The following is a 144,179-nucleotide window of genomic DNA, read 5'->3' as shown; positions in this document are numbered from 1 at the left end:
GAGGAGGAATGGAGAGATGTGTTCTCTATGGTGGGGCCATAGAAAAGAAAACACAACTGACATTGACGGTTGCTGTGGGTTTTTCAGGCTCTTTGGCCATGTTCTGAAGGTTGTTCTTCCTGACGTTTCGCCAGTCTCTGTGGCCGGCATCTTAAGAGGACTGGAGTAGGAACTCTGTCTGTGCTAGGTTGCTGTTTGTTGGATAGTTGAGTATTTCTAGCTGTGGGAACAGCTTTTGTCCTTTTCAGGAGATATCAGTGTGATCAGTGTGTTTTTGTTGTGATAAGGGGGGAGAGATTATCTGTCACTGTGATTGATGGATGTCATTAGCTGGTCTTTTTTGTGCAATGATCCCTGGTCCTTGTGGCTGGGTAGAGTTCGTTGACCTTTTGCAGGCTGTATTTTTCAGTATTGGAAGCCAGGCCTTGTTTAGTTTTAGGCCTTCTTTTTTGTTGAAGTTCTGTTGATGTTTATGGATTTCAGTGGCTTCCCTGTGCAGTCTAACATGATGATTGCTGGTGTTGTCCAGTACGTCAGTATTTTGAAATAGAATTTCATGTCCAGCTTGTTTTGGGGCATGTTCAGCTACTGCTGATTTTTCCGGTTGTTTTAGTCTGCAGTGTCTCTCATGTTCTTTGATTCTGGTGTGAATGCTGCGTTTTGTGGTTCCAATATATACCTGTCCACAACTGCAAGGTATCTGGTATACTCCTGCAGTGGTGAGGGGGTCTGTTTTGTCCTTTGCTGACATTCCTAGAATCAAAAGAGAAAAGCAACCTCATCTTGGGCTAGCACTGGTAAAGTTCTTGCTAGCACTGGGCTTTTGTTAGCCCTGGAAGAGAGAACACAGAAGGCCCCAGGTTCAATTTATAGCATCTCCATTTTGAAGGAAGAGGAAATGGGTATTAGGGGAGATCATAAAATGCTGCAGATCCTCAAATGGAGACAGTGCTGGGCTAGAGGGGCAGAGAGCCTGGCCTCATGGCAATATAGGCAAGTATCGCCTTCAATATTTGCACCAGCTGCAGAAACTGCCCCACAGATCTGATGATATGTGTAGTGTTCATGGGTACCTGCCTGATCAACATGACGCAGTGAGATCTCCATGAGAAACACTTCCACTCTTAAAGCTTTGTGTGCATGATAAAACACAATCCGTTTTATCTAGCTGAGTTAAAGAATTTATTTCCAAGACGAGTGGTCCCTCAAGTGGTGAAATGGGTGTAATCGTCAAAACACATTAAAAAGAGAAGCATGTGAAAAGCATCAAGGCTGCAACTGGGATTTAACAATGCTCCTCTTTTTAATGGGCCACGGATTCTCACAGGTCAAATTCTGGAGTCCTACATAACAGAGAGGATCATATTACTAGGGAGCTGATGTTGTAAATGCAGGCAAGACTCCTTGCTTTGAAGACATCTTTTGGCTCTGAAACCTATAGTCCTAGCCATTCTGTATCACTCAGCATTTGCTACCAAAGATGGAAGAAAACCAGTTCCATTAAGTCCTACACCTGACCCAATGGTAGAACCCATATTGTGCAGAGCTTGGAAAAGTTGCCTTTTGGTACTACAATTCCCAGGATCCCCTAATCTACATTTGACTGTTGGCTTATCTGATGAGAGATGAAGCTCAATAACATCTAAAGGGCCACAGGTTCTCACCCCTATTCTGATATAATTTCATCATCTTGGCAAAGTTGACTTTTTTGGACTTCAAGACCTAGAATACCATAGTGAGAATGGCCACTCTCCCATGACAATGAACTACACTGGCTGAGGATGACAAGCGATGGGGCCAACAACATTTGGTAGCTTCCACATGTGCCTTCCAATCAATATAAAAATGGAAAGATTCCTTGTCTTGTTGTTGTTTAGTTGTTAAGTTGTGTCTGACTCTTCGTGACCCCATTGACCAGAGCACGCCAGGCCCTCCTGTATTCCACGGCCTCCCGGAGTTGGGTCAAATTCATTCTGGTAGCTTCGGTGACCCTGTCCAACCATCTCCTTCTCTGTCGTCCCCTTCTCCTCTTGCCGTCACACTTTCCCAACATCAGGGTCTTTTCCAGGGAGTCTTCTCTTCTCATGAGATGGCCAAAGTATTAGAGCCTCAGCTTCAGGATCTGTCCTTCCTTGTCTTACATCGGTTAAATAAATTTATTATTTTTAAAAAATAGTTTACTGGGTGCTAAAATCAAGATCTAAGCATACTGCAAAAATGGCTTTATAATGGCCTTCCCAGCAGTAACAGTGGAGTACATTTACACTTAACCTACTGTTCACATCTGTCCACTAACTAAGGGGGTGGGTGGCTGCCAAATTTCCAAATAATGTTATGTTTTACCCAGCAAGGTCCTGCGAACTCCATATTATAAAAGAGCGACGTTTGAGTCCTTATAATCCCAGACAAGTTACAAGACAATTGCAATGTCCACTAAATAAACACTCCTAATAGATGAAGTCGAAAACTGTTCCCTGCACTCCACAGCTCCCCTATCAAAACTCCAGTCCCATCTTTCCTCCCTTATCTGATTCTCCTCCATATTCAGTAACCTCTTCTTAACATCTGTCAATTTGCAGCTAAATCTGAGTACCTACCCTAACCCAAATAGTAAAATAACCCTAACATGATCTAAGTAATTTGTATAGTTCTGCTGGCACTGAGGTCATGGAATTTGATGGGCGGGGTTGTAAGCTTCATGTTGTGTTAAATCAAGATCTCTCTATACAATCAGCTGCACATAGATGGCTGTGAAATGGAACATGTTATTACTTCAGTGTGTAAAAAGAGCTTTGGGATGCATTAGGTAGGATAACAATTTTATAAGGGATATGAAGTCCCATGCTTCAAGATGAAAGTCAAGCGCTAATGGCTAGGGTCAAGAATAAACGTTCCCCTTGGGCATGTTAGTACTTAATTGTCCATTACAGCAGTTTTTACACCTTCCTTCAAAAGTACTGTATCCCTCTCCCAAGTTTCTATTAAAGAAAATAACCAACAGCAGACTGTTGACAGTCTGTTTCTCTGACAGCCATGAGGCCATCTCATTTGGAAGGAAGGGTTTTTTTACATTTTGCCTGACTTCAGCCTTTATGATTTCCTGAACTGGTAGACGGTTGGAGTCAATGGCTCTTGGGCTCTACAGTTTGATGACTCTATGGCTAGAATCCTACCAGTGTTTCATGTAAGGATTGCAGAATTTGCCATGGCTAATTGTGGCTAATTGGCAAGGTGCAAGGATGTATCTCAGTTTTGCAATTGAACACGTGATGAGGCATGCAAATAAAATGACACCTTATGATCAGTTAGCCACAATTGCCCATGCCATTTATGCAGACCTTCCATATATAGCAATAAGAACTGCTGGATAGCTCAATGGTTTAGGTATCTGGCTGCGGAACCAGTGACTGAGCTGTTCCCCTTTTTTGAATTTGTGGGGACAAGGGCTGAACTTGATGATCCAGTTTTGTAATTTGATGATGATGATGATCATGATGATGAAGAAGACAAAGAAGAAGATGAAGATGATGAAGATGATGATGATGATGGTGGTGGTGGTGGTGATGGTGATGGTGATGGTGATGATGATGATTCTGACCTCTGTTTCTAGGACATTTTGATTCCCTTCCCATCTCTATCTGAGATCTACTACCTCAGCTGTCCATTTGTGAATAAGTACAGTCATGCCAAAGTTAACCAAAGTTAATCTAGTCCACCTTTCTGTTCGTACAGAGGCTAACGAGGTGCTGGTGGGAAACCCTACAGGAGACCTTACCTTCCATGAAATTATGTAATTCCCCCTTTTAAAACCATATAAATGGGTAGCAGTCACTGATTGCCTACATGCTGAAATCACTTTGATTCACACCACTACAGTCTGAAATAATAATGCATCCAATTGATATGGCTGGGAAGAAGTCACAGTTGAGTGGAAACACCTGCACCTTGCATTCAGGAAGTCTCAAGTTTGAATAAGAACATAAATGCAGAAGAAGCAACATCAGCTCAGAGTTCAGCCAGTGCCTGGAGGAGAACTAGCTGAATGTTGGATTGGAGCATCAATAGACAATTTGAACTACAGAAGAACAGAAAAACATCTTAAGTGGGACTCTTCATTTTCAAGATCTACATGCAGATTGGTGCTCTTAACCTATTCTTATTTCTACAAGACCACACCCTCTTCTTTTTGGTCCTTTTTCTTTAAATGGAGAGGCAGACTTGCAGACACAGAACCCAGCTTAGGGGACATCAATAATCATTTAGAAATCTTTCTTCCCACAGCATCCTAAATGAATTTTCTGAGTTAATAGACAGCAATGTTTCCCTTTTCCCAGTAGTGATTATTCCTCTACAATAGCAACAAGCACAGTACTCGGCTACCACACTCTGCCAATACAAATACCAAAGAATCTTCACCCAGAGTCCCTTCACCATTGCTGATTGTCACAGTTGAGAGACTGAATGGCAGGCAGAACTGTGTAGGGCCTGGCTGGGTCCCTTTAGCCACTGACCCAAACAACATGACAAGCAAGGGGTGTGTGAGAGCGCTTTTGTCTGTGGAGCAAGAGGAACTGAATACCACACTTCTCCCTCTGTATGGAGAAAGACAAAATGACTATGATGCCGTGGGAAAGCAGAGATTTCCAGATGAGACCAAATCTCCCAGGTTCAGTGTCATGCCGTTTGCACATGGCTTGCACATGGCTGGTTGTGAGTTTTCCTCAATCTGCCTTGCTATGAGAATGATATGAAACAACAGAAAAGGCAACAGAAAAGTACAATACATAAAGCAATGCAAGGAATGAATATTCCTGTCAAAATGAATCTAAAATGATTTTAAACAACATTAAGGAGCAATCTTGGAAAGTAACTGGAAGACAGTAGGCGTTATATCGATAAAGCAAGTAATGCTGACTAAATAACTCAGTGAGTTCTGTATCTGGCTGGAGAGCCAGAGGCTGGGAGTTCAATTCCCCCACTGTGACTCCAGGGAGAACAGCCAGCCTGTGTAGCCTGGGGCAAGCTACACAGCCTCAGGATGCGACCTGAAGAAGGGAGTACACTTCTGAGTACTTTCTACCTAGAAAAACCTAAAAAGAGTTGCCCTAAGTCAGATCTGACTTGACGGCACAACATTATGTAAGTAGTTAAAAGTAAGTAGTAAGTAAGTAAAGTAAGTAAGAAATTAACTCTTGAGTGTTCACTGGAAGGACAGATCCTGAAGCTAAGGCTCCAATCCTTTGGCCATCTCATGAGAAGATAAGACTCCCTGGAAAAGACCCTGATGTTAGGAAAGTGTGAAGGCAAAAGGAGAAGGGGGCGACAGAGGACGAGAGGGTTGGACAGTGTTACCGAAGCAACCAACATGAATTTGACCCAACTGTGGGAGGCAGTGGAAGCCAGGAGGGCTTGGTATGCTCTGGGCCATGGGATCACGAAGAGTCAGACACGACTAAATGACTAAACAACAAGAGATGGGCACGAAGCTCAAAAGATACCAGGAAATTCATGAAAAATCACTCTGCTAACAGTAAGGCCATAACAAGCAACAAAGCAAAAGCCAGCAATTTCACAACTTAAATAAATGAGTTTCTGAATATTTATTTTGTATTCTTTTAAAAATATATATTTTAAAAAATATTTTCAATATGTATCATTTAAATGTTTAACGTTCTGTTTGTGACTCCATTTTTACAATCACACATAGAACCCCCTTGCAAGCATTATTTTACTGAGTTTCTCAATATTTTTTTCTGTATTCTATTCTGTATGTTTGAAAAAATATTTGCAATACGTTTAATTCTTTTTGGAAAAAATATTCTGTTTATGTTTCCAGTTTTAACAATAGACATAGAATTCTCCTTGCAAGCATGATTTTAATAGTTCTGTTTGGCCAAAAAAGAGACAAAATGATAGAAAGTAAGCTAAGAGTCAGCCAATTGCTTCCTGATTTACAAGGTCAAAAGCTCAGACTGCCTCAGATGTGGAGATGGTTTCCCCTTTGAAACTTATGTGAAAAGATCATTGAGTCTCAGAAATTCTGGGAGAATGTTTACTGAAGATGCATGGCAAAATAGCGCCTTTCCTGGAGGACTGTTGCATCATTACTTTCTTTAAAGCAAGGCTGTTTTTTATTTTATTCTTTAAAGAAAAACTGTCTTTTCAGTTTGTTCCTGTGCCCCTTCTCTCTAAATATCTCTCTCCCTCCTTCCTACAAACGTATTCAGTGTTTCATTTTGCAAAGTTCCTGCTGGCTACCCTGTACTGTATACAGTGGTGCCTTGTATAACGAGTGCACCATTGAACGATGAATCCGCATTGCGATGCGGATTTCCCCATTGCTAATGCGAGGGCACGCTCGCATTATGATGGGGGAACAGCTGTTCTGTGGCTCCAAAATGGCCGCCGGAACACAAAAAATGGGTGCCGGTACACCCAAGATGGCCGCCGGAACAAAAAATGGGTGCCGGTACACCCAAGATGGCCACTGGAACAAAAAAATGGCCACTGGTACACCCAAGATGGCCGCCAGAACACAAAAAATGGGCACCGGTACACCCAAAATGGCCACCGGGACGCTCAAAATGGCCGCCGGTACACCCAAGATGGCCACAGGAACAAGGAAAAACATCGGAGAACGGTGAGTTTTGGGCCCATTTGGAACGCATTAAACTTTGTTTAATGTGTTCCAATTGGGGTTTTTGATCCGTTTTCCGATGTTTTCCCATAGCGAAGGTTAATCCGGAACAGATTAACCTCGCTATGTGGGGCACCACTGTATATTCAGTCTTATAACAAGGTAGCTGTTTTTTCCCTTCTGAAAGGTCTTTTCTGAGAATCAGCCTTTCAGCCCCTGTAGCCTGGGCCAACCCTTTCCAAATTAATTATTTCAAAATTTTGAAAAAAGTGAGTGGGCCAACCATTTCCTTTCAAGATAAGCAAGATTGATCTTTTCAATGTATGCAATCTGTTTTAAACTGGGGCATTTAGGCATTGCCTGTTTCTCAAAGGGGGGAACAGTTTTACTTTTTTAAAAACTCTTTCTTTTGCCCAAACGTCTTCAAATTTATCATGGAGCAAAAGTAGACTGTGACACATGTGCCAACCTTGGTACTCATCCAGTTTCAATGTTACATTTTTTTTTTTTTGTTTGGGATACCATCCTTTTTGGAATTGCCTTGTAGAATATTGGTTTGCTTTGCCAGCACAAGATCATTGCTATATTCTTGTGCAGAAATATTGAACACCATCCAATCTTTTTTTTTAATGAGGCCCCCGCAGTAACAGAAGGTGGCAGAGAGAATTGCTGTAAGCCTGAAAGGAATGATATGTCTGCTTCTCCCCGTCAGCCTCTCTCGTCTGGTCAGCATTAAGTCTTGAGAAAGAAGGTAAATCCTGGCAGGTTTTGACTTACAGGCACTGCCATGATTAAGAGTGACAGCTTTGTCAAAATGTCAGTCTGGATATAGTGACTTTTGAGATGTGGATTCCACCCTACAAGTCAGAAACTGACAGCACGGCAACTGCTTTCTCATCACTAAAAAGTTCCACACCATGCATTTCTAGAAACACTACCCATTGCTTTTCTTGCCATTTCCTGCTTGCCAATACACATAAGGAAACAAATTGTGAAAAGTTTGAAGAAGACTGTCTTTCTTTTTGCTTTGGCTGGGGCGGGGGGGGGGACAAAAGAGTGACTTACTTGGGGGGGCAAGATTCCAGACTTCTTTCTAAGTGGGTATGCGCTGCAACTTAGAAAAGTTACTTTTTAAAAAACGACACCTCCCAGAATCCCCAGCCAATGTAGTCCCTGCATGGGAACTTTGAGAGCTGTAGTACGTAAAATTGAAGTCATAAAGTTCTGTGCCAGACAGGTGGAAATTAGCAATAGTGTCCTCACACGCTTTTAATAATTTCTCTGAGATTAAGTGGATGGTTACCATTCATTGCTGTTGGAAGAGCATAGCCTGGAATTTACAAGCAACACCACTTCCTGTAATTAGTTATTGTTTTGAAGACAGATGGTGTAATAAACTTAAATTGTATAAGTAACATAAAGAATAGGAACTACTTGTTGCTGTTGTTTAGTCGTTAAGTCATGTCCGACTCCTCATGGCCCCATGGACCAGAGCATGCCAGGCCCTCCTGTCTTCCACTGCCTCCCAGAGTTGGGTCAAAGTCATGTTGGTAGCTTTGATGACACTGTCCAACCATCTCATCCTCTGTTGTCCCCTTTTCCTCTTGCCTCCACACTTTCCCAACATCAGAGTCTTTTCAAGGGAGTCTTCTCTTCTCATGAGATGGCCAAAGTATTGGAGCCTCAGCTTCAGGATCTGTCCTTCCAGTGAGCACTCAGGGTTGATTTCCTTCAGAATTGATAGGTTTGTTCTCCTTGCAGTCCAGGGGATTCTCAAGAGTCTCCTCCAGCACCACAATTCAAAAGCATCAATTCTTTGGTGGTCAGCCTTCTTTATGGTCCAGCTCTCACTTCCATACATCACTACTGGAAAAACCATAGATTGAACTATGCGGGTCTTTGTCGGCAAGGTGATGTCTCTGCTTCTTAGATGCTGTCTAGGTTTGTCATCACTCTCCTCACAAGAAGCAGGCATCTTTTAATTTTGTGACTGCTGTCACCATCTGCAGTGATCATGGAGCCCAAGAAGGTAAACTCTGTCACTGCCTCCATATCTTCCTCTTCTGTTTGCCAGGAGGTGATGGGACCAATGGCCATGATCTTAGTTTTTCTGATGTTGAGCTTCAGACTATTTTTTTGTGCTCTCTTTCACCCTCATTATGAGGTTCTTTAATTTCACCTCGCTTTCTGCCTTCAGAGTGGTATCATCTGCATATCGGAGGTTGTTGACATTTCTTTCGGCAATCTTAATTACGGCTTGGGATTCATCCAGTCCAGCCTTTCGCATGATGTATTCTGCATAGACGTTAAATAAGCAGGGAGACAATATGCAGGCTTGTCGTACTCCTTTCCCAATTTTGAACCAATCAGTTGTTCCATATCCAGTTCTAACTGTTGCTTCCTGTCCCACATATAGGTTTCTCAGGAGATAGATAAGGTGGTCAGGCACTCCCATTTCTTTAAGCACTTGCCATAGTTTGCTGTGGTCCACGCAGTCAAAGGCTTTTGCATAGTCAATGAAGCAGAAGTAGATATTTTTCCGGAACTCTCTGGCTGTCTCCATAATCCAACTATGTTAGCAATTTGATCTAGAATTCCTTTGCCTCTTCAAAATCCAGCTTGTACTTCTGGGAATTCTTGGTCCACATACTGCTGAAGCTTGCCTTGCAGGATTTCGAGCATAACCTTGCTAGCATGTGAAATGAGTGCAATTGTACAGTAGTTGGAGCATTCTTTGGCACAGCTCTTCTTTGGGATTGGGATGTAGACCGATCTTTTCCAATCCTCTGGCCACTGTTGAGTTTTCCAAACTTGCTGGCATATTGAGTGTAGCACCTTAACACCATCATCTTTCAAGATTTTAAATAGTTCCACTGGAGTGCCATCACTGGCCTTGTTTTTAGCCATGATCTCTAAGGCCCACTTGTCTTCATTCTCCAGGATGTCTGGCTCAAGGTCAACAACCTCACTATCTGGGTTGTCCGGGACATCCAGATCTTTCTGGTATAATTCCTCTGTGTATTCTTGCCAGCTCTTCTTGATGTCTTCTGCTTCTGTGAGGTTCCTACCATTTTTGTCCTTTATCATATCCATCTTTGCACAAAATGTTCCTCTAATATCTCCAATTTTCCTGAACAGATCCCTGGTTTTTCCCTTTCTATTCTTTTCCTCTATTTCTTTGCACTGTCAATTTAAGAAGGCCTTCTTGCCTCTCCTTGCTATTCTTTGGAATTCTGCATTCAGTTTTCTGTAACTTTCCCTATCTCCCCTGCATTTTGTTTCCCTTCTCCTCTCTGCTATTTCTAAGGCCTCGTTGGACAGCCACTTTGCTTTCTTGCATTTCCTTTTCTTTGGGATGGTTTTTGTTGCTGCCTCCTGTACAATGTTACGAGCCTCCATCCATAGTTCTTCAGGTACTCTGTCCACCAAATTGAGTTCGTTAAATCTGTTCTTCATTTCCACTGTGTATTCATAATGGATTTGGTTTAGATTATACCTGACTTTCCCAGTGGTTTTTCCTAGTTTCTTCAGTTTAAGCTTGAGTTTTGCTATAAGAAGCTGATGATCAGAACCACAATCAGCCCCAGGCCTTGTTTTTGCTGACTGTATAGAGCTTCTCCATCTTTGTGTTCACTACCATTCACAAAAAGCAAGCACAGGTGAATCCCAGGACCTGCCTCCTTATTTCAAGTGGTCAATCAACCACTTCCCTCTCAAACACAAAGCATTTGACAGGGCTATTTTTCAACAAGTTCTCTAGGTATCAAAATGCTTAGAAGAAATGGTTGTGAGCACCTCTTTTCATCCATCATTATATGTATTTTGCCTCTTACTTCTACGCATTTCCCCTCTGAATATAATGAAATTGACCACTTCTTAAGCCCTGGGAAACTTTCAGTCTATCTTTTGGCTTAATCATGCAGTAAGGATTTCCTGTGAATGATCCTGAAACCTACCATTTTCCATCCATGGAAATCTTTTATTTTCTACCCTTTTTAAAATGCTCTTAAACATTAAGCTCAAACATCCAGGCTTTCAAACAAGAAAGTCTGCTGCCATGGATATGTATTCATCCAAATATTTCTCTTCACTTAAGGGTCACTTGTGCTTCAAAAGATGGAGTGCTTTCTTTCTTGTACACAGCTCATCACCTTGGTTACCTGCCATCCAACATTAGTCACTTGGTGTCTTTGGCTCCCAGCAAGGGTAGGTAATTATGTCAGCAGAGTACAGCAAGCTGGTTAGATGAACTTCTGGCTATCCATTAGAAGTAATTATTCAAAATTATCATGGTACAGTAGAAGGGAAAGCTTGCATTTTTCATCCAAAATAAAACCTAGAGTTCTGTACAGATGTCACAAAAGGGTGACTACTGGATCTTTTGTATCTCAAGAAGAACAATATTTAAACAGCAAAGGGCTTCACAAGACACATCAATAGATGTAAAAGAAATATACTTTATTACCTATTGGTTACAATTCTAAATAAAGGGTTTTCATGCATTCAACACATTCACACCACATACGTACTTACCCAAGAGAAAAGAATTTTTTATCCGCATTGTCCAAGTTCCAAAGAAAGTAGTTAGTTCCAAAATCCTTTAGGTCCCAGCAGACAAATTATAGTTGCCTGGACCCTCCTTTTATATTCCTTTTAGGCAGTTTTTAGGCAGGGCATGTGTGATAGACATTTCTTTGTCTCAGTTTGCTTGCTGGGCATGCTTGGTAGAGATTTCTTTAGATATATGGTCCTTATCACTTATTGTGAAGTATGTAATGTTTAGTATGTCTTCCATCACTTAGTGGACAGGTGTGGAATCTGCTTTGCTCAGGAGGATCCTCATACCAGGGTGTTCTTAATCCCCTTGAATCTACTCCCAGCAGCAAATGTTTTTTGTCAACTTAGTTCAAAACATTCACAGTTCAAAAGTTGAATCTCTCACAATGAGGGTTTCTAGCTAGAAATACAAAGTCCCATAGTTCCTCTGGTTCTGTTGGTCTCCATCTTTGTGTCCTATCTCTCTCTCTCTCTCTCTCTCTCTCTCTCTCTCTCTCTCTCTCTCTCTCTCTCTCTCTCTCTCTCTCTCTCTCTCTCTCTCTCTCTGGTTCTTCACCTGATCCAGGCCAAACATGCACACATCTGACACAGAAGGTGCTGGAAATGGCTTCTAACTGGGCACGTTTGCTGGAGGTCAACATGGAGTAACCTTCACAAGCCAGCCAACCACCACAGAAGAAAAGAAGAAGAAGAAAACCTATTTCCTTGAAGAAGGGAAAAGCGATTGGAGTAGAAGCAACCAATGGAAAACAATCTACATGTGATCCCTCAACAGAAAAAAAGCAGCAGGAACCATGATAACTCAATCCTGCCTGTCTGTCTATTGCACTCCGCTGATTGCTTTACATACAACTTTGCTGAAATCCAAGAGGAAGGTGATACCTTTAGCAAACCCCTAAAAACTAAAACAAATTGCAAGCTTCCATGGGTAAAATCCCACTTCCTCAGGCTGGGCACCATTCCTTCATGGATAGTGCAGAAAAGTCCATGCTGAATCTGCTCATATGAGGTGAGTTCAGACTTAGGTTGCTTGAAATCACACCTCCCAACTGACTTTACAACCTATGTCTGATCTCACCTCATGCAAGCAGACTTAGCATAGACATCTGTCATGAATTTCTGGGGACTCTGACCCACAATTTTCCTGCACTGTCTCGGGGTGACACCCAGCGTGAGGAAGTGGGATTTTACCCATGAAAGCTTGCCATTTGTGTGATTTTTTAAAAAAAATTAGTTCAATAAAGGTATCACCTTACTCTTCCATTTGTGCAATTCTGAATCACAGTCTTCTCCTAATTTTTTTTCTGAACATTGCTGAAGTTAATCTAACAGAAACAACATTTCTACCACTCAAGGTGTTCATCTCTTTGTTCTCTGCCACTCATGTTCCAGGTTCTCCACAGGTCCCTGCTACTCTCTACTTTGGGTAACAACAGTCTTCTCTGTAACAAGCTTTCTCTGTCTGAGTACTGGCCGATGGAATCTCAATGTGGCCTTTGATTTCCTCATTTGCATTCTTTTGCTATTAAGTGAGTTAAAGGATTCCCTCCCCCGCCGGACCTTCTTTAATAATGTATTGCAAAAGGAGTGCTCGAAAGCATATTGTTTCACATCCTGCTTTCTACCAGCAGTGTGGTGCTGAAGGTGTGACCTCAGAAAGGCACTTTCCTTTGAGAGAGAAGACAGTCAGTTTAAAGGTGTCTTTCTCGTAATCTGTTCAGGAAAGGATTCTAGGGGTACAGAAGCAGGTATGTGGGAAAGGGCTATTGGTCACGTAAAGATCATTCTGCTTCTCATTCCTAAACAGTTTTTTTCCTGAAAGACAAAATGCCCCAGAGCGGTCCTTAGCAAGAGGTGTGGTCATGGAGGCAAAAATATGGCTGGGATGTCAACAAGTTCCTGCTGAAAACGTTTCATATTGATGTGTGGAAAGGAAAGAATGTCTTTAAAAGCCGCAACAAGCTGTGTATCCGAATACAAATAGATCAATAGTTTAGGTACCTGGATGTTGAGCAAAAGTTTGAAGTTCAATTCCCCATTGTGCCTCCTTGACAGAGGATGGACTCAATAACCCATACGATCCATTCTAGGTTTGTGGTTATTATATTATATTATATTATATTATATTATATTATATTATATTATATTATATTATATTATATTATATTATATTATATTAAAGATAAAGGTAAAGGTTCCCCTTGACATTTAGTCCAGTCGTGTCTGACTCTAGGGGGTGGTGCTCATCCCCGTCTCCGAGCCGTAGAGCCAGCGTTTGTCCAAAGACTGTTTCCATGGTCATGTGGCCAGCATGACTAGACACGGAACGCCATTTACCTTCCCACTGAGGTGGCACCTATTTATCTACTTGCCTTTTTACATGCTTTCGAACTGCTAGGTTGGCAAGAGTTGGGACAAGCGACAGGAGCTCACTCCGTTGCATGGATTCGATCTTATGACTGCTGGTCTTCTGACCTTGCTGCAGAGAGGCTTCTGCGGTTTAAGCCACAGTGCCGCCACATCCCCATATTATATTATATTATATTACATTACAAGAACTGCTTGCTCCAACTTCCAGCTGACCTGTGGTATCATCTTGGCATCCAAAGAAACATATCTTCATCCACGAAAACTGAGATTCTTTCAATGAATTCAATTTGGTTTATATTCAAAGTGATTCTGGACCTTTTCTTTTTAAGGTGTGTTGACAATTTACGAAGGATTCAGCAGAGACCTGAGAGGATGGTAGAGGGTTTAGAGGAAAGGCTGAAAAAAAAATCAGTTATGTTTAGTGAACGCAAATCAGATTAAGAGCAAATCTGTTTATCCTTTTCAAATATTGTCTCAGGTGTCAGAAATAACAGGGTTATAGGAGGAGATGATGCTTCCCCCAGTCTAGTAAGAATAGGATGAGAATCAGCATTTTTATTCTATAGGTAATGAGCAAGTTCATGTGTATAATGATGAATGAAAATTACTAAGGAAATTATGGCAGAGTTTGGGAAAGGTTACTTTTTAGGCCAGGCCTTCCAGACTCTCAAGGCCAATGCTAGCAACGGTCTTGAGGTTCAGGTAAAAAGAAAAAAGAAAAAGCAGCATTTCTAATTTCTGCATTCGGGGGATCTCTCCTGGAAGGTTTTTAAGACAAGTTTATCCAGGCATCTGTCCAGACAAGAAACACAGTCCTTTGAAACTATGGTTAGCCCACTGATGCTTTGAGAGAGTTGGTGGACATGCAATGTAGGAAATAATAATACCAACTTGGAGGTCACTGGTTTGAATTCCCAGATGTTCTTGAACCAAAACTCCCAGAAGCCTTCATGACTAGTTGTGTTGGGCAGGATTTCTGGGAGTTGTAGTCCAAGAACATCTGAGGACCAACAGTAGGGAACCACTGGCTTAGATAATGGTTGTAAGTTGGGAACAAGGAATGGTAATTGTTAAATAGTGGGGTTCGACGCCAAATAAGAGCCGCGACACAGTAGTAATTCAACTCGATTTACTGAAGACCAGGAAAACACACACACACACACACCTCATTTGGAGGTTTCCAACCCTCCCTACTCTATTGGCTAATTGCCCAGCGTCTATATTAATTGGGGGAGGGAAAGTTAGCCTCTACAACCGCTGTCCTAAGGCTCCTACTAAAACCTAGAAAGGACCGCGGTGGAGTTGGTCTCTATACATAACAGTAATACTCCAGGATGACACACTGGATGACGTTATGAGAGCAGGGGGTTATACCTTCACCCCTGCCCCTCTTCAGATATCACCTGGTTCACACATCCAACATCTATTTCACCTTCTTGGTACTTCTCTCTGCATGAACACCCATGCAGGTATAAAGTCACTGATACGAGAGTCCATTGTTGGAAGATCGTTCTTTTAGTCGTTTAGTCATTTCCGACTCTTCGTGACCCCATGGACCAGAGCACACCAGGCCCTCCTATCTTCCACTGCCTCCCGGAGTTGGGTCAAATTGTTGGAAGATAGATCCTTCTAATTTTGTTCCAGAGACGTGATTCAGTCAGGCCTTCAGAATGGAGAAATTCGGCTTACAAATGAAGAGTTTGCTTTCCACTGGATGACCAATCGCTAAACAAGGTCAGCTAATTTGCAAACTGTGGGAGGCAGAAAAGGCCCCTCCCATGAGCATCAGATGTTTTTTAACACATAAGGAATTTCGTCTTCTAATTATGGATTATCTATAATGTGCATAGTTGTCAAGGCAGCAGCATTTCAGTCCCAGAGATTTCAGGGTCCAAACTTGAGACGAGGGGTGGACTCTTAAGATGTCACAGAGTCAGGGCAAGCATGGAACTGCTCCAGTTGGTAGAAAGTGGCACGAGGGAAATCTGAGTAAATGGGTCCAAAATTCATGTAAACCCTGGTTAAGAATGCAACATGATAATCCAGAGAGAGGGATTAAAACATGATTTGTTGGTGACCAGCAGACAGGTGGGGAAACGAACCTGAAACCTGTAGTGAGTTGCTATTTTTCCCATTATAATTCACAACTCATCTCACAGATGAATCCATTTTCCCCTCCTCTTCTTGCCCTCAGGTTTGTCTGGAGACTCAGAGAACCACAGCAATCCCCTGATATTTCACCTGAGGCCTTGAGAACTGACAAACTTAGTAAAGTACAGTTTGGTTTTCAGGTAGTTTGGCTTTCATCTTAAAACTCAGACCAGTTCATAAAAATGCAGTGCAAGCTTCTGGCCCTGAAACCCATAGGCAGAAATGGGGACTTGTGAGTCGTGACTCACTGTCAAGTCTGACTCAAGTCACCACAGCAACTCAAATCGTACTCAACTCGAAGCAGACTTTGACTCGACATGCAGCTCAGAACCATTTTCCTGAGTTGTTTTTCAAGGGATGGGCTGACCTGCCGCCACCGCCATCCTGAGAGGCAGCAGGCCTGGGTTCCCTTCCAGGAGCCAGTTGATGCCACTGGCCCACACATGTGCCACCCAGCTGATAGGCGGGTGCATCCGCAGAGGATGGCTTAGGGAAAGGAAGTTGGCCCACTGTCTCTGAGTTTGCACCAGTCTCAGCTGAGTGGCACATGCGCAGTCCGAATCCCGAGTCCCAAGCCTCGGGGGCAGGGCAAAAGGGCTCAAGAATTTGACTCAAGGCTTGTTCAGTGGGACTCAAGCGAAGATTTTCACTCAGACTTTTTTAGATCAGTCTGTCAGGCCAATGAAAAGAGCCTCACGTATACCATCTCAGTGTGCTGTGTCTCAGCCACCAAGGTCCAACGGGCATGTAATCGGCCCTCTTCTGCAGCAGCTGAAATTTTTGACCAGCCTTTAGAAGCAGCCCCATAAAGAATACGCTGGAAGTCTAGTCGTCACTTATAACTGAAACCCTTTGCCTTGAGCAGCTTTGGAGGACAATCACTGAGAGGGGAGGGGCGATCGTAAAAAGAGGTCCCATATGCCTTATCACATTGAAGGATTGAGTTTTGACTATATTTCCAGGTAGAATTTCTTGCGATTCAGGCTTTCAAGGGAACTGACATTGATGTGCCTGGCCTTATCGTTAACAGTAACATCAGACAAAATAATGCCTCAGCATGTTCAAAAGCAACTATTTTGCTCCCCTGAAACATTAGAGATAAAAACCCATTAAGGGTGAACTCGTAATAAAAAAAAAAAAACCTTTATCCCGTGCCTAAGCAACTGCAAACACAATGTTTACCTTTAAGGGGACAGCAATAGTAACCTAAATATTTTTTTGCTTCTTTCAGGTTTAATGCCATCTCAAGACAGCATTAAATTTTGCAACATGTGGTGATGTTTTTCATTGCTACTTGTTTGTGTAGTCCACTCCTGCCAGTTTTTTAATCTTTTATTATTGTGCTGCTAAAAGAACCAGGAAGCCTAATAAGGAGATGGACAGAAAGGGGATTTCCAGGGGTCCAGATCCACTTTTTGAAAAGCAGAACATCTCGCCTGTTTCCCCAAATTGGACGTAGCCAAGGTCTGTACAAGAAAAATGTAGAGATCTATACATCGAAAAGGATTCAGAAGGAGCAGAGTGCATTTCGACTGGCGCTGAACTTTGTCAGGCGTTATCGATTTGATGCTAGTTTTAAATTTCAAGTACTCACACCTAGGGCTGCAGGCTTGGTGTTATTTCCAGTTTGTGATTCAGCCACATGAATATTTAAAAGTTCCTTCTCTTCACAGATCCAGAGGGATCTAGCAGTGGGAAGCTGGAGAGGAATGATTTTGGAAAGGGTGGCGGCCTGAATTCAAATATCTCTAGTGCACAGCTTAGAAAAGTTACTTTTTTAAGACTACGTTGCCCAGATTTCCTTAGCCACAATAGCCAGGAATCCCATTTTTCATGGCTCTAGTGACCTGATTCTGACAGCCCAGGAAAAGGCCAAGTGCAAGAGAGGGGTAACTTCCCAGGAAGAAAAATTAACATGGAACTGTTGTATCCTGTTGCCCTTATACACATCTGTGGAGAGCCCGCTTAGAAAACATGGCATATGCCTGCATGGAAGACAATGCACATTTTTTGGTTATGCAGCTTGGAATTACTGAATTTTTCCGTGTATAAAAAGCCCCCATGTATAAGACACACACACACCCCACTTTTGTAACCCAACATTTCTTTCTTCGTAAGAAAGTGGAGAGGGAAGGCAGGGATCAAAGCGCTTTGATCCCTCCCCTCCTCACTTCCGTGTATAAGACAACACTCCATTTTTAATCTAAAAATTTTAGACAAAAGTATCATCTTATACACAGAAAAATATGGTATATTGAAAAGCCAAAGAAGCGCCCCAAAAGGACAAAAGGGATTTGAGTTATTCTTATGAGAAAAGGTTACAACATTTGAAGTGGGAACCAAGCAAGAACAGACATGCTAAGCATTGCAGGGCTTGGTTTCAGTGAACTAAAGTGGACAGGAAATGAACATTTTTAGTCAGACAACTACAAAGTATTCTACTCTGGAAATGACAAACTCAGAAGAAATGGAGTGGCTCTAATAATGGGGCAAGATGTAGCATAGGCAGTTAGGGGCTATAATTTAAGTTCTGGCCAAATAATATCAGATTCCATGGAAAATCTGTCAGCATAACCATCATTCATGCCTATTCTCCAAAGAAGTAGCCTAAGCTACCTGAAATCCCTCCCCAAATTCCCAGTAAATTTGACAATGATTGATGAATGATGATGAAAAAGAAAAATATAAGTCTTTGTTTTGCTGCCCCAAAAGCGAAACTGGAAGAGCACTAGCAAGCCAGCGAGCAGCAACTGTTCTCACTCCGGAGAGCATGAAGAGAAGTGGGGAACAGCCAGATGGGAAAAGCTCATATGAAGCATCTGTAAAAGTAGATAGACCTTTCAGCAGCGCTATTGGCTCCGGACATGCCAATCCAGGATCTCTGTCCTGATTGGCCAGAGCTTCGAATTGGTACCATGAAGCTCAGAGAGACCCCAAAAGGAGTAATGAATGTAGACGAATATGAACAGATCGATGAATAAAACCGAGGAAATATTCATCAAGCCATACTCGTCCTGATGTAAAATTTTACAAATACAGATTGACGAATATGTGACAAATCGGCTATATTCGTCAGAAAAACTGATCCGTTTTTATATTCGTCCCCATCTCTGGTCTGAACCCATTAGTTGCTTTTTATGCTCTTAGTTGAGGAAGGCCTTTTCTCTTCCTAAGCCAAAGGCTGTGTTGCCTCTTCTCCATCCACATGTTCGAGTTCCACTTTAATTGGGGGATATACTTGGGAATACATCACACCACACTCGCATGTATGCCTGGACATTCCTTCTGGAAGTGAAAAAAGGGAGGTTGGCTCTACTTCTGATGTTCCTTTTGGTGGATGTGAACCCAGCTACTCTCCATCCTGAGTGAAAATACACACACACACACCCAAAAATGTTGCCATTACTGGTCTCTATCAAAATATATATCTGTCTGTTATAAATCACCTCCTGCCTGGCTGTGGTTGTTTGAACCTATTGACTTTCCGAATCTATGACCTTCTCGTTGGCATTTTTAAGTAGCCCTGTTGCTTCCTTGCCTCCTCGCCCCCCTCCCGGCACCCACTACAAAGCTTTCTTCCCTGACTCCCAAAGGGGAGGGAAATATCATGTTTCATGTTTGCTGCACATGATTTATGTATGCAAATAGCAATGCACCTCCACTTACTGCTAATGATGTGCCTTCTTCCTCTAATACCCTTCCCCTCTGAAACAGTGTTATGTGATCAGCCAGCTTAATAACCCTCTCTCCTACTGTCAGACCTGATAAAACCGTAGCTGTTTTTTCCTATTAGCAAATTCAGTGAACTAATACCTTTACATTCTGAAGGGTGGCTTCCACTTTGGAGTGTGTCACATCTCCTAAGTATCTTAAAGTAATGCTTGATGATATTTCCCCAACCAATAAACAGACTGATTATATTACAAATGAGATTACCTTCCAACAGAGCCCTTTTAAAAGAGGGTATGACAAGCCAAAGAAGTGTGTGTGTGTGTGTTAGTGTGCATGGCTTCTGATCTGTTCCTTTTTTCTTCAAGAAGAAAAGAAGATGCTTCAAACTCTCTACCAATCTAGTTCTAAATTTATTTATTTATTTAACAAGATTTTTTTAGCCGCGACATTAACAATGGTCTCTGAGCAGCATACAACAATATAAAAACCTTAGAAAAACATTAAAACCATTTAAAAAATCCCAATATTATAATAATACCCTATATTGAAACAGTTAATTTATCATTAATAAATCCTGCTGCTCATACACCCAGCTATTTAATTAAAATGCTGGTGAAACAGAAAGGTCTTTGCCTGGCGCCGAAAAGCCAAAAGTGTCGGAGCCAGGCAGATCTCTATAGGGAGGGCGTTCCAAAGTTGGGGGTAACAGCCAAGAAGGGCCTGTTTAGTATGCCATCCCCTTCACGTCTCATAGATGGCACCTTCAGAAAGGCCTCCTGGCCTGATCTTAGAAGACGGGCAGGCTCATATGGAAGAAGTCCTTTTAGGTAACCAGGTCCTAAGCCATTTAGGTAACCAGGTCCTATGACATTTATATGTCAAATTAAGCACTTTGAATTGAGCCCAAGCAGCAACCGGCAGCCAGTGTAAATTTTTCAGAACTGGTGTGATATGAGTCTGCATGGTGGCACCATTTGAAAGCTGTGCAGCCCAGTTCTATGCCAGTTGCAGTCTCTGAACCGTCTTCAAAGGCTGCCCCACATATAGCACATTGCAGTAGTCCAGTCTGGTTGTTACCAATGCATGTATGACTGTTGGCAGGCTCCGCTCATCCAGCTAAGGGCGAAGTTGATATATTCTCCGCAGCTGTAAGAAGGCACCCCTGGACACCGAGTCCACCTGGGCTTCCAAGGGCAGACCGGGGTCAAGAAGCACCCCCAAGCTGCGGACCCTGTCCTTTAGGGGGAGTGTAATCCCATCTAAGGCAGGGAAATGGCCCTTTAACCTATCTGGTGGGGCACCTACCAGCAGCACTTCAGACTTGTCTGGATTGAGCCTCAGTTTATTGACTGAGTCCATTATCGAGTCCAGGCATGAGTTCAGAACGGTAACTGCCACAACTGGATTGGTAGAGAATGAAAAGTAGAGCTGGGTGTCGTCAGCATATTGCTGACTCCTCAGTCCAAAGCTCCTAACAAGCTCCCCCAGCACTTTCATGTAGATATTGAATAGCATGGAGGACAGTATAGAACCCTGAGGAACCCCATGACGCAACCACCATGAATCAGAGCTACTGTCCCCCAGCACCACCTTCTGGACCCGATCAGCCAGGTAGGAGCAGAACCACTATAAAACAGAGCCTCCCATTCTCACCCCATCTGTCCAGAAGGACCCCATGGTCGATGGTGTCAAAAGCCACTGAGAGGTCCAGAAGACTCAACAGGGACACATTCCCCCTGTCTCTCTCCTGGCAAAGGTCATCAAACAGGGTGACCAAGGCAGTCTCCATCCCATAACCAAGCCTGAAACCCAAGGGAAATGGATCTAGATAATTCATTTAATCCAGGAGAGCCTGGAACTGCTCAGCCACCACACGTTCCAACACCTTGCCAAGAAAAGGGAAGTTCACTACTGGTTGATAGTTGATCACTAGACCTGGGTCCAGATTATGCTTTTTTAGGAGTGGGTGAATCACTGCTTCCTTTAATGGCGCGGGTACCACTCCCTCTCTTGACAAGGAGTTGATGAACTCCAGGATCCATATACGACACCACCACCCCCCCCCAGCAGATTCTTTTATTAGCCATGATCAGCAAGGGTTGAGTTGCGTAGTGCTGGTACGAACTGATCCAAGCACCCTGTCCATATCCTCGGGTTGTAACAACTGAAACTCATCCAATAAATTATGACACAACCATATGCACTGGACACAACCATAGGCTCTGCATCAACAGTTGAGTCCAACTCTTTGCGAATCTGAGCAATTTTTCCCTCAAAGCGTGTAACAAATTCATTACAGTGAGCCACTAAGCAGTCCGGTACTTCCACCAAACCATTAGGCTGAAGAAGGTCCCAGACCACTCAAAATAGCTCTGCTGGATGACACTCCAAGGAAGCAATATGACTGGAGAAATGCTGACATTATACTTAAAAACATAACTGGCAATATTCCCACCTTGCACTGGTGATTTTCATTTAATTCATTTTAAATGTCCTTAACCTGTTCTTAAACCTCAAACTTGTCATGGTCTTTCAAAATAATGACATGATTTTACCCTTTCCTGCCATCCCCTCTCCTTCCCCTTCTACCTGGTGCCCCTATTCCTACCATAACCCCTACCCCTATGAAAATTAATTATAAAAAACCTTTAAAAAGAATAATGACATGATCATGTGTGATGTGTTTGTGCACTGAATAAATTTAGATAGATAGATAGATAGATAGATAGATAGATAGATAGATAGATAGATAGATAGATAGATAGATAGATAGATAGATAGATAGATAGATAGATAGATAGATAGATAGATAGATAGAGGGTTTATCTTATCTCAGCCATCTCTCTTCTCAATCTCATTTTGCTGCTATTCTTCTGTACCACAGTCACTTATAGGTCATTTATATAGTGCCCTGGGAGACTGAAATATCCTGAAACAGCAGCTTTGGTAACTGGGGCAGGACAGAACGAACAGCAGGGCAGTAATACACACAATATGCATGGATGAGCTATTTAATATAAACCAATGAGATAAGAAGCCACTGTCTTTATTTAATCCAAGACAGCTGAATTTCTGTCCTGGGACACTGAAGTCTTCTCCTACTGGTTTCTAAGTGCTGCTGTTTCTAATGTCAGCTTTGTGTCCCTTTAGTCTAAGGACCGGCCCAATTGTCCTGCAGGGCACTGCCGGCAAAAGGTGGCGTATGCAAGTATCAATCTCCAACCGACCAAGGCAGAGGAAGTGCCACTGTCCAGGAGAATGGGCTGCAGATTGCTGGTGATGTGCTCAAGTCTTTTTAAGCTGGGAACAATAGGTATCAACCACTGGCGTTCTGCTATTACCTCTTCTGGTTTTGTTCTGAAGACACTGGGGCAGTAGTCTTTTGTGATATGTAGGCTGAAAAGGATTCCCCATGTGGCAGAGTGGACAGAATAATGGACTAGCACTCTGGAGAACAGGGTTCAAATCCCCACTCAACCATGGAAATCCACGAGGGGTGTGGAACTGGTAAAACCATTCCTTAAATATCTCACTTACCTTGAAAACCCTATTAGGGTCCTTATGCGTATAAGTCAGTTCTGACTTGATGGCACAAAACACACCAAGATAACTTTTCCCAGCTCTGGGGTGAGAAAGAGTGGACATTACTATGCCTTAGGTAAAGCTAAAGGTCCCCCAGACAATTTGTCCAGTTGTGTCCGACTCTAGGGGGCGGTGCTCATCTCCGTTTCCAACCCATAGAGCTAGCGTTTGTCTGAAGACAATCTTCTGTGGTCATGTGGCCAGCGCGACTAGACACGGAATGGCGTTACCTTCCCACCGTGGTGGTAGCTATTTATCTATCTGCATTTTGCATGCTTTCAAACCACTAGGTTACTTTCGAACTGCAAGGTACCATTCCTTACATGGACCTTACATGGAAGTTAAAAAACATACCTACTTGATTAATACTCTTTACTATTCATTTAAACACCCAGTGATTTACATTACGGAGTGTCTTGGTATGAAAGAAGCTAACCTCTATCTTCTTTGATTTTCAAACAGCTTTAAACCTTATGCAACAACACGACAGAACTGGCTATTACATTCCTTTCCCTTATTTCCTCCCCCCCCCCCAGTTTCTTTCATTCCCCCTCCCTCTGTTTGACACCAGATTCTATATGTTTTATTCACTGCCTTTGCTTCCATCAAAAGTGTAACCTCATTATTTTCTTTAAAGTCTCCCAGTGCTTTTGCAAGTCACTTGAACTTGCTAAACCATCATTTACCAGATTTTTCTTTGCAAGTTTCTCTGTTTTATTTTGGATGCTATAACATTATCATATTACTGTGATAATTAGATTGCAATTCCTTTTATTGCTGTTTAATTTGCTTGCGTTCATGTCCTGCTCAGGTTTTTAAACATGTTACTTTGTCTGATTTTTTAAAAATAAAGTTAAGAATAAAATGCTTGTTGTGGGGGGGGTGTTTGGCTCTTTTCCCGTGTTCTGAGGGTTGTTCTTCCTAATGTTTTGCCAGTCTGTTCTCTGTGTTTTGACTCCTGTCCTCTGAAGATGTGAAACGTTAGGAAGAACAACCTTCAGAACATGGCAAAAGAGCCTGAAAAACCCACAACAGCCATCAGAACCTGGCCATGAAAGCCTTTGAAAAAACATTAAGAATAAAGGTTTGCCAAGATGATAATACAACTTTGTTCCAATCCGGTAACCTGGTTGTTTTTCCAGATTATAGCTTCCCATAACCGGCATGGTTTGTTGGCTGAGGAATTATGGGAGATGTAGTTTTAAAATATACTATGTTTCTCATCTCTGGTTCCAGTTTCAAGGCATAACCTTTGTGGGGCAGGGCAAGGAACAGGACCATCCCTGTCATTAGATAGAGTCACACTGGAAATTGGCATAGAGAGCCCCCCACTGAGCCATCCCTTGTGAGCAACCTGGACATTCTCTCCTCTATTGACAGACAGAGCTGGGGTGCCACATACTGTTTCCTATGTACCATAAATCAGCTTGAACTCTGAAGGCGCCATGGGTGGCTCATGGACCACGATGGAGACTGCCTCATCTCAAAACATTGGGAGCCATCACTATGGACAGACACTGTCCCGTCATCGGTAATTCATAGAATCATAGAAAAGTGAAGTTGGAAGGAGCCTACAAGGCCATCAAGTTAAATCCCCTGCTCAATGTAGGAATACAATCAAAGCAGATCTGCCAGGTGATTATCTACATTTTTCTTGAATGCCTTCAGTGTTGGAGCACTCACCAGCTCCCAAGGTAAATGGTTCCATTGTCGTACCGCTCTAACCGTTAGGATGATTTTCCTGATATTCAACAGAAAACTGGCTTCCTTTCGTTTGAGTCCATTGTTGCATGACCTGCAGTCTAGAACGATGGAGAACAGATCCTGCCCCTCCTCTGTATGGCAGCCTTTCAAGTACAGTATTTGAAAAGTGCTATTCAATTGACAGATCAGTTCTTTTTAACCTTGTTCATTACCTGGCACTGAGAGAAGATCAGGGCGTTGTTTGTTTCTATTGTTGTTGTTGTTTTAAGAAACTAATATGTGGTGAACGAGGAAAGAATTGGTACATGACAAAGGGTTAAACCGTGTTTCTCTTCCAACGACCCTCCCCACGAGTTTATCCGAAGGACAACAAAGAACTTTTTATTTCCTTTGTAACTTCTACTTCCTCACAGCAGCACCATCATAAGTGAATGCCATCAAATCAATTCTAACTTATGGCAGCCCTTTTCAGAGTTTTCTAGAGAGAGAAGACTAAGGTTGGCCATTCTCTTCTTCTGGGGGAGCCCTGGGACTGTGCAGCTTGCCCAAGGTCACCCAGGCTAGCTCTACACGCTGGAGGCATAGTAGAGAATTGAATTCTCAACCTCTGATTCTGCAGCCAGATACCTAACTCGCTGAGCTATCCATCCAGGTCCATATTTCTGTTCTTCTTCATCATCATTATTTATTTATTCTTATGAATATTGGAGGTTTATCCCATTTTTCTTCCAAGATGGTACTCAAGATAGCTTACAATTAAATAGAACAAACAGAATTAAAATATAAAAGGAATAGAAGTGTACAACATTTAAAACAGGATGTCTAGTATCCTATTTGGAGCATTAGGACAACCTCCTAAGTGTTTCCCACACACATGCACCGACTGGCCCCCTGTTGTGTGACTGATCATGCAACTAGTTGCACACTCAGTGTTGCGAGCAGTGCAAGACTTGGCATGCAAACGGGAGCCTGCTGGAGTCAGGGATGATGCTTACATGACTGCCCTTCCATGGCCCAAAAATGGAGAGGGTACTAACCTGTAACCTTGGTTCTTCGAGTGGTCTTCGGTGAATCCATTGCCATCGCTCTAGCGGCGTGTGTCTTTAACACCTCTGGCAGAGTCTTGCCTGCCAAGTCATAGGCCAACATAATGGCTGAGACAGTCCACCTTGAGAGTGTCTGTGAGGAGGCAGGAGAACCCTTTCGTGGGACATGGAAACAGACAAAAAGTCTGGGAGAAATACGGAAGTCCTTGGTTCTGGAAACGTAAAATGCCAGGGCATGATGAACATCAAGGGAGTGGAGCATGCACTCAACATCAGAAGATGGATTAGGAAATAACGTCGAGAGGATTAGAGGTTGATTAACATGGAAATCATGGAGATCACTTTGGGAAAGAAAGACACATCTGGATATAATACAATCTTGTCTGGAAAAAAAATGAATATAAGAGGCATCAGCTTGAAGAGCAGCCAGTTCACTTGCTGGACGTGCAGAGGTTATCATCACAAAGAACAAAGTCTTAATAGAGAGATGTTTGGGGTGCACAGAAGCCATGGGCTCAAATGGAGGACTAGTCAGTGCATGGAGAACGACCCGAACAGACCACTGAGGGAGTGGAGGTTGAGTAGGTGGACACATGTTTTGTAATCCTCTCAAAAATCTCTTTAACATAGGATGAGAAAACAACCAAGAAGCTTAAGACCCTTCAGGTTGGTATGAAACTATCGCAGAAATATAAGCCTTTAACGCTGAATGTGCCAAACATTGGTCAAACAGATAACGAAGGTACTTAAGGGTGTCCAGGGAAACTGAGACCGGCATAGACAATTTCTGCGATACAGCAAATTCGAGGAAAGAGTTCCATTTATATGAGTACAGTAATTGGGTAGAGCGCTTCCTTGCTCTATTCAGGACTTCAGCCACGTTGGGAGAATTCTCCACGCAGTGAGGTGTAGAGAGCTGAGATCCGGATGGCAAATCCGACCCTCGTCCTGAGTGAGGAGGGAAGGTTGAAGGGGTAATCTGAGAAAGTCCGAAGCCATGGCTTTGAGAGTGGTGAACCATGGTTGACGAGGCCACCCCGGTGCTATCAAAATGGCATCTCGATCCAGGTGGCGGATCTTGATTGTTGTCCTCTGGATGAGTGGAATGGGTGGGAAAAGATAAAATAGGCTGCCATCTCCATCTACCATGAATGCACCTCCTAGAAAGTTCTCTCCTCTCCCTGCCCACGAGCAGCATCTGCTGGACTTTGGCGTTGGTTTGAGTGGCAAAGACGTCGAGACCTGGCATCCCCCACTGACTGCAGAGAAGGGAGAAGATGGTGTTGTTGAGAGCCCACTCATGATCCGACTCAGGCAGTCGGCAACTTTGTTGTCGTTGTGGAGAGATATGTATTTATCAATTTATCAGTTATTTTCTCTTTGCCATAACTGACAAACCAGGCTGTGTGACAAAAGTAAATCATCTAAACCAGTGGTCTCAAACATGCAGCCTGGGGGCCATTTGCTGCCCGCTGTACAATAGTTTGTGGCCCCCGCCTTGCCTGCCCCCCTGAAGCGCCCACGCATCCTCTGCTGTCAAGAGTCAAAAAAAAAGCCTCGCCTCGCTCGCCGGTTCTCTCCCAAGACAGCGCCTCTTGCACCCTCCATCCGGAACTGCAGCCTGCCAGCCAGCCCGCCTGTCTGCCAGCTGGCAGGCTGCATTTCCAGATTGAAGGTGCAAGAGGCGCTGTCTTGGGTGAGAGCCAGCGAGCGAGGCATGCTGCCGGCCCTTTTCCCCAAGTACCCGAGCCGCCACTGAGCAATGCCTGAGAGTGGAGCTCGCTCCCGACCTGGCCTCAAAGAGCGCCTCCAAAAGTGCCGCCAACAGCATCTGCCGCCGCCGCCTCTTCCAGGGAAGCAGCTCTCTGGCTGTCTTCCTTTCTCGGCACCCCCAGCACCAGCCCGGCCAGCAGCCGCCTCAGCGCTCGACGGTGCTTCCTCCTATTCCTCCTGTTTCAGCCGCCTCGGATCTGGAGGCTGCCTGGGCTCGCCTTGGAAAGTTTGCTCCTCTGTTGTGGTGGGGGTAGCTGCTGCTGCTGAGTGTGCCTTTTTTTGAGGGGGGCCTTCAGAGAAAGGTTGCCAGACCTCCGTGTATGTGTGCGTGTTTCTGTGCATGCGTGCACGCACCTGTGGGGGTGCCCGCCCCATTCTGTTTAATTTCGTGGGTACCTGTGGGGGCTTTTCTACTTTGGAAAGGCAAATTCTGTGAGGTTTTTATTTTATTTTATTTTATGTCATGCTCTCCCCCCCATCTAGGTGGTCACCAGCGCTCCCTCCGTCCTCCACTTCTTCATCCTGCTGCTGGTGGTGGTGGTGGTAGTGAAGAAGGAGTCGGAGGGAGTCGTGGCCGGCGATGAGTGCTTGCGCGTCCCTCCTCCTCGGAGCCCCAGCTGGGCTAAGGAAACTCCTGAGCAGCTTCCGTGGGCTCTTGCTCCATTTGGTGGAAAATCTGATGTGGCCCAGCCTCACCAAGACTCTGCCTCCAGCGGCCCCCAGGTAAATTGAGTTTGAGACCCCTGATCTAAACAATGTCCCATTCATGCTTCCTTCTTTCTTTTAAAAGATTTTTTTGGCAAGAAAAGAAAAGAAAAGAAAGCACACACGAAAGCTCCTGGAGTATCTCAGAGTAAAAAAAAAAAATCAATCTTTGCCTTGAGGTACTCATTCTTTAGCAGACATTCATTCAGTAATTAACTGGAAACTCACAGCTCCGGGAGGCAGTAGTGGAGTGCTCTGGTCCATGAGGTCACGAAGAGTCGGACACGACTGAACGACTAAACTATGACAACGATGGGAAAGAAGAAGGGCCCAAGGAAGCTGATCTTTACACAAAGCTGATAGCATATCTGGTGCCCCCATGCTTCAGCTTTATGAAACATACCTATGACTGGTTGGCCATCTTTAATAAAAATCTAATTTTAAAAAAACATACACAGGTCTTCCTGGGTTTCTTAAGTGGCATCCTAGCTGAAGTCTTTTCTATATAATAACATTTTTTAAAATCTCATGATCAATTAGTGCAGAGATATCAGCCATTATATATCTTATTAAACATGTTTTCCTTTCCTTTTCAACAATCTGTTTTTTACTCAATACGGAGCCCGAAAAAGTATGACTTCTATCAAGAAAATTCTTTACCCTGATTTCTGGAGAGGCTTGGTTTCTCATGAATGGGCCAGCACCACCACCTGCTGACAAAAGAGAGAAATGCCACAAGAGAATTGAAGCCGGTCTCTCCTTTAGGCAGGCAAGAACGGTTGTTAACAATCTTTCTAAACTTTATTTTTGTAAAGTTGCAGAAATACAAGCTGCTTTAATAAAACTTGGAAAGAGATTCCAGTTTGAGTGCTGCTAGATAAACAGACTGGAAAAGACCCTGATGTTGGGAAAGAGTGACGGCAAGAGGAGAAGGGGACGACAGAGGATGAGATGGTTGGACAGGGTCATTGAAGCTACCATCATGAATTTGACCCAACTCCGGGAGGCTGTGGAAGACAGGAGGGCCGGGCGTGCTCTGGTCCATGGGGTCAGGAAGAGTCGGACATGATGAAATAACTAAACAACAACAAAAGATAAACAGAGGTTTTCTAAAAGGGGTTTGTTCGTTCACTTACTTTTCTGTTCTTTTTTCATCAGAAGAAGAAGAAGAAGAAGAAGAAGAAGAAGAAGAAGAAGAAGAAGAAGAAGAACAACAACAACAACAACAACAACAACAACAACAGCAACAGCAACAACAGCAACAACAACATGATGAAGAACAAGATCTTGAAGCTGGCAATACATTTATTAGACCACTCAGAAAATCAAATAAATTTCGAGCTTTTGATGGTAACATGTAACATCTTCCTCGGGCAGTTTCAAAAGTTTCTTGGCATGGTTGTCGTAGTACATGCCAGATAAACATTCCTGAGCAGCATGCAAACAGCTTGTGGGGTGAGTGGGTGGAAATTCCCCAGGTTGCATCAAATCCATTTTATATTTTGCATCCCATCTCTTCAAAGTGTCACAGGGCCCTGATTCTTTTTTCTTTTCCTTTTCCATTTTTCTTTTTCTTTATAAATGTGGGATATTTGCTTCTGTACTCATGATTCAGAAGGCCAGGAAATGGCCCAATATCGCTACACAATATCGTGCCTCCATTGCCAGAAGGAAAAAGGATGCCAAGATTTACATAGCAAAAGAAAGCCTGAATGTTGACAACACCAGTGGCAGTAGTCGAGATGGTCTACAGGATCCCCTCTTGTGCTCACTACCATTCACACTTTGAAAAACAGCCCTGACAATTGCTTTGTGTTTGGGTGAGAAGTGGGGAACTGATGAAAAAAAGGACTTAGCTTCTGTGATTTTTCCTTGTGTGGTGTCACTTTGTGAATGGTAGTGGTGCTGGGGGGACTCCTGTTCAGCACCTCGACCATTAGCCTTTGAAGTGTCTCAGGGTTCCATGATTCCCTATACTATTTCACATATACATGAAAAACCTGAAAGAACCTGTCCAGAATGTTGTGGTCTGGTACCACCAGTGTGCTGATGATGCCCAACTCCATCTGCTTTTTAAGATCTTCCAAGAGGCCCTTCTCTGTCTCTCAAGCACCAGTCACACAGCCCCCCAACGCCCCCTGCCAAGTTCACCCCAGAATCCAGCTCTCTTAGACCACTGTAAAAAGAACCTTTCAGTCATTAAGTTCATCAGTTTAAAAATTCAGTGTGAAAAACAACAGTACAGTATTCTTGCATGAAGATCAACAACCAAAACTTACTCCTTTTTTCATCAGTCAGCAACTTCTCACCCCAAAACAATTGTCAGGGCTGTTTTTCAACAAATGTAAATGGCAGAATAAGGTATCCTGTAAACCATCTTGACTGCTACCATTGGTGTTGTCAACATTCAGGCTGACCTTCACTATGTAAAGTTTGACATCTTTTTTCCAGCTGGCAATTCGGGCACCATATTGTTCAGCAATATTGGGCCACTTCCTAGTTTTTTGAGTAATGGGTACCGAAGCACAATATACCATATTCATAGACCAGAGGGTGTTTTTTTTAAAAAAATAATTGAATTTCTTGGCTTTTTAAAATGGGAGTTGAAATATAGGTAAGTTACAAACAAATTCAATCAGAAATTTACCTCATATAGAATTGCCCTGTGATAGACGATTCCAGAACATGAGCTTATGATCTGTACAGTGGTTACTGGGAGACGACAGAAGCAAGAACTGCTTCGATATGACTCTAGCCCCTCAGTGCCAAAATATTTTGAAGGGCAGTTCTGGACTTCCTGAAAGGCTGAAGTAAACGTGCGAGTAGGTACAACACATACAATGGAGGAACATACACACTCTAACCTCTTGGTTAAACTAATGTTGACATGCTCACTCTGCCAAATTCAGACTGCAAAGCTATGTTCCACTTTCCAGTTTCAGTTAGGCAAGCTGAAGAAGAAAATCTATATTGGACCAAACCCTCTATGGACATGTTGTGTGCATATTTTCCAAAAGATGGCACTTTGCTTTTTGAAATTTCATAAAAGAGGTTGGAATGAGCAAAGAAGGTCAGTGTAAACCAAGACCAAAATCTTGCATATTATGTGAAAGGAAGATAGTGAAGAAAGACAGGGACAAAAATCAAGTCATTTGGAATGTAGTGTTGGTTAGTGTAGGTAGAGATACTAAGGTCAGCCAGAAAAGCAGAAAAAGTGTGTGCTCAATCAAGTCAAGCCTGAACTTTCACTTCAGGAAAAATGAGTAGCCTCGGTCTATCCTACCATGCACATATAATGTAAATACAGAAGTGACCAGAATAGACTATATTGCTGGGAAAATGAGGAAGACCAGTAGACAAAGAAGATCTAACGTGAGATGGATTGACTCAATAAAGGAGACCACAGGTGTTAAGTTTGCAAGATCTGAGCAGAACTTAATGGAAAAGACAACATTGCTAGGAAGAGGGAGAGCAGCAAGAAGAGTGGGCAGCATATAAGGTACATAGATAGATAGATAGATAGATAGATAGATAGATAGATAGATAGATAGATAGATAGATAGATAGATAGATAGACAGACAGACAGACAGACAGACAGACAGACAGACAGACAGACAGACAGACAGACAGACAGACAGACAGACAGATAGATAGATAAGAGATGTTGGTTTCGAAGATCTGAGCAGAGCTCTTAATGATAGGACATTTTGCAAGTCAGTAACTCATATAGAGCGAGAAAGGTGCAGGGAGAGATTTATCTGCCTTCATTCCATGTTCTCCCCTCATGCTGTCCTTGGCTGTTGTTACCGCTATCTCCTTACTCATGAGTAAAGCAGGTAAACTTACTTGTGAGAAAACGAGGTACAGATATACACAAGTAAATTGGGTAAAACTTGCTTTGACATCATCCCCAGTAACAAAGTAAATATAGTATTTTCTCATCTTAAATTAGTGAGCTTCTGAATATTATTGTTTCAGAATTACTTTTTAAATAGTTGCAAGTAAACCAGGTAAACCTACTCCCCGGGAAACTTTCCTGTGTGTAAACGTACTTGTGAGTAAACTAGGGAAACATACTCATGAGTAAGCTGGGTAAAACTTGCTTTGTGATCATCCTCAGCCACAAAGGGGAAAAAAGTAATTTCAGAGCTTAAATGAGTGAACTGCTGAATATTATCTGTTTTTAAAAATATCTCTTTAAATCTCTTTTCACAGTCAGGAGCTAAAAATGTGTGGCCAGGAAGTAGTTAAATCCTTTCTTTGACATTGAACCCCATGGCAGGGTTAAAAGTGACAGATTTCTGACACCTGCCCTATATAGGTGCCTGGCTGACTCAGGACACATTTTGATTGGTCAGAATGGTATGCTGTACAAATAGTTCAGTCTTTTAGAATATTTGCAAGTTATTTTAAAAATTCTGTGATTTCAGAGCTTTTCAGGCTTTAAAAGTACTAATTACAAATTATCAGAGCCATGAATTACTCAATATCCTGTGAACAAAAAAAGCTGCTAAAATGATATGTGTTTTTTACAGTATGCAACTTTCGTCTTATCAGTGTATTTCACCTGTTTTCAATCATCTAGAGTTCCAGGTCACTTGCTTCTGCACATTGGTAAAAGCAGTACTTTTTTGTTACATTTAAACAAAATCTTAACTTGAAAACCCTTTGCCCAAATGTCTCCAATTTTGGCATATTTGGTTGTTGTTATTGTTGTTATTATTAATTTGCCCCTTTTGGGGTTTTGTAATTGATTTTTCAAAAGTATATGGGTTTGGGTATGGAAAAAGGACAAGATAAAGGCGAAGAGGAAAGGGTGGTAAAAGGATAAAATTCCAGAGGGGGGAAAAGTATTCTTACATGCGCTTATACACTTATATTGCAATTATATTGGTTTTGACGACGTATTAGTACAATGGATATAAACCAGACAGAATATTAAATTTAAAAAAAGAAGTTAAGCTTAAAGATAAGAAGAAAAAGAAAGAGATGGTCCAAGGGAATGGAAGACTAGTTACTACAATTCTCTTAAGTATGATTTCACTTTTTAATATAATTTGGTGCCGATCTGAAGTGGTCTGCCAGTTAGGTTGAATTCCTAGAATTGAGAATTATGGTATTTGCAGTTCAGAAGATCAAAACTCCCATCTCTAGAAAGAACTTCTCCATCACAACAGCTTCACTGGCTAATGATCTAGTTCAGTGGCACTTCAAAGCCATAAAGTGCTTTATGTTATGATATATAAAGCCCTTTGCGGCTATGGCTAGGTTGTCTGAGGGATCATGTCTCCCTGTATGAGCCTGCCCAAGTATTTAGGTACTCAGGAGAGGCCTTTCTCTCTTGCCCATCACCCCCAGTGGCACATTGGTTAGAGCCTTCTTGATGACTGATCCCAGACTCTGGAATTCTCTTTTTAAGAAGCTAGACTAATTGGAGTTGTAGTCTAGTAATATCAATACGGCTATACTTTGGCCACCCTTGACTCTAATGACTATGTGACACTGGCTGAATCTTAGGAGTAAAATTAATTAGGCAAAGCACATTTCTAGGTTTACATAACTGGCATAATTTATTCCAAGTGCAGAAGCTAAGTTTTTCTTGATGCACAATTCGCATTTCCATTTCATTTTCGGCATAGAGTACCCTGGCGAAATGTAGTTTCTTAACACTACTTAAACATTAGAAGAGGTTTTCCCAGACGTTGGCTTTGGTCGCAGTGCAAGAGGGAGGAGAGGATTAAATAAATCCAGAGATGTAAATATTTTTATAGAGCAAAAATACATACACAGATACAGATAAATTTGTTTTTAATAAAGGAGTTAATTTTCTTTCAATCCTATATAAAACAATAGCAATTAAAAACTTCATTTCTGAAAGTAAAATATTTACATATGAACAAGGAACTGTGCAAAATTTACATGAAAAAAATGGAAAGACAGGATTTATTTTCTCCCTAAAAGACAAAATAAAAAGGTGTAACAGTTTGTTGGGTGTTGATAAAAATACTGATCAGCATTCAGTTTACACACAAAAAGAGTTAAGGTGCAAATCCACCGGAAACGCTTCGTGCACAAGGCTTCCTTGAAATCAATGCCAGTTCAAGCACCCTCCCTTCATTTCAATAGGATTCGCACAGGAAACGTTGTCGATGGTTCATGCCCTTAAAATCTAACATGAGAATTCACACAAAGAAGCCGACGTATTTACAGTCATAAAAGTACTATCAATAGACAATTTAATACAATAACCTCTGAAAATATAAAGAACCAATTAGTATATTTGTAATAAAAAAATAGGTACAAAGAGGGGAATTTTGCTCTGGACGTCTTTAAAGTAAAGCCCATAGCTTGCATACAGTCTTTTAGCAAAATAATTATAGTTTACATAGCCATTTTTTAATGTTATGTGCCAAAAAATTATGTACAATTACTGACAAAATACACCAACCATTTTTCAACACTTGATTTCACACTGAGAAACTGTCTTTTTGATGATTCCTCTTAACTTTGATTTTTATTTAATCTAAGCTTTCACTTTTGCTAAAAAACACAGTGCAAGTAAAATATATTTATGCTGAAAAGATCTTTTTTTCCTTTTTTTCCTTTTTTGTTTTAAACTTTACAGCTTTACAAACTATAGCAAATAAAATGCATTTCTTTTTTTTCTTTTTAATTTTTTTTTACAGATGCTGATAAAACATTCAGAAGTAACCCTCCTTTGTGGGCCTTCAGGGTGGGTGGGGTGTCTCTAATAAGCGATAATAACAAGATTAAAAGAATTGAGGTTACTCTTAAAATTAAGTGTAATCTACAATTTGAACAATTTTGGGCAGGAAAAGATAAATATTTATTAAAATCAGTTTGCTTTGCTCACTGACTTTTTTTTAAAAGCTAAAATAAAATGAGGTCATCTGCTGTAGACATATACCTATATTGATTTAGTTAAGTAAAACTGAACTAAAATGTACAATTAAATGTTGAAATTGCTACAGGATCTGACACAGAGTAGCTGGTTATTTGCTAAATGGTTCCATCAGTCTCTATAATATGGCTTGTTTGGCAAGAAGGCCACTCAATCAAAGAGATGAGTTAAACTTTAAATTGTCCTCTTATCGTCTCCTCAGGCCTTTGCAAGTCTCTTTACTGTCAAGAAATGGATTTCTCTTTCACCAAAGAGTTTGTAATAAATGAGAATAGAAAATGCTTCCTTGGAAAGAGGTGGTTGTCTCAGCGTGGTGATGGTGGTGGCGGTGGTCACTGCTGATGGGGTGTGGGTTTTTCTTAAACAATATCCCATATGCTCGTTACAAAAGGCGTAATCTGCAAATATATATTAAAAAAAGTGTCCCCAGGTTTCTTCTTCTGCCAAAAAATACCTTGATCTTCTCCACATTTACTTAAGGAATGCTTTGTATAGCAACAGTGAATGGCTTGTCTCTCGCTCATTTTCTAAACAAAATATGAGGTCCCTGAGGTTCACCCGCGTTATCCTTTGCCGTGTAAACTGCCTGGTCGTTCCAACTCCAGAGCTGCCTGGGACTGCAACGCTCGTACTGGATCCCTACAAACAGAAAAAGAAAGGTTTAATTTGAAAGGCAGAGAGAGATTCCCTTGCAGTGACCACTGAACTACAATACTGAGTACTGGAGTCACAAAACTCTAAATTTCTTCAAAGCAACAATACAATTAAACAAGAACAAGAACAAGAACAAGAACAAGAACAACAACAAGAACAAGAACAACAACAACAACAACAACAACAACAACAACAACAACACTACCCAAAGGTCTCTGGGCGGCTTACAACAATTAAAATACAGTAAAAAAGATAAAACAATTAAAATACAATTAAAATATATATTCTAAAAATTGCCATAAGGACCCACAGTTGATATTATTTCAATTAAAAGCCTTCTGGAACAGGAAGGTTTTGACCTGGAGCCGAAATGTCATCAGCGTCGGTGCTAGACGAATCTCAGTCGGGAGGGCATTCCATAGTCTGGGGGCAGCTGCTGAGAAGGCCCTTTGTCTACAAGCCCTCCCTCTGACCTCCTTAAGGGACGGCTCTTTCAAAAGGGCCCCCTGGCTAGATCTTAACTGCCGGGTAGGTTCATATGGAAGGAGGCAGTTCTTCAAGTATCCAGAGCCCAAGCCGTTTAGGGCTTCATATGTCAAAACAAACACTTTGAATTTGGACCAGGCAGCAACTGGTAGCCAATGTAATTTAAACAGAATCGGGCTTCCAGAGTTAGACTGAGGTCCAGGAGCACCCCCAGGCTGTAGACTCTGTGCCTTAGGGGGAGTGTAACCCCATTCAGGGCAGGGAAATGGCCCTCCAGCCTGTTCAGCGAAGCACCCACTAACAGCACTTCCGTCTTGTCTGGACTGAGTTTCAGTTTATTAACCCTCATCCAGTCCATTATCATGTCCAGAGACAAGTTCAGCATAGAAACCGCCTCACCTGGATTGGTGGAAAACGAGAGGTAGAGCTGAGTGTCATCAGCATATTGCTGATTCCTCAGCCCAAACCTCCTGATGACCTCTCCCAGCGGTTCCATGTAGATGTTAAACAGCATGGGGGACAGTATCGAGCCCTAAGGAACTCCATGACATAAACGCCATGGGGCAGAGCAACTATCCCCCAGCACCACCCTCTGGACAAGGTCAGCCAGGAAGGAGCAGAACCACTGTAAAGCGGTGCCCCCAACTCCCAACCCAGCCAGCCTATCCAGAAGGACACCATGGTTGATGGTGTTGAAAGCCGCTGTGAGGTCCAGGAGTATCAACAGGGTCACACTCCCCCTGTCTCTCTCCCGGCAAAGGTCATCGTACAGGGCGACCAAGGCAGTCTCCATACCAAAAACCGGCCTGAAACCCGATTGAAATGGATCCAGAAAATCTGTTTCATCCAGCAGCGCCTGGAGTTGCCCAGCCACAACCCACTCCAACACTTTGCCCAAATAAGGGAGGTTCGACACTGATCAGTAGTTAACCATCAGCCTTGGGTCCAGGTTAGGCTTTTTTAGGAGTGGCTGAATTACCGCCTCTTTCAAGGTGGTAGGGACCACTCCCTCTCTCAAAGAGGCATTCACAGCCTCCTGGACCCAGGTGCAAACCCCCCTGGCAGATCTGCCAATGGGCAAAGGTCGAGCGGAGTGGTGGTAGAATGGACAGATCCAAGCACCCTGTCCACATCCTCAGGTCTCAACAATTGAAACTCATCCATTAATACTTGACCTAAGTATGACACACTGGACACATCCTCTGATTCTGCAGTAACAGTGGAGTCCAACCCACTGCGAATCTGAGCGATATTTTCCTCAAAATGAATGGCAAACTCATCACAGCAAGCTGATGAGCAGTCCAGGACCTCCACCAGATATCCTGGTTGAAGATGATCCTGGACCACCTGAAACAGCTCTGCTGAACGACATTCTGAGGAAGCAATACGGTTGGAGAAATATTGGCATTTCGCCAGCCATATTGCCATGAAATAGGCCCGATAATGGGCTCCAAGTCGTGTTCGATTGGACTCCCAGTAGGATTTTCTCCACCTGCACTCCAGCTGTCTCCCCTCTCGCTTCATCGCCCGCAGTTCAGAAGTATACCAAGAAGCTGTCTGGGCGCTGTGTGCAGGGAGAGGGCGCTTAGGCCCACTGATACAGCAGATTCAAGTTTTAACTCTAATGATGTTATTTCTAAAATCTGCAACTCTTACAATGCTGTGTAAAATTTCTTGATATTGTTTGCAAAGCCCTGATAACAACTGGGATCACTGAGGTATGTTTCATCCACAAATGAAATACAGTAGTATCTCGGTTTATGAACGCCTCGGTTAACGTAATTTTTGTTTTACGAATGGAAATCCATTGAAAATAATGCTTTCGTTTATGTTTTTTACAGGGTGGTTAGGTTTACAAAGAAAGTTTCCCCAGGATGCACTGTGCTTGGAGGTTTATAGCACCACCCCCATTCCTATGGCAATCCGCGTTTTGGTTCATGAATTTTTCGCTTTATGTAATGTCCCGTATAACACATTAATTTCAGAAACCAAAGTACTACTGTACACAATTGCCAGGTCTCTGTATTTTGTTAGTTTTTCCAATTCTTTATCTTCAACTCTGGCATCTCATCATCATCATCATCATCATCATCATCATCATCATCATCATCATCATCCCCCTTTACTACAGGGTCAAACTGAACCAACTGGGCAATAAGAGATGGAGCAGCAATGGTCACCCTCAGATCAGCTAAGCTGCTGGTGGAGTCAAGGTCGGTACGAATGGTCTTGGTTTTTCTTTAAAAAGCTGTAAATTGATCACTGGTGAGCTCAAAACAAGGCCTTGAACAGCCAGAACTGGTAAGGTCGAGGACCACCCAGAACAATTGCACTTGTTGGTTCACAGCCTCACCAATCCTCTGGATGTTAAAGGTCTTTCTTGCTCCAATATGGCTTCACCTGTACAAAACTCTAGACTACAGGAACATAATACCTTCCTTCACGAATGCATAGGCTTCTCTCTGTTAAGTTCACAGTGAGGCAAAAAACTCACAAGCCTACTGGATTCCTCATCTTAAAACCTTATTTCAAGCAAGGGGTACATACCCCACTACTAATTCCCAGGCTTGATGTCTTCTAAAATGGGCAGCTCATGTCCTCCCCAGTCATTGTTGCATGCATCTTTGTTTCCCAGCAGAACTGGGCTCACAGTCAGTTGCCAGATTTGATGGTGGTGGTGATGGGAAGGTGTAGAGGGGCCCTATTTCCAGAAATCTGCTCACTCCCCTTTAGCATCATAGTCTGTCCCCTTACTTTACTATTTGATATGGAAGCATATCATAGATTAAAATAGCACATTGTGATGACTAGTATTAGCATCAGCACTACAAACCAGTCTCTGTTACTCTTGGGTTTGACTATACAGGAAGGGAAGTGTGAATTCACTTGTTGTGAAGTCCCACTGGGGAATTCAAGTCTGTTCAATTTAAGTGGCCACAGTTAAACTGTTAATGCAGGTAGCTTGTTAGCTTGTTAAAAAATCTGTTGCTGTTGAGAGCTTTTCTCTCTATTCTTAAGCTGTTTTTTTAAAAAACAAAACAGGAGTTGCACACAGAAGGAAAGGGTTTTTTTAGGAAGTCTTGGGAGAGAGGCTTTGCTGAAGAGGATATGTGCTGACACTGCCATGTGTCTGCATGTGTCCATCCTCCCTTATGTGTTAAGAGGCAAGAAGCAAGGGGGAAGGTGCTTTGGCAAATCACTGCTTTGTGTGTGTTTCCTGCAGCTGATTCTCCCTTTCCGCATCGGTTCAAGTGACTATCTACCTGAACCAATTCAAAAGGATCTATATTTTTAAAAGAAAAAACCTCTCTGGTGGAGAGGGAAAATTACAAATGGGGGGGAGGCTCTCAGCTGATTTGCATTTGATCATGTGTCATGTGATCAATGAAAGAAAAATGTGAACCAGCCTACCCCAAATCCATAGTTATTTCCCACATTTTTTGCTAATGTGGTCAGCCCCTTAGCCCAGCTACTTTTAACATGGCAGAAAATTCGAATGCTACATCTTGTGGAAGTAGACTTTTGGGGCTATGTAGCAGAACAGTCTTGTAACTGCTCATCCTGGCTGCAGTTTGTCTGAGTGGCCAGGTGAGCAGGGAGGCAGGGCTGCAGCAGCCAGACTACAGCCGCAATTGGGATGCAGGAGACGACACTAGCCACGTGCACTGCGTGGTTAGTCTGGCGGGTTCTGGGGGTGGGTGGTAATTGGGCCGGCCATCTGTGCTGGCAGGCTTCATATCTGTATTCAAAGAAAGAAAGAAGAGCAGTTCCACTCCCCCAATTGAATTTCCATGGTTGAGCAGGGAATCAAACCCTAGTCTCCAGGGCCACACTTTGTCACTCTATCCACTACAACCATACTGGGTATCCACTTCAAGAGTGAGTTATGGGAAGACCACTTCATTCAGGGAATCTTGTTACACTATTTTAAAGTGATCTCTCCAGAAATGGTCATGTAATCAAATCTGCATGAATAGAATAATAAATTGATTCCCCAAGATTAAAAATTGAGTGTTTGGTATACCCTCTGACATTTAAAACCATGCAGTGGCATAGAAGGGATTATATTTGCCTTGCTTTGGGGAGACAAGAGCCAGCGTTCATCTAGCAGCTGAATAGATACAGAGCTACTTCACTTAGAGATGAATTTATATGTGATTACGACTTATCATTCTTGGACATCAGCATGCCACTCTTGAATTAGTATGCTTTAACTGCAAAACCAAAACATGCATGCACTCACAGATAGACAGGGAAAGCTCAGTTTTAAAATGTCAACAGCAGGCACACAGCTGTGAGCAAATTAGATCCAAAGCAGCTGGTTCTTAATTAAGCAAACAAAAGCTTTGATTCAGGAAATCCACAGTTCGTTTGACTATCCAATAACTGATTAATCTAAGATAACTAAATTAATCAGAGTTTGGGGAAATGCAAACGGGATTTTCTACTAAACATATTGTTAATCTAAAATGTGTATATGGGAGTGTATGCACACTGAAAGTGGACCACTTTAAATCAGATTTGTTAAAAAGAGAAGTGCTTTTTAAGCATTCCAGAAAGGACAAGAGCAAGGCAGACCCACTTAACGGCCAGTGAACCAGCGCTGGACAGCAGCACTGAAGACATGGTTTTGTGGTAAGAGATACCAGTAAGCAGGGTGGAGATTTAGCCTCAAGTAGAATTATAAAACGGAGGCAGGTTATTTCATGGATCTATAAAGGCTGTATCAGATTTATAAAGTATTTACTAGGGACAGCCTTAACGCAACTAGTGCACTTTCATCAAACCTATGTTATACAAACCTGCATTTGCTAAGGCATTTTGTCAATTGATTTGCCAAATGTCATTCCTGCTGGAGGTTTTAGCCTTCCAAAGGCAAGCGCTCAATAGCTGGGTCAAACTGCCAGAGACTCCACAGCAAGAAAATTAACACTTGGAATTCCTGCTGCTGTTGAAACAGGCATGGTCCAGAGCCCCTAAAATTTGACATTCAATTAATTTTTCTTTACTGCTCTTTATAATGTTGTGGAATTTGTAAACTGCCCAGAGTGGCCTTGGTAGCCAGGGGGGCAGTATAAAAATCAAATCCAATCAATAAATAAAATAATGCACCTGCCCAGGCAAATCTCACCCACCACCGATTCCAAAGAAACATGTGTTTCCTATACAAATTGCAATGTCAACCCTCCCCCCCCCCAAATATAAATTGTTTTGGGGATGAAATTGGTCATTCTGGGCAACGTTGTTCGAGTCCACCACAACTCCAACAAACAAATAAACCCAGAAGTCAACTTTGGTTTTAGGCACAGGGAACCCTTCCCCCACCCCCAAAACCAGGAATCCACTCTGGTTGGAGGGGGGGGAGGTGTCCCTGGGTCTAAACCACAACCAGGAAGAAGGGACCCAAAATTGGACCAGAGTGGCTAGTATAAAGGAGACCAAGAAAGGGAAGAGTGTCCTGAAAATAGCTGGAGTAGGTACAGCCCCATCATGAGGTCTCTGGAGGACTGGGGTGCTCCTCAACCTTAGAAGTTGCCCAACCTCTACTAAAGCTTCCTGGGGGTAGATAGTTACTCTATTTTAGAGTGTGACTCAACTATTATTCTCAAGGTGGCCTACGACATGCCAACCAGATGTACTAAGGGAACTACAGCTGTTTGTTATCAAGTATTACAGAGGCTACATCCCTCATATTTGCACATAAAATGTCAGCTTCATTTCCTGCTGAACTCAAAAAGAAAAAAAGCTTGTGCTATTAAGGAAACACAGATGAAGGAATTATCTCCATTCAAGTGCATCTTCAAGTTATCTACATTGCTTTAAAGCAGGCTTGTCCAACCTGCGGCCCGTGGGCCGCATGAGGCCCAGGTCAGCTCGTAATGCGGCCCAGTGCAATTTTTTATTTTTAAAGAAATTCCAAAGTTTCAAGTTACACTGCCGATGCTTGCAGCCGGAATGTGGCCGGGGCATGTCACAACAGTAGAGGGGGAGAGAGGGAGGGAAGGAAGGAGTGGGAGGGGAGGGGACAGGGGGCTGCATGACTGCATTGTGCCATCCCCGTCAATAGGTGGACCCCTCCCGGCCCCATAAAGCCACCGGAGCCAAAGCTGGCAGCCTCTGCTGTCTGAGATCGCAGCTACCAGTAAGTGCGCTTGGAGCGGGGCTGTTGAGGACAGCTAGGGCTGCCCCCCACATGCGGCCCAAACCAAATGTATGTGTGGCTCAAACCAAATTTTCATCTTCTAATGTGGCCCAGGGAAGTTGAAAGGTTGGACACCCCTGCTTTAAAGGAAACATATCCTAAAATATTATGTCTGTCAAAGCTTAGACACCTTGTTACAGGAAAGGAAATGGAAGATATCATGGACTACCTTTCAAGTTATACAATGATGTTCACAAAGTGTAATTAAAAGAAGAGGAACAGCAACTTAGGGGAAATCTGAAATGTATCCCTACTGGATGAGTTCCCCAAACAAGGACATAAGATAATTCTCAGTAAGTGAAATCTGTTTGTGGCAAGTGTGAAATGGGCTTCCAGTTTTAATTTAGTGGGCTGGTGAGGAAACATTACTTTTGGGAGCATGGAGAGCTGTTAGAAGGCTGGAATTAGTGTGGTGCCTCCTAGGCATACAAACAAAGGTAATGCAGGTACGTACCTCTGTCCCTGATCCAGCACCTGGAGACTCCACTTTCCTCTTCTTTCTAGGCCCTATTGCAGCCAGTGCAGTCAAGTTGGCATCCCTCTGTCTCATTTGTGCTAATTCTTGTTGCTGCATCTGCATTTGGAAAAACAGAACGTCACCATTCCCTTTAGGTTTCCATTTTCTGTCTAGGATTTCTAGACTGCACTCCTGGTAATGTAGCAGAATACATGCATTTTAAATAAATGGTACATATGCTTTAAAGCATGTACTTTTATAAAGAAAAAAACCATACCTCCTTGGCTTTTTGTTTCAACCTAAGTTGCTCTGGATCTTCTTGTCTAGATCGAGACTGCATTGGTGGAAAGTTTGCAAAGAAGGATGGGAAAGGGAGGAAAAAGAACAGAGGAGAAAGCAATGAGAACATGAAACAGACCCCTTTTTTAACATTTGTGTCTAGTAATTTTGCATTCTAAATGTATTCAACACACAAACACATGCCACACATGATCATGTCATTATTCTGAAAGACAAGCTTGCGGTTTAGGAACAGGTCAAGCACTTTTAAAGTGATGGTTGTTGTGGGTTTTTCGAGCTGTTTGGCCAAGTTCTGAAGGTTGTTCTTCCTAACGTTTCACCAGTCTCTGTGGCCGGCATCTTCAGAGGACAGCACTCTGTGCTCTGGTGTAGTTGGGGCTTCTCTGTGGCAGCTCCCAGGTTATGGAATGCTCTCGCTCAGGAAATCAGGCTCCCCCTTTCCTTTTATCCTTCTGCCAAAAGCTGCAGACCCACCTTTTCAGGCAGGCTTTTAATAATTGAGTCAAGGATGCTGGTTTTCAGTTATGTACATTTGTTTTTAAAGTTTTAAATGTTTTTAAATCACTTAAATGCATTTATTATTACTTTTATTTTTACTTTCACTTGTAACTGTGAGCTGCCTTGACCCTTTTCATTGGGAAAAAGGTGGCCTAAATATATCCATCCATCCATCCATCCATCCATCCATCCATCCATCCATCCATCCATCCATCCATCCATCCATCCATCCATCCATCCATCCATCCATCCATCCATCCATCCATCCATCCATCCATCCATCCATCCATCCATCCATCCATCCATCCATCCATCCATCCATCCATCCATCCATCCATCCATCCATCCATCCATCCATCCATCCATCCATCCATCCATCCATCCATCCATCCATCCATCCATCCATCCATCCATCCATCCATCCATCCATCCATCCATCCATCCATCCATCCATCCATCCATCCATCCATCCATCCATCCATCCATCCATCCATCCATCCATCCATCCATCCATCCATCCATCCATCCATCCATCCATCCATCCATCCATCCATCCATCCATCCATCCATCCATCCATCCATCCATCCATCCATCCATCCATCCATCCATCCATCCATCCATCCATCCATCCATCCATCCATCCATCCATCCATCCATCCATCCATCCATCCATCCATCCATCCATCCATCCATCCATCCATCCATCCATCCATCCATCCATCCATCCATCCATCCATCCATCCATCCATCCATCCATCCATCCATCCATCCATCCATCCATCCATCCATCCATCCATCCATCCATCCATCCATCCATCCATCCATCCATCCATCCATCCATCCATCCATCCATCCATCCATCCATCCATCCATCCATCCATCCATCCATCCATCCATCCATCCATCCATCCATCCATCCATCCATCCATCCATCCATCCATCCATCCATCCATCCATCCATCCATCCATCCATCCATCCATCCATCCATCCATCCATCCATCCATCCATCCATCCATCCATCCATCCATCCATCCATCCATCCATCCATCCATCCATCCATCCATCCATCCATCCATCCATCCATCCATCCATCCATCCATCCATCCATCCATCCATCCATCCATCCATCCATCCATCCATCCATCCATCCATCCATCCATCCATCCATCCATCCATCCATCCATCCATCCATCCATCCATCCATCCATCCATCCATCCATCCATCCATCCATCCATCCATCCATCCATCCATCCATCCATCCATCCATCCATCCATCCATCCATCCATCCATCCATCCATCCATCCATCCATCCATCCATCCATCCATCCATCCATCTTTTGAAAAGTATCTCCATATGATATGATGTCTCAAAAATATCAGCCCCAGATTTGTGCAACGTAAAGGGACAGAAAACTGAAATAATCAGGGACAATGATCCCAAAGACACTTGGAGAAGTGTTTGTGGATGGATTTATGAGCCCAAAATATATCAAAACCAAATGTCTAATCCTCTCTCACATAGACAGATGAATACTACAAAAATAAGTCAATATAAGGATATTAAATAAAGGACATTAAGAGAAGGTAACACATCAGTTACCCCTTCACGGATTGCTGCCTTGTTGTGGCGAAGGGGCTTGAGTAATTCAGAGAAGCTATGGGCTATGCCGTGCAGGGATACCCAAGATGGACAGGTCATAGTGGAGAGTTCTGACTAAACACGATCCACCTGGAACAGGAACTGGCAAGCTACTCCAGTATCTTTTCCAAGAACATTCCATGGACAGAAACAAAAGGCTAAAAGATATGATGCTGGAAGATGAGCCCCTCAGCTTGGAAGGCATCCAACATGATCTGAGGAAGAGCAGAGGACAAGCACAACTAGCTCCAGAGCTAATGAAGTGGTTGGGCCAAAGCTGGAAGGATGCTCAGCTGCTGACAAGCCTGGAAGTGAAAGGAAAGTCTGATGCTGCAAAGAAAAATACTGCATAGGAACCTGGAATGTAAGACCTATGAACCTTGGTAAGCTGGATGTGGCCAAACATGAGATGGCAAGAATAAACATTGACATCCTGGGCATCAGTGAACTAAAATAGACAGGAATGGGCGAATTCAATTCAGATGATTATCATATCTACTACTGTGGGCAAGAATCCCGTAGAAGAAATGGAGTAGCCATGATAGTCAACAAAAGAGTGGGAAAAGCTGTACTGGGATACAATCTCAAAAATGATAGAATGATTTCAATACGAATCCAAGTCAGACCTTTCAGCATCACAGTAATCCAAGTTTATGCACCAACCACTGATGCTGAAGAGGCTGAAATTGACCAATTCTATGAAGATTTACAACACCTTCTAGAACTGATACCAAAGAAAGGTGTTATTCTCATTACTGGGGAATGTAGGGAGCAAAGAGATTAAAGGAACAACAGGTAGGTTTGGGCTTGGAGTTCAAAACGAAGCAGGGCAAAGGCTAATAGAGTTTTATCAAGAGAACAAGCTGGTTATCACAAACACTTTTCCAACAACACAAGAGGCGACTCTACACATGGACATCACCAGGTGGGCAATACCGAAATCAGATTGATTATATTCTCTGCAGCCAAAGATGGAGAAGCTCTATACAGTCAGCAAAAACAGGACCTGGAGCTGATTGTGGTTCTCTGATCATCATCCTCTTACAGCAAAATTCAAGCTTAAACTCAAGAGCGTAGGAAAAGCCACTGAGCTAGTCAGGTATAATCTAAACCAAATCCCTTATGAATACACAGTGGAAGTGAAGAACAGATTTAACAAACTCGATTTGGTGGACAGAGTGCCTGAACAACTATGGGTGGAGGCTTGTAACATTGTACAGGAGGTAGCAAAAAAGAAATCCCAAAGAAAAGGAAATGCAAGAAAGCAAAGTGGCTGTCCAACGAGGCCTTATGAATAGCAGAGAACAGAAGGGAAACCAAATGCAAGGGAGATAGGGAAAGTTGCAAAAAATTGAATCCAGACTTCCAAAGATTAGCAAGGAAAGACAAGAGGGCCTTTTTAAATGAACACTGCAAAAATATAGATGAAAAGAATAGAAAGGGAAGAACCAGAGATCTGTTCAAGAACACTGGAGATATTAAAAGAACCTTTTGTCCAAAGATGGACATGATAAAGGACAAAAATGGGAGGGACCTAACAGAAGTAGAAGACATCAAGAACAGGGAGTGCCTGACCACCTTATCTATCTCCTGAGAAATCTATATGTGGGACAGGAAGCAACAGTCAGAACTGGATATGGAACAATTTGTTGGTTCAAAATTGGGAAAGGAGTCCGACAAGGTTGTATATTGTCTCCCTGCTTATTTAACTTATATGCAGAATACATCATCTGAAAGGCTGGACTGGATGAATGCCATGCCGGAATTAAAATTGCCGGAAAAAATATCAACAACCTCAGATATGCACATGATGCCACTCTGACGGCAGAAAGTGAGGAGGACTCAAAGAACTTCATTATGGGGGTGAAAGAGGAGAGTGCAAAAATGGTCTGAAGCTCAACATCAAAAAAGCTAAGATCATGGCCTCTGCCCTCATCACTGCCTGGCAAATAGAAGGGGAAGATATGGAGGCAGTGACAGATTTTACTTTCTTGGGCTCTATGATCACTGCAGATGGTGACAGCAGCCACAAAATTAAAAGACACCTGCTTCTTGGGAGGAAAGTGATGACAAACCTAGACAGCATCTTAAAAAGCAGAGACATCACCTTGCCAACAAAGGTCTGCATAGTCAACGCTATGGTTTTTCCAATAGTGATGTATGGAAGTGAGAGCTGGACCATAAATAAGGCTGACTGGAAAAGAATTGATGCTTTGGAATTGTGGTGCTGGACTGCAAGGAAAACAAACCTATCCATTTTGAAGGAAATCAACCCGGGGTGCTCACTGGAAGGACAGATCCTGAAGCTGAGGCTCCAATACTTTGGCCATCTCATGAGAAGAGAAGACTCTCTGGAAAAGACCCTGATGTTGAGAAAGTGTGAAGGCAAGAGGAGAAGAGAACGACAGAGGATGAGATGACTGGACAGTATCATCGAAGCTACCAACATGAATTTGACCCAAGTCCGGGAGGCAATGGAAGACAGGAGGGCCTGGTATGCTGTGGTCCGTGCGTCACGAAGAGTCGGACATGACTTAATGACTAAACAACAACAACACATCGGTAAATCTATGTTTATATAACTTGATTTCATCCTGGGTGTTATATTAAACAAAGTTTAAGTAACAGAAAACTCACTGTGTGGACCATGGTATAATTTCAGAAGCAGACAGCGTTATTTCAGAATTGCAACATAAACTTTTCTTTCAATGAATCGTGAGGTCATTGAGTGTACAGGTGGAGCAAGGCTGTGCTGCAAGTTTGTATTGAGTCCCCAAGATCAAGTTTGCCCCTTGCTTTCAAGATGCTTTGTCATTCCCTCTCCTCTTAGGACAGGAGCAAAGCTTCACTGACAATCAAAAACCAAGAGAGAATGAAACGCTATATATTTCCGTATCTCTCTTAATCTGATTACCAACAACTTGGACTTAAATTTCACTCTGCCAGAGGGAGAATTCAGGGAACACAACAGAATACTGATATACAGAGTTATGAAACTGGAAGTCGTGCATGCATGTACTCTGAATTTTCCCAGCCCAACTCTACATGCCATTCCCAAGTCTTTGGGGTGGCCCTTTGGATCATACAGGCAGGATGCTATCCCACAACAGGAAGAGGGGATGCCTAAGCCCTGTTCGTATAGAACTCCTCCTGCAACACTTTAATAGCGCTGAATGGTGGTCAGCATCCAAAAGCGCCACATCATACTGTGTTGGCTGTCTAAAGGTTAGGGACAGAGCCTCTGGCCTCATTCCATGGGCTGCAGAATTTTTTTTAAAAAACCCACTCCTCTGGTCCTTCAACGTCAAGTGTGACACTTTTGTCTACAAATGGCAAAACCTCAAAGTACTTGCCTTTGCTGCACGCATTAAAATTTCCCTTTCTTGTTCATCTTTCCGCTGTTTTTCTATTTGATCAAGCTGTTCAAAGAACTTGAGCTGTGCCCGAACATCGCTTACTTGCTCGTATCTTTCATCGTCCTGAAAAACGGGATAAATACTTTCCATTAGAAATGTAGGTGGAGGGAAATCACAAAGCCAACTCATTTACACCATACAAAAGAGAAGTGATACATGCACAAAATGTTCATTTAGTCATCTTCAAACAACATTAATCTTGAAGTTTATATGACTGGCTTAACATTTTTAAATTCCATATTTAATTCCACAATTTCACCACAGTATAATATTTAAAAAAAATTTTTTTTTCATCTTTTCATTAGAAGCATAGGTGCATAAGACTGTATCAGGTCAACTGAAGTTATTATTTTCCATTTTACCCAAACACGGTAAACTAGAATTTGCTCTCAAACCTGCATCAAACTATACTCCAATTAAGTCTCTCTAAAGTTTAGAGGGAGAGGGAAATTCACACTATAATCATCTACTGTGTTTTTTTAAAAAAATCTGTACATTTTCTTAATACTCTGAATAGATATTTGATTTATTACTGTATCTGCTAAGAGGTGGTTTTCTTCCAAAGGATAAGAAAATGTCACAAACAGGCCACACAGAAACCCTGCTAAACTAATCCTGTTAGCTACCTACAGTTACTGAAAGTACAATTGCAAACAATATTTTTCTGCTGCCAATTTTAACTTGCTAAAGTCTCTTCTTTCGGTTTGTAGAGCGTTTGCTATCACAACAACTGCACATCAAAACCACATATACATCTCTCTGACCTGGATACCTTTATTCATTAGCACAAGTTAACACGCTGAGAAGACAAGTGGTAAAAACCGTTAAATCGTGGGATGAGCAAAACATTTATTGAACCTTTCCTAAAACTGTATTAATAGTAATAATCGCATTGTGTCAAGTCAATTCTGACTTATGGCAGCCCTTTCTAGAGTGTAGAGTACTCAGAAGGGACTTACCGTTCTTTTCTTCTGGAGGCACTCTGATTGCGTCATTTGACAAGATCCAACTGGTTGGCTCCTCTTGTACAAGGCACTGTGAGGGACCAAACCTCTGACCCCTACACTCAGCAGACTGCTCCAACAGTCTGGGCTATCCAGCCAGCATTATGAACACCCTCACAATGGAGAAGACAATTACCTTGTAAGAAATATTCTTTTGCTGGGCAGTCTCTGACACCTTCTCGACCAGGTTTTGTAACCTTTGTTGTGTTGCGTGCGATACATAGCTAACTACATCAGGATGGATTTCCGTTATTCCATGCTTTTTACCTACGTTTCCAAGAAGAAAACAAAACAAAGGCATTTCTTAACAAGCACAAGGAGTTATTGCTAATTTAGAGGCAGGTTAACACAAGCCATTTGAGTGACTTATTTTTCAGCTTGCAAGTTGGAACTGACAGTATTCAGTACAGTTGGAACCCTGTTGAAAGGATGGTGTTTAAAGTGATTTCTGGCCCATAACGTTCCAATTCACACATGAATACTACCCACTGAAGCTGCTGTCATCAAACTGACACACAAGCACAACCAGCCACTGGATGTGTGTTACCAAATACGGGCCCTATACATTGCTTTGAAAAAAGATTCACCCAGGTACAAGTGCTGCTCTGCAAGGTCCAGTGGAGGCTCATGTACTCTAGATTTTGACCCCTTGATTTCAGACTGAAGAGTTTATAACACAGCAATAAAACCCAAAAAGGAAATATAACTATGCCTACAGGGCTATGGTTATATGTCCTAAATTTTTACAACTGTTTCACATTCTGGCTAAAATCTAGTAGTAAGTCACAACAAATGGAAGACTTAACTCCATAATCCAATGAGTCAATGGGTCACAACTAGAGTAGACCCATTGACTCACTGGATTATGGAGTTAAGTCTTCCATTAATTCCATTAAGCCAATGGACCTACGCTACTTGTGACCTTACCACAAGGTTTCAGCCACTCTGTTTTTCAAGAATTCTCCTAACAGTGCTGAACGGCACATTCAAAAAACTCTGTGATGTACGCAGCATAAAAAACATGTCTGAAAATGTGTTATTATGAAGGTATCCTTGTTACAGAGCAAAGATTGGGGAGCAGTTCTATATCAGACAAGAACTTGATGGCAAGTCCAGCTTTTCTGATGTTTAACCTGTACAATGGAACAGAAGAAAGGTCATTTATGCAAAGTTATAGCAATGTTCTGTCATGCTGACTTTTGAAGTTTGCGTGTCTGTCAGGTGACACTTTTGTAGTAGAAACCCACCGATTTCTAGTATCCTTCTTTGCAAAGGTGCCGGGAGAAGGAAGGTTTCATCTTTACACGACCTCGTTAACGTGCCCACCAATTCAGAATTTGTAGCCAATATACGGGCGCTCTCTTCCGACAGGTTAACCCCCGCCATTGATGCAACATCGTTAATATCATCATCATCCCTTCGGAAACAGAAAACAGAGGAGTTAGGAAACAAATTCTTCATCATCCGGGGTAAAAAGATTCTCAAAGTTCAGAAGACAGATTGGCAAGACTGGATTATCACTATTCAGTATTCAGTGGGAGCTGAGCAGGTTACAGGATTATAAACATTCAAAAAAGATATATGCTTTATTTATTAATTTAAAATATTTTACCCCAACTTTCTCTTTAAAAGGACCCAAGCTGGCCTATATCATTAAAAAGGGCATTATTTAAAAGCTAAAAGCAATAAGTAAATGCATATTTTAAAAGAATTAAACAAGTGTTATATTAAAAACAGTAAATAAAATCAATACTAAAAAATTTTTAAAAGCAAGAGAGCATAACAATCCCATTTGAAAATCCACTCTCAAACATCTAGTCACTACGGAAAAGCCTGTCTGAACAGACAAAACTTCAGTTAAAAACTTGAAGAAGGGAGGGGAAAAAGTGGGTGCAATGCTGTATTTAGCCTACAGGGTAGAAATTCCACATTTTAAAAAGATTGAATATTCTACTTGGTCGAAGGAGGGAATCAAATTTAAAACAGAAATCAGACAAGGGTGCACACTAAACCCTTAAAAATATATTGGTTTTGAAAGGGATCATTACAGACATGAATAACTTTGAAAGGAACAAAATATAAGCAATCAATAACACAGGGGGAGAAAAGTTCTAAGCCCAACCTAGCACAACCAGCATAACTAGGACTGTGACTGTTCAGCACACGAACATCATTTAAGAATAGTTACAATCAGCCTTTTGGTGGGGAACAAGCAGCGTTAGGCTGCTCTCTCAAACAAGTGATTGGTGAGGCTACTTTTTTTAAAACAAAAATCAGGATTCAGGCCAAGGATGTCGCCCTCCTGACATGCTGGCTGGGTGACTCTGGGACATGTGGTCCCAAAAATTAAAAGATGCAAAAAAAAAAAAAAAAACCTTAAGGCTAGTCTACTAAATATCAATTTACTAAAATATTTTCATGGCTTCAGGATGTGAAGAATACCATCACATATGAAAATATGTTCAGCAGTCACTCTTGGGATGGGGTGGGGATGGGGTGTGTGAAACAGGTGGCTTTCAAAGTCTAGGGAAGATTTAAAACCCTGGATGGGGGGGTGAGGATAAGACTGGGAAAAACTCAGCACACTTCACTCCTTCATGTCCAGCAGGGGGTGCTATCACCTAAGGAAAAAGTTTAAATATATCCACAATTTGAATTGGGAGAGATGAAAAAGATTCTTTGCAGGAGATTTCCCTCTTCATTGTCTTACTGAAATGTAACAATGTATGAGAAAGAGCTAAAAAGGTTTCACTCTGGGATTCTTAATATATATTCACAAAGACCTTCTTAAGTTAATTTACTAAAGCACAACTGCATTTCTATTGGTGATTTCAATAAGCATAACTGAAATTGTGTAAGTATTAAATTGCTGCTAATTAAGACGTTGCTGGTTACATTCCTAGTCACATGCATGACCTGGAATGTAACCCACATCTTATCAATTAACAGCTATTTGCTGCTAATTACAGTTTCAGTTACACATACCATAAATTCAAATATTTATGTCACGGTGCTGTATGCGCATTATAATTTACCAAGGAAATTACTCCTGATGGTGCCACAAATGCTTTTTTTAAAAAAAAAACAAACAAACTGAAAGAGACTTTAAACGCCTAGCTCTCTGAATACTCATATCAAAAAAGACAGCAGAGAAGAATACACAGCACATTCAGAAGCTACCAGATCCTCCAGAAAGTTCTGAGAAAATACTAGGATATAAAGCAATAGTATGGAAGACACAATGAGTGCTTTAACCATGATAATCCAGGGAAGTTCTTGAAAAAAACAGCATTTATACCTTGGATAGTGAATGACATGCAAAGCATCTGTTGCTAAGAAAGCAACATAAACCAAACCAAAACAAGTTATCACCTGCAGACACGGATGTTCTAGCAAGTTTTTTTCCCCGGTCCAAACATACATATGCAAAGGATTACTTACCTAAACGAACCACCCCCAGGTTCTTTGAGTTTATTTTTCTGAGCAGCAGCAGCTTGAGTTGAAAGAGTAGAAAGAGCTTTGGTTCCAGGTAATACTGTCTGCTTTACCACAGGGACTGCCAAGAAAAAGGAAATCAAGTTGCATGCTTTCTAAAGGAGCATGAGCACATCATGAATTGGAAAATAAACTGGCCAACATAAGAAAGATTAGGCAGATTTGCTCATATGCATTATTTGCACAGACTCCAGTTGACCTGAAGCAGGATTAAGCAAAGTAGGCGTTAGGGGTAGAGCACACTGTTCTGACTAAGGACTGGTAGATTCTCTGTCCTTTCAGAAACTTGCTTTGTTTAAAATGTGCACTGCGCACTGTCATCTCCAGAGCCATTACTTAACACTGATCAGATCAAGTTTAATGCGGCCATAGACCAATATCCAAATGTAAGTAAATGTACAAAAACAGTAAAACTCATATATAAAAAAATATACAAAGTTAAAAACATCCTTACAGAGCAATACATTATACTTCCTTAGTCTCCCTTTCAGGTTCCGACTAATAACTAAAATCAAGTAATTTTTAAAACCTTCCTTTCACGGATTTTAACAGCAGCTGCAAGAAATTTTGCCACATTGTACCAGATATCTATATTGCATTCAGACAGCAATAAAACATCTACGTTGAGTATGGAATTGTCTTATACTTCCCTTCTAGTACTGCTGATGGTAAAGCATTTAGTCAGGCAAGGGTAAAGGCTCTACGATATTTGGGTATTAACAGGGAGTAAAGGTAGTTAGCTGGTTTAAAAGGCAGTATGTCCAAAGAAATACTATTTGATATTGCTCCTAAATCATGTTGCCTCTCCACCTCCATGATACATTGTTTAAGAGCTTGGTTTGCAGAATCGTATCGCAAATCTATTATATTGCCATCCGAAAATCTATAAGATCTAAGCTTGGCTAGTAGAACTTCCTTCTAATTAATCTTCCCCTGTACAAGTTTTCTCTTTCAAGAATCCTGCCAAAAGCCTCACTCCCCCAAACTAATTACAGACTGAAAAAGGAGGTCTGGCCTTCAAACGTTTCCCAGCTGTCATTTCATGGACAGGACAGCAGGTGGGGCTTCAGTATTCTTTTTTTAAAAATTTAAAATACAAAATCCAGGCACCCTCTCACCTGTCTGAAGCGGGTTCAGCTGGATTTGTTGCGGAGCAGTAAGCATAATACGGTTGTGTGGCGGCCGCAGGGCTACCATGGGGGTCTGGGTCAACGTCACCTGTGGAGGCCTGATCAATGTGCCTGGCTTTTGAGATTGCTGGATCACCTGGAAATATTTGGAAAGATAGCACACATTCAACTAGGTGAGGAGACAAGGCCAGGATTTAAAGGATCAAAAAGGCACCAGCCCACCTTTCTTGAAAGTACCTGCAGCTGAGGAAGAATGGCTGCTTCAAAATATTTTGCTTTCAGGTCCCCTTAGGCACACAGATACTCTCTTGAATTAAAACCGCACAGCTGGCAACAGGAAGTTTTAAATTAATGGGCAACAAAAATACATCGAGACACAACCTGGGCCTACAAACCGCATGGTTATCTCTGATGTACTTTGTGGATTCCCTCCAGACATTTCTGCTGCATATGGGACTCCCTGTTTCATGATGCCACTTGAGATTTCGCCAAAACGAAGTCCACTGGTTAATTTTGTCCACTTGATGGCAATGCATTTCATTTAATCTTTGCCAGGCAGGCTCTAAAAAGTAAACTGGGGCAAATGTTTCAGCTCTGTCATAGTATTATTGGGGGGGAAATGACACCGGTCATTTCACACAGCTAAGGAACAAATTAGACATTATATATGCCCCTTCCTTTTGCTACTTTTCCTTTGCAAATGTGGTTTCACAATTTCACTGGGAGAGGTTTTGTGCCAAAAAGAAAAAAGCAGCAAGTGGAGAGAAAATTAGATTGACACATATGAAAACCTCACTCTTCTGGTTCACGCAGTCCAAAAAATGCTTTTCCTGGATTGCACACTTTTTATACAATTTAAAATATTGCCTTCATTGCACACTTTTTATACAATTTAAAATATGGCCTTCATTACATGCCATTTTGTCCCAATATGCATGAAATATCAGCAAGGGTCTTTTTCACACTGAGTAATACTGATTAACTGCTGGGCTAGATCTAAGAATGAGAAGAATCCACTTTATGGGGCATTCATGGTAGCATTAATATTTTGGTTTACACACCACCTGCGTCGGCTGCCCTTGCTTGCCAACCCCAACTTGTGTCGGCTGTGTTAGGCTGATGACCGGCTGCTGCAAGGTACTGGTGACCGTCGCAGGAGTTTTCCCTGCTGTACGCTGAACCGAGCCGCTCAGCATCACGGCCGTTAGAGTGGTGGTGGGCTGTGTCGTAGGCTGCTGATGCTGGCTTTGCTGAATAAAAGCTGCTGAGTCCGGCGTCAGCTGTCTCAAGGCAGGCAAGCTCCGCTAAAAGGAAAGAAGAGAAAGGGGTTTTATACTTTTCTTTAGCTACTGCAACAGCATTCAAAATGCACATGCTTCACATTTTCAGTCATCCCAAGAAGGTATTAGCTCAAATAATGTAAGCCAGGAGGTAAAATCTGACTTTGGACTGTACTTCCTTAGAATGTTAGAACAAGTGAACACTCACGCGATTGAAAGGTCTGAAAAAAAACAGTGGGGTCTCGACTTAAGAACTTAATCCGTATTGGAAGGCAGTTCTCAGGTCGAAAAGTTCTTAAGTCGAATCTGCATTTCCCATAGGAATGCATTGAAAACCATTTAATCCGTATCTGCTCTTTTCGTCCATAGAAACTAATGGGAAGCTGCTATTCCGCCTTCTGCCACTAGAGGGGGATATTTTTTCTTTTTTCCTTTTAACCTAAGAGGACTTAGCTTTTAAAAAAGGAAAAAAAGAGTTCGTAACTCGAATCTAAGTTCGTAAGTCGAGTCCATACATTCCTATGAGAGCAGTTCGTAAGTCGAAACGTTCGTATGTCGAGCCGTTCGTAAGTCGAGACCCCACTGTATAATCCTTGCACATAGAAAGCAGGCATGTCACTCTCCGATCTATACCCAACAATGCTAAGACTTCAAAGCTTAATCAGAATTACACATTACTCTTAACAGTTCTAACCAAAAAAGCAGTACTTTGGAACAGACCTCAAGTTAGAAGACAACCAGTCCTCTCAGGGGGAAAGATATCTACACTCAGTAACCCTTGACCGTACAGGCGTATGACAAGAATACTCAAGACACCGACTTCTGACAAGGAATGCCTTATGAGCATAAGCTTTGGCCTTTCACTGCTGATCCCCCAGGACAGTTTGGAAATACAGCAGATCTTAACACATTACCAGCAGGAATAATACACAACTAGAAAGGTAAACTCTCCTGTACTGTAGTGGGATTTAACAGTTCACTGCTATTATAATGATGTCCTACGATTGGTTCATAGAATGACCATTTGGAAATCACATGAGGTGCAACATCAAGCATACGTGTGTGTATAGACCTGGAACATACCAAACTTGGAAACGTTTTCTGGTCTGCAGCTTCCAGAATTACCTAGCTAGCATGGCCACTGAACGTTTCCGAAAGAATAACTTTTACAAAGTCTGTAAAATACAATGTAACATCTGGCATCTTCTACAGCCTTACAAAGGAACAGAGAAAGAGACAAGAATTCATACTCTACTATTTATTACTAGCCAGTCAGTCATCTTTATCAATCCTATCAAATATAATTTCCAATATTTTATCTTGTTTGGAACTTCTTTATTGGGCCAGGCACTCGGAGACATGCAACAGAATAAGCTAGGATTACCTTCAAGAAAGGCACAAGGTACGGTTGAGGTGAAGAATTAAGTTCCCGGTACAGCCTGCTGGTGAAATCTTCTGCTTCAATTTTTCCATCCTGTAGAAATGATTTAAGATTCAGATTCTCCATAATGAAATACAGACATTAACACTTCATCTATTTAAACCAAGGGCAAGAAACATATGACCTCTCAGGTACTGTTCAACTACCACCATCCATAAGCACTTGCTGGGAAAATCAAAGGGTGAGCAATAATGGAAGCTACCAACCAACCCTCTCTGAAGCAACACCTGTTTCCCATACATTAGGAGTAGATACAGTTGTGTTCAAAATTATTCAACCCCCAATGCTGTAAAGGGGTTTAGGGACTATAGTGTACATTTGGAATTGTATTCAGAATGAAATCCTACAAGGACGTTTTAAAGAACCAAATGCAACTAAAATAACATCAATTGTTTATGTAATACAGTAGTAAATGTTTCTTTTGTGGTTTCTTCATTGCCACAATTATTCAACCCCTTAAAGACTACCACTCTGAAGAAGAGAGGTTCATTCAGGTGTTTTCGATCAGGTATTGAAAACACCTGTGGATGTCACCGAGCACCAATCAAGCATAATAAGCACCAATTAGGCAGCTTTAAAATGACTGTGATACTCAGCTCCTTCTAGACATTTACTGGTGTGGTTACAAACATGGTGAAGTCAAGAGAATGGTCCAGGAAGACAAGAGAAGAGGTGATTTGTCTTCACAGGAAGGGCAATGGCTATAAGAAGATTGCAAAGAAGTTAAACATACCAAGAGACACCATAGGAAGCATCATTCACAAATTCAAGGCAAAGGGCACTGTTGAAATGCTACCTGGTCGTGGAAGAAAGAAGATGCTGACTTCGACTGCTGTGCGCTACCTAAAGCACAGAGTGGTGAAAAGTCCCCGTGTGACTGCTGAGGAACTGAAAAAAGATTTGTCAGATGTGGGTATAGAAGTTTCAGCTCAGACAATAAGGCGCACACTGCGTAATGAAGGTCTCCATGCCAGAACCCCTTGCTGTCTCCCAAGAATAAGAAGAGTCGACTGCAGTATGCCAAAAGTCATGTGGGCAAACCACAAAAGTTGTGGGATAGTGTTCTGTGGACTGATGAAACAAAATTAGAACTGTTTGGGCCCATGGATCAACGCTATGTTTGGAGGAGGAAGAACAAGGCATATGACGAAAAGAACACCTTGCCTACTGTGAAGCATGGCGGAGGGTCAATAATGCTTTGGGGCTGTTTTGCTTCTGCAGGTACAGGGAAGCTTCAGCGTGTACAAGGTACCATGAATTCTCTTCAGTACCAGGAGATATTGGATGAAAATGTGATGCAGTCCGTCACACACCTGAGGCTTGGGAGACGTTGGACCTTTCAACAGGACAATGATCCCAAGCATACCTCCAAGTCCACTAGAGCATGGTTGCAGAGGAAAGGCTGGAACATTTTGGAGTGGCCATCACAGTCACCAGACTTAAATCCGATTGAGAACCTCTGGTGGGACTTAAAGAAAGCAGTTGCAGTGCGCAAGCCTAAGAATTTGACTGAACTGGAGGCTTTTGCCCATGAAGAATGGGCGAAGATACCCGTAGATCGCTGCAAGACACTTGTGTCAAGCTATGCTTCACATTTAAAAGCTGTTATAACTGTAAAAGGATGTTGTACTAAGTACTAAGATTGAATGTCACTTGGGGGTTGAATAAAAACTAATAATGATGTGAGCACAGAAAAGACATTTGTGGTTATTTCATTATAAACTTAAGGTTATATTTCTCTGACCTACAAGTGCCTCTTTCATGTAAATGTAAGCAAGATGACTGAATGATCAAAATCAATGTCAAAATGGCCAAAACATTCAATTTCAGTGGGGGTTGAATAATTTTGAACACAACTGTATCTTTGCATAGTATTTTATTGGGTAAGTTTTTTTAAAAAATGATGTTTATTTAGAGCAGTGCTGCAGCACTAACGGGAGCGGCATATCAATAAAATAAAATAAAGCAGCTGACCCTCCAAAACTACATTACCTGTCAATCATAAAACCACGAAGCCCACTTCAACTTGCAAGTCTTGTTTAAACACACATGGGCCTGCACACTATTTGGAGTGGAAGGGCAACCCCGTAAGCGTGTCCATTTCTGGTAGGCATGCTGTTGCACAAGTGACCATTGAAGCTGCCGTATGAGTTATCTCACAGCCACCAGCAGGCATACAAATGGGAGCCTGCTGGAGGAGAGGGAGAACTTTTCTGGTCACCTTTCCATGTCCACATAACTCACCAGGATATTGGCCATTAACACGCATCTAATCTGTTCTTACGAACTGTGCTCAAGCAACAAAATTGACCCCTGTATTACTAAAGATCCAAAACTGTTCTTGTCCCTCCACGTTCATGTTCAAACATTTATCATTTTTTCAATTAGAAGTCTGTGAACATTCTTAATTATCATGATACAAATTATGTTGAAATCTGCATTCCTAAAAAGATCTTATAAAATTATGTAAGTATATATTTTACATAACATTCTTTTTTATTCAAACATTTATATTCTCTGTGTGTGTACATCTGCGTGCATGAACGCACACATGCACATGTGTGTGGTTGTGTCTGCGTGGTTGTGTGCGCGTGGTTGTGTGTGCGCGCATGCGCTGCCTTGAGTCCTCTTGAGAAAGGTTTAAATATTTTAAATAAATAAATAAAGCACATAACTAAATTACAGTTTCGAATTGTATAATTTGTTGTCCATGTTCAATTTTTTATTTTCTTATGTAGTTGCCAATATTTGGACAGCAACTGGTTTAAAACATGCCAGGCAGGTACAGATGTCATTAGAGACAAACCAAGACTTAGAATATTTTTGAACTATAAGCTTTTATAAGAACCTTAAAATTACAATAACTTGTCACTAGGCAGATTTCACGAAATCTTTTGATTGCTTTCCAAAATACTTTTGTTCTGTGCAAATCACTTATCTGCTCTAAACAAATCAATCACAGATGTCAATTTTGTATAGAAATGTGAAGAATAACAACGTGTGATGTTAAGATCTCTTCCTTTATTAAATTTCTGAAACAGCACTTGGTTTTCTACCATCATCACGTTGCCAAAAAAAGTGTTATTGGATTCTGTCACACAGTAAGTATTAAGCAATTATCAGTAGAACAGTACAAAATAAAATTCTCTACAACCAATTTGTAATTAGCACACCTTCCTTGACTTGTTTTGTAAAACATTATGAAAAGGCAAAAATTTCAGTATGCCTTTCTGACCTTACATTTCACAAGTCTTAGTAAGTTTTTTTAATTTTTTTAAAACTAGGGATAAGGTAAGGAGTACAAAAGGTAGAGGAGAATATGGGGGGGAAGTGGGGAAAGAAGAACACAAAATGTGCTGTCATCCAATCTGTTTGTTCATGTTGCGATAAAAAGCCAATTTTGGGGTTTTTTTACAATTTGGTTGCCCTCCAGGTTTCAACTTAACAGTTACATCTTACTTTAATTCTATGTTATTTGAGCATTATCTGCTTAAATCTTAGTAGGTTTTTGACCAGTTCAGACCATCAGCTCATCCACATTGCAGGTGGCTGCAAAAAAGTGACACTAAGCCCCTACCATGCACGCTTCCCTTGCCCTATACTCTTCTCCACACAAGGAGAGAGTAGAAAATCACTTCTACTTAAAAACAAGCCACTATTCAGAGTTACTTCTAGGCTCAAGGAATTCAAGTGTGTGTTCTAACTGAAACTGTTCAAAACAAATCTGCTTCAAAGCTTTAAATCATTGCTCAATTTTGGATCCAAGGTAGAACCGGGGCTTGTTCTCAAAAACAAACTAGAAACCTTCACCCTCTTCTTCTCATATACAAACCACTTAAGCAAAGGTTTAAGTAATCATATGAACCAATTCTTTGCCTTTCTTACCAGCAGGTTCTGGACTAGTTCTTTCACATTTGCTGCAGTTTCCGTAGACTGCTTTCCAGAAGAGGCCAGTTTTATTAATGTAGAGAGAAAATTCTTGCATTTCTTCACATTTTCCAAGGTTTCCTGTTGGACAGAAAGATAGCAAAGTGAGAAGAGTGGAGTGTGACAGATCTGAATCCTTCCCAAGCATTGTAGACCCCAAATCAAGGCCATCATTTCAAAGCAGTGCAATCCAACAGAGCTGTTAATTATTATTATTGGCAATCCACATATAAGGCACCACATATGGGCATGGAAACAGCATGACTTTCTAAGAATCAAAGCTTTCTTTTTTTCTTTAAGAAAGGAAGCAAATTTTTGTTCATTATAATAAAGACAGCCCTGATGGTTTGTTGGCAATGCCAGATACATCTTAGAAGCCAAAATAAGTAGATGGATAAGTCTTCTACTCATGGAAGCAGGGGCAATATTTCAGCACACAGGACAACTCTGTGCCCTTCTCACCAACACTAGGAGAAGAATAAACTGTATAAGGGTGCAATTACACTGGAAAGCTGAATCAGAGCAATTTGATTTGCAGCCTGTATTATATTTGAAATCACAGTCAGTGGTCACATATGAGCCATATATTGATTTGGGAGTTCACAATTCATATTAGCTGCAATGCAATTTGCATTCCAACCTATAGCTCCCCCCTTATTTCCTCCCTCCCTCTGGTCTGGCCTCTGCCAAGCCTTCCTTCCTCTGATCCCACTTCTGCCTGCCTGGAGAACTGACAAGGATATAAATATGGGGAAAATTACTAACAATTCAGGTTTTGTTGGCAAATAAGTTAATATATTTCAGTATAGAACACTTAGTTTATTAAACAGAGAACCCAGTAAAATTTGACTAACACTTTCACAAACATTTACAAGATCTCAGCACAACAAATTCATTTTCGGCAGTTTCATTCTTATAATGTTTGTGCACATGGATGTAAAACAAAATTTCGCACTAAAATAAATTAACATCTTTGCCACAAAAAGCTGGGTTGTGTGAGAGGGGCTCCTTTTACATAAACCAGTATGCTCCATACTTAACATATACTGGATGTCAATTAACTGATTCTTCCTCCAGGGAGCTAGCAGTGTTTGGCTTTTAACTTGCAGCAAAGAATCATCAGAATCTTACTGTGGCCACAGTTGAGGTCGCTGTGGCTCCTTGCACCGTCCTCTGAGCTGTTCCAGTCTGCACAGCAGTTGCTGTTCCTAATGCAGTTGTTTGTGCAGGACTACCTAGGACAATCTGGGGCTGCAATAAATCCAGGTACAAGGCAATTATGTAAAGAAGACACAAACAAATAGAGAATTTATCACCAACACAACATCCTCCACAAAACACATGTGTGGTTTAAAGAAATGGCCACCAGGTGGCACAAAGCCCTATGCATTCAAAACTGACAACTCTGGAAGTTGATTAAAGAGAATGTGTTTTGCTTAAAAGGTAGAAAGCAGTAGAATACTGTACACAGGTACACCACACAATGGGCTATAGACCTGCTGCTATGTAATTACATAAATCTGTTTTACTTCTACTTCTTAAGAACCAAACTCCATTATTATAAGAGTGGTACTCCACCAATACAGCAGGTGTAGGAGCTTAATCCCAAGAAAAACTTTTCAATTCATGCCACCCTAGTACCTAAAGAAGGTAACAACTGAAGTGTGACTATATTAATGCTCAACAAACTGTCAAGGAAAGAGGCCAAATTTATTATTTTTAGTGCTGTATTCCAGAGATTTTGAAACTTCCTTCCTTCAAAGAATCCTTTCAACATGGATTTGCCTAGAATGGATGATGTCCATTCATACTGCAGATGTTTACAAACATATAGTGCAGAAATGTCACAGGCAATGACCAAGTCCAATGGGTCTAATCCAGGATCCATTTTCAGTTTGCTTCAGATGCCAACCAGCCTATCGTTTCTAACCCCACTCCTTCAGACTCATGTAATTGCCCTCTTCAGCTTTAGAAGCTCCACATACCAGTTTTGACAAAAACTCACCTGAACTACAGGTGGCCTCTGTAACGTTGTCGTGGGCTGTACAGTTGTCTGTGCCTGAGACACTTGCTTGATTATAGTGGTTGGCGCCACCTGCCGTGCAATTATAGGCGTTCCAGGAGCCTGAAAAAAGAATCCCAGGTACATTCACGGAGAAAAAGCTCCACATACATAAATAAAGTGGTCTAGCTTAATGCAGCAGTCTCAGAAAGATGTAAGCAAGAATGACAGCAGTCAGAGAAAAATAGTATTTCATGAAACTCAGCTTAAACTTTACTTCTCATACTATGTTTGGTTCCCCACTGTTCAAAGTAAGCCTGCAACCAAACAGAACAATCATGGCTTTGTGCCGGTTGATAGGCACATCTCTTAATATCAGATCCAGTCCATATTTTTCATGGATATTAAATGAAAATGTGGAGAAGGACTTCACATACAAAAACAAGTTAATAGCCTAAACAGGTTAAAATCTAAAGGGTGTTTTTAGGCAGAAATTCCAACACGGAGGCAATGAAACTCTGGTATCCTAAGAGGTCTACGGAAGGTAGATTACAATGTTTTCTTTAAATCATACCCTGACATTTTCATTGAATAGTGTTATTTTCAACACTGGTCATGGTTGATATATTCAAGGAACCTTCCCCAACCTGATGCCATTGAGATGTGTTGAAACTATAAATTTCACCAGCCTCTTGCCAGCCAAACTGGGCATGGGTGATGAGACTGAAGGCCAACACATTTGGAAAGCACCAAGTTAAGGAAAGTCGCAATAAGGCCTATCAGGATCAGTTCAGTCCACATACAGAAAGAGAAAAAAGGATGTGGTAAAGAAGATGAAGCAACTCTGCCAGTGATGAACTGAGAGCAGCTGCAATGCCACAGACAGGCAAGGCGAATGAAAAAGCAAAGACAACATGGCTTGAAATGGCTACAGGGATTGTCTAGAGAAAATGTGGAACGTGGGGGAAAACTTCCTGGGTTTCTTCTCAGGAAGAAACCCAGGAAGAAACATTTCAGAGGGACAGGAAAACTTGGGAAAGAATGTGTAGAGAGGTCAAGGACATTATAGCCAATCCAATCCTTTTGTACCAAGCTCCTATGTAACTTCACCATAAAGTCACAGGGCTACTCTTTTTATCCTGATCCCAAAATTAACATAAGCCTTGCAAGTGCTCTTCTTGAAATGAATCAAATGCAGAGTACAACTGGAGAAAACTTGCCGAAACCCTATTGCAAATTGGTATAATGTAACACAGTCCTCGTGTCTGATTGCGCAACAAACTGGGCTGACCACACAACCGATTCATATTAATGAAACAGAGTTCTTTTAAGTTTCCCTCTTTTTTTTTCAACTTTCACCTTTCAGCTGTCAAACCGCCCAGGATTTTTTTCGTGACACAATAGTGTCACAAAGGCTGCTGCCAGCTGCCTATCCGAATGTTTGGGATGTGGGCAGGGAAAATGTTTGGAAAGTTGGCCGGGGAATGGGGATATTGAATCTGTAAAAGGGCGCTGACTGGATGGAACCTGTAGGGCATACTCTTTCTTTGCTTTAGTTTAGTCATTCTTCGTGGGTGGGTGAGCTCCTGGTGTCATGGATGAGGCTGCGCACTTCCTTGGCTACCTGTCTCTGTGTGTCCATCTTGGATGCTTTTCTTTCTTGTTTTCGTTTTCTTGATTTGATTCCCCCATTTCTTTGGGTTAGTTTTGCTGCTGTCTCTAGGCAGCCTGCTCTCCTTCGATTTTTTTTTTTTTAGGACTCTCGTAGTGTAGTGATTAAACTGCAATACTGCAGTCAAGACTTTGCTCATGACCCAAGTTTGATCCTGAAAGGCTCAGGTAGCTAACTCAAGGTTAACTCAGCCTTCTATCCTTCTGAGCTTGGTAAATTCAGTACCCAGTTGTGGGGGCAGGGGGAGGAAAATGTGTACCTGCATAATTCAATTGTAAACCACCCAACAAGTGCTTTAAGAGCTGTGAAGTGGTATATAAGTGGCACACTTAGTTCTACTTCATTTTTTAAAAATCCCCCATTCTATTCTAATTTTTGCTGCTGCCCGCCAGGTTTTCCTACTGCTGATCACAGGACTCAAAGACAGAAGAGAATGCATCAAATGGCAGGAGAAGAGAAATCTTGCCATATTCTAGTAGTTTAGGGGAGTGGGCTTGACTGTACTTTTTGCCTTTATTTGCTTGCTTGCTTTTCAGGAAAGGAGGCTATGGATGATCTCACTTTGCCTCCCCCCCCCCATGTCTGGGATATGGTGCAGTGATTTTTTTTCAAATGTTACTTGCTTAATTTATTGTGAATTCATTGTTACATGTGTATATTTTGGTGGCATTTGGAGGAATGTTTTGATTGTGGATGTGGGCTGGGTGGATTTTGTGACTGTTCTGATGTGCCACTGAGCTTTGTGGGTGCCTATATAAGTCTGATAATGTCTTTTCCTCCTTATGTATCTTTGCCTGCTTTTGGATACAATGATTCTCTGTTACCTTGGCTCTGAATTTTGGGGGGTTGTTTTCAAGGATTCTTTAGAACTTTTGGATGACTCGTGCCAGAAAAGACAAATGAAGTAACGCAAATCAAATTACCTGAAAGAGGCAGTCCCTTTCATGTAAACAAAATAAATATGAAAATGTTTGCCATGCAGATCCCTACTGTAGGCTTTTTTTAAAAAAGCTTTAAAAAGTTAACTCCTGCCAAAATTAGCAATTTCAAAAAGGGTGATACAACAGGAAAGCCTACATCTGGCATGCAAATTCTGAACCCTTCAGCCTGTATTTTCTACTCCAAAGCACACCATCCCTAAGTGCTTTACCACTTGGCCTGGAAAAACAGAAATATTGTTTCCTCAACAAACTGAAAAGCAGCTGGGAACTGGGAGAGGGAGCGCTATTCTGAGATGCACTAGAGCCAGAGAGGAGAGGGTTAAGTAACTGCTCCCCTTTCCTCATCCTTCATCTTCTCCTGACTGCAGTTTAAAACAAACAAACAAACCAACCAAAGCTACCACCATACCCAAAGTACCCATTGCTAAGTGGTATAGAGTTCACTCATGTAATGTCTACTTTGAGCCTGCTGAGAATCCTGAAAATATCTTGGCTACTGCTGGAATTATCCCTTCCTAAGGTCAGAGTGGATCATTAGATTTATTAATTTCACAAGTTTGCCATTAATTACACACTTTTCAAGGAATGGTTCCAAGGCAGTGTTTCCCAGCCTTAGGTAACCCAGGTGTTCTCGGACTGCAATTCCCAGAAACCCCATCCAGCACAGCTGGTGGCGAAGGGTTCTGGGAATTGCAGTCGAAGAACACCTAGGGTAACCACTATTCTAAGGGATAGATTATAACAGGAGTCTGACTCCCACCTGACCACAGCAGGTAGAACGACACTACTGCAAATAAATGTTGTCAATAGGCCTCAGTTTTAATTTAAAAAAACCAAAAAAAAAGAAAAAAGAAAAAATTAAGAAGAAACCATAACTTTCTCGCCTCTGGGGTTCCAAATCTGAAAAAAAAAATCTATCCATCCTTGATTGTGCTTAACATGGAGTCAACATGTATATTTAAATAGTATTAGTAACTTGCCCCACTAATTCCAACAGATCTACTCTAAACATGTCGGTCTTGATTCAATCCATAGGTTCTAAGTGCAAATTGCAAACAGAAGAATCAGGGAGTTTTCATCTGCTTTCAGCTTTCCCATTTAGATCAAAATTGAGGAAACTTTTCTGGCCCAGAGGCACCAACTGGAGATAACAGCTGAAACATTCCTTATAACCAGAGGTTCCTAATCCCTTTCACAGATCCCAAAGACATGTCTATACACAAATACACATGCCTTTCTATTACCAACAAAGAAGTGAACACTAAAATTCAACTACACAAAGTATTACACACAGAATGATTTATGGCCCTTTCTGCCTCTCAAATTGTGTTAACATCTAATTTCAGAGTGTGTGTAGCAGGGATTTCTCCTTATTTAACACGGAGTTGATAAAAATACAGCATCTGAATTCTGAAGGATAGAACAGTAGTTTGAGAATCCTAAAGAAGCATAACACAGAAAAAGAGTATACTTGGCAGGCACTCAAAACAGATTGTAAAGCATATCCAAGCAATAAATGTGTTCCTCGGAGACTGGAACGTCTGCAAGCAGCCAGATTAGATATACTCAAGTGTAAGAAAATTTAAGGTTTTATTTTACTTACATTTCTCAGTGAACTGACCTGCACAGTCGAGAGTTGCACTGAAGAAGCACTGGTAGGTGTGGCAGGGCGAGGAGTCATGCTGGTTTGAGATTGGGACTGTGCATGTGCTTGGGCCTGCATCTGTGCCAACGTGTGTTGAGGGATCATCAATAACTGGCCATTCTCACTACGCACAAGGACCATGCCTGAGAGGGAAAAGAGAGAGAAAAAGCACCCATGAGGACTGGACTGGGAAACACAAAGATTTTATTCCAGACAATGGAACAATGAAGATGCAACCCAGATGTCATCCACTGAAAAGAAAGTATCACAGAAACAGAGAGCTAGAAGGGATCCCAACAGTAATTGAGCCCAACTCTCTATCCAAGCAGGAATTACACAGATAAAGCATCCCCAACAGCCAGCCAGCCAGCCAACCTCTGTTTGAAAGCCTCCAACAAAGAAGGGTTCACCACACTCCAAGGCAGCTAATCCACTGTTGATGAGACTGCACTCAGTCCCAGAGGTCTAATCTGGCCACAGTGACACATGCCTTAGTTATCCCAAGTGGATTACTGTAACACACTCTAGGTAGGGCTGCCTCTCAGAAGTGTCAGAAAACTTCAGTGAGTCCAAAACGTGGCAGCCAGATTGCTAACTGGGACAGGTTGGAGGGATCATCCCTGTTATAGCAGTTCCAATGGCTGCTGATCCATTTCTGGGCACAATTCAAAGTGTTGGTTCTCACCTACAAAGCCCTGAACAGTTTGGTTCAAGCTATATCAAGGACTGTGTTATCCTTTATGACCCTACTCAGGTGTTAAGATTATCAGGAGAGGCGCTTCTCTCAGCCTCACTACTTTCATAGTTGCATTTGATGGGGACATGGAAGAGGGCCTTCTCTGTCATGGCTCCCAAATTTTGGAATCCCCTCTCACAGGAGGCCAGGCTGGCCCCATCTCTACTGTCCTTTCACAAGAAGACAAAGACCGTTCTCTTCAAGTAAGCTTTCCCTCAGAGACTGGCTGCCTGAGAGGAGTTTTCAAATGGACTGATGTGCCTTACTGCTTTGAATGTGTTTTTGGTGTTGTTTTTCTTTACAGTTTTTTAGTGCGACTCTTGCTTTAATTTTAAATATTGTCTTTTAATGATGTCAATTGCCTTAGGTCTTTTTAAGGATACAATATTTTAAATAAGTAAAATAGATTAAAAATTCTTTTTCACAGTATATATCCATCAATTACTTTGGGTTGTACCCTCTAAAGCTACGGAAAGGAAGCTTGTTCCACTTTCAACATGAAAACTTATCAAATATTTGAAGAGGGCTATTATATTTCCTCTTAATTGTCTGTTCACCTGGCCAAACATATCCATCTCCCAGTAGCGTTTCTCACAGGGTGTGGTTTCCAGACCTTTTACCATCCTGATCACACTCCTCTGGACACATCCACCCTGCTGACATCCTTCTTAAACCGTGGAATTTAGGACTAGACACAGCACTCCAGCTGAGGTCTGACCAAAACAGAACTCATTGGTACTATTACTGATGAAGTTAAGTAGCATCCTTTCTTACTTAGCTGCATAACAGAAAGCACAATTCAGCAGCATAAAACATGTGTTGCTTTCCATGCAGTAGAATCTAGATCCAGTCCTCAGCACCTCCAGTAGCAGGACCTGACAGCTTGAAAAGCTACTGTCAACTGAAATAGAAAGTACTGGTGGTCTGTTTTACTATAAGGCAGCTTCATATTAGATCAGGCATTTGTTTCAAGCAATTGAGACAAGGCAGTGTGTTAAATATCAACCAGTAATTAGTTAGGTTTGTGAATGCATTATATGCCATATACTGCAAACTTACAAAGGGTAACAAAAGAAAATAAGTGTTTAAAAACCCATTATAATGGAATAAGGCAGACTTGAATTCAAGCAGACTAAAATCCATTAAAATCCAGCTGCAAGGCTACCCTGAACAGTTCCACTGGACAGCTCTTGCACAAGCAGTATATTTCATCAGTGAGACTATTACCATAATAGTTGGACCTTAATCAGCTGTCACTGTTAACATCCAGGAGGATTCTCTAATGCCTTCACTTTCCTGCCCCTTCCATTCTCAGCAAAAGCATATGATATATAATAAGGTCCTTCTACATACGTTTTACCAGTGAAAGGCTTACAACAATGGCATCATAAGCACAAGAAGAGCAGGTCTGTCTTAATGAAAAGAAGAGCAACATATTACAAGAGCAAGACCAAAACTCAGAATTCTGTAGGCTGCACAGAATGCAGATATAGTCCCCTCCCCGACTCAAAACACTAAAAAGGGAATTGCAGGTCCACTAAGATTTCCTTAGCAGCACATCACATATAAATGTAAATGCACATATGAACAACTACGTTCTTTTTTTTAAAAAAAAAAAAAGTTATTTCAATTTACTTTGTTATAGCATAGCACATATATAACCAAACTCTTCCTCCAAGAAAGTATATACAGTGGTGCCTCGCTTAGCGAATGCCTCGTTTAACGATGAATTCGCATAGCGAGGGGGTTTCTGGGGGAAATTACAGCCTCGTATAGCGAGGCTGTCTATGGAGGAAACTCGCATAGCGATGTTTCCCCCATAGGCCCCCGGCGGGCGCTTCGGAGCGGCCGCGGGGAGACCTCTCCCGCGGCCACTCCGAAGCGCCTGCCCCGAGAATGCCGGCCGGCTGGCCGGCGCTTCGGAGCAGCCGCGGGAGAGGTCTCCCCGCGGCCCCTCCGAAGCGCCGGCCAGCCTGCAGGCATTCTCCGGGCGGGTGCTTCGGAGAGGCCGTGGGGAGACCTCTCCCGCGGCCGCTCCGAAGCGCCTGCCCTGAGAATGCCGGCCGGCTGGCCGGCGCTTCGGAGCAGCCGCGGGAGAGGTCTCCCCGCGGCCCCTCCGAAGCGCCGGCCAGCCTGCAGGCATTCTCCGGGCGGGAGCTTCGGAGAGGCCGTGGGGAGACCTCTCCCGCGGCCGCTCCGAAGTGCCCGCCCCGAGAATGCCGGCTGGCTGGCCGGCGCTTCGGAGGGGCCGCGGGGAGGCCTCTCCCCGCGGCCCCTCCGAAGCGTCAGCCAGCCCCAGCTGGTTGCCTGCCCGGGCCGCCTACCCGAGCCGTTCTCGGACGACTGGAAGTCCGAGAACGGCTCGGGTAGGCGGCCCGGGCAGGCTACCAGCAGCGGGGACAGAGGGGGGGTATCCGGAAGGTTTCCAGGTGAAAGCCTGGAAACCTTCCGGACACCCCCCCACCCTGCAGCCGCCGCTTGAAGCCTGCCCAGGCCGCCTACCCGAGCCGTTCTCGGACGACTGGAAGTCCGAGAACGGCTTGGGTAGGCGGCCCGGGCAGGCTACCAGCAGCGGGGACAGAGGGGGGGTATCCGGAAGGTTTCCAGGTGAAAGCCTGGAAACCTTCCGGACACCCCCCACCCTGCAGCCGCCGCTTGAAGCCTGCCCAGGCCGCCTACCCGAGCCGTTCTCGGACGCCTGGACGTCCGAGAATGGCTGGGGAAAGCAGCGAGGCTTCAAGCGGCGGCTGCAGGGTGGGGGGGGTGTCCGCTCCCAGCGATCCCCCACGGCTTGGATCCAAGCTGTGGGGGCAGGCTGAGAGGGTGGTGGGATTGGGATGCCTTTCAGGCATCCCGGGTTTGGATCCCACCCGCCGCCGGTTACCCTAACTGGCGGCGGGTGGGATCCAAGCCCGGGATGCCTGAAAGGCATTCCAATCCCACCACCCTCCCCCCGCGGCTTGGATCCGAGCCACGGTGGCTACCCCAGCCATGGCCGGACTCTAGGGAGTCAAGCCATGGCTGAGTTAGCCGCCGTGGGTCAGATCCAAGCCACGGGGGGAGGGAGAAAACCGGATAATCCATTCCTATTGGAACGGATTAACCGGTTTCCAATGCATTCCTATGGGAAATGGTGCTTCACATAACGATGTTTTCACATAACGATGTTTTGTTTGGAACCAATTAACATCGTTATGTGAGGCACCACTGTACTTGGAGGTCAACCCCACTTTAAGTTTACTGCTGCGTGGGACAATTAGGCCAACGAAGAGCTCGAAGATCCCTTAAGGAGCTTCATGTTGGTGTAACCTTAAACGGACATCCAGATTTTCCTATGTTATTCACTTTTGAACAGAAGAACAGAAGGGAAAACCTGCTATTAAGCAAAGCACTCAATCTGACCAGCCCTAAAAGCCACCAAACAATTAAACACTGGTTTCATCAGAGATGGAAACACAAATTGTCTAACTTCTAAATTAATTTTCCATAATATTTAGTCACAAAAGTGCTTATAAAAACCGTAACAGGCCTTCAGTGCATCTGTAACAGACGGCTCAGCTCTGAATTACTTCCCAAAAGAAAAATAAAATGAAGGCAGATACGGCAGCCATCCCCTGCTCAGCTACACATATCTACACTCTTAACTCCTTATTACAGCTATGGTGAAGAGAAGGTTCAAAAATTAAACTTCCAAGTATTGTCATCATGTTTTACAAGGAGAATACAGTGGTGCCTTGCTAGACGATAATAATCCATTCCAATGAAATCGCTGTTTAGCTAAATCGTTGTCTAGCGAAAAGCATTTCCCCACTGGAATGCATTGAAACCTGTTTAATGTGTTACAATGGGAAAGAATCGTCATTATCTAGCGAAGATCGGTCATAGGAAAGCCACTTTGCGAACCGCCAATCAGCTGTTTAAATCGCTGTCTTGAGAAGCTTAGGTCCTGAAAACACCCGTTTTGCGAGCGCAGAGGGAGCTGTCAAAATGGTTGTCTAGCAAAAATTGGTTTGCAAAGCAGGGACCAAACATTGTCCAGCGAAGTTCCCCCATAGGAATCACTGTTTTGTGAATCGCTATAGCGATCACAAAAAGTCAATGTCTCGCGAAAAAACTGTCATACGGGGTAACTGTCTAGTGAGGCACCACTGCATAGCAGATTAACTTATTTAATCAAGCACATATTCCTTTTATTTAACTCTAGTACGGGAAATAAATAAGGCTACCTCTGAATGCATAATTCATCACTCATTCAGATGCAGGTGTGACTCAACCATGATATGTACAGACTGAACTTTGACATCTCCTTAAAACACAATGCATTTCAGCAGTCAGTTCACACAGTCATATACATTCCGTTACAGAGTAATAAAGCAATGGCTAAATATGTAGGTGCACAGACAAATCAGAAAATAGCCCTAAAGACGGCTTGTACCACTAGCAGAATAACCTTTCAAACTAAGGAAACAGACATCTGACAAAGAATTTGGTATCATGAGGATCTCTGATTTCACTTTTGGAGAAGTTTTTTTTTAACCTAATACAGGGAGAAAAGGCACAATCTTGTCTTCTGTCTTCTCCTTAAAGACATCGGGTTCAATCTTCTATTGGCTCAATAAACGATTCTGGGTATCATCAAAGCTTGGTTTAAAAAAGTGTCTGCAAAATTGCTATCAATTCACATTGGGAATTCCAGTTTAGATGGACAGCCCAAGACTATCTCTTGTATTGAGATCTGAGTCAACACAAGACAGCTACTTGCATCTTCTATTGTATCTTCTGCTATAAGGCATAGAGGAGATTCAGAAATCAGGAAAGCTACAATTGTCCCATAACAAAGAAATAATACCACAGACAACAAACTGTAAGAGAAATGTCCCCTTTATGTCAGAAAGCAAGCCAGATTTCAGAAGTTTTACATATCTTTTAAATTCACCCAATCTCAAGGATGTATTCATTACTTACTATTCACCTCTCTGTGTTCTGATGACCATGTGACCTTCTAAGTACCTACACTGATTTCCTGTCCACTCCTGGATTCTTTTTCTAGCATTCCCCCATTCTTTCCCCACCCATATCCCTGCCCTACCTGTATCGATTTGCATATATATAGCCCTAAAGACGGCTATATATATATATATATATATATATATATATATATATATATATATATATATATATATATATATATATATATATATATATATATATATGTATATATATGTATATATATATATGTATATATATATATATACAGTATATATATATATATATATATATTGGATATATTGGATATATATATATATTGGATTCAAAAACCCCTTCTGACACAGACCACTTTTACAGAAATCTGCCTTCCTCTTAAACAGAGGTGGGCACAAACCTTCTCCCACCTCCCCAGCCAATGATCCACTCAGTGGTTGGAGCAAGCTCCTCTCCTCCTCCTCTTTGGCTGTTTGACCAGTCCTCAAAAGGAGCTTGCCTGTTCTGCCTCCTTGTATGTATGGATATGTACATTTTCTGTCATTCTTTGTGAGCTGCTTAGAGGTCTAGTAAAATAATAATGCTTCCCTAGCCAGCAGCAAACAAGCATGACACAATCCAACTTGCCAATAAAATAAATGGGGTGGGGGAAAACTACACAGCAACTCCAAATGGAACAAAAAGAAAGGAAAGACAGTGTGGAATCAATTCAAATTGTACAAGTATTCTTCCTTATGCAGAACTGTGTTACACTGGAGGAACTGGGAGGCTGAAATTCCAAAATCTTTAATTTTTCATGCAGAATGTCCATACTCTTACAAAGGTTAAGAAAAAAGCAGAAGATGCTGGATTGGAGCAGATGGTATAACTGATAAATTATGCATGAAATAAAACTTTACATAACACTACTAATTGAGGCAAAACTCTTAAGCTAACTGGTTTGCAGAAGTAAAAATACATTCTCAATAAGTCCCTGTCTCACTGTCATCATAAACATAAGCCTTTCTCACAGTGAACAGATTTTGTTCTAGGAGAAAAATGCTTCCTGGAAAAGAAACCAGTGTATTTTTTGAAATACCATTCAGCACAAAAAACTGGGATTAAGTCCAGGTGATGTAAAATCTGAGAAACTGAGGCACAGAGGTTAAATGATTAGCACCTTAGCTGGATTTTACCAACTGAGGAAACCAGGTAGTATCTCAGAACACAGAAGGAGAATTACAGTTTCTAGACATTGTTAGAGGTAGTGGGCTGCAACTCAAAAACCGTATGCCAAATCAACATGTTAGTTTTTAACGTTCTACATGTCTAGTCACGCTGGCCACATGACCACAGAAACTGTCTGGACAAAACACTGGCTCTACAGCTTGGAAACGGGAATGAGCTCCGTGCCCTAGAGTTGGACATGACTGGACTAAATGTCAAGGGGAACCTTTACCTTTACCTATGCCACTTTTAAAGTTTTCTAGTAGTTAAGAGGGCTGGTTTCAAGCTCACTGTCTTTCACCTTACTTTTCCTAAATGAGAAAGTATTATTAATTTAAATAATATATACATGTTATACAATCCAAGGTTTCTTTGCACAAGATTATTATTCCGCCCTGGAATGAAGAGGAAGAAGGGGGGGGGGATATTATCTACATCCTTGTGGATCTATATATCATTTAAAAGTGTAAGTTGCATTCTTAGTTTTATTGTGCGGCAGACAAATCAATTTGACAAGGCGATCCTACAGCTGCGGACAGACGGAATAAAAAGTGGAACTTTGAAATCATATAAAATTTGGCACAGTATGTAGCTAACAGAAGTAAAATTGCAGAAACAAGTGGCCCTAAATGTCCCCAGACTGAAATCTCTCATACAAATTGGAGGAAGAGAATAATGAAATCTTGCTTATTTTGAAAGTGAATGGCTGGTTCCACCTGTTTATTTTAGTTTGGAAAGCATCCAAGCTGCAGGTGTTGAAATACTGATCCTCAAAAAAGGGTTTTTAAGGGGGTGGGGGAACTGTGTAAGACTGTGGTATCTGTAAGGCTCTCTTCCAACACCAAATGAGTTTATTCTATTCCCTCTCTTTCTTTAATGTATTTTTAAAAAAACATAGTATGGATGATTTTGACCTTGGTTTCCAGTAGCATTCTTTGCTAAATCCCATATCTCCCTTTCTGGGCAGAGGGGGGATCTTTTGGAAAGAATGTACACAACACAGTCATAAAGTTTTTCTTTCTTAACTTGCCTACCCCAAGGAAGGGGTTTGGAATTTAGAACATAGCTTTCTACTCTGCATTCTGCAAAGCAGGCATAACAACATTAGTTTGCCTGAGAGGTTAAAGGGTATGAATATTTCTCCACTGTATGTGTTGCACTGAAGTCCAAAAATAGTCCTTCAAAATACTACAGCCACATCCCAGCTTCTTTCCTCTACCAGCCACCATAGTACAGATCATGTGCTTATTTTCTTCAATCCTCTTGCACTGGGTAATTCTACTACTCACATCTGTCAAAAAACAATTGCTTTGTGTGTCGGTATGAAGTGATCAACTGATGAAAACTGGAGCCAGCTTCTGAGATTGTCCCTTGCTTGGTATCTCTTGGCCGGGTAGGTGGGGTTCGTCAGCCATGGAAGGCAGCCCATCTAGGAGAAGGAAAACTCCGATTTCAAACTTCCACTGCCTTGTGACTATATCCACTGATGGAAAAGGCTTCAGGAATTAACCTAGAGGCAAAATCAGGAGCTGGAGTCCCAAAGGCAGTTCGTGTCGTTCTGCCAACTCCTGCGACGTTGCTAGAACCAGTTGCATTGGCTCCTGCCTTTCCATTGGACCATTTCAGCAACGTGGAGAGGGGGGATCTGCTGCTTGGGTAACAGCCTATCCTCCATATTACTTTACCCAGGCTTCATGCTCTGGAGAGGACACCCCTCAATTCAGAGCATGTTACCATAGTCTCTCGAGACTGAAGGATGCCTATGCTATATGGTATCTCTTTGTGAATTGAATGAACAAAAGAAAATATCTTACAGAACAGAGGTTACCAACCTTGGATCGCCACACATTCCTAAACTACAACTCCCAGAAATCCTGGCCAGCACACTAGCAGTGAAGGCGTCTCAGTTTTAGCCCAGAACATATGGGGAAATAAGGTTGGGAACTACTATTGTAGACCATCTTGACTGGTGCCATTGGTGCTGTCAACACTGAGGTTATCCTTTGCTATGTAAAGCCTGGCATCCTGTTTACCGCTGGCAATGAGGACACAATATTGTGCAACAATATCAGGCCATTTCCTGGTGTTTTGAAACATGGATACAGGAAACACAATATCCCACATTCATAAACCAGAAGTTTTTTGAAGAATTGAATCTGACATGCAGTTGAAAATAACTTAGCTTATGATTTCTCTCATCTCCTAGACCAAAATTCAACACCTGTTTTAGTGTATCCATTTATCACAGCTGGACCACTGGTGCTCATTAAGAAGAAGGGTGAACTAATTTTTCCCAGGTGACTCTTGTGTCCAAAATCTTTTTGCTTAGTGTAGTAAAAGTAAGCCCACTGAATCAATGAGTGAGTCAACTCTTCTGTAAGATCCATTTATTCAAATAGGGCTACTCTATGACATAGTATATGAAAGTAAGTCATTGTTAGAGTGGATCAATAGAACTTAGAGAGGAGTTGACTCATCAAATCCCTGTGGATTCAATACATTGATTCGAATACATTTTACCATACTAAGCAGCAGGATTTTGTGACAAAATTATTGGGCAGAAGAGAATCCATCAGTTCACACTTTGTTTTACAGACTGCAAATTCATCAGCTATATTTTTTACTGATATTCCAGTGAAGTGTTTCTTAAAAGAACTGTTTTTGAGCAATTTTGGGGGACAAATCATTAATATATCATAAACTGTGACATACCAACTACTTTCACTTCCCCATCATGAAACTGAATTAACATGGCTCCACTGCTTTCATGCAACATGCCATGTAGGTAAAGGCACTGGCCCAAAGTTTGTTGCACAGCTCTGCATATGCAATGTAAGGCTGCAGCAGTGTTAAGGAAAAGCGTGGCAGGAGAGAAGCGCTATTCACAATGTTATTTATTTTATAGTTTTAGTTGTTGTGGACCACTTTGGGTCCCCTACAGAGAGAAAGCCAGCATATAAATAATATAACAATAATATAATAACAAAGCACTTTTGTATATCTGCCACAAACATGTTTAACTAAGCAATCCAGGCTCCCTGAGTATAATGCCAAGCACGCTTAACACTGGTGTAACTTCACATTATGTGAAGATGAGCAGGATTGCAGTAATTAAGAAACAATATTTTGCTCAAACACTTATTGAGTTAGTATAATGTCCGGATAATATGAATAAGCTGAGAAGCAACCAGGCCTTTTCAGTGGTAGCCACACTGTTATGGAATACATTACCGGCAAAGATGCATTAAGATACCACATTCCTTTTCAGCCAGGCTTTCATCTAGGAATCTTCCCATTTAATTATTTAATTATCAAATTGTTTAATTTATGTTATTGCCATCACTATCTTGAGTTTTGGGTATGTTTATTAATCTATAGGGATGAGGGTTTGTGTTTTCCCTTTGTTTCCATTTTATGATTATATTTTGTTATAAGACACCCAAACTGGTACCGAGCCACTAGAAGGGTGGGGTAGAAATTTAACCACCAACCAACCAACAAGCTGCTTGTAGATCTGTAGAGGGCTGTTGAAAGAAAGACACCAGAAAAGCAGTAAATATGGTGTTCATACAATATTGCTTTCCTGCAAGCGTAAGCATTCAAAACACAGCATCATTGTATCCCTAGGTAATCTTTGTAACTATGCAGGCTTGACACTTTTCTGTTTAATTTCTTTCCTTTAGTTTAGTTTTGTTTTATTTGCTTGTTTGTCTTCAGCTTACTTTGAGTGGCTCTGTGCCCCTCCTACTCTTGTCTTCCACTCCAAAATACAGTAATGGTTTTTGTGGCTATTTCAATACTCTGTAGAAAAAAAGACAGTTCTTAAGACCGGTAGTTGCCCTAATCATATCAGCATGCATGGCAACTTCATGAAGCAGAATTAAAAATCTTATTTTAACCAATAATTACAATCACAATAAATATGATCGAGTCAAAATTAAGCACTTTCAAGTCACATCAGTATCAATTACAAACTAATAAGCATAAACATCTCACTTAAATCAAATGGATTTAAGGAACTAAAATTCAGGTGGATCATATACTCATATAGTGTCATTATAAAAATATAAGTGCCTCTTACTCTAAAATAGTATTTTTACAACAGCATGCAAATATGAAATAGTCAAACAAACAAATACGTTCTGCCAATTTCTGTGCCACACTCTTACATTCATTAAGCTCCGAAAGAAACCGTTAATCAGCATAGATCTTCAACATACACTGTAGTGAAAACAAACACCTGCTGCTCTTGAAAATGTACATCAAATACCACTTTCAAACACCAGTCAACATTGCTGAGATTTTAAACAGCAAATTAGAAATTTGAAAGTGAAACTAACATGGTCAGCATAAAGTAGCTAGAAAGCAAGTAATTCCAGGCAAAAAAAGTGCAATCTTTACTACTTAGACTGAATCTGCAAGGATATGCTTTTCAAAGTACCTGTATCAAAATTTTTCTATTTATGATGCCCCTCAGTGTCGGCCTGACAGCTCTACATCTGGCAGGTTTCCTAAGCAGATTCTAGTTTGCATGCTCAATTCACATGAGGCACTATCTTGATCTCTTGGAGTTCCCTACTGTCTCGCACAAAATGACAAGGTTCCTAAAACATCCTATCCATCCCTGTGCAGATAGTTAAACAAAGACATTTCTCCTTCCTTATTGACCTTCTTACTGTGGAGCTTCTTGATTCTTCAGAATAGACTGATATGAAACCAGGATAAAACTGTGTTAAAACAGGAGAAGTGAAAGTGAAAGTAGACTTGACAGATCCGTCCATCCTTCCTTGGGCTGAAATATAAAGGATGGCAATGGTGCAATTCCTATTTTAGTCCACCTTCTGTGCTAGGATGTTGAAAGTATAATCCAAATGTCCTATCCTAAAATATGACTTAAGTTGCCTGTAACTTTATTTCAGCCTGAGTCATCTCTCTCTCTGTAAAACTGAATCAAAACTATAACATTGTTTTGCTGTAATGAAATATTGATAGGTAGCTAGAACTGGCAACCATCTTTTACTACAAGTCAAAAACAAGATGCTGTTCCTGACTGTTTCCTGAGGAGAATCTGCACAGCCTGTCCACCTCCTGCCTCTGATGCTGTAACACAACATTAATAACATTTATAATTACAATATCTGCCACTGACTTCAAACAGTGCAATGGAAAATAATGTAGAAGATCAACAGGGTAATAATAAAAGGATGATGTTAAATTTAAATTGTTTGAAGCTGCTTATGAACTAAGGATGATTCAGCTGTTGCCTGAATGCAAGTTACAAAAACTTTAAAAGTTCCACCAAATTCAACAATCCTATCAGCAAAGAGGACTGGCTGTGGAAATGCTGCCAGAGTGGGACAGCACTGGCACCACAAGCGTGGCAAACCTACTAATTATAGCATGACACAGAATATTGTTGCTCTCAGAGTATCAGGAACAATTTACTCCCCAAATTAAACAGGTCATCACTTGAGTTGTAGGCTAGAACTGCTCTCCATACTTCACAAAACAAAACAAGGCAATACTGTGTATTAGATTCAAATAGTAGCTTGTCATTCAAGTAGCATTCTTTTATTTGCTATTCGGATAGTGGCCTGGCTAGTCTTCATATCCCTTTTGCTCTGCATCTTCATATAATGCTTATTGTAATTCTTATTGCCATCGGGCTTAAAATATTCCTAGCTGTAAGCAACTTTTCTCTTCTACATAACTGCAGATTCTTTATTTATTTATTTATTTATTTATGCCTGGGCACTTGCTGTCAAGATAGATCCATAAAGCAACTAACAATAAAAATACAAACTAACAACTTATAGTGCATATGTGCCATAAAGCAAAGCAAAGTATACCGCCCCCATAGTACTTCAAGCACTCTCTGGGCGGTTTACAAGTTAATTATGCAGGCTATCCATTGCCCCCCCCCCCAAGCAACCTGGGTATTCATTTTACCAATCTCGGAAGGATAGAAGGCTGAGTCAACCTTGAACCAGCTACAGTGGGGTCTTGACTTGAGAACTTAATCCGTATTGGAAGGTGGTTCTCAAGTCAAAAAGTTCTCAGGTCAAATCTGCATTTCCCATAGGAATGCATTGAAAACCATTTGATCCGTATCTGCTCTTTTCCGTCCATAGAAACTAATGGGAAGCTGCTATTCTGCCCTCGACCACTAGAGGGGGATATTTTGTTTCTTTTTTCCTTAGGTCAAGAAAGGTTCAGGGAAGGCAGGGAAAATACAGTCCAGGCAGTACCAGGCAGTCTGAAGACTCCCAATCCACTCTCTAAATGCTGGGAGGAGTGAGGAAGCAGACAGGCACCCTTTTCACTGGCCAACAGTTAACTGAAAGTTCAAATTTTGCACTTTCCCTGCCTCCTACGTGGGTTTTTTCAGTTCTTAACTCAAATCTAAGTACGTAAGTCAAGTCAATATTTTCCTATGAGAGTGGTTCTTAAGTCAAAATGTTCTTAACTCAAGCCGTTCTTAAGTCAAGACCCCACTGTACCTGGGATTGAACCCCAGGTTGTGAGCACAGTTTTGGCTACAGTACAGCGGTTTAACCACTGCGCCACAAGGCTCAAAGGTTAGCTGCCTTGCAATTCTGCCTTTAAAAAGTTCCTCAACTACCCCCAAAACTGGCAAAAATATAAACAACTACTATACTTTGAGAGAAATGGCTTTAACTATGAAGTAGTTGGAAGCATCCCTGACCACTGTAATCTCCACAAGCATAGTGGGAAGAATAGTTAACAACTCAACCAATAACATTTTTTAAATAAGTAGGCAAATCTCAAAGAGAAATAAGAGGAAGCAGAGAGCTGAGAGCTTTTTCTAAATAGTGCCAAGGAAGAAAGTCTCTTCTATGATGTATGTACTAGCTAAGGAAAGGACAAACTCAGATTTGTCTGGATTTGTTTGTTTATTTGTTTGTTTATACAGTAATATGTTTACCCCGCCTTTCTCCTTAAAAAGGACCCAAGGCGGCTTCATCGAAGGACAATATTTAAAGCTGAAAATGAGTATACATTGGTGGCTTACAGCATCAAAAAGCAATATTTAAAGCTAAGAACAATGAGTACAAAGAGCAGCTTACATCATTAAAAGACAATATTGGAGCTAAAAACACTTAGCATATAAATAATTAAAAGGAACAAACAAATACTGCTTTGAGAAATGGTAAACACAAGTAGCTTAAAGGCTAGTTATAACCACAGTGTAGAGAATAAATTAGGGACAATTGTATTCGGAGTCATATAAGCAATGTTAGAAGGCACAGTACATTTCAAAGGAATGCAGCACCAAAAGCAACAGTCAGAAATTACCACTTCATGCAGCAATATTTGTAGAAGAGCAGATAAATAAATCTCCCACTGCTGAATACAGTCAGTGTACATCTCACACAGCTGGAGATGATCCACAATATTATCTTCATCCATCTCATCTTTTTGTATACCACTAGGCCTTTGTATTCCTGAGATCTGTCCTTTACTCAGAGAACCTCCACACTGTGGTTTATTTGTTTGTCATTTAAATATCCCACTTTCATTTCAGCACTTCACATGATGTTTTTTATTTTATCTGCAAAACAGCTGTTTGAGATACATATGGCTGAACTTTAGGGCTAAAAGCAAACTTCAAATTCACCACCTTAACCTCTACACCCGACTCACTCCCTGGTCTAACCTCACTGAGGTTAGCCATGTGCCCCAGAAGGAAGATTTCTGAAACTTTAGAAATAGTTGCAGTTTGGATAAAACACAGTTCCAAATCTACTCCAGGGACCAGGTTTGCCATTGAAAGAAAAAAAAAAGATTCAGTTCAATTAAACAACTACAGCTGACAAATCTATTATATCCTTGTTTTATACCCACGTTAGTCGTATGCTTAGAATGTATGAATAAACCTGGTCTTGCAATTCTATGTACACCTTAATTCAGAAAAAAGCACCACTGACTGCAGAATGTGCTTCAATCCAGGCTTAATTTTTTTAAAGCACTGGATCATATAGATTACACACTAACATTATGTACACTTTATTAGCAAACGCTGTTTAAGCATCCATGGGCCAGGATGTTAGACTGCCACCACAAGCAACTTTTTCTTCCCCCCTCAAAAGTAGTATTATAACAACTGTGTTCTGTCAAGTTTATTTCCACTTGCAGTGGCCTTTCCCAAGGTTTTATAGGTACTCAGTAGAGGCTCCAGTACTTTGGTCATCTCATGAGAAGAGAAGACTCCTTGGAAAAGACCTTGATGTTAGGAAAGTGTAATGGCAAGAGGAGAAGGGGACGACAGAGGATGAGATGGCTGGACAGTGTCTGCGAAGCAACCAACATGAATTTGACACTACTACGGGAAGCAGTGGAAAATAGGAGGGCCTGGTGTGCTTTGGTCCATGGAGTCACGAAGAGTCGGACACAACTAAACGACTAAACGACGATGACAAGTAAGAAATAGTCTACCAGTTTCTCCTTCTGGGTGCACTCTGGGACTATTTACAGTGGTACATTGCAAGACGATTACCCCTCAAAACGATAAATCCGCATGAAACGTTTTGCAACCACCATTTTGCTTTGCAAAACAGTGATTTCTATGGGGGAATTTCGCTGAACGACAATTTGGTCCATGCTTCACAGACCGTTTATTCACAAGACAATTTAAAACAGCTGATCGGCGACTTGATCTTCGCAAAATGGGTGTTTTCGGGTCCGTTTTTCGCAAGACAGTGATTCAAAACAGCTGATTGGCACTCACAAAATGGCAGCCCTATGGGCGATCTTTGCAAAATGACAAGGTATTTTCCCCATTGGAGCTCATTAAAAGGGTTTCAATGCATTCCAATGGGGAAATGGTTTTCTCATGATGATGATTTCGTTAAACAGTGATTTTCTTGGAACAGATTATCATCATCATGCGGGGCACCAATGTAGTTTGCCCAAGGCCAGACAGGCTGACTCCCTCCCCTGGAGGCAGAGTAAGAACACAAACTCGTACGAAGTATAAGAATTAATTATATATCATGAAATCAGTTCTGTCTTACAATGATCTTCCAGGATTTTCTAGGTTCAAAGCACTCAGAAGTCCTTCCTCATTGGGTTCTAGAACTTTACAATTTGCCCAGTGTTGCACAGGCAGAATGGAACATAGCCTCATCAGCCACATGGGCTCCAGATTGGCTCCTCCTCAGCAGCCACAGTAAGGATTCAGTTCATAATAGCTCATGGCTTTAACAGCCACGGTGGTTCCAACCCACTGAGCTATAATAGATCTTAATGTCAAGCATACCACAAATAAATGTATCTGTTCTTCATCAGAAACCACCAGAAAATGTGCTTATTATTTGTACTATTCAGTATTTATTTAAAACACAGCACATTTAACCAACTATCTCAGGTACTGCCCATGTGTGTCATAAATGTATTTGCTAAATTAAAAATATGAGCACTAATGTACCCTTTCCCCAGCTACTTTTAAAAGCAAGATTAAAGAGGGAAAGGTTTTTAATTACTTATCAAATTGATTCTTTTCATTAGAACGAAGCAGGCATGGCCTCATTCTTTAATCTGTAGTATACACATTTGTTATCTCTTCATTTTAAAAAAGCAAATTGGTTAAAAACAGTCTTTCATTTCAATTACAGATGTTATTTTTCACCAAAAAAAAATGTGGCATTTTCCTTGCTGTAAGTCACTTGCAACATTGTCTCAAGACCTATGCTCATCATTTCCTCTAAACATTATATTACAAGAAGGACGTCTAAAAACTTGTAAAAGTGCCACTCGTTTGTTTGTTGATGGGTTTTGGTTTTACTTTTACTTTACTTTTTCTTTGGGTCTCGAAGAAACTTAATGCTCTACATTTTATTGGTGTGCCTAAGCTCTCCAAGGGAAAGAATGTTGCACCTTAGAATACGATTTACTGGTATGGAATTCTGGGATTAAGGCTTTATGGGATGGTTCCCGTAAGACAAGGAGACCCAAGTAACACTGCTCTTTTAAGTCTTTCTCAGAATTCTGAAAAGGGTTACACAATGATGCTCCCAATACGTTCAACAAAGTCTTGGAGCACCATATTGTCACAGACATCAACCTTCTTCTCCAAATGCAAAAACAAGGCAGACTGAGTTGCCTCATTTATAAACATACAGCACTTTCTCACTAGTAATGAAAACAAAACAGACATGGCCTCGTTCTCATTAGATTTTGGGAAGAGGGATTGCTCTATATCAGCTGCTCACCAGGAACGTAGTTCTTTTCTTCTTGAACTGCATGAATGATTAAAAAACAACTGCATCATATTTTAACAGAATATTTAGTGACCAATAATGATTTCCAATAAAATAGGCAAACTTATTTTGCATGTTTTCAAAAAGACAGGTGTGACAGTCTGTTTCAGCATGTATAACAAAAATAATTTTAAAAACTAACAGATTTATTTCAGCGTGAACCTCTATGAATTATGCACCTCTTCAAATACAAGCAGTAAAATGTTTAGTCACATATTTGTATAAGTATACACTGCATGGATAGGGACCAGTGAATATGAATGCAGAAACAGAAAATAAACTTCTAAGTAAATAAACACCAGCATTATTTTACATGATTTACAAGAACAAGCAGGATGTGACACTCTTAAGATACTTAGATACTGGCTGTTATCAAATCTACCATTGTTATTGTCTCATCCTTTGAGTGAGTTATTTTCCCAATCAGGCAGTCTTACTATCTATTCTTTCCCGTCATTCCAGAAGAACAATCTTTTGTGAACACAAGAACAGATTTCAGTTTTTTACTGTCTGCCTTGAAAATGGATGGGCAACTCATACTCTTTTGTCTACTGTACGTAAACTTGCACCCTGAATTTGAATACTCTATCATGTTTCTCCATTTTCACTCCACTTTCACTGTTGTGTGTTCCATCACAGGGGTCCCTAACCACAATCTGAAGTGGCTTGAGTTTATATGAGATGAGAAGGGCTTTTGAGGACAGGTGATTTTGGAGATTGGTCATTCATAGGGTTGCCATAAGTAAAAATTAATCAGAAGGCACATTACAACAACAATAACAAGTGGTGTGGGTATCCTATAGTAATAAATCCCTATTTCTTGAATATACCATCAGTCTTTTTTAGTATGAACAATACTCAAGATTACTTGTCCGTAAGTAAGACCTGAAGTGAAAAGTCTTTTATGCATATATTCAGCAACAAGAAATGTAAAATCACCAGGGCAGAAACCCTATCTTATTCCAATAAAAGCCTGAGAAATCAAGTGTTGAGCATTTGGAGACCTACTTTAGGAAAATCAATGCACTTTAATATGCCCCTTTTTAATTATTATTATTTTATTGGAAAGCTATTCAAAGGTCAGGTCATATGCTGCTTTTGAAATTTTCCTCTGTTTCAAAAGTGGTCTGTTCCATGGTATGGGCAGTGCAAGGAATCAAAGCCCACTTGGGCACAATATAGAACTAGCTGTGTGATTATTTAGATGCTAGCCAATATAATTATTTATATAAAGGCAGAAAAGAACAATGGTTGCCATTATGAGTAAAAAGGAAATCCTGCTCCTCCCGTTCCACTTCAGTATGGATATGCTTTTCATCTGAACAGTCTGGCCCTGAAAATATTAGTTTTCATAATGGTATGTGTAACAGCCACACTCACACTTCACAGAGTGGTTGCTACTTCACTTTAAAAACCTCTGCTGCCACCAACTTATCCTTAAAAATCATAAAAGGACAAGTGCAACTTTTCAAAACAAAATCTGGTTTATTGATTACAGAAAAAATAAATAATAAATCACTGGTAAAGAATCAATTAATCAATCACTGTTAATAAACACTGGCTCACACAGACTATTTCACACTGACAGGCTCTCTCATTCACTAAAACTAACAATCACTTTAAACTCTCAGCTCAGACTCTCATCTCCAATCTCCCTTCACACACTCTTCACCCCCCTTTTTATACTAGCTCCTCCCCTTAAGTTCCACCCTCCGTCACACCATAGGCTGATGACTCACTGCCCAGCTGTGACAGACATGTGATGTTATATCTGCCCATTACAGTATGATACACACAATTACTGTATATCCATCCTGGTCCAAGAAAAGAAAGATTAATGAGTGTAAAATTATTGTGTGATGTAAGCTGGTATGAAGTGAGAAAAAAGAAAGGTGGGGAAACTGAAAAATAGCATGATTCATGTGCTGATACAACTTAATATAGTCATGATGCTTTTCAGATTATTATTATTCTATTTTATCCAATGGTCTTCATACCAGCTTAAACCTTAATATTTTTAACAGCAACTGTAAAATTTAATTGTTTATTTCTCCATCAGATACACGTTTTATGGGATGCTTCATTCTTCAAGTGTGTGTGTGTGTGCACACGCACGCACGCACGCGCACACACACACACAAATAAATAAATAATTCCACAGAAACATCACAAGATTGATGATGGAGTTTCTGTATATGCAATAAATTCAGGCGCATACTGTATTTACAATATTATCCTGTTCTCCTTCCGAGAAACTCAATAGAATTTAGAACATTCTCCTTCCTCTCCTGTGTGCAAAAGCTACTAGTAAGTCTGTTAAGTGGCATCTAAAGTCCACATCAGACACTCTTTCCTACTATACCACAATGATTCTCATACTGAATTGCTTGCTCATTCAGTTCAATGGAGAAATCAAACACATGAATTCTCTTCTATCTGCAGCAGATTTCCTCCAATAAATATCTCCCAGCACCTGTACTCAGACTAGCATTATTTAATGTACCAATTAATTATCTGGAGTTAAGCCTGAACAGTAAAAAAGGTGAAGCCTGCAAACAACACGAAATTGGTTAGGATCATAAACAGATTCAAGGCTGCCACTCCAAAGTGGCTGAATGCACAACAAAAATGGCAAACGAGAACCAACAGAAGTGCTGCTGTTATATACCACCTCATAGTGCTAGAGCACTCTCTGGACAGTTTACAATGTAATTATGCAAATAACAATTTGCCCCCCTGCAAGCTGGATACTCAATTTTACCAACCTCAGAATGATGGAAGGCTGAGTCAACTTTGAGTCAGTTATCTGAACCCATCAGTTTGAACTCAGGTTGTGAGGAGAGTCTTGATGCAGTACTTTACAAGAGACGTTTAAAGTGATTCGTCATGGCGCAAAATATCCTAACTTCATGTATACACAGGAGATGTCTGAGCATATGATTACAAACCAGGAAAGCAGGGTAGACTGGATTTAGATCAAGTGGATTTAAATCACGATTTAAATCATGATTTTCAAATGTAAAAAAACTCGTTCTTGCTGGTAGTTATAATATTTAATATTTGCAGCCCTATGACGATTTCATATTTAGAATAGTCTGTCAGATTAGTAAAACAGCTATACCAAAACAGATTTTAGTTTAATAGGTTTATCACTCATATTTGGAGAACTACTTAAATTGTTTTATTTAACTAAAACAATAGCATTATACAGTATACATAGTTTTGTATTTGCTTACACATCGATGTCTTCATTCTCTGTACATAGATTTGCAGAAGAACAATGGGAAAAGCATCAACTAATTATGATAACCATCATCATCATCTTAGAACTGCAGGGTTATAAGGGACACTATGGATAATCATGTCCACCCCCTGTCAAGGAGGCACAGTGAGAATTTCGGCAGGCCTTCCCATCAGATAATCCCTCACGCCTCCTGACACCCTTTTCCCTCTCTTATCGTTCCTTTCACTTTGTGTAATGTTTTAAAAGGTAAAGGTAAAGGTTCCCCTTGACAATTTTTGTCCAGTCATGTCCGACTCTAGGGGGCGGCGCTCATCCCGCTCTTCAAGCCATAGAGCCAGCGTTTTGTCTGAAGACAATCTTTCCGTGGTCACATGGCCAGTGTGATTTAGACACGGAACGCTGTTTACCTTCCCACCGAGATGGTACCTATTTATCTACTCGCATTTGCATGCTTTCGAACCGCTAGGTTGGCGGGAGCTGGGACAGGCGACGGGAGCTCACTCCGTTGTGTGGATTCGATCTTACGACTGCTTGGTCTTCTGACCCTGCAGCACAGGCTTCTGCGGTTTAGCCCACAGCGCCACCACGTAATGTTTTATTATTTAATAATTGTTTATATATCAATTTTATTGTAGTATTTATGTTGTTAGCCGCCTAGAGTGGTCCTGACCCGACCGGATAGGCGGGATATAAATAAAATAAATAAATAATAAAATAAATAAATAAATTCAAGCTCCCAACCTCTGATTCCACAGCCATGTGGCAACTATGGAGAAAAGCAGAAGATTATGCTAGATATCACTTAAGAAAGGTCTGAAAAGGGACTGAAAAATGAGGGGTTTTATCAGTTCCATTCCCCAATGAGTTTGAATTCCAAGCAAAGATAGGTCTCCTGAGCACAAATCCATCAAACTATTTATGATACCACACTGGGAATAGAAAAGGGAACAAGAAAAAAGAACGATATCGGCAATACTTTATATACATGTTGCCTTTCTCTAGGGCCTTTGGACTACTACAGTGGTGCCTCGCATAACGTTTTTAATTGGTTCCAAAAAAAAAAAAACCTTATGCGAAAAAAACGTTATGCGAAACACCATTTCCCATAGGAATGCATTGGAAACCGGTTAATCCGTTCCAATAGGCACGGATTGCCGTCCTTAAGCGAAAAAACCCATAGGAAACATTGTTAAACGATACAATGTTTCCTCCATTGGAATGTATTGAAGCCGACTCAATACATTTCAATGGCTTTGCGAAGTCAATTTTTGCAAATTTAAGTGTGTCATAAAAGGGTCAAAAATGGTTTTAAATGCTTGGATTAGCTTCTGCACCCTCTAAAACGGATGCAAAAGTTAATTTGGCTTTGATCTGACTTTTCATTAATTTATGGTGAATTTTTCCCCCCAACTTTTGACAGCTGTCAAAATCTGACAGCTCCATTGTTTCCTATGGGGGAGAAAAAAATTCACAAAAAATTAACGAAAAGTCAGATCAACGCCAAATTAAGTATGCACACATTTTAGAAGGTGCACTAACGATTCCAAGCATTTAAAACCGTTTTTCAACATGTTAAAACACTTTTGTAATTGAAAAAATGAACATCGTTAAGTGAAGCAGGGGACCTAAAACCAAAAACGTTAAGCGAAGCATGGTCCCAAAATCGCTATGTGAAAATCGCCCATAGGGAAAAACGTTATACGAAGCACATTCTGACTCTGAAAAAATAAACGTTAAGCGAAAAAAACGTTAAACGAAGCAAACGTTATGCGAGGCACCACTGTATTTTTATTAGTTTTAGTTTTATTGGTTCTATTTATATGCCGCATTTCTCCCAACAACTTCCATGATCAAGGCTCCATTCTCTCCACATGCAAATCTTTAAGAAGCAATTCAGCATAGCAGTGTATATGTCAATTGTGAATAACACCTATCAGTTTAGGCCCTTCAGCCTCCAGAAGTTTTCTGTTGCTTCTGTTCTGTTACATATGCTGGATATGACCTATAAAGCCCTATATACAACTTGGGTCCAGGTTATCTGAAAGATCACACCACCTCACATGGGCCTCGTTGGCCTTTAAGATCTCCTTGGGAGCTTAAGATCTTTTTTAAAAACTTCTGTTTAAATATGCTGATGTTTTTTAATCATTCAAGCATTTGCAAAAGAAAATGGGAAAAATAGACCCTAAGCATCAACCAGCAGGGCACAGAGATCACAATTGCCAAACCTCACCATACCAAACCCACCATACTTTTAAGAGGGATTGTAAATAGAGTGCCTTGGTTTTCTAAAACAATTAAATAAGCCCGTTTTTTAACCACTCACCTAAGCAGCAGAGGTGATTAGGAATTTCTCTCAGGTGAGAAACTAGGTTGCCAGAATGAGGGCATAGCATCTGGCCTTTACTTAAATACACTGATTTTCAATACAGGATCTGTCATAGAACACTCTGCCTCTACCTTACACAGCACAGAAGCCATTTCTCTACTGAATATACAGAAAAAACCTTTCCTTTCTATAAGCTCAAACAGAAATGCAACCTTCTACTGTACTGAGGAGTGTCCCAGGCTAAACATGCAGTGATGAAGTACACACTTTGCCTGCAAAGTCCCAGCACAAGTCACCAGCTTCAAGGATCTCTAATGGAAAGACCAGAACTTGGAAACATTATGTTTTGGATATAAACAGGATTTATAATTCCCACTGGCCATCCAGTGGATGGGGATCTGGGGGTTCTGGGAGTTGTAGTCCAAAAGATTAATCATTTTGATCACTGAGCAAGTGTGGGTGTAATCTTTTATCCAAGGCCTTAGAAAGTTGTTCCCAATTAGAGTACATGCTGAAGTCAGATGCATCAGTGTTATTCTGACTACATAAAAAGGAATTTCTTATGTTCCCACAATATTCCAGAAGTATTTCCTTGCCCCAAGTAAATATTCCTGTGACACTAATATTTTAGGTAGACAACAACTTATGTCTGGGCAAAAACTATATTCAGCAGAGGTAAAGAGGATGATCTCTCTGCATTGTTATCATATGCTTTACAAATGATACTGTTTTTTATGTACAAAGAAACTTGTGCTTATTGACATCAACTGAGGATATTCGAGGGCCTCTTATGCTCTATGCTCCAATAGGAGACTAAGAACAAAAAACAGCCATGATAGGAACAAATTTATTTCACTCTGAGTTTTTATGGATACAGGTTATTTCTTCAAATATATAAAATAGAGTATTGTCTCCATGATGGACATCTTTGGAGCAGACACCTGAAGCCCAGTCTGATAATATCTACACTTGCACTAAGATCATCAACAGTAAGTCCTGCTACTTCAGAAGCATTAATTACATCTTCAAGGTAACTGAAACCAGCAAGGGTAGTTTATAAATGCCTATTTGAAGGCACTAAATTTGATATTAACAAAATGAGAATGAAGCAGAACAAAGGAGTGGATCTTTCTTTATTCTTTATTCATATCAGAGAATTGTATAATTTTAAATTATGTACATACATGAAATATATGTAAAATTAAAAGCAAATTAAAATGTTAAGATCTTGTTGGTTTATTTTTTTCCCAGCCCCATCGCATTCCGATGGGGCTTGCTGTATGGTGTTTTATTATTCTTATTATTTTCAGCTGGAACAGATTAATGGGGTTTCAGTGTATTTTTATTTATTTATTTTTATTTATTTTATTTATATCCCGCCTATCTAATCAACCAAGATTACTCTAGGCGGCTTACAACAATAAACAACAACAATACGGTTAAATAAATCATACAAAGGAAAAATTACGACAAGATGAGAGGAAGCTAAGGAAGAAAAAGGAAGGGTGATCAGGAATTAATAAACGGGAAAGCCTGCCGGTACATCAAAGTTTTTAGTTGTTTTTTAAAAATACCCAGTGAGGGAGCCGCGCGAATGTCAGGGGGAAGGTTATTCCAGAGGCGAGGAGCCACCGCCGAGAAGGCCCGATTTCTTGTTTTTTCTTTCCGGGCCTCCCTCGGCGTTAGGCTCCTCAGCCTCACCTCCTGACTCGCGCGAGTGACACGGGTAGAACTTGGTGGAAATAGGCGTTCCGCCAAGTATCGAGGCCCCAAGCCGTTTAGGGCTTTATAAGTAAGCATCAACACTTTGAAGTCGATGCGGAAACGGATGGGCAGCCAATGCAATGCGGCCAGGGTGGGCGAAATATGTTGGTACCTTTTCACGCCACTGAGTAGTCTGGCCGCCGCATTCTGCACCACCTGTAATTTCCGCAGCAGCCTCAAAGGCAGCCCCACGTAGAGCGCATTACAGTGGTCTAATCTTGAGATTACGAGCGCATGCACCAACGTAGTGAGCGCCCCCACCTCGAGATAGGGCCGCAGCTGGGCTATCCGCCTAAGGTGGTAAAAGGCCGTTCGGACAACCGACGCCACCTGGGATTCCATGGTGAGCGCCGGGTCCAAATGGATCCCCAAGCTGCGGACCCCATCCTTGGCGGGGAGGGTCGCCCCCCCAAAAGTGAGGAAGTTTCCCAAACACCCGACTGTGGGAGCGCCCACCCTCAGTACCTCCGTCTTGTCCGGGTTCAGCCTCAACCCGTTCTCCTGCATCCATTGCAGTACGGTCCCCAGGCAGCGCTGAAGGGACAGAACGGCATCTCCTGTGGTAGGTGGAAAGGAGATGTACAGCTGAGTATCATCAGCATACTGATGACACCGAGCTCCACATCCCCTGATGACCCCACCCAGCGGCCTCATATAGATGTTAAATAGCATTGGGGAGATAATCGACCCCTGTGGAACCCCACAATTGAGACTCCACGGGGCCGAGACATTCTCCCCAAGCTGTACTCTCTGGGGGCGGTCCCCCAAGAAGGAACGGAGCCAGGCCAATGCCAGGCCACCAATTCCCAACTCGGAGAGCCTCCCCAGGAGGATACCGTGGTCAATGGTATCAAAGGCCGCTGAGATATCGAGGAGGACCAGCAGGGACACATTGCCCCTGTCGGCCTCCCTCAATAGGTCATCACACAGGGCGACCAATGCCGTTTCTGTACCATGGCGCGGCCTGAAGCCCGACTGAAATGGATCCTATGGGAAATGGTGCTTTGACTTATGACCATTTCGAGTTACACCCATCTTCTGAAACGGATTATGGTTGTAAATCGAGGCACCACTGTAAATGGAAACTGTGCTAGCTCTAATATCTAAAACCTCTTTGGATCTAACATTCCATTCAGCAAAACCTGATACTTTTGACTAGAGATGGGGACGACTCACCATTTTGGCGAATCGTCCTGCTTCATGAGTCGTCAAAAGTTGATGACTCATGAAGCACAAAGTTGCCCCCATGAACTGACAACTAATGAATTTATTCATTGATTTGTGGGGGTTTACTAACACAGAGACACACAGACGTGCACATGCACACACACACACACACACACACAGAGAAGAGAGAGAGATCTGCCCCCCTACTGCCACTGCCACCCCCACTGCCACATCTCCACCCCTGCCACCCCCATATGAAGGGGGGAAAGCCATCCTATGGTTTTTCCTTTCTGCCTACTGGCCACCGATCAGCTAATCGGCAGGCCAATAGGCAGCCACCCACCCCCACAGTCTACCTCCCACTCCCTTCCTCTCCCTACCTTAGCCCCCCCATCAACACCCCTCTACCACAATCATCATCACCGCTGCCGAGGTCTCCATCAGGCCTCCGCAGCTGTAGAAAGGGAAACTGGCTGCCCTTTGCAAAGACGGCAGCTGTGGCTTTATTTAGGGTAAGGAAGCTGCAGCTACCATCATTGCAAAGGGCAGCATGGTCAGGGAAATATTTGTCGATCTGTATTTGTCGGGACTTAAAATTTGATGAATATAGGTCGATGAATATATGACAAATCAGCTACGTATATTCGTCAAAAAAGCTGATCCGTTTTTATATTTGTCCCCATCTCTACTTTTAACGTATCATACAATACTTTGTTTATTGAGAAAGAAAGTGGCCACTTCAATATTCCTGAAGTTTGGAAGTTAGCTAGTGGCCAATGCAGCTGGATTTTATTAGCTCTTACACCACTGCCAAAAGACTTACATTTTAAGTCTGGAAAGAGATACATGCATGATCCACCACAAAGTGGTCAGAAGATTTTACCACTTCATCAGTGCAAGAATATTCTATTGATGCCAACTCCGAACAAAGTATTCTTTGAACATATGACCAACTTAGAATAATGAATATGCCTAGACTATGATTATATTATCTTGCATTCCCTCTCTTCTCTTTTTTTTCTCCGCCCCTTTTTTGCTTTAAAAAAGTTCATGAACAAAGTAGGTGCTTCTCTTCAAACAAGAGTTACTGTCTTGCCTACATTTTAATCCTGTCTTGAGTGAGATGAGTACACAAATTAAGATATCCTAAGGACTTGCTGAATTGTCTGTTCATGTGAACGTAACTTTGAAACCAGTATAATACACCGTAGGCTTCCACCCCAACAGCTACCCGCTCTTAGTATACTAAAAGTTTGCTGAATATAGAGAAAGCCAAATCAACTGAAAGAACGTAGTTCATGAAGTCTGAGAATCTGAGTAGTCAATCTGGGATATGAAGCATTTACAATGAACAAGCCAATGGACAACCATATTACCATTGTAATACAAATCTGGCAGCATTTTTTCCAGACTTCCTCAATCATTCCTCACTCAAGTCTAGAGATTTTATCAAAAGTTCATCATATCTTAATTGGGGAAGTATATACAGATCTGTCAAAATGCTGAATATATTTCAATGCAGACTGCATAAGTACACAATACTGAACATACAGCACCAAAGACTCAGTCAACACAGTGGATTTTCCAGCATGGAACTCTATCCTACATGTCAGTAATACACAGATGTGCTATGTGCATTAATGTTTTCCCTCATCATTCTATGAAATAAATATACTTACAATGACAATAAATTATTTATTGTTGTTGTTGTTGTTGTTGTTGTTGTTATTTATATCTGCCTTCAAAATTCAGAGGATAAAGTTAATAGCTATTCCACATTCACACATTACACTTGCACATATTCAGCTATGTGGCTCCCTCATCTGTCCAGAGTAACATATGAATTCTTTTTCTACTTTATTTACTTGTTTATTTTAGATGGAGACAAATTATGGAAGTAACACTGTAGGCTGGGCTTTGTCTGTCTAGTACTTACTACAATCCTAATAGTTTTTCAATGGAAGCTACAAAATAATAGAATGATGGATTAATATAGATGCATTGCCATCAATATAGATAATTAAAATAGGTTGTCTATTAATAATGTATATTAATATTTTATTTTATATCTGCCTTATGCTCTACGCTTAAAATGTAGCACATACATTTGCATTTGAATATCTTACTACAATCTTAACTTCTTCCTCCCTCTTTTTTTCAAAATAAAGCTGAATCAATGATTTCAAAATAGCCACACTTGAAAAAATTATCTGTGCTCAAGCCTTAGATAAGTGGGCAAACATTTTATGTTGGTAGTGCCAAATTAATTTGATGTCAAATAACTGATTTTCAAAGGATAGGAAGCTGCAGGAAGTATGAAAGTATCATGCTGGCTAGTTTAACTTGTTGCAATTAAATAAGAAAAGCCCTTCTAACTTAGGCAAAAAGGTCCACTGAGTTCAGCTGTTTGTTTCTAACTACAGTGGTGCCTCGCTTAACGATTTTAATTGGTTCAAAAAAAACCATCGCTATGTGAAAGCATCGTTAAGCGAAACACCATTTCCCATAGAGATGCATTGAAAACCGGATAATCCGTTCCAATTGGAACGGATTACCATCCTTAAGCGAAAATCCCCATAGGGAAAAACGTTAAGCGAAACCCATTGAAATGCATTGAAGCCTATTTCAATGGGGGAAAAAAATTCACAAAAAATTCAAAAAGACTCAGAACAAAGCCAAATTAAGTTAACAAAGGTTTTATTAGGTGCACTAACGATTCCAAGCATTTTAAACATTTTTAAACATTTTAGAATATTTTAAAAATAGCAAAAACGGGGCTGTAAAAAAAAACGTTAAGCGAAAATCGCCCATAGGGAAAATCGTTAAGTGAAGCACAAGATCACTCTGAAAAAGCCATCGTTAAGTGAATTTTTCGTTGTACGAAGCAATCGTTAAGCGAGGCACCACTGTAGATTTAAGTTCAATATTCTTTCAGAGGCTCCCTAAAAAGTGTCCTGAAACTGTTCTCCAGAATCCAAGGCAAACTTTTCTTCCCCCTGTCTCTTCACTGTTACTATGCCATCCCTGCCTTCAAAAGTAAGAAAGGGAGCTGGAATAGCTCTACCTTCATACAGTACTGCTCTTTTGGGGAACTGGCAGTGCAACTCTCTTGCAGTTGAGAAGTTTCTCTCTTGTTCTTATTCCCTAATGATCTTTTCAGGTAGGCAGAGGAAGTATGCTGATTCATTGTATCATTGCACTAATGTCTCCTTGACTGAGTAGAAGGTGGAGGCACAGACAGGACAGATGTAAAACTCAGGCAAACTGTCATGATGCCACAGCAACGAAAGGAATATATGGAAAGGAAGCAATACAAAACCAGAACGAAAGACAGAAAATGTTATGGAGGGGAAGCAAATGTTCAAACCTAGATTTTTCACCTAAAGAATATTTGTAATCCTTTATCCATATTCAGGGAGATATTTTTTGGCTCCATATTTAGAACCGGGCAAGTGGGACCTGCAACAAAGTGCTGTGCAGAATTAATTCTGTTTAGTGTTCTGGTCAGTCATGTATTTTTCCATAGTATTCTATTTCACACCCATCCCCTGCTCTGGTTTTCCATCCCCCATCCCAGTCAGCCAGCATTCCATAGCCATCGTTTTTTTTTTCTTTTTAGTCCCCCTGGGTTTATTTTAAAACATTTTTGTACTTTTGCAATTCACAGTGTTACTCCAAACATGCTAATATTTCCCCTTTCTATATTATTTTGGCTACGAAGACACAGTTATCTCCACATTGGCCAGATAGGTACAGACAGGAGCCTAGTAGTCTTCTTTTTCTGTAGGAAGAGGTGATCCGTCAGTGGTGTGGTATATAAATCACATGTAAAAAATCCCATCCAGTGCATATCTACTTAAACAGCAACCTCTGGTACTACAGTTGTAAAGAATGCTGCCTCAGTCTCTAGAGAACTACTGACTAGTGCACAGCATTGGGGTAAAGAAAGCAAGGTGTCTCATTTAATTTCCACTTGCCTTTTCCCCCTTTATAGGCCTCAAAATAGCTTACAAATAATGAGTGTAAAATGTGTAAGGGCACAAATATTCACCCCATAAACTCTGGACACACTACCATGCTCTGGTCTTTGGTGAGGTTTTTTTTTCCAGATACTACCCACATGTTCTAAGAACTGACCACACAACTACATGATAGTAAAGTACTTCTAGCACTCATATTCAATGCACTAAACGTGGTGGCGCTGTGGGCTAAACCGCAGAAGTCTGTGCTGCAAGGTCAGAAGACCAAGCAGTCGTAAGATCGAATCCACGCAACGGAGTGAGCGCCCGTCGCTTGTCCCAGCTCCTGCCAACCTAGCGGTTCGAAAGCATGCAAATGCAAGTAGATAAATAGGGACCACCTCGGTGGGAAGGTAACAGCGTTCCGTGTCTAAGTCGCACTGGCCATGTGACCATGGAAAATTGTCTTTGGACAAACGCTGGCTCTATGGCTTGGAAATGGGGATGAGCACCGCCCCCTAGAGTCGAACACGACTGGACATAAAATTGTCAAGGGGAACCTTTACCTTACCTAACCAAAGTTCTGTTACACAGAAGTTTTACATACGTAACCCTAACATATATCCCTACTTACAACTTAAACAAAACTAGGGAAGCTTCCAGAATATCACTGTCAACAGACAAGTCATATTCCTGAACTTGTAAGCAAGAACTAGAGTAACCAAGTCATCAAAGATACTGATTATTTACACAGGAGGAGCTGCACACTGGAATGTTTCCTAATCACTGAGCTCCTCATTCCCGAAGAATTAGCAAGTTCTTCCTTAACAGGAAGATATGGAAATAAAGGCTTTATGTGCCATATGCAGTTCACCCTAATAAACAAAAACCTTCCAAAACAGTAATTTCTGACTGTTGCCTGGAATTACAGGTTTTAAGACAATCATATCGCTTCAGAGTACTTCTATATCAGAATGTCAATACTTCAAGAGAAGGTTACCTTAAAAGTGACATGTCTACCTCAGAACAAGCTTTGCGGATCAGCTCATATATTCATATACAGTACAATGAATAAAATGTACCATACAATCCTTGACACTCAATAATCCAAAGGACACAATTGCAAAAGAAAATGTGCTGATCCAGACTGCAGAGAAAAGGAGGCTTGGAGTTGAGTCCAGCGTGAATCTTCTTCAGAGGTGCTATATCCAAACTCCATTATGATTTCCCAGGAACTGACATTGTAAAAAGCTTACGTCAATCTGCTTAAAACCATTTTCACCTATCCAAATAAAGTCTTTGTTCACAGTTGAAAAGCTTGCACGGGTGAATCTTCCCAAATACATCTACTGATATTAATTGGAACACTTGCCGAATGACACAGAATAAGGTTAGAAGCCTTGTATAAGGCCATCCAATCCAATCCCCTGCTCAATGCATGAGTCCAAATCAAAGTACACCTGACAGATAGCAGTCTAATTTTCTCTTAAATGTCTTCAGTATTGGAGCACTCACCACTTCCTGAACTAATTAGTCCCACTGCTATACTGCCCTTACAGTTAGGAAGCTTTTCCTGATATTCAACCAAATCAAACTTCCTATAACATGACTCCATTACTACATATCATGTACTATGAGATGAATGAAAATAAATTCTGACTTTTGCCCCCATAAAACAAACTTTCAAGTACCGAAGAGTTCTGCCACATCTTCCTTCAGTCTTCTTTTCTCAAGGCTAAGCATACCCAGATATTTTGGTCCTGTATTTCCTCGTAAGGCTTGGTCTTCAGCCCTCTGAACATCCTTGTTGCCCTCTATTGAACTTGTTCCATTTTGTCAGCAGCCTGGTTGAGCACAGTGGCCAAAAGGATAAGGCATAACCAGTGCCAAATACAGGGGAACTAGTATGTCATGGGATTTGGAGACTATACTTCTGTTAATGCAGCCTAAAATAGCATTGGCCATTTTTGCAGCACCATCACAATTTTAGCTTATATTAGCTTGTGATCTACAACAATTCCAAGATCCTTCTCACTTGTACCGTGTTTCCCCTAAAATAAGACCTAACCTGAAAATAAGCCCTAGTATGATCTTCATGATGCTCCTAATATAAGCCCTACCCCCAAAATAAGTCCCAGTTAAGTGAAACCCCACCCTCCACCATTGTGCAGCAACCAGAAGATGAAATGACTGAATAAATGTAGATTGTTGTACATCAAAAAAATAAAACATCCCCTGAAAATAAGCCCCAATACATTTTTGGAGCAAAAATTAATATAAGACCCTGTCTTATTTTTGAGGAAACAGGGTAATTTATTACTGAGCCGAGTATATCCCATCTTGTAACTGTGCATTTGTTTTTATTCCTAGGTGTACACCTTTGCACTTACCCTGTAAAATTTCATTCTGTTGTTTTCAGGCCAGTGCTAGAGCCTATCGAGATCCATGTGAATTTTTTTTCTGTCTTCCAGCATATTACCTTTCCACTAAATTTTGCGTTATCTGCAAATTTTATAAGCATTCCCTGCACACCCCCTTCATCCAAGTCATTAATAAAAATGTTGAAGAGCACCAGGCCCAGAACTGAATCTTGTAGTACCTTGCTTGTTACCTCCTCCCAGTTTTCCAATCACATTTTCCTTGTGATTGATGCAAGGGTTACTAGCCTTTAGTTCCCAGGTTTTTCTCTTTTGCCCTTTTTGAAGGTAAGAACATTAGCCCTCTTCCAACTAAGCTCATCCTTCTGTATTTATGTGCAGGACTATGTATTTTTACATATACTGTGACTCCACCTCCCTTTCTATTCTTTCTCTTGTTTTTGAACAATTTAGATCCTTCTCATGCTGTATTCCACTCAGGGAATCATTCCATCAAGTTTCAGTTATTCCTATCAAGTCAAAATGTACTGCCCTGAACTAGGATTTCCACTTTTTCTTGTTTGTTTCCCATACTCCTGGCATTTATATATAGGCACTGGAGACTGTGTGATTTCTGCTATGCTTTCCTTTGTGTGTTTTTATGAAAACTATTATTGGGGCCCCATTAGAGCTACTTGGTCTGTTCCTCCTATTGAGCATACGCCTTCATCTGTTTTTACCTCTGAATTTGCATCTCCCTCCTTCTTCCAATTCAGTTTAAAGCCCTCCTGATGAAGTATTTCATGATATGGCCAAACACATTCTTCCCAGTCCATGTGAGGTGCAACCCATTACTCATCAGCAGTTGATCTTCTATGAAGCAAAGCCATTGGTTCCAAAATACAAATCTCTCAGCATCTTCATCTCAATTAAAGTACAGTTGAAAATTAATCTAAAACTACCACAGTCTGCTCCCTGTCAGCAGAAATGATAGTATTTCTTTAATATACAAATTTGTCTCTTGTGTTATTTTTAAGTGTAATGATTCATAGTACTCTTAATTTAACAACATATTCAAAGCAAGTCCTTAGCTCTTCTCTTAAACCAGTGGTTCTTAACCTTGGGTTACTCAGGTGTTTTTGAACTGCAACTCCCAGAAACCCCAGATAGCACAGCTGGTGGTGAAGGCTTCTAGGAGTTGCAGTCCAAAAACACCTGAGTAACCCAAGGTTAAGAACCAATGTCTTAAACTGTAGACTTGGTGATCTAAACTTCAAGAGAAAATTTTACCTTCTCTTATTAAAAACTCTCAGGTGTGTAACTAAAACATCAGTCTGCTTGAATGTTAAAGCTTTCACTTATTATGGAGAATGGAAAATTTCAATGTTGAGAGCAAATCCTGCCAGACCTGAATCTGATATAAATAAATCTTGCTTAACCACAGAGTGGATAAAAAATCAATGGTTTTTTTAATCAAATAGATTTAAATCATGATTTAAATTCTAAAAATCATTTTCATTTAAATGTAAAAAAACCTTTTTAAAATTTAAATCTTGATTTAAACCAAATCCACCCTGCTTAAGCCAGATATGTAACTTAAGCACATCAGCACAATTTTGTCCGAAATAATTAAAGTGAAGACTAGGAAATGTAAATATTCCAGAAAAATGACACCTTTTATTTCCAGTAACTATGAATATATAGGTAGGAATCAAGACAGTTTTCCATGTCACCTAGTCACATCTGGATGTTCAGAAACTATTAATCTAACAATGAGCCGTGTGGTAATGTCCCACTCTTATTATGAAAATGTTACTTCCCTGGATATCCAGTTATACAGAGCAAATATCTGCAGAAAATCTTTTAGAGGTGCTATATACTTGAAACTTTTATATGAACAGACATTCCAGTACCCTGTTTCCCCGAAAATAAGACGTCATCTGAAAATAAGCCCTAGTATGATTTTTCAGGATGCTCGTAATATAAGCCCTACACCTCTTGAGCGCTAGAGCACTCTTTGGGCAGTTTACAATATAATTATGCAAGAAACACTTTGCCCCCAGCAAGGAGACAACCTTGAGCCAGTAATCTGAACCTGTTGAGCCTCTCCCAATTTGAAGACACACTTGTTCAGCAGGCCGAGGCAAAGAGGCAGTCCTGAAACCAGCAAAACCAGGTTCCTGGACAGGGGACAGACTGTATAGGTCTTCAGTGTGGAAGGGACTGTCACTCTCTAATTGGCCTTCTCAGCCACACTAGACGCTGTTCCAAGATCTCTATTCAGAGCACGTTACCTAGTCTCTCGAGACTGAAGGATGCCTACTTTGGGATCAAACTCAGATCATGAGCAGAAGCTTGACTGCAGTACTGCAGTTTAACCACTGCACTATGGGGATTAATCATAGTTAAGATCAATCACAGTAGGCTGGATTCAGACAACATGTCAAGAACCACTTCATGTTAAACAGAAACAAACATTTCTGAACTCCACCTTGTGGTCACACTGATCACAAAATCCATAATTACATCCAAACAAGCACACCATATCACAACTGCTACAATTAATTTTAGTGTTTTCTATTTATTAAAATTATCTGCACTAGACAAGAGCATTTTCATAATTCATATCCAAAATGAAGCATAGTACCACAGGTGGTGCGGATTCCCTTTCCTCACCCTCCAGGCCAGCTGGGCCACTAACTGAACTTTGCATATCCCTGAAACCCTTGTTTGGCGGTAGGGCACCAATGTTCACAGGATCTTTTAACATTTTAAGCTAGAATTAATCAGGACAATTTCAGTTGCTGCTGAACTGGAACTAAGGCAAAACAAAAAGTAATGACTTGACTCTCAAGTTGGTAGTAAAATGACTATATGGATCAGGAAAAACTATAGATGATTCTAAAAGATATGCATGTGCCAAACATTTGACTGTCCTGATGCATATGAATATGAAAAAACAGAATAGTTTCCCATAAGCAAATGGGTCAGATAGGGATGCATCTTATCTCCCCGTCTGTTCAGTCTTTATGATATACTGAATATATCATACAGGACGTTGAATTAGATAAATATTAATAAGTAGTGAAAACCTGTGGAAGAAGTATAATTGATCTAATATATGCAGATTAAACCATATTACTGGCAGAAAGCAGCAATGGCTTGAAATGAGTCCCGGTATAGATGAAAGAATGAAGTGCAAAAGCAGGACTACAGCTGAACAATAAGAAGGAAAAATCATGATAACAGAAGAATTACAGAACTGCAGTACTGACAACTGTCTGGTTCGATTATCAATCCAAATGGACTGAAAATGGAGACTTTCAGACTGCAGTCTAAAAGCCTGAGACTAGGAAGGAATGAAAGAACGGGGGGGGGGGGAGGACCTAAATGTGAGGATGTGTCACTAGAGAGCAAGATGGAGATCTACTATACTACACTACACTACACTACACTACACTACACTACACTACCATGTTTCCCCCAAAATAAGATAGGATCTTATATTAATTTTTGTCCAAAAAAACGCATTAGGACTTATTTTTCAGGGGATGTTTTATTTTTTCATGTACAAAAATCTACCTTTATTCACATATAGTCATGTCATCTTCTGGTTGCTGCAAAATGGTGGAGGGCGGGGTTTCACTTAACTAGGGCTTATTTTTGGGGTAGGTTTTGGAGCATCCTGAAAAATCATACTAGGGCTAATTTTCAGATTCTGTCATATTTTCGGGAAAACGGTATACTATACTATACTATACTATACTATACTATACTATACTATACTATACTATACTATACTATACTATACTATACTATACTATACTATACTATACCAATTATAATATATGGATGTGAAAGCTGGACATTGAAGAAAACTGATGGGGAATAAAATTGATTCACCTGAAATGAGGTAGAGGAGAGCTTTACTGATACCATTAACAGCAAGAAAGATAAATAAGTGCAAAAATAAATGTAGATCATATCAAGACTGAACTCTCCCTAGAAACAACACTGATGAAACTTAAGCTATTGTACTTCAGGTAAATTATAATAAGACAAGAGTAAAGCAGCCGGGGGGGGAGGAGGAGACCAAATGTGAGATAGTTTAATACAATAAACTAAAATTCTGGCTTTGAGTTTGTATGGGCAGTAACTACTGGGCTGTTAATGATAAGATGTTTTGGAGTCCCCCAAGTCATAGATTTGCCAGGGTTGCAAGTAAGATGATGGCACATCACATGAACAGAGAAGACAGTCCAGCAGAAGCAGGCTCTCCTGTGGACTTGGCCTGTCTCCTGTTCTATTCTGGATCCCTCCCAAAAGGAAATTAATGGAAGGTGAGGAAGCACAGTTTACATAGGGTGTATTCCAAGTTTCAGATTGCTCTCAATCTTAGAATGAAACAATTAAATTCTATTCCCATTTCGAAAAGTGGAACCTCCCTGAATAGTGCCATCTGGTGGTTCTCCTTTTCATGAAGCTAACACCACATTCATATTTCCGGAATTGATCACTCACTCTCTGTAAAGTCAATACATTAAATAGTTATATATTTAATTACAACTGCTTAATATGCTGCAAAAGCTGGGGGAAACTATTAGAACCTTCCATTTCATGCCAAGCATTAGACAGACCCCATGACTTTCAGCAACTTTCAATGCCAGTGAACTTCTTTCTTGGTCCAAATCTATTATTTATTTAAAGCATTTATAGCCCATTCTACAGTATATTGCTATGCTATGGTATTTCAGGGCATTTTAAAGAGACATATAAAATAAAATCTAGAGTATCTGTCAGCAGTGTCTCACAGTCTCTCTCACACACACACGCAAATTCAGAGTTTTTCATGGCAGAACACTTGTAGGAAATACCTGGCAAGATATTGAAGAATCTTCTGCTATCAGAAGTGAAATTGTACTTTCCTCAGGCACTATGGCCCCATTGGATCCCTGTGTTAGGTACTCATCATCAAGTAAGTAAAATTAACAAGTCATTCTTCTCATAGTCAGTAATTTCCACAAGAGCAATGTTTAAAGCATACTAGAAGACTGTGTGCATTACACACCTACAAAAACAAAGTTACGTTAAATAACTTCCACATGCAAATCCCACCCAAGTTTTTTGGGGGAATGATGAGAGACAGTTCCACCATTTTTCTCTGCAAGAACAGGTGTTCTCTGCTATTATAAAGAGATCTTTTCCCCTCTTTCTCTCATGCTCATTCAGGTCCTACAGTACTTGAAGATGTAGGTCATTGATTCCCAAACTGGTGAACATCCTCCTCGAGGGAGGTGAAGAAATGCCAAAGGGGTTGTCAGACTTAAAAGAAGCAAAGTAAAAAACAACAGGAATATTAGAATTCTAAATGCAACTTCTGGGCAACTTGTACGTATACAGAGCAAGAACTATAGTACTAGTAATTGCAAAGAAACAGAAGAGGACAGTAACAAAACAGAAAAAAAAATAACAAGAGATCTCCTTCACAAGATCCAAGAAATTAGAGGGAAATTTAAGACAAGGTAAGGACTACTAAAGCATCAAAAGAGGAATATATTTAAAATAAAGAGAAGATGAAACCAATATACTGAACAACCATACAGGAGAGATGGAAGGATGACAGATTTCTTTGATGAACCCTTCATTGAAGAACCTGCAATCTTAGAAAGTGAAATAAATGGTTGTTGTGGGTTTTTCGGGCTCTTTGGCCGTGTTCTGTGAGAAAAATCTACAGAAAAAGACAAAAGCCTATCTCACAGCCAGAAATACTGCACTCCCAAGCCAACTACACCAGAGCACAGAGTGCTGTCCTCTGAAGATGCCGGCCACAGAGACTGGCGAAACATTAGGAAGAACAACCTTCAGAACACAGCCAGAGCCTGAAAAACCCACAACGACCATTAGATCCCGGCCGTGAAATCCTTCGCGAATACATTGAAATAAATGTTTCTCTTAAAAGACTTGAGAGAAATAAATTACAAGTAGAAAATGGGAGACCAACAGAGCTGCCTCAACCTACAGAAATGAAATCTTTCACAATCCTGATAATATGCCAAAAAACATTGAAAAGAAACAATGCTCCACAGATTGGAAATATTTAATATACATTCCAATCCACAAGGAAGATGATAACAATTACAGTAATTACAGGACCACTGCATTCATTTCTACTGAGGAAGAGTGGAGGACAAGTACAAGTAGCTCCAGAGCTAATGAAGTGGTTGGGCCAAAGCCGAAAGGACGCTCAGCTGTGGACGTGCCTGGAAGTGAAAGGAAAATCCAATGCTGCAAAGAAGAATACTGCATAGGAACCTGGAATGTAAGATCTATGAACATTGGGAAGCTGGAGGTGGTCAAACAGGAGATGGCAAGAATAAACATCAACATCCTGGGCATCAGCGAACTAAAATGGACAGGAATGGGCGAATTCAGCTCAGATGATTATCATATCTACTATTGTGGGCAAGAATCCCGTAGAAGGAATGGAGTAGCCCTCATAGTCAACAAAAGAGTGGGAAAAGCTGTAATGGGATACAATCTCAAAAATGATAGAATGATGTCAATACGAATCCAAGGCAGACCATTCAACATCACAATAATCCAAGTTTATGCACCAACCAGCATTGCTGTGGAGACTGAAATTGAACAATTCTATGAAGATTTACAACACCTTCTAGAACTGACACCAAAGAAAGATGTTCTTCTCATTCTAGGGGACTGGAATGCTAAAGTAGGGAGCCAAGAGATAAAAGGAACAACAGGGAAGTTTGGCCTTGGAGTTCAGAATGAAGCAGGACAAAGGCTAATAGAGTTTTGTCAAGAGAATAAGCTGGTCATCACAAACACTCTTTTCCAACAACACAAGAGGCGACTCTATACATGGAAATCACCAGATGGGCAATATCGAAATCAGATTGATTATATTCTCTGCAGCCAAAGATGGAGAAGCTCTATACAGTCAGCAAAAACAAGACCTGGAGCTGACTGCGGTTCTGATCATCAGCTTCTCATAGCAAAATTCAAGCTTAGACTGAAGAGATTAGGAAAAACCACTGGGCCACTCAGGTATAATCTAAACCAAATCCCTTATGAATACACAGTGGAAGTAAAGAACAGATTTAAGGAACTCGATTTGGTGGAGAGAGTGCCTGAAGAACTTTGGATAGAGGCTCGTAACATTGTCCAAGAGGCAGCAACGAAAACCATCCCAAAGAAAAGGAAATGCAAGAAAGCAAAGTGGCTGTCCAACGAGGCCTTAGAAATAGCAGAGAGGAGAAGGGAAGCAAAATGCAAGGGAGATAGGGAAAGTTACAGAAACTTGAATGCAGACTTCCAAAGAATAGCAAGGAGAGACAAGAGGGCCTTCTTAAATGAACAATGCAAAGAAATAGAGGAAGATAACAGAAAAGGAAAGACCAGAGATCTGTTCAGGAAAATTGGACATATTAGAGGAACATTTTGCGCAAAGATGAACATGATAAAAGACAAAAATGGGAGGGACCTAACAGAAGCAGAAGACGTCAAGAAGAGGTGGCAAGAATACACTGAGGAATTATATCAGAAAGATCTGGATATCCCGGACAACCCAGATAGTGTGGTTGCTGACCTTGAGCCAGACATCCTGGAGAGCGAAGTCAAGTGGGCCTTAGAAAGCCTGGCTAACAACAAGGCCAGTGGAGGTGATGGCATTCCAGTTGAACTATTTAAAATCTTGAAAGATGATGCTGTTAAGGTGCTACATTCAATATGCCAGCAAGTTTGGAAAACTCAACAGTGGCCAGAGGATTGGAAAAGATCAGTCTACATCCCAATCCCAAAGAAAGGCAGTGCCAAAGAATGCTCCAACTACCGTACAATTGCACTCATTTCACACGCTAGCAAGGTTATGCTCAAAATCCTACAAGGTAGGCTTCAGCAGTATGTGGACCGAGAACTCCCAGAAGTTCAAGCTGGATTCCAAAGAGGCAGAGGAACTCGAGACCAAATTGCTAACTTGCGCTGGATTATGGAGAAAGCCAGAGAGTTCCAGAAAAATATCTACTTCTGCTTCATTGACTATGCGAAAGCCTTTGACTGTGTGGACCACAGCAAACTATGGCAAGTTCTTAAAGAAATGGGAGTGCCTGACCACCTTATCCATCTCCTGAGAAACCTATATGTGGGACAGGAAGCAACAGTTAGAACTGGTCATGGAACAACTGAGTGGTTCAAAATTGGGAAAGGAGTACGGCAAGGCTGTATATTGTCCCCCAGCTTATTTAACTTATATGCAGAATACATCATGCGGAAGGCTGGACTGGAAGAAACCCAAGCCGGAATTAAGATTGCCGGAAGAAATATCAACAACCTCCGATATGCAGATGATACCACTCTGATGGCAGAAAGTGAGGAGGAATTAAAGAACCTTGTAATGAGAGTGAAAGAGGAGAGTGCAAAAAACGGTCTGAAACTCAACATCAAAAAAACTAAGATCATGGCCACTGGTCCCATCACCTCCTGGGAAATAGAAGGGGAAGATATGGAGGCAGTGTCAAATTTTATCTTCCTGGGCTCCATGATCACTGCAGATGGAGACAGCAGCCCTGAAATTAAAAGGCACCTTCTTCTTGGGAGGAAAGCGATGACAAATCTTGACAGCATCTTGAAAAGCAGAGACATCACCTTGCCAACAAAAGTCCGAATAGTCAAAGCTATGGTTTTTCCTGTCGTGATGTATGGAAGTGAGAGCTGGACCATAAAGAAAGCAGACCGCCGAAGAATTGATGCCTTTGAATTGTGGTGCTGGAGGAGGCTCCTGAGAATCCCCTGGACTGCAAGGAGAACAAACCTATCAGTTCTAAAGGAAATCAACCCTGAATGCTCACTTGAAGGACAGATCCTGAAGCTGAGGCTCCAGTACTTTGGCCATCTCATGAGAAGAAAAGAGTCCTTGGAAAAAACCTTGATGTTAGGAAGGTGTGATGGCAAGAGGAGAAGGGGACGACCGAGGATGAGATGGCTGGACAGTGTCTGCGAAGCAACCAACATGAACCTGACACAACTCCGGGAGGCAGTAGAAGACAGGAGGGCCTGGCGTGCTCTGGTCCATGGGGTCACGAAGAGTCGGACACGACTAAACGACTAAACACACACACGCATTCATTTCCCATACAGGCAAGATCCTAAGATTCTACAACAAAGATTTTTTTTATCACATATCGAGCAAGAAATGCCAGATACTTAATCTAAATTCAAAAAAAGGAAGAAGCACTTAAGATCATAATGCAAATATATCTTTGCTACTGGAGAGTATCAAAGAATTTCAGAAGAAAATCAGTCTATTCTTTATAGAATATAGCAAAGTCTCTGAATGTGTGGATCACAAAAAGCTGTGGATCAATTTGACTGTGTCTAACTCCTACTTTGGACAAGAGTCTATCATTAAGACAGAATATACTGTAAAGAACAGAAAGGTTTCCACTTAGCAAAGCTATCAGACAAGGGTGCTTTTAATCTCCCTGTATGTTCAATTTATATGCAGAATGTGTCACAAAGTAAGATAGATTAGATTTGGATACAAAAGGAGTGAAAAGGGAGTGAATTTATGATACACTGATGACACCACGTTACTGGAACAAATAACCACCTGTAGCTTGCTTGCTTATTATTAGTTATTTAGTTAATTGACATCCCACCTCTGAGGAGTTTTCAACAGCACATATAGCCTTCCATGACCTATTATCCCCTCAAAAACCTATGGGGCAAGTTCAGTTAAGAAGGGGTGACTGGCCAAGGTGTCATAGTGAGACAGAGTAGGATCTCAACATGTGGCTTGTCCATCCTCGTGTAACAACTGCAAAAGAAAGTTCTAAAGTTTTTTATAACACTTGATTGAGAAATTAATTCTTCTAGACTAAACAGCAAAAAAAAATGTGCATCTGAATGGAAGAATCCATGCAGCTTGAGAGCTTATTACCTTCTCCATACAACAATATGACTCATAAGAATAATTCTGAAACCCAACATGGTACATTTAAAAACTGGCCATGCCTCAGCATTTCAGAAATTAATAAACTCTAAATACTCCAGCAAAAAACTAAGAAATGTACTGCAATACAAACTGTTTAATTCACGAGACCTTGGCAGAGCAACACCGCAGAGTTTAAACAAATCTGCCAGCAACCCACCTACAGAAATAGCTAAGGACAGGTTACTGTGGGCCTGTATGTTCTCATTGATCCAGGTCACTAACTTGAGGTAGACTTTCTGGTACCAACAGACAAGGTCCTCTTAGGCTCCTTTTTCAGCATTCTTCTGCTAACTGCCTTCTGCTCTTCCCATTCCAGAGTATGTAAAGTCCTGCACACCTGAATCTTAACAAGTTGTTGGGAGAACCTTATGACTGGAAATTTTTACATGGCTTGGGAACAATAGCAGTGAAACTAGAAACTGACAAGGAGGAATGTGTGTAATATACAGAGGCCAACAGATATTGTGTATTGTTGGAAGCATCACCAGATTTAGATACAAAGGCACAGAATTATTCCTAAACTGATCCTTTGTGTGTCTGAAAGATACCTTATGTCTTCTATGTTTAATATCAGGGAAGATTAACTAATTAATTAAAAATATTTTTACCCCACATTTCTCCTTAAAAGGATCCAAGATGGCAACTGTAAAATTACATGCTACTAGTAATTAAGGACGTTATGCATCTAATTTCTTAAAGAAACACAAAAAAGAAGAAGCAATTAATATTAAAGACAGCAGAACCTACAAAAAAAAGGTACCATCCCTTTTAACAATTTTGTTACAATATTTGCTATGTGGGACAAGCTGTAACAATATTTGCATGATAGGCAACTCAACCTATTTCTTGACTAAAAGAAAATCTAAAGTGCTTATCCAGGTACTTTAGTCTCAATTGTAATTTCACCTGCAAAGCCAAGTATCTGAACCATGCAAATGTTCTAACAGCTAGGAAGCAAAGGTGGTATTGTTTATGGATCCTGAAGATTGCAGCTGAGCCCTGATTTAATCATGATATCTACTGTATTATTCAAATATTCCACACGCAATTGACCCCTTCACGGATTGCTGTCTTGTCGTGGCAAAGGGGCTTGAGTAATTCAGAGAAGCTATAGGCTATGCCGTGCAGGACACCCAAGATGGACAGGTCATAGCGGAGAATTCTGACTAAACACGATCCACGATGAGCACGAACTGGCAAGCCACTCCACTATCTTTGCGAAGAAAACCCCATGAACAGAAACAAAAGGCTAAAAGATATGACGCTGGAAGATGACCCCTCAGGTCGGAAGGCGTCCAACATGCTGCTGAGGAAGAGCGGAGGACAAGTAGCTCCAGTGCTAATGAAGTGGTTGGGCCAAAGCCGAAAGGACGTTCAGCTGCGGACGCGTCTGGAAGTGAACGGAAAGTCTGATACTTCAAAGAAAAATACTGCAATGGAACCTGGAATGTGAGATCTATGAACCTTGGTAAGCTGGATGAGGTCAAACATGAGATGACAAGAATAAACATTGACATCCTGAGCATCAGTGAACTAAAATGGATGGGAATGGGCAAATTCAATTCAGTTGATTATCATAACTACTATTGTGGGCAAGAATCCCGTAGAAGAAGTGGAGTAGCCCTCATAGTCAACAAAAGACTGGGAAAAGCTGTGCTGGGATACAATCTCAAAATGATAGAATTATTTCAATACGACTCCAAGGCGGACCTTTCAACATCACAGTAATCCAGGTTTATGCACCAACCACCAATGCTAAGGAGGCTGAAATTGAGCAATTTTGTGAAGACTTACAACACCTTCTAGAACTGACACCAAAAAATGATGTTCTTCTCATTATAGGGGACTGGAATGCTAAAGTAGGGAGTCAAGAGATAAAAGGAACAACAGGGAAGTTTGGCCTTGAAGTTCAAAATGAAGCAGGGCAAAAGCTAATAGAATTTTGCCAAGAGAACAAGCTGGTCATCACAAACACTCTTTTCCAACAACACAAGAGGCAACTCTACACATGGACATCACCAGATAAGCAATACCGAAATCAGATTAATTACATTCTCTGCAGCCAAAGATGGAGAATCTCTATACAGTCAGCAAAAACAAGACTTGGAGCTGATTGTTACTCTGATCATCAGCTTCTTATAGCAAAATTCAAGCTTAAACTGGAGAAAGTAGGAAATCCATGGGGTTAGTCAGGTATAATCTAAACCAAATCACTTATGAATACACAGTGGAAGAACAGATTTAAGGAACTAGATTTGGTGGACAGAGTGCCTAAAGAACTATGGATGGGGGCTCGTAACATTGTACAGGAGGCAGTAACTAAAACCATCCCAAAGAAAAGGAAATGCAAGAAAGCAAAGTGGCTGCCCAACAAGGCCTTACAAATAGCAAGAGAAGGAAAGGGAAACAAAATGCAAAGGAGATAGGGAAAGTTACAGAAAATTGAATGCAGACTTCCAAAGAATAGCAAGGAGAGACAAGAGGGCCTTCTCACATGAACAGTCCAAAGAAACAGAGGAAAAGAAATGAAAGGGAAAAACCAGAGATTCGTTCAAGAAAACTGGAGATATTAAAGGAACTTTTAGTGCAAAGATGGACATGATAAAGGAAAAAATGGGAGGGACCTCACAGAAGCAGAAGACAACAAGAACAGGTGGCAAGAATCCAGAGAGGAAGTATACCAGAAAGATCCGGATGTCCCGGATAACCCAGATAGTGTGGTTGCTGACCTTGAGCCAGACATCCTGGAGAGTGAAGACAAGTGGGCCTTAGAAAGCATGACTAACAACAAGGCCAGTGGAGGTGATGGCAATCCAGCTGAACTATTTAAAATCTTAAAAGATGATGCTGTTAAGGTGCTACACTCAATATGACAGCAAGTTTGGAGAACTCAGCAGTGGCCAGACGCTTGGAAAAGATCAGTCTACATCCCAATCCCAAAGAAGGGCAGTGCCAAAGAATGCTCCAACTCCGGGAGGCAGTGGAAGACAGGAGGGCCTGGCGTGCTCTGGTCCATGGGGTCATGAAGAGTCTGACACAACTCAACGACTAAACAACAACACACAATTTACGGCATCTAAACTGGATTCTTATCATACCTTGCCTTTTCCAACATCATTGGGCCTAACATGAGTAGGATACTACATACTGGATTCCTAGTGTGGTGTAGTGGATACAGTGACAGACTAGGCCTCTGGAGAACCAGGTTCGAATCCTCACTCAGCCATGGAAACTCACTGGGGGAGTGGAACTGGTAAAACCACTCCTTAAATATCTCACTTACTTTGAAAGCTGTATTACAATCACTGTGAGTCAATTCCAACCTTTTATAACAGAACATAAACTGGGCTTGCTTAAATACATACGATATGTTAACAGAAAGGGAACACATGGTCCAGCAAAAGAATCACACTTGCGTGAACACACCACACTCAGCTGCTGAGGCCCTGGTCTAATCAAGAAACAAGCTGCACAGTTAAGTCATTCTTACATATGAAGTATCTTACTCACATTAGGCCAAAAAGTGTTGAAAAAGGCAAAGTATGATAAAAAAAAATAATGTCAGAAAGAAAGGTGGGGCACCAAAAGCACTGTTTTTTTTATATAAAAACATCACTGTGTGAGACTTTTATTCTAAAAGATGGAAAAGAGCCACTCAACAAACTGAATTCATTCCCCCAACCGATATTATTTCTAATACCTCAGAAATTTTCACTATGTATAAGAAAGGAAAAGAAGGTACAGTATAACTAATACAATCTAAGAAATGATTTCTACCTTGAAGGGTGCTCAAATATCATTTATTAAATTAAATATAGGCTTATATCTCTAAGTGTACTGAATTTTCAGGAAAAAATGATGTGAGGTTCGTATTATGGTGGAAGAACCAAACGCTGGTTGTTTTGGAAACATGGTCAAAGTATTGCTCTGCACATATTTGTGGATACACCCTGTACAACTGAGATACTGGCCAAAAGCCTTATGGTTATCTACACCAGTGGTTCTTAGCCTTGGTGATATCACCCCTCAGGGGGCGATTTCGTTTTTCAGGGGGGTGATGGAACAAAAAGGGGCGTCGCGGGGGCAAAGGAACAGAAGGAGGTGATAAGGGGCGATGGAGGAGCCACACCACTGCCACCATTGAGGAAGTTATTGCCCCCCTCCCCACCACCTGATCCAGAGCAGCTGGTGCTGGCAGCGGGCATGGTGCCACCGGCGCTGCCACTGAGGAAGTTATCGTCCCCCTCTCCCTGCGGCGGCTGGTGCTGGCAGCGGATGTGGTGCTGCTGCCACCGTTGAGGATGTTCTCATCGGCCCCCTCCCCGCGGCTGTACCACCACTGGTGCTGCACCGCCGGATCCAGAGCAGCTGGTGCTAACAGGGGATGTGGTGCCGCCAGCGCCACTGAGGAAGTTATCATTGGCGCTGCACCGCCAAATCCTGAGCAGCTGGTGCTGGCAGAGGATATGGTGCCACCGGCACCACTGCTGCCATTGAGAAAGTTATCATCTGGGGGCAGTGGCACCACACCGCAGCCGCGGGGAGGGGGGGCGATAACCTCCTCAATGGCTCAAGGGGATGTTTCTTTTAAAAAGGTTAAGAACCACTGATTTACACCAGTTTTAGTGTGGTGGCATAAAATCACAGCAATAAATTTTTAACAGGTCACTTGTAATTCCCTCATAAGATTGTATACATCATGTGTAAACCCCTAAGGCTTAATAGTTTTATTTACCATATTCAAGCATCCTACAATTTTGCACCTACAAAAACTCAAACAAAACACAGTCCTATCATCTATAGGAGGTTACATTACCTCAAATTCTGTCATTCAACACAATTGCCCTTGAATATATTTGATGCATTCAGAACTCACAATAAGTCAGGTCATGGAGACTGACCCAAGGGCAAGCAGCATTCTGGCTCCCACTGTGAAGCAGAACCAACAGGATTGGATTCAAATCATGATTTAAAAAATTTTAAACAGATTTTTGCTGATTAAATTTTAAACATCTTTTAAAATTTTTAATTGTGACTCAAATCAATTTGATTTTTAAAAAATCCTTGATTTTTATCCATCCTGAGAAGCAGATAAACAAACCACAAATCTTTGGCCTATTGTTTGTTTAGTGTGACATGTGACATCTGAATTGAGCAACAATGTTTCTCTGGTTTGTCTTCCCAGACTAGCCAGAAAAATAATCCCACAAGAAACCATTGAACATATTTTACAACAAACTTGAGACTTGCTGCTGTTGGATTTGGGCGCCATGCTGAACATGATGTAAGTAGGGCAATTAGGCACTGAGTGCCAGCATGATAGCCTGGCCTCAATAAACTGGAATTCAGTAGAATTCACACTTGTTGTGACATGCAAACTTGGACATTAGTTTACATCATCCAGTTTATAATATGCAACACTGAGAACAGAAGACACCTTCATGCTCACAACTGAAAACAAACACAAATCAAATCAGTTTCCTTGTACAGTATAAGGCACAAAACATGCACAGACAACATCAATTAGCAACTCTGATCAGATATCACATGAAGCAAAACACATACACCAAGCCAATCCAAAAGGATGAAGTCTGTTCAGTGTGGTCTTCATAAAAGAAGGAGAGGTACTGTATTAAACTGCTTTTTAAAAGTCAGGTTTTTCTTCTTAAATGTATTTTACCTATTTGAAACTAATAAAACTTTTTCTACCTATAGCTCCTCTTAAGAGCATTATTCCAGAATTTTAAAATTCGCTGCTTACAGAAAAAGCCTCTGATTTACATTTTGGATTTATAGGTAGTTAGCAGCAACTACTCCTTAAACTTATATGCCAAATCTTAGCCCTTTTATTCACCTTCAAATTTCAAGCCGCTTCAACAGTTATATGAATCAATACTGATGAACCAGTACACTTCCTTTGGAAAATGGTCAGGATTATCCATATTGTTATTTTTACTCCACCAAACATCTCTTCAGCACTTTTGAGCACTGTGCCACTTGTGGTAAGAAAGCTTGCCACTTTACCATGCAATGCATTTACAGATTGTCCACTTAAAATTAGCTATAGAAACAATGTCTTCCCCATTTATTCACCTACTTATCCACTGTCTGTTGTGCAGCTAAGCAAAGCAGCTACACCTTTCTCCCACCTGAATCATATCCCTTCCCTCACTCACTGGAAGGGAACACTTTCAGCATCCTCCTGGAGAGCAGGTGCTCCACATTATGAAACAAGCTGATTTTTCATGTTCTTGTTAAACTGTTGGCTTAGTAACGTGGATGCATATAAAAGTCCATTTAAGATTTTAGGCATGTTATACCGACATGCCTAAGGAAGAAACACCTTCCTACACTCAAAATTCCTACAACTGTGAGCAAACTTGCAATGCAGCATGTTATCAAAAATTACAGCTTTTTTTAATACACCATTTCTTTCTAGGTGCCAAATCACAGTGGGATGCTCCTCCATATTTCACTAAAAAACAAACAAACCTGAAATTCCCAATTCTGATGTCACTGTCTGAACTTCCAGATGTTTCATCTGAAATCTTTTACTGTTGATATGCAGACAGAATGTGGGGCTATGTGCAATGCAAACTAGCTCCTCTAACACTAAGTGGTGCTTCCCCCAAAATTTGCAGCCCTCCTCTTCAGTGAAGCAGAGCTGAGAGAAGAGTTAGAAAGCCTGAATTTGATCTTGCTTTTAGAATTACCATTTTTATAGCCACTTTTTAAAATCACTTTTACTAGCATTGTTTATTTCAAAGCCGACGTTATGACTACACTTCTCCCTTGAATTGCATGGGTCCGAGCTGCATGGTTTTGGAATACCCAGATTTTAAAAAATTAATAATAAAATGCATATTCCAATAAATAAACATTCAGTAAGTACTATGCTACCATTCATGTCTAGGAAGGGGCCTGAGACAGGTGAGTCGTAGACTTACTGAGGCCTCTGTTGTTGGCAATGCGGTGGGCCCGGTTCTGATGGCAGCAGCATAACCGACCCCCTCCCCTGGCATAGCAACTCCACATGGTGTCTGGGGAGGGTACTAGGGCATGCCGAGAGACTAATACAGGTCAAGGAGGTCTGTAAGTATGTGTTAATCAACTGTTTATGATTTGCAATTATATTCTGGAGGAGCAAAAGAGTTAAACCTAGATTTTTAAATACTCCAAGGTCAGGTGCCCCTAAGCCCAGTGTTGCTGAAGGGAGAAGTGAATTTTTTAAAAAATATATAAAATAGTATGATATTCTCTGGTTATACTGTATATCACCTTGGACATCTTTTTAAAAAAGTGATGATTCATCACATTAAATAATAAAAGCAATGAAACTGCCTGCCTGTTTATTCAATTTGAATACACAGAAATTATTCCCTGACCTCAACCAAAACATGCTATTCTGAGCACAATACAAGAGCTGCTTTGGAGGGATGTGCACCTTAATCCTGTACATCCTTACTTGGGAGTAAATCCTACTGACCACAATGGGACTTTCAAGTACGGGTGAAAAGAACTGCAGTCTTTATTTCCTGCCACCAAACAGAGCATTGGGGGGGAGGCACTTTTTTATTTTTTGTGACCACATGTCCAAATGTTCTAGAAACCAAACCACAGGAATTAAGTCATGATTTGGAGCAGTTTTGTAAGTTAACAATTTTAAAGCTACAAAACCCACATTAAGATAAAAATACTGGTGGTCATGTGCAGCAGTATTTTCTTGTAACAGATTTTTTTTCTGCTGCAGTAGCAAAGTAACAGATATATTCTTTCACATTTCTGTCAGTGATGGGACATGTAAAGATTTCACCAAGCAGCTGCGTATTTCTCAGCAAACTTATTCGGGAACTTGCTTCTAGATTATATTGCAAAGTGCCTGTTGTGTTTTAAAAGCATCTGCCATGATATTTTGCTCCTCTTGATGCCTATATCATCATCACTTGTGTGATGGCAACACCGTTCAAAAAATACTCTTTTCAGGCAAAGGGAATTGTGTATAAGGACCCCATCTGTCCAGTTTAAGGTCCATCTTGTCCAGTGTTCTGTGTCCAGCAATGGACAGCCAAATCCTTTCAGAGTGCTCTCTGCTGTTTCTCTCCAGTGCTGGATGTTCAGAGGGATATATTTTTTGAAGTGCCACCTAACTATTATTATTAACTCCTGCACTGCTATATCCTCTATTAATTCATTCTTTCCTTTTAAAAGCATTTTTCAGAGCCATCTTGTGGCAAAATCCATATATTATGTGCCTCCAGTACACTGGCCCAAATTATTTGTTTTAATGCCAATGAGAATGATGGCTTCTGAAAAATAATTACCTGCAATGGAATTTGGGAGGGGGTTGAAATTATTCCCCCCAACATACCATGTCCCATTGGGCAGAGCTCTGCCTCTCTCCCCCCCTCCCCCCAGCCTTCGCCCCAACATCTGCATGCAACTCCACCCCCCTGCACACAGGGGTCTGTCGCGACCAGAACCTAATGCAATTGCTGCATGGAGGATGAAGAAGAGAGCTCCGTGCGGGGAGGAAGAGATGCGCATGCACCCATCTTAGAGGGAACCTTGAGTCTCCCAATTTCAATGTTATGCCCACAATTCTGCCCAGTATGGACCTTTGTTAGTTTTAGTAACTAGCCGGCTCAAGGTTGACTCAGCCTTCCATCCTTCCAAGGTCGGTAAAATGAGTACCCAGCTTGCTGGGGGGGCAATGTGTAGCCTGTATAATGAAACTGTAAACCGCCCGGAGGGTGCTTGTAGCACTATGGGGCAGTATGTAAGTCCAAAAATAAATAAAAATAAAATAAATCATATTCCTTAAAAACAATTTATATGGTGAAAAAAAGATTTGGGAAGAACTTTCAAGGTAGATAGGGTGACAATTTTTTTCTCCCTGGTTCTTTAATTTAAAAATAAAATGAAGAATAGGAATTACTTATTACAGAAAGCTTTCTGATGTAGTTCAAGACATCATTGAACCACAAGCACAACTGAGCTTACTATGCAGTATCTTTCAGCCCAATGCAAATACCTGTTGTTTTCTTTTATATAAAAAACAATTCGTATTTGCATTATATATATGCCAGCTTTTACAGAGGACTGACAGACAACCTTCTATGAACCTAGCAAGATCATCAACTGAAATACATAAAATCCTATCAGAAAAGTATAGTATAGCAATAGAATAGAGCAGCTTGTCTCTCTCGTGTGATAAATACATCAATGTATGTACTATGATGAGTACATTTCAAGTGAGATACTGGTTTTTCTATTGAAAAAATCCACTAAAATGAGGCACACAGAACATAGGCACTCCACTAATTTAATTAGTGAGTAATAATAAAAATGTAACTTGATGTGCTTTGTATAATAAGGCTATTTTGCTATAAGGTTTTGTACCGTGTTTCCCCAAAAATAAGACAGGGTCTTATATTAATTTTTGCTCCAAAAATGCAGTAGGGCTTATTTTCAGGGGATGTTTTATTTTTCTTCATGTACAACAATCTACATCTATTCAAATACAGTCATGTCATCTTTTTCTGGTTGCTGCACAAAAAAAAGTGGAGGGCAGGGTTTCACTTAACTGGGGCTTATTTTGGGGGTCGGGCTTATGTTACAAGCATCCTGAAAAATCATACTGTATTAGGGCTTATTTTCAGGCTAGATCTTACTTTGGGGGAAACAAGGTAGGAAGACAATAATATCCAACTATAAGTGTCACTTAAGGCTGCAGATCATCACTATCATGTGGGATACAGGTAGAATTAGCAAGAATATGGTTACGAGAAAGGCAATTTCAGATTAGTCCCTCCTACTCCACAAATCAGTATCAGCCAGAACTACAGCACTGTGAACAACTGGCAACATCTGGCAATTCTAGATGCAAGAAAGTAATATTTATATCCATTACTCAGTATGAACATGGAAAACTCAGTAAAACCAGGAAGCTAGACACCATAAATTTACCATTAATTAAGATGCCCCAGTTAAAGGTTACAAAATTAAAGGAATAAAACCTAGGACATACTACTTTTGATATAACGCGGGGGGGAAGCAGAATCAAAGTAATCTAGACTTATTAGGTTTGCATTATGGAAGCTCCTGCTGATGTTATGCTTCTGAACCAATACATGATTTTAGGTAGCATATGTGCTAAGCACTACTACAAAATGAGGTAAGGACAGAAGACAACAGGAATGTTATTTCAGAAATGCTAGTTCTGAACTATCAAACACTACAGCACAGCTTTATGTGTCACTTTAATCAAGAATAAAAGAAAACAGAGTTTCTCTCACATGATGCATGCTTTTTGTGCGTTCTCTAGCAATAGTGACAAGCTGAAACAGAAGAGAAGCAAAACAGTGCTAGGACATATGCTAGAACAAGTAATCTTTACTTAGCACATGTATGTTGCTATATGCCAGCGATGGTGAACCTATGGCACGCGTGCCACAGCTGGCACTTAGAGCCCTTTCTGCCGGCACACAAGCCATAAGTTGCCAGATCACTACCCTCCCCCCGCACACATAGCCAAACCTGAGAAGCCGGCTGCAGTCGCGGTGCTGGCACTTCAGCAGGAGGATCCAGAGCAGCTGGTGTTGCCAGCGGATCCAGAGTGGGGTCTCAAGGCACCTCCATGCCGGGATTCCCCCTTCCGCCACCACTTTCAATTCTGCCGTTGCCACTTCCGGTTCTGCCACCACCGCGGCATGCCGCCCGCTGGTCCCCCCCCCCCGCCGCCCAGTTTGGGCACACAAGCCCAAAAAGATTTGCCACCACTGCTATATGCTGTCAAGTTGTATCCAATTTTAGTACAGCACTCTGTGGTAACACAGATTTACTGCTTTTGTTTCCTAAATATTAAAATAACACTCTGCCTAGTAGTGTGTTCTTACAGGAGTTAAGCCGGCATGCTTTGGTCCTTGAAACATCAAACTCTTCACAGATATTACATCCCACACTGAAAAAAACCATCAATATTCTTGGTAAAACTATGTAACTCACAGGCCCTCTACTGGAATCCAAAGAATCTCAACTCAGAGTTGGGTTTCTAGCCCTCGTGGTTGCACATATGGATCTGAATGGGGAAACTTAGGAATGGACTAGGAACCATGAAGAAATGAACCATCAATTACAGTTTCATTTTTAATTTGCTTTGTCATGACCCACATAAGTTGTTCACCACTAAAAAGAAACATTTTAGATTATAAGTGTTGCAATGCAAACATAAGAGGCTCGTCAATCAATTCCTGAACAGCTACCCACCTAATGCCAATTATAAATAACTAGAATTTAAAAAAAAAGAATTCTTGTAACCCAGCTTTCAAAGAAGCTAATCTAGCACAAGTCTTGGATTAAACAGAAACAAATACTAACCAAAGGAAAAAAGTTTTTTTAATCCTCTATTCTTTGCTTACCTGGCGGCAACTGAAAGTTCTGAATATTTGTTGGATTCTGAGGAGGCTGAGGCAGACGAGGTGCTAAAACAGTGGGAGTCAAAGTTGCTCTGATTCCACTTGTAGTTGCTGTTGGAGTCCTTGGCAGGCTTTGTGCCACTGTATTAGTAGCACCCTTAGCCAAGCCTGTAGGGGTACCTGGAGGCGCAGGAGGCACCCCACCAGGATTAGGAGCCACATTGGGCAGGCCAGCTTGCATAGTTTGCCCGATGATCATATTACCCCCTGCAGTACTGGGCTGGCCACCAGCAGCCAGAGTCTGTTGTTGAGTTACTGTCTGCACAATAGTTTTAGGAGACTCCGACTTGATGACCTGCGTGGTGGGTGCAGCCGGAACACCAGAACCTGGCTGACTGTTCACAAGAGAGGTCTGAAGGGAAACACCAGACCCCACAGTGGCTGCAGCAACAGCTGCAGCAGGAAAAGCCCCCACGCTGATAGTCGAATTGATCACAGTACTGCTCCCATTCTGGGTGGCTGCAGCCACCGAGGGTCCCGCCGTATGAATGGGTGGCCTCACCAATGCTACAGTTGGCCCTCCAGTCCCAATGCTTGGGGGTTGTTGTGATGAGATCACGGTAGGTGAGGGTGAAGAAGTGGAGGACACCCCAGTGCCAAGGAAAGAAGTCTGGATGACAGTATTTGAAGCAGATGGCAATACGGCATTAACAGTATTGACCTTCCCCATATTTCCGGGTCCGTTGTTAACAAGAGGGGTGACAGCAGGAACAACGGCAGGGTTTGCCGTTACAGGAGTGGCTGAGAATGAAGTATGAGAATTCATCACCACATTACTTCCATTCAAAGTTTGCACTGCTGTGGTCCCAATTTTACCATTCCTGGTAGATAAAGCTGTTGCCATGGTACTGATGACCACTGATTTGCCCTGGCTGAGGGTCCCTGGGGTGACAGCAGCTTCAGATCCACCTTGAACATTTGCAGCAGTGCTGGTGCTAGTTGTGGTGACCCCATCCAAAGCTGAACCCTGGGTCCTCGCATTATGATTGATAACACTCCCTTGTACTCCACCAGCTCCTGTAAATAAAACAAATGAGGTTAAATGGCAAGAACAACTAAAAGAAGAGAAAACACAAATGGATCTACATCTGGGCAGGCCAAAGAGAAACCACCTTTAGCCAAGCCGTTAGTATGAAGCAGAACATAGAGATTAAAAAATATTATGCTCTCTTGGATAAGTTAAGGAGCTCAGTCCACTGTTCCTCAACAGTTGCAAGCAATGGTACACTGAATGACCAACCAAAGTCTTCAATGAATACCACCCACCCAGCCCATTTTACCTTGAACAGGTATAAGGTAAGAAATAAACTCATATGAGGGCAAAGTGTGTTTCTTTTCTTCTTATTGGACACCACAGCACTGTATTTTATAACATCATATTGTGAGCCTACAACTGCTATGGGGGAGGCAGACTAAGAAAGCAAAGAAGGGGAAGTCCTAAGGCCTCTAACCCCTCCACTTGATTCCTGATCTACTATATCAAAATCTATTGACTGTGTGCTTCCAAGCTAATGGAACAATCTGAAAAAGTGGAGCTGAACAAGAACTGTCAGACTAATGATACACAGAAAGAGGTTGCAAGGCAGTGTGAGAGGACTTCATCCTCCCTCTTAAACACACACACATTAAACCCTGCTGTTCTGATTGCTGCTTCTACAAAGGAAAACAAATACCAACAAAGGTGCTTGTTTTGCACCCAGAAAATCTACTGTTCGTAGTAAAATCTAGTGCTGTGACTTACACCACTCTGGCTCTCCAGCCCTGCATTTTTGTACGCACAAACAGAAGGACAGTAACCAGAAAAAATAGTGTCAAAACAAAACAAAACAAAAAAAGAGCTGGGGAAGTGTTCTTCCAAGATTCCCTCCACTAACCTGGTATTAATATTTCATCGAAACTGAAGTGTGGGGGGCTTTATACAGGGACAAGGCAGAACACAAACCGTACCGGTTTAGAGGAAAGGAATCACTACTGGATTTCCGCCCCCCCTAAAATGCCCCCTACCTATGCAATGAAAGGCCAGACTGTTTTGCTAGGAACAGGGAAACATTTACAGATGGACTGTCATCTCTCTCAAACCCACATTAAAGAGGGTTTACACTTTGCATGCCAAAGCCTAGCATATTGTTTAAGAAGAAGAATAGCAGAAGATTGGAGTATAACACCTACAAGGGAAAGAAAGCAGACAAATAGACGAACATTTCAAGTGAGATAATTTTAAAAAGGGTTCCTGACCCTCAAGTCCCCCATCACTTCCTCTTCTGAGGGGAAGCTGGTGTTGTGATTAATAACATTCCCCCCTCCTCAGACTTCAGCAATAGAGAGTGGGGAGGGTAAAGAGGAATTCAGACAGTTACAGAAAAGCATTATATACAGGGAGGGCAGAGGACTCTCCCCTGTAAACAACACAATTTCTCATTTCTACCACAGGGAAGGGGGGAAGGCGGTGGAAAGGAAGGAAAGGAGATACAAAAGTCAAATGATAAGAATCCCTCTTGGTCCTCAAGAGCACCCCAACTGCTCCCGCTATCAGGAGACTGGAGCATGACATAATTGAAAGCAAATACTGATATGATGAGGGAACCATGAGGAAGAAACCTGCCCCCCCGACACACACACACACACACACACGCACAGATAACAACATAAACCTCAATCCATTTTCACTCCACATGCATTAGGGGAAGGAGGGGAGAGTGTCCTAGCCAAAAATAGTGTGCTGAGGTGGGGTGGGGGGGTGTCTGGCATTCTAGGAAGGCCTCCCTTTGCCTCCCCACCCCCCATGCCACCCCCTCTGCCCAGTCCAAAACAACAAGGAAAAGAAGAAGATGCGGGAATAAGGAAGGGGGGGTAAGAAACGGGGAGGAAAGAGAGATGAAGGAGAGAGGCAAGTAGTCGTGGCTGGGGAAAGGGGGGGGGAGGCAAGAAAGGGAAAGGAGGGAGGCCCCTGTTCCTGAGGAGAAGGCAGCAGCCCCCCCTCTTTCCCTCCCTCCCTCCCCCCCCCTTCGCCTCGCCAGGTTACCTGGCTTGGTGATCTCTGGGCCACTGAGTCCCATCTTGGCGGCGGCGGCGGCGGTAGTCGTGCTGCTGCTGCTGCTGCTGCTGCTGCCGCCGCCGCTGCTGTTGCCGGTGGTACCGCTGCTGGGGCTCTCTGTTTGGACATTAGCATTGCCTCCTACTACTACTCCTCCAGGGCTAGGGCTTGGGCTGCTGCTGCTGCTGCTGCCGCTCACAACATGGTTCCCCAGCAGCCCCCCAGCGGCCCTGAGGGGCTCCTGCGCCCGGTGGTGCTGGTGGTGGTGGCCCGAGGCCGCCAGCTGGGACTCCAGGGAGCCGACCAGGTCGCTCACCACCTTCTCATCCACCTCAGCGTTCAGGAAAACCTCATCCAGCAGATCCGAGCCCGCCGCCATCTTTTTTTTGGAGGGTTCCTGTGAGCGGCTCCCGCCCGCCCGCCGGGCCCCCCCTCCTCCCTTCACTCCTCCCTCTGCCCTCCTCCTCCTCCTCCTCCACCGCCGCCTCCTCCTCCTCCTTCTCTCTCTTCCCCCCCCTTTCCCTCACTCAGTCATTTTACACATACACGATCTCCCCCCCCTCCCGCCTCTGTTTTCCCCACTGAGCATGCGCCCCCGAGCGCTCAACGACGGAGCGGGGAGGGGGGGGGGTCAAGCCTTCACATCAGCGGCCGGAGAGGGATTCCGCCGGCTTCTGATTGGCCGCCGGCTTGTTATAAAAGCTCAGGCAAATGGCTGCGAGCGCTTAGTGAGGGAACGGGCGGCGGCAGGCCCGGCTGTGGCCTAGTAATGGAGGGGGGGGGGTGGCAGCGGCGGCGGGAAGTCGCGAGGCGGGAAGTCGCGTCGAGGGCCGAGCTCACGGCGCGCGCGCGCTCCCTCCCTCCCTCCCTGGGTTGATTTGTGAGGAGAGGTGAGGGCGAGGCGGAGGCGTCGCTGTGGACCGCGGTCGCCGCCTCAGAGGCAGCCGCCGCCGCCGCTGCAGTTCTTTGTCTGGCGAAGCCCAAAATGGCTGCAAGTTTGGCAACGGTGGCGGCGGCGGCTGTTATTGCTCTTCCCCTGCCTGCGCGCTTGGGTTCTTCTTTGCCGGACTGAGCCTGAAGGGCGCCCCACACCTGTGCCAGCTGCTGTCTGTAACCGATACCCCCGCGGGAGGGGTGTGTGGGGGGGGAGGAGAATATGGATGGGCTTGGGGGGGGGGGAGAAGAGGAGGCCTGGCGGGCGGGAGGGCAGGCAGGCAGGCAACAGGCCTGCGACCGAGACGCCGCCGCTGCCGTCGTTTGCCCGACCGTGCCATGGTGGCGGACGGGCGGCTCCTTCCTCGGCACTCCCCGCCGCTTGGCAGCTGCTGAAGAGGGCCTCGTCACTCCGCAGAGGCTCCCTTTCGCACCCAACCCGCCTCGCAAGAGTCTCGTCCTGTCCATTTTGCCCTCAGAGGCGGCGGGAGGTCACACGCGCCTCTTGCCCTTGAGGGAAGCAAAGGAAGGAGGGAGGCCTGGGCTCGCTTTCTCCAGACGCCGGTCGCCTCGCCCGTTCGCCTTTTCTTTGCCCCCCCCCCCCAATTCCACCCCTCCGCCCGAGCCCATTTGTCCCAATGATTTGGTCGCCGGTTATGTCATGCGACCCAGAAGCCTCCTTTTCGCCCAGCGCCATCCGCCGGCGATCGATCGATCGTCTCGCTTGTCATGCCGATTCCCCTCCCCCCAGATCTCGTCATGGGAGTCCTCCGGGAAAGAAAAAATAAATAAAAGAATTCCTTTTTAATAAGACGTTTTTCGGCGCGACACTCTTGGTAGGCTCCAAAAAAGCGCCTTTCCCTCCCGCCGTTCTTTTCCACCGGCTTCCTTTAATCGCTTTTTTATTTGGGGGGGGGAGGGCGTCGTCGAAAATCTCTCACATGTCAAGCTCAAACCCTCCCACCCCCGTCCAATTGTCAGGAGGTGTCTTATTTACGATAAATGTATGAATGACATGGGCATCGCCTGTGAAACCCCGGCCTACGAGCACCTGAGTATTCGCATCGTAGTTCTATCGCCTTGTTCTTCTGCTTCATAATGGCATTTAAGTCAAAAGACTGTGTAAAGTACAAGTGCTGCATTTTTAAAAGAAATATCAGCGCGAGGTGCGTTTAAAAGTGCCGAGAGGAAGCGTAGGAGGAGGAAGAGGTGCCTTTGTGGGTCCTATTTGAATGTGCAATTTATTTGAAAACAGAACTTTTTATCTGAAGTTCTAAGCTGACATTTGCCAACTTTAGCATTCTGAGTTATTTTATTTTTCTTATGCCCTTTCCCCTTATGTCAGCTTGGCTTAAGGTCACACGAGTTCTCTGACAGCTCCCCAAGACCTTTTATAGAATGAGTAGTGATGTTTTTTGCATTATAAAGTCGTGTTGATTGGGGGGGCTTTTCTTACCTTGTTAGCCTGCTGCCTAAGATTGCCAGCCAGTACCTCCCAGTCTCCCCTCCAGCATTCGCTAGATTGGGGGGAGTTAAAACATCAGTGTCCCAAATATAAGATCAATTGCAGATTAGAGATTTTAGAATCCATTTGTATTCCTGCCTTGCGCTTTTTTAATAAGTCTGGAAGAACAGCTACTTTCAGGCCCTGGTAGTCACTCTCTCCCTTGCAGAGCTACCTTATGTTGCTGTTGCCCTTTATTAATTATTTCTCTGTTTAGCCCACCTCATCCTGAGGGCTCAGGATGGGTGGTCATACTTTATTCTATAATTTATACTTCTGATGAGCCTTTCAAAGTAGTTAAAATTGCAGGGGAGGGGGATACTACCACTTGAAACAGACCATTAAAAAAATAACCAGTGCAAGAGTTTTCTTTAAATCTATGAAACATGAAGGTCTTGAACAGCAGAGACTATTCCCATTTCTAAGAGGGAAGGAGGGAAAGATTATGCTGTTTTTCACTTTTAAAGAGCAGTTGCAAGACTAAGCTTTCCTGTTGCCATCAGTGTCAGTGCACAGCAGGGACTTGGAGTCCCTGTCTGAGCAAGAGGAGGGGGGTCTGTGCTGCTTGCAGCAGGTAACTTGGTTTAGTTCCCAATTAAGGATAGGCTTAAAGAAGGAAAAGAAGAATGTTCATGGAAGCTATTAAGGATGCGCTGTATGTTGTCTTTTTTGCATATACTCCTGAATTTGGATGTAGGACTTGTCACACTGATGGATTCACTCTTTAATCAACCCATAAATGCAGCTGTGCGTGCTATATTCAAGTTGTTTGAGGAAGAGAAGAGGGTTGGGAAAGTAGAAATAAAATGTTCAAACTGTTATACTCTTGAAAATTCAGTAGGAAGAGGCAGGGAAAGAGGATGCCTTAAGCTGTCAAAGAAAAAACACTAATCCCTCATTTCCCAACAAATATAGTGAACCTTTCCATAGCGGGGGGGGGGGGGGAGGTCTTAATGAATGTTTCTTATGGTTTGCCCCTGCAAATGTAAAGATGACATATGTGCAATACATATAATTAATTAAAGGCAAATACAGAAAATAGTACACTCTGCACAATTTCTGAACCTGTGGTATCATAATGTGAATTAATTTCACATGTTCCATTAAGCTATTATAACTGTTTAAATAGCATTACTTTTGGTCTAACTATTTTGCCCTACCCTGTCCACCCTCCCAGTGGGATGTGGTGGCACTGTGGGTTAAACCTCAGAAGCCTCTGGGCTGCAGGGTCAGAAGACCAGCAATCGTAAGATCAAATCCACACAACGGAGTGAGCTCCCGTCGCTTGTCCCAGCTCCTGCCAACTTAACAGTTCGAAAGCATGTAAATGCGAGTAGATAAATAGGTATCACCACGGTGGGAAGGTCACGGCATTCTGTGTCTAGTCGCGCTGGCCACGTGACCACTGAAACTCTTCAGACAAATGCTGGCTCTACGGCTTGGAGATGGGGATGAGCACCGCCCCCTAGAGTCATACAACAGGACTAAATGTCAAGGGGAACCTTTACCTTTACCTATCCACCTTCCCATTTGGATATTTAGATCTTTTTATTCATAATTGCTGCCCTCACAATGTGTATCAGAGGTCTTACTTCAGTACTGTCGGGAGGGAAAAAAGGAATGCTTTGTCAGAAACAACAGTAGTGATAAGATGAGGTATACTATTTACCAAAGTCCAGGTTGACAGGAAACAATCATTATAAATTATTAGTTGTTCCTGCCTACTATATTGCTGCACTTCGTCTTCCTTATTTATGCTGCGTTTACCTTTGTCCTATCTTACAGCAAAAGTATGAGCATAATTATGTCTGACCAAAAGACACGCCACTTTGTAATCTGGATAGCAAGTGGAATAGCTAGCTTAGTCTTAAACAGTTCCTCAAGGTGGGGGAAATATGCTGTCTACATTGCACAGATTGTTTTACAAACACACTAGTCCCAACTCTGTATATAGAAAAGGCCACTGGTGGTAGGAGTGTTTACTTGCTGATATGTATGCCTAGATTCCCAGTGTGGTGTAGTGGAGAGAGTGATGGATTAGGACTCTGGAGAGCAGGGTTCAAACCCCTACTTGGTCATGGAAACTCATTAGGAGAGTGGAACTGGTAAAACCACTCCTTAAATATCTCACTTACCTTGAAAACCCTGTTAGGGTTGATGTATGTTGGTTCCAGCTTGGCACACAAGTATGCCTACATTTGTTGCTGAATCAGTTTTCAAGGTGCAGTAATTTAGAAGTAGACACACGTTAGAGTATGTTCCATACGTGGGCCACTAGCCTGTCTTTTCTAGACTGCTTAGTGTCTGACAATTGCTAGCATTTTTTGCAAAGAATCATCATCTACATCTTAAAACAGCAGAGCTGGTGAGGACCCTATGGATCATCAAATTCAGCCTCCATCAAAGAGGCACAGCGGGGAATTGGGCTCCCAACCTCTGGGTCCATAGCCAGATGACAAAGCCACTGAGTTATCCAGCATAGTAGACTTAAATGAACCCTGATTATCTAACACAGTACTTCCTGGATATACACTTTCACTTTGTAAATTTGAAACACATGGTTAGGCCATGAACAGTCTAGTTTCTTTTAAGAGTACAGTATACACTGAAGCCAATCTGACCATGGCAATCTGATCTATAAGTAGGCTGTTTTAAGCCATCACCAAACAGTTTAGAAGGTTCTTTCACACCTGAAGATAGTCATATAAGTTTTACCTTAAAAGGTGAAAGCAGTAAATATGTTTGTATATATGCGTCATTTAGGTACCTGGATTTGCTACAGCACTGCTTGAACGTTTAAAATAATTTGAAGCATAATATCTATCCTATTAGACTGTTTCTAATTATCAGTAAGCATATATACTGGACCAAATCCTCTTTGTACATTTATTTAAAATATTTCTATCCTGCCTTTGTCCCCAAAAGGACCCAAGGCTTTCCATATTTGCATTTGAAGCTGTAAAAAGTGAAAACATTGCAAAAATACATGCAATTTTTTCTTCATTGCCAAGGACGGTTACGGTACTTGACTATAGATTTGAGGCGCTAATGACGTACACACTCTACATTGACTGTTGGGCTGATGAAATACAGCTCATTTCCTTGCTGTTGGAGTAACACTGTTATGTCCTGAAACATACAGAAAACCCAGCTAATCCTCTGAACACCAGCGTCACCCCAAATTCTGACCGATGAGGATGCTAACATGGAAAATTATTCATGATTTATTCCGGTTTCATAAGAGCCATTCTGTTAACTTGGAAATGGCTTTGTTTTTGTTTGTTTATTTGAAAGACAACACCCTAGGATCCTCACTCACATTGATAAGCAAGTGTCCTTGGTGGGAGATTCCAGATTCTCTGGAAATTCTCATTCAAAAGAGCAGTTTTCCAAGCTACGGTCTCATGGTAACAACAAGATCTCAGAGCTGTGCTGGACATATATATATATGCTTCATGAAAAATAAATTTTATTCTTGATTGGATCCATTCAGACTGCAGGTGAGGGGATGCATAGTTGGCTGTTATGGGTTTTTCAAGCTCTTTGGCCATATTCCGAAGGTTCTCCCTAACGTTTCACCAGTCTCTGTGGCCATCATAGTTCTTTTAATTTTTTTTCACACATAAAATTGCTGCATGTAACAAAGCAGTAAGGTACAACAGCCCATTTGAAAACCCTACTATGGCAGCCAGACACTGTGGGAAAGCTTGCCTAAAGAGAAAGGTCTGTGTTTGTGGATGGATAGCTGACAACCTGGCCTCCTGTGGGAGTGAGTTCTAAAGACTGGAAGCAACAACAGAGAAGGTCCTCTCCTATGTCCCTCACCAAATATGCCTGATAAGGTGGTGGAACCAAGAGAAAGGCCAGTCCTGATCTTAACACCTGGGTAGGCTCATTATGGTCCTTGAGATAGTTGGACCCAAGCCATTTGGGCCTTTGTAGTCTGGAACCTACACTTTGAATGATGCCTGGGAACAGATAAGCAGCCAGTGCAGTTGCTGTAATGAAGCCATGTGATGAGTCCCAGTTAACATTCTGGCTGCTGCATTTTGGACCTGTTCAAGTTTTCTGACACTCCATAGGCAGCCCCATGTAGAGAGTGTTACAGTAATCCATTCATGGTGCGACTAAGGCATGTGTCACCGTGGCCAGATCTGATCTCTCCAGGAATGGGCAGAGCTGGCAAACTAGTTTTAATTGTGCAAAGGTGCTTCTGGCCACCACCAAAACCGGGGTATCCAGGCTCAAAGACAAATACAGGAGCACCTCCAAGCTGAGCTTCTGTGTTTTCAGAAGGAGTGTAAATCTGTTTCATCCAGGACCTCCTGCAGCTGAGAAGCCACAGCCTGCTCTAACACCTTACCCAAGAATGGAATATTAGAGACAGGTCCATAGTTATTTAATATTGCACAATTTAAGGAGGGCTTTTTCAACAATGGCCTTACTGTTGCCTCCTTTAGGCATGCTGTGATTGTACCTTGCTGCACTGAGGCATTCACCACACCACCTACCTACTCAACTAGTCCCTTTCTGGCAACTTTTATAAGCTAGGAAGGGCCTGGGTCCAGCAGACATGTGGTAGTCTTCACCTCTCCCAAGGGTTTTGTCTACATGCTTCACCTGCAGAAGCCGAAACCCATCCATCAGCACAGGGCAGACAGGGTTGTAGTGATATTCACAGGGCCTGTATCAACTACAGCATCCAAGTCTGAGAAGGTTAGAGCAATTCTGTCTGCAAAGTGTTGTGCAAATTATTCACAGTGAGCTACGGTGTGGTCTGCATTTTCTGCCTGCATTCTCTTCCCTTGAGCACTTGAAAGAGCTCAGCTGCATGACCCTGTGCGGAAGCAATGGTGGCAGAGAGAAGAATGACTTCTTGACAGCTGCCACTACCACAGAGAGTCCTTCCAAACGGGGCCCTAGCTTCTGTTTGGTCAGACTAATTTCTGTCATCTCATTTCATTGCCACCAGCTCCCTGATAAATCAGTATTTACCAGGTAAATATCTCGCTTACCTTGAAAGCCATGTTTGAGTCTGTTCCATCTTACCAGCGTATAATAACAACAAGAACAACATTTTCAGACCCATAACTGCTTCTTTGCAAAATTGAGACTCCTTTGAAATAAACTGCTTGTTCTTCAAGTCTCCTTTTGCTAGACTTTACACCGAGAATGTCAAAGGGCCAGTTGACAGCCTGACTGCAGTCCAAAACAGTTCAATATGCTTAATCCCATCAGAATGAATGAAAATCAGGACGTTTAACCCAATGTGTATTGTGGCCAATGTAATGGGGAAAGGATTGTTTTCTGCCATTCTTCTTTCAGACCCGGCAATATATGAGCAGCAACTAATGTGGCTTTCAAAGATTACAGGGGGGAATTTTCACTATTTGTCAGCTATGTTTTGTTGCTTCAGAAAAAAGTATTACAGCCCTATTTAAAGACGCCACATCCAAAGTCAGAATATTCATAGCAATATCTAGCTTCCAGAAAGAGAAGAAAAAAGCGTGTGAAAAGAATAAAATAGTAAGTAAATCTCAGGAGATACTCCTTTCTCTCACACAAGAACTTTAGAGGATGTGAAAAAGTTCTCCTGTCCAGGAAAGGCTTTGGCTGGGGTTACTTAGTTTTAAGAACTGCTGGATGGCCCAGTGGTTTAGGTGTCTGGTTGTAGAGCTGGAGGTTGGGAGTTCAAATCCCCACTGCGCCTTCTTGCCATGGGCTGGACTTGATAATCCATAGGGTCTCTTGCAGTTCGATGATGATGATGAAATCATCCAGTGCCCTGTTTTCAATTTTAATTGCTTTGTACTGAACAGGATTTGTTTTAAAGCGAAGTGCTCTGTATTTCTGCTTTTTCTTTTCAGCCAATATGGTTATAATTTTTAAATGTTAACCATACTTTGCTTTCAGGAACTAATTTATGACGTTTTGGTAAAGAGTGACAATCTATTAGCCATTTAAGCTTTTCCCATTGACTCAGTGATAACTAAATGGAATTAATTTCACCTCATGGACATAGACTTCAGTTCAGTAGTCATGCTTTGCATGCACAAGGTCTAAGGTTCAATTGCTGGTTTTGCCACTCAGAGGATCTCGGGAGGCCTGAACCTATGTAGAGAGCCACAGCTACTTAAAACAGATAGCATTAGGCTGGAAGGCCAGTGGTCTGATTTCATACAAGGCAGTTACACTTATATTTCCTACTCATAGAATTTTATTTCTTATTTTGACTTTATAAACAATTTTTTCTTTAGAATTGTGCCTTAACAACAAAATTAGAAGTTGCTTTAATGAAACATGCTTATGGGTTCTTTTTTATATATATAAATGGGAGTTTCCGCAAGTATTTTTATCACTTGATGACTACTGTAATCAAGCAATCACATCCACAGACCAAATTAACATTGACAGAGCTTATCTCTAAAACCGCTACCATTCAGGGGAGTCTAGTCATACATCCAACCTTAACACCAAATTCATTAATATACTGTATGTACATATCAAATGCACTTTATACTATCTAGAAAAGTAGTAGTGCTAGTCTGTAGAAAACCGCAAAAGTTTTGTGGTAAATTGGTTATACCAACATCTTTTGTGGACTAGGATCAAAGCCCACTTCAACAGAGAGAGAAAAAATGTTTGCTCACACAGTCGCCAGATACCTACCAATTATATACTTAAATATTTCTAGGACATATCAATAGATCTTTTAGCAGAGTGCAATCAATAAAATCACTGTAAAACAAACCAAAAAATTTCAAATCAACTTTTAAAATCTACGGGGAGTATATTGTCCTGTGAGCCCCCCTTGGATGCACACCTTAGCATAGTGAGACAGTTTTGAGTGTGTCCAAGAAGCAATGCCATCAGAAGGCTAACCTCCATGGCAAGCCTGAAATCACCCAAAGTAGACTGTTCACATCTGAGGCATCAGGCTAAGATATACTGAACCTCTACAGGGCTAACGGTAGTATCAGCTGAAGAGAGTAAATAGTTCCAGTGGTGATGAGGGTGGAGAAACGTCTGGAGAGCAGCTACAGGGCAGCAGCAATACTTGAAGGTGATACTAGTGGAGGATCTTTCACAGACAAAGGCAGTGATGCTCAAGCTAATTGTTAGTACAGTACTGTGCTGAAGAAGGCAGTGGTAAATTACTGATGAACCTTTTTTTACCTCAAAAACCCTATGACGATTCAGTCTAAAATGAGAAAAGATATACTTCTAGAAGGTGAGATTTCCACTTTGGAAAGCACCCAGTAAGCTACTGGGAAAGAGCAAAGGAAAACTACAAATAGCACTGTGGCTCATGTTCCAACTAGATTAAAGGAGAAATAATGTTTAGTGGCTGATATGCACAGAGGTCAAAGGAAAGTCCAATGCACATACAATTAAAACATGAAATGAGAGTAATATGAATCAAAGTACGCTGGAAACCATGAAGCAAGAAATGGAACATTTAACATTGCAGGGCTTGGTGTCAATGAATTAAAGTGGATTAGAATAAGATATTTTCAGTCAGACAACTACAAAGTATTTCATTCTAGAGAGTGGGGAAGAAAAATCTGAGAAGAAAGAAAAAAGAAAGAGGGAAAGATGGATGAACCACCCTGGGTCGACAAGATATTCACCCCCAGGACCTGGAATGTTCAGTACCCAAGAGATGATGTCATGGGTACCCGAGACCTGCCAGGAGAACAGTTGTCCCTGTTGCCATTATCACCAGAGCTGGAGCTGATGGACTTAGAGACAGAAGGTGTTGGAGGATTATGGGAACAAACATTTGAGAATCCTTGTCCAGTTTAGGAGAAGAACCCTTTTATTGATCTTATAAGTTCAGAAGAGTTGTTGAATGTTAAAGTTGATGTTCAGAGATTCCTTGATGTTCCAGTAATAAATGCTGAATATTTGAAAGAACCTGAAGCATCCAATCTATCTTCACACACTCAGCCTAAAAAGTCCTTCTGGTCGGTCAAATCCTCACAAGACTGCAGCCAAGAAATCAGAAGAAGATTGAGACTTGGAAAGACAGCAATGAAGGAATTAGAAAAGATTGTCAAGTGTACAAATGTGGAGAGAGCGAGGCCTACAACATCCACTCTCTTGTAATACTATGTAGGAATGTGAATGCTGGACATGAAGAAGGCTGACAAGAAAAACTTGATTCATTCGAAATATGGTGCAGGAGGAAAACTCTGAGGATACCTTGGACTGCCAGAAAGATGAACAAGTACATATGACAACAAATCAAGCCAGAACTATCTCGGGAAGCCAACATGACAAAACTGAGGCTGACCTACTTTGGGTACATCATAAGAAGGCAAGAATCACTGGAAAAATTAATAATGCTGGGCAAAGTTGAGGGCAGCAGGAAAAAAAGGAAGACCAAATATGAGATGGATGAATTCCTTAAAAGAATCAACAGCCTTGAACTTACAAGAGTCGTTCAGGGCAATACATTTTAGAGATCACTCGTTCATAGGGTTGCCATAGGCTGGAAGTGGTGTAATGGCAGAAAGCAGCAATAGGTCTGCCAGATTAATAGGAACGACATCACCAGATGCAGCAGATTGTAGTCAATTAAAGCATCTCTGCTTCATTTTCAGGCCGTGCACAGTTTGTACCAAGGATGGAAACTCGAGTCATGGGACTCACTGTCAAGTCAGACTTAAGTCGCACCAGTGACTCAACTTTGACTTGGCTCACAACTTGGGTCCCACCTACAAACCCATCCTTCTTTTCTGGGGAAAAAGGCTTCTTTTTAATAGGGACTGGGGACTCAGGACTTCGTACCAAAGACTTGGACTTAGATTTGGGACTTGGTACCAAATATTCAGACCCAAAGACTTGTCAACATCCCTGGTTAGTACACAATGAAACAAAGCCACATACAACAGTGAAACTGAAGCAGGAGCTCTTTAATAGCAATCACTCTTGCTGCACCCACTGGAGCTGCAGAACAGGAAATGCCAATACAACAGTCTAGCAATTTAAACCAAACACTGCCTGCAAACTGATTGGAAAATCATCCAGCTCTTCTATCCAAATTTCGGAGAGGGCACAATGCAGCCTGGCTCAGCATGTGGCCCCCTGCTCCACTGCAAAGAAAAGGGCTTGATCAACTTTATCTTGCCTATTTTCAACATAAGGAAACTCACTATGACTAGCATTTCCTCTACATTTCCCTGAAAGGAAAGAGGTTTAATCTTTAAAAAAAAGTGGTGTAAAGCAAACATTCCAGCACAATTTTGAACATTACTGAATTTAAGATGAGGAAGGGGTGTGGAGGATACCTTACTCTTCAGTGTGAGTTTCCACTGCACTTCTTGAAAAGCTGAAGAGGCTGTGTTAAAACAACATAGTTTAAGGTACTGTACCTTACTTTCCCACCCAAGACAGACAGGTCATAGTGCAGAGTTCTGACTTCTCAGCATTGGCCCCTCGGCTATGGAACACCCTCCTAATTGAAATTCATCTGTCACTCTCACTGGGTGTTTTCAAAGCCATTTAAAAACTTGGCTCTTCAGGCAGGCCCTCCTTCTAGTCAATTAGCTGATACTTATTTTTTCTTTCTTGAGTTATGTCATCTTGGTAATATGCTGTTTAGAAATGTGTTAAAATTGTGTATTAGATTATTTTTATATTGTCATATTGTTGTGTTTTTATCCATGTAAACTGCCCCGAGTAGACGTTGTCTAGGGGCGCGGGGTAAAAGTCTAATAATAAATAAAATGAATAAAATAAAGCCAGAATTAAGATTGCCGGAAGAAATATCAACAACCTCCGATATGCAGATGATCCCACTCTGATGGCAGAAAGTGAGGAGGAATTAAGGAACCTCTTAATGAGGGTGAAATAGGAGATTGCAAAAAATAGTCTGATGCTCAACATCAACAAAACTAAGATCATGGCCACTGGTCCCATCACCTACTGGCAAATAGAAGGGTAGGTTTTGGAGGCAGTGACAGATGTTACTTTCCTGGGCTCCATGATCACGGCAGACGGTGACAGCAGCCACTAAACTAAAAGACACCTGCTTCTTGGAAGGAAAGTGATGACAAACCTAGACATCTTAAAAAGCAGAGACATCACCTTGCCAACAAAGGTCCACATAGTCAAAGCTATGGTTTTTCCAGTAGTGATGTATGGAAGTGAGAGCTGGACCATAAATAAGGCTGACTGGAAAAGAATTGATGCTTTGGAATTGTGGTGTTGGAGGAGACTCTTGAGGGTCCCCTGGACTGCAAGGAGAACAAACCTATCCATTCTGAAGAAATCAACCCTTAGTGCTCACTGGAAGGACAGATCCTGATGCTGAGGCTCCAATACTTTGGCCATCTCATGAGAAGAGAAGACTCCCTGGAAAAGACCTTGATGTTAGGAAAGTGTGATGGCAAGAGAAGAAGGGGACGACAAAGGATGAGATGGTTGGACAGTGTCATCGAAGCTACCAACGTGAATTTGACCAAACTCCGGGAAGCAGTGGAAGACAGGAGGGCCTGGCGTGCTCTGGTCCATGGGGTCGTGAAGAGTCGGACACGACTTAACGACTAAACAACAAAGTCCCAAGTCACATTGGCTGCGGGATTCTGGGAGTTACCCTGTTTCCCTCCCCCCAAAAAAGACCTAACCTGAATATAAGCCCTATCCCAAAAAAGGATTTTTCTGTATGCTTGTCATATAAGCCCTATCCCAAAAATAAGCCCTAGTTAAGTGAAACCTCACTCTCCACCACTGTGCAGCATTGTGCAGCAACCAGAAGATGACATGACTGTAAAATAAAACATTCCCCCAAAATAAGCCCTAATGTATTTTTTGGAGCAAAAATTAAGATAAATTTGACACTCCGGGAGGCTGTGGAAGGCAGGAGGGCCTAGCGTGCTCTGGTCCATGGGGTGATGAAGGATCAGACATGACTTAACAACTAAACAACAATAACCTTACTTTCCTTTGTGTGAGCTGATCTGTCTCTATAAGCCTACTGTAAACTAGAATGTGAGGCTCACTTGGGAGCCGTTTATAAGCTGCTTTGAGTTTTTCAGAGGAAGCACTGGGCATAAGTAATAAATAATTGAGGATTATTTACATTGATGTTCAAATTTTTATGTTTGGGTAACGAAGACTCATTTTTTAGGGAAAATGAGTAATAATGGAATTGCTTAAGTGATTTCTAGGAAGCTTTCCTTGTATTCACTTCTTGGTTTTAATCAGCTGGATACGGTATTTTTGTTTGAAGAAGCCAAATGTTAGAAAGGATAAATTGCAACATTTTATAGAAATAGAGACCTGAAATAAGTTTTGAAGACAACAGATTCAAATATGCAGACGAAGTTTAATTCCAAATCCAGGTTTGACATTTGGCTCCAGATTTTAAGTTTTATTTTCAAGCAGATTTTCTGTGTTTGGGATAGGAACATTCATATTTTAGCATGTACTGGCAAGATTAAATTTGCAGCAGAGATAATAGTTATTGAATGGGGGCATAAACATAATACTGGATTTTAGACATTTGATAAATTTATATCCTATCATCACATGGATTGAAGACAATCATAAGTGTTGTGATATAGGCTGACAATTTTTAAACCTTGGATAAGTTCCCTCTATAAATTGCAATTAAGTTCCCTCTATTAATTACAACAATGTCAGCTGGTACAGTGAGAACAAATGCTTTAAATACAGAGTATCCATGTTTTAGAGCAATGGTTCCCAACCTTGGGTCCCCAGATGTTCTTGGACTAAAACTCCCAGAAGCCTTCGCCACTAGATGTGCTGTCCTGGATTTCTGGAAGTTGTAGTCCAAGAACATCTGGGGACCCAAGGTTGGGAAGCACAGTTTTAGAGGAAACTTCTAATTGCAATGATAGTTTGATTAGTTAGATCCATTCTTTTCACCAATGAAAGATATGAGACTACGCAGTACTAATATCCAGATTCTTCATAAAATATAAATTATTCAGATAAATGTGATTGTGTTTATGCTTTGTTTTGAATGCAAGGAAGAAAGGGCTAGAACTAGCAACAAACAAAAGAGAGCTGTCCAGAGGATTGGCACTTTATGCTGATCATCAGCATGGCACTAGTTTCTGAAAGCTGAAATTTTTTCAAACATGTTTCTGTCCTTTGACACGTCGTATGTTAATAAACCCTTTCCCATCATTTGACAAGGAAGCACAACTAATCCTTGGCACCTCTTTGAAAGCAGGTTTGTACCAGATTATTCTTGACATATACTGCAGACCTGTAGCAAATTAGAATCATTTTGGAATGAAACTACAGACAAGATGAACCTGATCAAAAGTGCTAAATGTCAGTTTAAGTTCAGAACACTTATGCTGGTCTACATAACAATGGTTCTGAATAATGAGCTCCTCTGGGTGAGAATTGCTTCATTGGTAACACAGAACTTGCAAAGAGGATGTAAGAGTGAAAGTATGCAACACCTTTGACAGGAGCAACTTGAGTCATGCAAAAAAAAAAAAAACAGACTTAGATACCTGATAAAGAATAGTGTACATTAAAGACAATTTTTTAGAAAATTTGGAACAGCTTACTGGAAACAGGTTAACTATATTCTATTTTTATTCTCCACTAATAGATGAACAGGTGTTTAGAATATCTGAGGAGAAAGTAGAAGATGAAATACATTTGCAACAGGCTGACACTACAATAATGATAATTAATAATGATAATGATGTGCTGTCAAGTTAGTTCCCAGGTATAAAGTAATCAAAATGATTTACCTGTTCCTCCTGCAGGAGCCATCCTGGAACCATGCAGCTTGCCCAAATGACATGATCTTGGAGTAGCATCAGCAGGAGGGACTGTTAAACTATTTTGCAAGGGCAAAAATATCTTTGCAATGGCATGTATCCCCATGAGAATTTGAATGATCTCAGCTGGCCTCTCTTCTGGAAGGCACAGTGGGGATTTAAACTCCCACCTTATGGTTTCACAGCCAGGTGCTCCAATCCACTGTGCTACGCCAGGTCTTAATAGCACATATAATTAGGTATACGCCATCAAGTGGGAAACAACTTATAGTGACCCAAATATGGCCTTCAAGATAAATGAGATATTTAAATAGTTTTACCAGTTCCACACCCCAACTGAGTTACCATGGCCAAGTGGGGATTTGAACCCTGGTCTCTAGAGTCCTAGTCTATCACCCTATTCATTATACCACACTGCGTATATGATGTGGATCTTTTAAACTTGGATACCACTGCATGCAGATACCCTGTTTCCCTGAAAATAAGACCTAACCTGAAAATAAGCCCTAGTTAAAAACCTAGTTGAAACCCCGCCCTCCACCATTGTGCAGCATTGTGCAGCAACCAGAAGATGACATGACTGTAAAATAAAACATCCCCTGAAAATAAGCCCTAATGCGTTTTTTGAAGCAAAAATTAATATAAGACCCTGTATTATTTTTGGGGAAACACGGTATCAGTTGAACAGTAAGGAACCTAATTTTATCCTTGTCAAATTGATCAAATTAAGGGAATGACCTTTGACAGCTGACCTCTTAACTACATTTGGCTTGTAAAACTGTTTCTGAAGAGAAGCTTCTGTTCAAAAGTTCCAGATGTTTATCCACAGTGTTTCTTTCATGAATTATAGGAAATAAAGTCAACATTGACTTCCAATGAACAGAAACTGTTTACCTCTAGGTGGCTAAGAATACCTTTCAGCCAAATGGAACTAACCAGTGGAATATTCTGCTTAGAAACCAATTAGTTCAAGACCTATTATATTCAAAACCAGTCTTTTTTTTGAATTTATGGCTAAGGTAAGTGGATCATTTATAAATAACTGCAAATAAAGCAGTTTACCAGGTTCTTCTCTATTTCCTTTGTGGTATAATGTGTGGTGTAATGAACAGAGTGATGGACTAGGACTCTGGAGAATAGGGTCTGAATCCCCACTATGGCTATGGAAACTCGTTGCTTGTCCCAGCTCCCGCCAACCTAGCGGTTCAAAAGCATGCAAATGCAAGTAGATAAATAGGGACCACCTCGGTGGGAAGGTAAACAGCATTCCATGTCTAAATCACACTGGCCATGTGACCACGGAAAGATTGTCTTCAGATAAACGCTGGCTCTATGGCTTGAAGAGCGGAATGAGCGCCGCCCCCTAGAGTCGGACACGACTGGACAAAAATTTTCAAGGGGAACCTTTACCTATTAGCAGTTCAGATAGCAGCTCCTCCACGTGGGTCTCTCTAATTTTTAAAGCTTTACCCAGTTTTCAATGTTCAGAGGATTACCATCATCCAATATATATAAACCCTTTAATTACATGGTACCATGGACTGGGATACATTTTTTTGGATCATTAAGTATACTGGGGGAAATAACTTCCCCATATCTGGACAAGAATATAACATTCTTTTCCCCTGAACGATGTGTCAGTGCTTCCATTACAATTCTCCAAATTGCTGCTGTGGTGGGCAGACCTGCATCTGCAACACATCCAGAGTTCTTTATCTTTTTGCTTCTTTTTTATATATATATAAAATACATATAAAATATACTTATATATATATAAGTATATATATATATATAAGTATATATATATATATAAGTGTATATATATATATATAAGTGTATATACAGTATATATATATAAGTGTGTATATATATATATATATATACACACACACACACACACACACACACATATATATATACTATGAAACAGGCAGCCTGCTCATGTGCTCTCTGAGGTACTGTAAATAAATGAAATACAGTTAATCATCAAGCTCCCTGTGTTCCTGATCTAGCCGACTATGTCCTGAAGTTGAAGTTTTGTGGGAATTTGGGAACAGGCAATAGTTCACACTGTTGGCAATATTTCAAATTGTTAGTATTACTGGAAAGACTTTGATATTTTAATGTATGCGGCTTTACGGTACTGTGAAGAAAGACTATATTTTTTATCTCTTTGTTTATAATTTATTATGTTTAGGCACTGCCTCTAGTGAAGTTGCAATATTACTTAAGTGGGTCAAAATAGCTTTTCTTTGCTATTCTGCATGTTGGCCGTAAGATAGTAGTAGTGGCCTTGGTTATAGGTGGAAGGAAGGCTTTCAAGCTGAAATGACTCAGGAAGTAGCTATTTTTGTCTACATTGGTCAATAAATGCCATTGCCAATTAGAAGTCCCATGAAGAAGATGATTGGTTACAGATTTAAAGAAGAGATTTAAAGGAGAATCTATGGTATTTGTGCAACAGCCAGTCTCCAAAGGGAGCTGGAGACTGCACAGAGCACTATGCCTATCTGGTCTTACACTCTGTGCTTGTGAAAAGAGCACTGGTCAATGGAAATGATCAGATAGGTATTACGGTATATGTTCCACTGTTTGTGCCATATTTCTGACTGTTCTTTCCAATATTTATTCCGTTGGCTAAAGCAAAGGTTGTCAACCCCCGGTCCGCGGCCTGGTGCTGGTACGTGGGCTTGCCGGAACTGGGCCATGGATACGGATCTCCACCCTCCCGCCCACCCGCAGAGGGTGCAGCGCCTGCAGGGGGCTTGTCACACTCGCGGGGGGGTACTGCACTAGCACATTGGACACAACACACACCCCGCAGGAATGATAGCCCCCCACCCCCCAGGCATGGAGCTCACTCCCCCCAGCCAGTCCATGGCCCCAAAAAGGTTGGGGACCACTGGACTAAAGGACATTAGCACTAATTACAAGTAGATCCGATCTTTTGGTAAAAGCATACAGTACATTTTGTTTGGCTGGCAGGGGATGGGGGTGGGGTTTTGTTGTTGTTTTTTTGTAGTGTTTCCATTTGCATTAACCTATCTTGCTTTTGTGTGATCATCTATATTGTTTCTTTGGGGCCATTGCTTGACATGTCCTGATGACATCTCTGATGATGCATAAAGTGGGGTCTGGTACAGAAGTAAGTGCTACTCTTGTTGCCTACATTCTGTTTGCACTGGGAAGGATTACAGCTGCAATGCAATTTGTAAATTGTATTTTTTTAAAAAATCCTATTTGAGCACTAATTTAAATGCTTACCATCTCTTTCCTGTCAGTTCAGCACTATTTCACTTGCTAAAAGAAGAGAGCTGAATGTTGATGGAAAAGATGGGTGAGAAGACATTAATATCAATAGAGAAGGGTGAGGGAGAAGTGGGGCTGTGCGATGTATGGATACTTGGAACACAACTTGCTAGGACAATGAAACATTTCTCTGTGAACCAGTGGGCCTCTCTAGAGAAGGGCCAACCAAGATCACCCATAACACATGAGTAATTTCTTTATATATTTCCTTATGTAATGGGATGAGAGATAAGAACATGAATGGGTTAAGATTGTAAGAAAGAAGACTTAAGATATAAATGTACTGTAACTCTTAATTTTATATATAAAGAAAGAAGACTTAAGATATAAATGTACTGTAACTCTTAATTTTATATATAAAATTCTAAAAAGTTTTTGCATTATATTAGGAGCAGTCATGAATATTCTCCCTGTTGAATTAAATTCTATTTTTATGAGGCAGTAAAAATCTCTTATCAAACCAAAAGAAAAAAGGAAGTTCCACATTTGCAGAAAATGTGTTTAACCTTGACATCAATGTGACAAACCCAGACCTACTGGGATATGTCACACAGTTTCACCAAGCTGCCACCAACCATTCCCTTTAAGAAGTCACACAGACCAGGGATGGATTTTTAAACAATAAAAAGAATAAGGTTTATTTTAAATACAAACAGGGTAAATAAAACAATCAGGTGAATAACATAAAGGAACGTGGCTTATTCTCACTCATACAAGCATACAGTTTGGTTCACCCAGAACCTTAACTTAAAGCCCAGACCCTGAACCTATCAGTTCTGGCTAACCAACAGACACCTGAACCTATCAGGTTGGTACTCTGACACACAGTAGTACCCTGTCTGACACACAGACTCCCACACCAACTCCTTCTTCCCAGCTGCTGCTTCGTCTGCTCCCAGTGTCTCTCAGCATCTCTTAGTGTGTGTCTTCTTCTCACCACACAGGCTTCACATATTTATACAGTACAGCCCCTCCTCCTGATGTCCCGCCTTCCACTCCCCATAGGATGGAACTTTCCCTCCAAACCCATGACAGACAGGTAGCATCAGTGCTGTATGTAACACCTCCCCTCTTTATAAGTTGTTTTGTAGGGGGAAAGCTAAAAGTGCTTTTCACCAAAAAACAACCTGTATAAAATACACAACAACAGTTATACATACCATATTATACTTTCTTATACTTACATTCTAAGTTAAACCATAGCAAATAGGCATTTAAACATTTACCATATACATTACATCAATTTACCTTTATTCATACAAACCAAATTCAAAACCAGGTACATTTAACTTTTTTAGTCATCATTATATACACAGAGTCCATGTTCTTTCGCCGTCTTCATTCTTCAGGTCTTCTTGATAAGGCGTCAGCAACACAGTTCACTGACCCTCTGACCACCTTCACTTCAAAGTCATAGTCCTGTAGGTTTAAAGCCCACCTCATAAGTTTGCTATTGTGGGTTTTCATTGTCTTTAACCATTGCAATGGTGAATGGTCCGTACACAGAATAAAATGTCTTCCCCAGATGTAAGGCTTGGCCTTCTGGATCGCGTAGACTATGGCCAAACACTCCTTCTCCACGGTTGCCAAATGTCTCTCACCTTTTTGAAGTTTCCTACTCAGGTAGGACACTGGATGCTGGTCACCATTCTCATCCTCCTGGCACAGAACTGCTCCTACCCCGCTGTTAGACGCGTCGGTGTAGATGATGAACTCCCGGTCGAAGTCTGGAGCACGCAGGACAGGATAGTTGATTAACGCCTCCTTCAACCTCTGGAACGCCGCCTCACAGTCGCTGGTCCACG

At 41.6% G+C, this 144,179-nt stretch overlaps 1 protein-coding gene across 3 annotated transcripts; it reads right to left on the bottom strand.

Annotated features, from left to right (window-relative positions):
* Positions 1–34,851: 34,851 nt before the first annotated feature.
* TAF4 (TATA-box binding protein associated factor 4) lies at positions 34,852–124,290 on the bottom strand. 3 transcript variants are annotated; one of them, XM_072996782.2, is made up of 16 exons: positions 123,844–124,290; positions 120,765–121,838; positions 67,290–67,456; positions 63,059–63,178; positions 62,185–62,304; positions 61,012–61,134; positions 57,070–57,159; positions 55,467–55,709; positions 54,394–54,541; positions 53,222–53,336; positions 51,028–51,197; positions 49,917–50,047; positions 48,714–48,839; positions 43,197–43,253; positions 42,917–43,036; positions 34,852–35,759 (listed from the first exon to the last, which is right to left on the bottom strand). In XM_072996782.2, exons 1-16 carry the CDS (start codon positions 124,232–124,234, stop codon positions 35,592–35,594), a joined length of 3,363 nt encoding a protein of 1,120 aa, XP_072852883.2. In that variant the 5' UTR covers positions 124,235–124,290; the 3' UTR covers positions 34,852–35,591. The 3 variants fall into 3 exon arrangements, with proteins under 3 accessions (XP_072852883.2, XP_072852881.2, XP_072852882.2); XM_072996780.2 differs by lacking the exons at positions 34,852–35,759; positions 42,917–43,036; positions 43,197–43,253 and having other exon boundaries at positions 48,652–48,839; positions 67,272–67,456; XM_072996781.2 differs by lacking the exons at positions 34,852–35,759; positions 42,917–43,036; positions 43,197–43,253 and having other exon boundaries at positions 48,652–48,839; positions 55,470–55,709; positions 67,272–67,456.
* Between the last annotated feature and the right edge of the window lie 19,889 nt (positions 124,291–144,179).

This window comes from Pogona vitticeps, chromosome 4 (genome assembly GCF_051106095.1).
Source record: "Pogona vitticeps strain Pit_001003342236 chromosome 4, PviZW2.1, whole genome shotgun sequence".
Lineage (NCBI taxonomy): Eukaryota > Metazoa > Chordata > Lepidosauria > Squamata > Agamidae > Pogona > Pogona vitticeps.
Note: the sequence above shows the minus strand (reverse complement) of the source record. Positions and strands in the feature narration are given on the sequence as shown.

What these genes read in the sequence shown, in the direction of transcription:
- TAF4 (XM_072996782.2), bottom strand. Translation starts at nt 124,234, where the DNA reads ATGGCGGCGGGCTCGGATCTGCTGGATGAGGTTTTCCTGAACGCTGAG. An exon ending in AAGAAGGATACTAGAAATCG is followed by an intron (nt 50,048 to 51,027) that starts GTGGGTTTCTAC and finishes TTGGAAACGTAG; the next exon opens with GTAAAAAGCATGGAATAACG. An exon ending in TGAAACAAAAAGCCAAGGAG is followed by an intron (nt 43,037 to 43,196) that starts GTATGGTTTTTT and finishes TTCCAAATGCAG; the next exon opens with ATGCAGCAACAAGAATTAGC.